The sequence below is a fragment of the Ovis aries genome, chromosome X, assembly GCF_016772045.2.
Source record: "Ovis aries strain OAR_USU_Benz2616 breed Rambouillet chromosome X, ARS-UI_Ramb_v3.0, whole genome shotgun sequence".
Taxonomy (NCBI): Eukaryota; Metazoa; Chordata; class Mammalia; order Artiodactyla; family Bovidae; genus Ovis; species Ovis aries.
The window spans coordinates 114,159,191-114,303,369 of NC_056080.1; the positions used below are offsets into that span (position 1 = coordinate 114,159,191).

Consider the following 144,179-nt stretch of genomic DNA (forward strand, 5'->3'; position numbering starts at 1 on the left):
AGCCTCTCGGCCGCCCTGCCCCCCCCTACAGGCGGCTTTGTCCTCCCGCTGTGCAGAATCTCCCTTCTCCTCCCCCTCGCTTCAGATTCCCGCCTGCCTTTCTGCGCCCCCCGCCCCTCAGCCTTCGGAGGGCCCCTACTTCCCCCGCGCAGGTGGCGCCAGCGAGGCGGCGACTAACGGGTTAACCAGGGGTTCTTCCAGGCGAAGGGGGCGCGCCAGAGGGGGCGCTGGGGCCTAGTCGGTGCTGAGACCACCCCAGCGACAAAAATGCCCGCCCGAGGCGGCCCACCGGCTCTGTTCCCGGAGACGGCCCCCTCGCCCGGGAGGAAGGGGCGATCGGGACGGTGGGCCGCCTCCCTCGCCTGGACTCAGAGCCCCTGCTCTGGGTGAACCAGAGGCGCTCTCCCCACTCAAGGAACTGGAATCCGGGTGGCTGGATGCTACTGTGGGGCGGCTGGCAGTTTCGGGCTGGCGACGGGGAGAGGAGTGACCCTGGCCCGCGCCCCGACTCCCGCGCTACCGCGGGGAACCTCTGGCCCGGTCTGCACGGGGGAGGGATGCGGGCCGCGAGTCCGGGATCGCGAGTCTGCGGGCGACATGGGGGTCTGGGGCCGGGGCCCGGGCTCGGGGGCGCGTGGGGCAGACCGCGGCTTCCGAGCCCAGCGAGCCTTGTGGTCTTGGTAGGTGCCGAGCTGGTCGGCCGCGGGCACGACGGCAAAAGTGGGAGGAAGCCAAGCCAAGGGAGGAGGATGCTGGGCGACAGCGAGACGTTGTTTTCTTTTTAACAACGGTCCTTGGACCCGCTTTCTGACTCCAGGGCCCCGTTGAGGATATCCGGCGGCCGCTCGGACCTGGCCCTGCCACAGGCGCCTTCCCAGCATCAGGGCCATTCTATCCTTGAGAGGCGAGCGGGTCACTTCTTGTCTCTACTGGCCGCCGCTGCTGCCCAGCTGGCAGGGATGCCCAGGGGACCTCTTACCCGGCCTGGGCTCTTCCGCCTCCCGCCCGCACCTCTTTGGGAACTAGTAGGGGACCTTGGGAATCAGCCCGGCGCCCCCAGCCTTCTTTCTCTTTCCTGACGCCCTGCTCCATCTGCCCACTCCCCACTCTGGCTTTGGTGGTCTCTCACTAAACCTTTCCCCCCAGTTTAGGACCTGCTGGAAGGGGTCCTAAGATGAAAGTCAGCCGCAGCGCGTGGCCACTGTAGAGACCTAGGAGCTGAACAACCCGCTCCACTTCAGTTCGGTATGAGAACTTTCCGCGGCATCTTGGAAAGCTGCGGAAGTTTATAAACAAAAATAGGCAAGAAAAAAATTGGGGGAAAAAAGCGATCTGGAGGTTAGGCAGCTTGAATTCCATCGGCTTTGAGCAGTAGTTCTCGGGGCCAGAGTCCAGCTTCCCTGACTCGGACATCTGAATTTTGATGTAATGTCTAGACTTGCAGATTTAAAACTTGACTGCCAGAGAGGTCATTTGGTTTAACCAGTTGAAAACAGTGAAATCATGAGTCACTCTCTGACCCTGATACTTATTAGGAATTTAGGTATTTAAAGTATTATATGAAAAAAGGTTAAATTTTTTTTTTCCAATATCCCTTTCAAATCCCTTCTCCAAGATCAGATTACTACAGTTAATGCTATCTGGGCTTCCCAGGTGGCGCTAGTGATAAAGAACCTGCCTGCCAATGTAGGAGATGTAAAAGACCCGGTTCAATCCCTGGATGGGGAAGATTCCTCTGGAGAAGCAAATTATAGCCCACTCCAGTATTCTTGTCTGGAGAATTTCCATGGACAGAGGAGCCTGGCAGGCTATGGTCCATAGGGTCGCAAAGAGTCAGACACTACTGAAGCAACTTAGCAGGCATGCAGGTGACATCTGAAAGATGTCAGTTATAAGAAAGTACAAGGCTAGAATTTCCAGCCAGTTTTAACTGGGCGCTTTTATTTTAAGACTGTTTTGGCTTTTTATTTTTGACATAGGAAATAATTTAATACCTTAAAAACCCCTTTGGTTTTGGCTGATATTTTTTGTTATTAAATGGTTGAATTTTGTTGTTAACTGCTGCATAAGAGGCAGAACCAACACTTGTTCTATCAAACTGTCATATGGTGAATCTTTACTGTGTGTGGTAGTGTCATTGGACACAATTTTGACTGCATATACGTAAATGTAGAGTAAATGTAGTGAGATTTTCTTTCTTCCAAAATGAAGCTCAGAGGCAAAAAATTAGAATGCAAATTTAACGATCTTAAAATCTCTCATGTAAGTGACTAGTTTTTCAAAACAGAACCACCGTATTGTTGGAAAGTCAAATCCCTCAATGCATTTGCTGTGTATTTGTGGACTATTATTTACAATGTTAATGAAATAAATGATACAAATGAATAGAAATTTAGATTTAAAATTAAATGAGATTTTTATTCCTAGATTAGTGCTGTCTTGAAGTTTACTTTCTGTGTATTTATGACTAACTCCATTATTAAACATTTAGCCCATTTTTGTACTTTGTTTTTCAAACTTTTGAAACGTAAATTTTTATCAACATTCCAGAAGCAAGGTCTATCTTATCTGTAAGGGGAGTGTGAGAATTACATGAAAGAAGCTTTATAAATTGTTTAGTAGAATATCTGGAATTTATTAAGCACTCTATAAACACTCATTCCTCTTTTTACTTCTGTTCCCATGAAAAGTTACAAATTGATTTTGATACAAACCATGCTGGGAACTCTTAACAGTCTTGGATGCTCCTTGGAGAGGCAGCTGTTTTGAATTCCTGCAGTTTGTTCTGAGCAAGATATGGACCTCTTAACCATTTTTTTTAAAAAGTGCTCAACCAAGGGTTGTGTAAGTGAGGAAAATTAAACTCTTTGTAAAATTGGAGACATTGGAGAAGTTCCCTACATTAAGAGGTTTTTCTTGGTTTGGGAAGTTATTGAGAAAAAAACTGAGTCAACCCAGATTCTTATGACAGAATGCAGATTCTTAGAAGACAGAACGCCTCAGTTTCTCAAATCTTTTTAAAGGCAAGGGGAGCTATTTACCTCACAGGGTAGTTATGAGACCTAATGGGGTGTGTCTGTCAAGAGTTTGTCATGCTCAATAAATATTAGTTTCTTTCGTTTATTTATTTTTGGTTGTGCTGCGTCTTTGTTGCTTCCTGCAGGCTTTCTCTAGTTGTGATGAGTGGGGGCTACTCGTCCTGAGGTGCATGGGCTTCTCACTGGGATGGCTTCTCTTGTTGTGGAGCATGGGCTCTAGGTAAATGGGCTCCGTGGTTGCGGCTTGCAGGCTCTGGAGCACAGGCTCACTAATTGTAGTCCATGGACTTTAGTTGCTCTGCAGGCTTGTGGAGTCTTCTCGGCCAGGGATTGAACCTGTGTCCCCTACGTTGACAGGCGGATTCTTATCCCCTGTACAACCAGGGAAGTCCTTCTTTTTGTGATGTGCTTTTGTTTTCATATATTCTAATACTTTTATTTTGAGAATAACAAGCTTGAAATGATTTCCCTCAATATATTGAATATCTACTTGTTTATGATATATATCCAATGTTACCTAACTGAAATGATTATTTTAATGTTAATATGTCTTACTGTGCACTTTCTTTTTTTTTTTTTGCATGGAGCAAGGCATTTTCTTGGCCTTTAGCATAGCTAATTGTGCAGTAAGGTACCAGCTGTCCTGAACCAAATATCTTCTCTGAATTAAAGATACCACTGTATCTAATTGTTTCTTCTTTCCTGATTTCTTGCTGTGCTGTTCTTAATTTCCCACCAATCCTGTCTCCCTCCATGGTATCACTTTTGCTCAGTATCTTTTTTCCAACTTGGAGTCTTGTACTCTTAGATATCTGTTCTCTTGTCCTTGGACTGTTTACATAGAAATCTGCCCCCTCCTTTCATTTGTGAAACATTTATTGATTGATATTCTGTTGTATTCAAGTCACTGGAACTGTGTGGACAAAAGAAAAATGATCAGTTCACATTCCCTGGGCAGGAGTGCTGAATTCCATGGGAAAGACAAGTGATTGTACTATATGCTAATAAGTGATATAATACAGACAGCCCATGGAGTAGTGGAAACCCAGAAATACAAGCAACACTTGTTTAATGAAGCCTTCAAAGCATACACCAAACTGAATGAAAATGATAATCTGTTGTGTAATACAAGGAACAGAAGATTTCAGCCTGGAGACATGTTCTTTTATTCAAGTGGTCTTGGTCAAGTGAATCACTCTATCTAGATATCCCATTCCTCGTGTGTAAAGCAAAAGTTTGGAACAAGACCATGGTTTCCAAAGTGTATTTTATACAATATTACTAGTGTGCAGATAAACAGCTCCATAATCAAATACATTTGTGATTACTGGGTGAAACCAAATTAAGCAGATTTGTTTATTGTTGAATTTCTCAGTTTTTGATTGGATATTGTAAATTATACATCTTCAAGAGAGGAATCTAATTCTTTACATTTTTTATACCATAGAATCTTTTTGTATCAGAAATTAACTGCTACATAACATTTCAAGAAATATTTATCCTTTAGGTCTATGATTCATTGCGAGTTTATTGCTATATGAAACATAAAATGAGTGATTTTTTTTTGGTGTGTAAGATTATCCAATTTTTACAGCATCATTTATTGAAAATATTATCCTTGTCACCTCAGTGGAAAATCAGTTGACCATACATGTATGGGTCAACTTCTGGACCATCTGTTCCGTTCTGTTGATCACTGTGTCTATCCTTCCAGCAGTACTATTATGTCTTGATTACTGTACCTTTATGATAAATCTTGAAATCAGATAGTGTAAATGTTTAACTTTGCCATCCTTTTTCAAAATTGTTTTGTCTATTCTAGGTCCTTTGCATATCAATTATGAATTTTAGAATTAGTTTATCAATTTTTACTGGAAAGCCTCCTAGGATTTTGGTTGGTATTGTGTTGAATCTATTCCTCAACTCGAGGAGAACTGACATCATATCAATATTGAGTCTTCCAGCTCATGAGGATAGTATTTTTTTCTATTTAACCAGTCTTTAATTTTGCTTAGTGATCTTTCATAGTCTTGTAGTTTTCAATGTCTAGGTCTTGCACATTTTTCATTACATCTATCCCTAAATATTTCATATTTTGATGCAGTTTTAAATTATTTTGAAAATCTAATGTCTGACTAATATATGAAAATACAATTGACTCTTGTATATTGACTTTATATGCTGTAATGAGCCTTACAGCCTTATATGCTATAAATGAGCCTTTCTAGGCTCATTTGTTAGTTGTTGTAGCTTTCTTGTATTAATACATTCTTTAAGATTTTCAGTTTCAACAATTTATCATGTTTGAATAATGAGAACTTAACATTTTCCTTTCTACCCTAGATGCATTTTTTCTTGTCTTACTGCTCTGACTAGAATTTTTAGTATAATATTAAATACAAGTGGTAAAAGTAGATTGCTTTGATTTGTTCCTGATGTTAAGGGAAAATCATTCAGTTTCTTATTAAATAAGATGTTAGCTATAGATTTTCTTCAGATTTTCTTCTATTCTAAGAGATTTTATGCTTTTGCTAAAAAATTTTATGCTTTTCTCCAATGCTTTCTGTGTCTAATGAGATGATTATATATTTTCTTTATTCTTTTATTAATATGGTGAATTACAGTGATTAATTTTCTTTTTATAATTGAAGTATAATTTGCAATGTTGTATTAGTTTTAAGTGTACAGTAAAGTGATTTAGTTATACATTTTCTTTAAATTTTTTGTTTTTAATTGATTTTTTATTGAAGTATGATTGACTTATAATGTCGTGTTAATTTTAGGTATACTGCAGATTCATTCAGTTATATATATACAAGTGTGCATATATATTCTTTTTCAGATTCTTTCCCCATATAGGTTGCTACAAAATATTGAGTATAGTTCCCTGTGTTGTACAGTAGGTCCTTGTTATTAATTTGTTTAATATATAATAGTGTGTATTTGTTAATCCCAAACTCCAAATTTATCCCTTCCCTCTACTTTCCCCTTTGGTAACCAAAAGTTTGCTTTCTGTGTCTGTAAGTCTATTTCTGTCTTATAAATAAGTTCATTTATATAATTTTTTAAGATTCCATGAAGTGATATCATATATTTGTTTTTCTCTGACTTACTTCACTTAATATGATAATGTCTGGGTCCATCAATGTTGCTGCAAATGGCATTATTTCATTCTTTTTTATTACTAATATTCCATTTTGTATGTACCACATCTTCTTTATCCATTTATTGATGTACATTTATGTTGCTTCCATGTCTTGACTATTGTAAATAGTGCTACTATGAACACTGAAGTACTTGTATCTTTTCAAATTACAGTTTTCTCTGGATATATGCCCAGGAATGGGATTCTGGGATCTATGGTAGTTCTATTTTTAGTTTCTTAAGGAAGTTCCATACTGTTCTCAACAGTGACTGCACCAATTTACATTTCCACCAACAGTATAGGAGAGTTTCTTGTTCTCCACACCCTCCAGCATTTATTGTTTGTAGACTTTTTGATGATGGTCATCCTGAATGGTGTGAAGTGATACCTCATTATAGTTTTGATTTGTATTTCTCTAGTAAGAGTGATATTGAGCATCTTTTCATTTGGCCATCTGTATGTCTTCTCTGAAGAAATGTCTATTTAGATCTCCTGCCCATTTTTTGATTGGGTTGTTTGTTTTTTTGCTATTAAGCTGTATCAGCTGTTTGTGTATTTTGGAAATTAATTACTTGTTGGTCACATCATTTGCAAATATTTCTGCCCATTCTGTGGGGTGGCTTTTCATTTTGTTTATGGGTTCTTTTGCTGTGCAAAAGCTTTCAAGTTTAATAAGGTCTCATTTGTTCATTTTTGTTTTTATTTCCATTACTCTAGGAGACAATCCCCCCCAAAAAATGTTGCTGTGATTTATGCCAAAGAGTGTTCTGCCTATGTTTTCCTCTAGGGGTTTTATATTATCCAGTTTTACATGTAGGTCTTTAATGTGTTTTGAGTTTATTTATGTATATATATAATTTCATTCTTTTACATATAGCTGTGCAGTTTTCCCAGCACCACTTATTGAAGAGCCTGTCTTTTCTCCATTGTATATTCTTGTCTCCTTTGTTGCACACTGTGCTGTGTATTTAGTCACTCAGTCATGTCCGACTCTTTTGTGACCCCATGGACTGTAGCCCACCAGGCTCCTCTTTGCATGAGGATTCTCCTGGCAAGAACACTGGACTAGGTTGCCATGCCCTCCTCCAGGGGATCTTCTCAACCCAGGGATCAAACCCAGGTCTTCCACATTGCAGATGGATTCTTTACCATCTGTGCCACCAGGGAAGTCCAAGAATACTGGAGTAGGTAGCCTATCCCTTCTCCAGGGAACCTTCCTGACCCAGGAAGTCCAACTGGGGTCTCCTGCATTTACGAGCTGAGCTACCCAGGAAGCCCTTGTTGTACATTAATTGATCTTAAGTGCATGGGTTTATTTCTGGGTTTTCTATCCTCTTCGATTGATTTATATGTCTGTTTTTGTGCCAGTGCTATACTGTTTTGATTACAGTGATTGATTTTTGATAGTCAAACATAATCTGCATTCCTCAGATAAATCCCACGTAGTCATGATGAAGCATCCTTTTTACATATTGTTAGACTTTACTTCGGAGAAGGCAATGGCACCCTACTCCAATACTCTTGCCTGGGAAATTCCATGGACGGAGGAGTCTGGTAGGCTGCAGTCCATGGGGTTGCGAAGAGTTGGACACAATTGAGCAACTTCCCTTTCGCTTTTCACTTTCATGCATTGGAGAAGGAAATGGCAACCCACTCCAGTATTCTTGCCTAGAGAATCCCAGGGATGGGGGAGCCTGGTGGGCTGCCATCTATGGGGTCACACAGAGTCGGACACGACTGACGTGGCTTAGCAGCAGCAGCAGCAGACTTTACTTGCTAAAATTTTGCTAAAAATTTTTGCATATAAGTTCTTGAGGAATCTTGTTCTTTGTTTTCTTTCTTATAATGTCTTTGAATTTACTGCTAAGTCACTTCAGTCGTGTCTGACTCTGTGCGACCCCATAGACGGCAGCCCACCAGGTTCCCCCGTCCCTGGGATTCTCCAGGCAAGAACACTGGAGTGGGTTGCCATTTCCTTCTCCAATGCATGAAAGTGAAAAGTGAAAGTGAAGTTGCTCAGTCATGTCCGACTTAGCGACCCCATGGACTGCAGCCTACCAGACTCTTCCGTCCATGGGATTTTCCAGGCAAGAGTGCTGGAGTGGGGTGCCATTGCCTTCTCCGGTCTTTGATTTTGATTCTGGAGTAATGCAGGTCTCACAGAATAGGCTGGAAAGTAATTTGGTAGCTTCTATTTTCTGGAAGAGTTTGTGTAGAATTGCAATAATTCCTTACTAAATGTTTAGGAACATTCACCAGTGACATCATCTGGGCCTAAAGTTTCTTTTGTGGAAAAGTTTTTAAACTACAAATTAATTTTTGTAATAGTTGTAGGGCTAGTTGGGTTGTTGATTTCTTCTTTTGGAGGCTTTTTAAAAAATATTTTAAGTTAATTTTTATTGGAGTATAGTTGCCTTACAATGTTGTGTTAGTTTGTGCTGTACAGCCAAGTGAATCAGCCATATGTATACTTATATCTCTTTTTTCTTTTTTGGATTTCCTTCCCATTTAGGTCACTACAGAGCATTAAGTGGAGCTCCCTGTGCTATACAGTAGGTTCTCATTATTTATCTATTGTATCGTACTAGTGCATATTTGTCAATCTCAGTCCCTCAATTCATCCCACCCTCCCCACCAGTATCCATATGTCTGTTGCTGATTTCTTTTTTTCAAGACTTATTTATTTTTAGCTGCACTGGGTCTTCGTTGCTACACTCAAGCTTTGTCTAGCTGTAATGTGCGGGGGCTACTCTTCATTGCAGCGCATGGACTTTTCACTGCAGTGGCTTCTTGTTGCCGAGTACAGGCTCTAGAGCCTGGGCTCAGTAGTTATGGCACACAGGCTTAGTTGCTCTGAGGTATGTGGAATCTTCCAAGATCAGGGACCAAACTGGTGTCCCTTGCATTGCAAGGCAGATTTTAACCACTGGACCACCAGGGAAGCCCCTGATTTCTTCTTGAATGAGCTTTGACAGTTTGTGTATTTTTAAAAAATTTTCCGTTTATCCTTTTCATTATCAAATTTATTATCATAAAGCTGTTGATAGTATTTCCTTATCATTTTACATTCATACTACTTAGCTATTTCTAAATAATAAGTTATCCAAAACTAAACAGCTTAAAACAATACATATTTATTGTCTCACAGATTCTGCAGTTCAGGAATTTGGGTACAGCTTAGCTGGGCTTCCCTCGTGGCTCAGACGGTAAAGAATCTGCAGTGTAGGAGACCCAGGTTCAATCCCTGGGTTGGGAAGATCCCCTGGAGAAGAGAATGGCAGCCCACTCCAGTATTCTTGCCTGGCAGGCTACAGTCCATGGGTTCACAAAGTCGGACACAACTAAGCAACTTAACACTTTCACTTTCACTAGCTGGATCCTCAGTTCAAGGTCTCCCATAAGGCTGTAATCAAAGGCCCTGTCAGCCAGGGCCAGGGTCTCATCTGAAGACCTGACTAGGGAAGAATCCAATTCTATGCTCACATGAGTGTTAACATGATTCAGTTCCTTGTGGGTTGTTGAACTGAGGTCCTCAATTTTTTGCTGGATGTTGGCAAGAGGGGCCCTCAGCATGGCAGCTTGTTTCATTCAAGTCAGCCATAGAGGGTAGCAAGATGGAGTCATAGCTTAGTTATGGAAATGACATCCTCCTACCTTTGCTATGTTTTACTGGTTAGAAGCAAGTCACTAGGTCACTTCAGACTCAAGGGGCGAGGACTACACAGGGGCATGAATACTGGGAAGCAAGCATCAACAGGGATCATTTTAGACACTATTTGTAGGATCTATGTTTTATAGTTTATTGACATTCTCAAAGAACCAGCTTTTCTTTGTTTTTCTGTTTTCATGGTGTTTGAATTCTGTCATCTTTATTTTGGGTTTATTTTCTTACTTTAAGTTTAATCTGCTTTTTATCTTTTAATTTCTTTCTTCTTTTTTGGCCACACCATGAAGCATGCAAGATCTTAGTTCCTTGACCAGGGATCAAGCCCATTCCCAGCTGCAGTGGAAGCACAGAGTCCTAACCACTAGACCACCAGGGAAATCCTTTTTAATTTTTTAATGTGAAAGCTAAAGTCATTGTTTCCAGGTCCTTAATGTTTTCTAGTATAGGCATTTAGTGCTATAAACTTTCTTCTAACAATTGCTTTAGCTACATCCTATAAATTTTTATGATTTCATTTTCTTTTTAGCTGTAGAATATTTATTTTTATTGAGGTGTAATTGGCATATAACATACTAGTTTCAGATGTACAGCATAATGATTTAGTATTTGTATATATTGTAAAATGCTCACCACAATAAGTCTACTTATTTGTGTGTTCATAATTTTCAGTTGCCAACAACTGGCCATGACCAGAAAACTCAGCACCCTAACATTCTAGTTGACTCAAGCAATGAAAACGGGTTCACGCCATCAATCTTGATATTTCTGTGTGAAGCAACCCTAACAAGATGATACAACAGTGACTGCTACTCCAGGTGTACACAACAAAATCATCAGTCCATTGGTGATATAAAGAACACTCTGGTCAGACACATTCTTTTGGGTTGGCTAAGGATCAGTTATGGTTCTCTTGGAGACAGGCAAGGAGTACGTTACCAAGCCTGCTGTGTGAATTCTTCTACCCACAACATGCAAACATGAGATTTCCCTATTGTTAACTCCTGCAGTTTGAGGCACAGGTATCAGTGATGGGGCAGTGAAAGAGGGTCAGGGATTGGGCACCATTTGAATCTATAATCACATATAACCTGGGGCCATTTGTTTTAATGGAAATTACTCTCTTCTTCACTTAAAAATAAAAATGTGAAGAATAGATACCTCCGTTTTTTGTGGGTTTGCTCTTTCCTGACAATGTCAACTATCTCAGACTCTTAGAATAAAATCCAAAGTTGTTACCAGGGTGTTATAGCCCTACATGGTTTGCCCCAGCTCTTATGTTTCTGACCTCATCTCCAACTGCTGTCCCTCTTTATCCATCTGCTCCAGCCACTCTGGTGATCTGGATATTCCTCAAACACACCTGGCTCACTCCTGCTTAGGGGCCTTTGCTATTGCTGTTCTCTTTGCCTAGAATGATCTCAAAGATCCTTAGGGCTCCCTCTCTCACCTCTTTCATGCTTCTCTTCAAATATCATTTCATTAGAGAGGCCTTCCTGACCATTTAATCTAAAACAGCAGCTCCTGCCATTCTCTGTGTCCTTTCCTTGCTTCATTTTTCTTTACACTTAATAATATGTTATTAACCTGAATATTTCCTTCCTTTTTGCCTGCTCCTCCCTCAACCAGACTGTCTGTTCCATGGTGGCAGGGGCTGTTTTTAGTTCATCACTAGGTTTCCCATGCCCAGCAGAGTACCTGGCACACAGTAGGTGCTTGTAGGTACTTATCAGTGAATTAATGAATGAATCTGATATACAGACATATGTCTATCTATCTAGATGTATTTATATATGTATCCATAGATATAGAGAAGGAAGGCATTTAGAACACAAGATTCTTTATCCTCAGCTCCAGACTATAGGGGAAAAAAGCTTAACTAAAGCCAACTTTTCTTTCAGGATTTGAGTATGCAAATGTATTTAGTATCATAAAATCTCTTTTATAAAGATGATTTTTTTTTACTGTTTTCAGATTAGAAGTAACACTTTCAGAAAAGAAAATGTAAGCAATGCAGAAAGGACTCAGATGGAAAGTGAAAGTCCTCTGGACTGAAGGTGAGGAGAGAGAGCAGGCCTGGAGACTGAATTGCACTGTGCATTGGGGCGGAACACTGCGGAAACCACAGCTGCACTAGAGTAGTTGTGTCAACAGGGCTCATCAGAATGTCCCCACAGAAGAACTGGCCACATCAGAATGTCTTGCTTTGCTGCTTATTATCTTCTGTCCACTATTCTAGGAAAATAACCTTTCAGCGTTTGTATTGTTTTAAGTTATGAAGCTCATTGTATACTAAAGAGCTTTTAGTCTGTCAAATTTGTTACAATTTTTTCCCTAAATTATTGTTCATCTTCTAACTCTTTGGTGTTTTCTGCCATTCAGAAATGATTTTTATTGTGTTGTCAGTTCTAATAATCCTTTTGTTGTCTCTGCCTCTGATAGGATGCTTAGAAACTCTTCTTCAGCCCCACGGTTATAAAAGTGTTCACTTGAATTTTCTTCTACTACTGTCATAGTTTGGTTTTCTTTTTCATGTTTAAACTTTCAGGGGACCTGGAATTTACTTGGTGAAAAGGCATGTCTGGAATGCTTGTGGTGTGCCAGGTTTTATTCCAAGTGCCTTACATGGATCATCACATTTGAATGCTCAGAAACTCAGGAGGTGGGTGCTAATAGGAGCGTTGTTTTCACAGGGGAGGAAATTTAGGAACAGGCAGGGTGGGTACTTGTCCAAGACCACACAGCTGGTGAAACCTGGCCCATCAGTGAGAAAGCCTAAACAGAGTTAAGGAATAGAGTCGGCATGTGAAAAGTTTCTGAAGTACAGAAGTCAATAGAAGGTAGAGTTTTTTTTTTTTTTTACTACTTTTATTATTATTACACGGTTGTCATAAACATAATTTCTGACAGCTGCAAATTACTTGAAAAATCATGTATATTTAAGGCAAGCACAACTCTAAAATATTATTCCTTCAAAAACATGTTTAGAATTCCATGGTAACAAAACCTTTATTTAGAGAAACAGTTGTCATAAAAAGAAGTTCAGAAAGAACATTTATCAACATGTGAAGAATTTTATAGGATATAGGATTATAGATTTTTATAAAAATCTTATCTTTCCACTCCAGTTTTCTTAAAAGAGGATATTTTTAAAATGTTCTGATCAGAAATAAAGCCACAATAACTGTTCTTATTTTTTAAAAAAAGCTATAACAAAATAATGAAGCTGCTATGAAAAGCAGTTTGGTAGTTCCTTGAAAAGTTTAATATAGAATTACCATATCGCCCAACAATTCCACTCCTAGGTGTAGGCCCAAGAATTCAAAGCAAGGAGTCAACCAATATAATTCAAACCAAGGAGTCAAACAGATTCTTGTAACCAATTTTCAAAGCAGCATTGTTTACAGTGACCAAAAGGTGAAAACAACCCAAATGTCCATCAACATATGAATGGATAAGCAATATGTGGTACATATATCAGTTCAGTTCAGTTCAGTTGCTCAGTCGTGTCTGACTCTTTGTGACCCCATGGAGAGCAGTACACCAGGCTTCCCTATCCATCATCAACTCACGGGGCTTACGCAAACTCATGTCCATCGAGTCGGTAATGCCATCCAACCATCTCGTCCTCTGTCACTCCCTTCTCCTCCTGCCTTCAATCTTTCCCAAAATCAGGGTCTTTTCCAATGAGTCAGTTCTTCACATCAGGTGGCCAAAGTGTCAGAGTTTCAGCTTCAGCATCAGTCCTTCCAATGAGTATTCAGGACTGATTTCCTTTAGGATGGACTGGTTGGATCTCCTTGCAGTCCAAGAGACCCTCAAGGGTCTTTTCCAACACCACAGATGAAAAGCATCAATACTTCGGCACTCAATTTTCTATATAGTCCACCTCTCACATCCGTACATGACTACTGGAAAAACCATAGCTTTGACTAGATGGACTTTTGTTGGCAAAGTAATGTCTCTGCTTTTTAATATGCTGTCTAGGTTGATCATAGCTTTTCTTCCAAGGAGTAAGCGTCTTTTAATTTCATGGCTGCAACCACCATCTGCAGTGATTTTGGAGCCCCCCAAAATAAAGTCTTCACGGTTTCCATTGTTTCCCCATCTATTTGCCATGAAGTGATGGGACCAGATGCCATGATTGTAGTTTTCTGAATGTTGAGCTTTAAGCCAATTTTTTCACTCTCCTCTTTCACTTTCATCAAGAGGCTCTTTAGTTCTTCTTCACTTTCTGCCATAAGGGTGGTGTCATCTGCATATCTGAGGTTATTGATATTTCTCCCGGCAATCTTGATTCCAGCTTGGGCTTCATCCAGCCTGGCATTTTGCATGATGTACTCTGTATATAAGTTAAATAAGCAGGGTGACAATATACAGCCTTGACGTACTCCTTTTCCTATTTGGAACCAGTCTGTTGTTCCATGTCCAGTTCTAACTGTTCCTTCTTGACCTGCATACAGATTTCTCAAGAGGCAGGTCAGGTGGTCTGGTATTCCCATCTCTTTAAGAATTTTCCACAGTTTGTTGTGATCCACACAATCAAAGGCTTTGGCTTAGTGAATAAAGCAAAGTAGATGTTTTTCTGGAATTCTATTGCTTTTTCTATGATCCAACAGATGTTGGCAATTTGATTGCTGATTCCTCTGCCTTTTCTAAATCCAGCTTGAACATCTGGAATTTCTCAGATCATGTACTGTTGAAGCCTAGCTGGAAGGATTTTTGAGCATTACTTTGCTCATGTGTGAGATGAGTGCAGTTGTGCAGTAGATTGGACATTCTTTGGCATTTGCTCTTCTTTGGGATTGGAATGGAAGCTGACTTTTTCCAGTCTTGTGGCCACCGCTGAGTTTTCCAAGTTTACTGGCATATTGAGTGCAGCATTTTCACAGCATCATCTTTTAGGATTTGAAATAGCTCAGCTGGAATTTCATCACCTCCACTAGCTTTCTTCATAGTGATGCTTCCTAAGGCCCGCTTGACTTTGGACTCCAGGATGTCTGGTTCTAGGTGAGTGATCATTGTGGTTATCTGAGACATGAAGATCTTTTTGGTATAGTTCCTCTATGTATTCTTGCCACTGCTTAATATCTTTTGCTTCTGTTAGGTCCATACCATTTCTGTACTTTATTGAGCCCATCTCTGCATGAACTGTTCCCTTGGTATCTCTAATTTTTTAGAATAGATCTCTAGTCTTTCCCATTCTATTGTTTTCGTCTATTTCTTTGCATTGATCACTGAGGAAGGCTTTCTTATCTCTCCTTGCTATTCTTTGGAACTCTGCATTCAAATTGGTATATCTTTCCTTTTCTCCTTTGCCTTTAGCTTCTCTTCTTTTCTCAGCTATTTGTAAGGCCTCCTCAAACAACTATTTCGCCTTTTTGCATTTCTTTTTCTTGGGGATGTTCTTGATCACTGATTCTTGTACAATGTCATGAACCTCTGCCCATTGTTCTTCAGGCACTCTATCAGATCTAATCCTTTGAATCTATTTGTCACATCTACTGTATAATCATAAGGGATTTGATTTAAGTCATACCTGAATGGTCTAGTGGTTTTCCCCATTTTCTTCAATTTAAGTCTGAATTTGGCGATAAGGAGTTCATGATCTGAGCCACAGTCAGCCCCCAGTCTTATTTTTGCTGACTGTAGAACTTCTTCATCTTTGGCTGATTTCAGTATTGACCATGTGGTGATGCCCATGTGTAGAGTCTTCTTGTTTCGTTGGAAGAGGGTGTTTGCTATGACCAGTGCGTTCTGTTGGCAAAACTCTACTAGCCTTTGCCCTGCTTCATTTTGTACTCCAAGGCCAAATTTGCTTGTTACTTCAGGTATCTCTTGACTTCCTACTTTTGCATTCCAGTCCCCTATAATGAAAAGGGCATCTAAAGGGTGTTAGTTCTAAAAGGTCTTGTAAGGCTTCATAGAACCATTCAGCTTCAGCTTCTTCAGCATTACTGGTTGGGGCATAGACTTGGATTACTGTGATATCGAATGGATTGCCTTGGAAATGAATAGAGATCATTCTGTTGCTTTTGAGATTGTATCCAAGTACTGCATTTTGGACTTTTCTTTACTATGCTGGCTACTCCATTTCTTCTAAGGTGGTCTGCCCACAATACTCGATATAATGGTCATCTGAGTTAAATTCACCCATTCCAGTCCATTTTAGTTCGCTTATTCCTAAAATGTCATTGTTCACTTTTGCCATCTCCTGTTTGACCACTTCCAATTTGCCTTGATTCGTGGACCTAACATTCGAGGTTCCTATGCAGTATTGCTCTTTTCAGCATCAGACTTTACTTCCATCACCAGTCACATCCACAACTGGATGTTGTTTTCACTTTTGGTCTGCTGCACCCAGATCCCTTGCCTATGCGGCAGGTCATTGCTGACCCATACCTTCACAGGAGATACCTAAACCCAGTTCAGGCTCAGTCTCTGTGGGGTCTCTGGGTCCTGGTGTGCACAATGTTTGTTTGAGCCCTCTGAGCATATCTGGCAGGTAAGGGGTTTGATTCTAAATGCAATTTTGCCCCTCCTACTATCTTGCTAGGGTTTCTCCTTTGCTCTTGGAAGTGGAGTATCTTTTTTTGGTGGGACCCGGCATTCTCCTGTTGATGGTTGTTCAGTAGTGAGTTGTAGTTTTGGTGTTCTCACAGGAGAAGATGAGCGCACGTCCACCATCTTAATTAATCTTACTCTATAATGTTGGTACATATATACAATGGAATAATTATTGTACAAAGGAAGGAAATTCTGAAATAGAGTACAACATGGATTAACACTGAAACCCTATACTAGGTGAAAAAAACTAGATACAAAAGGACAAATATTGTATGATTTCACTTATATGAGATACCTAGAATTGTCACACTCAGAGAGACAGAAAGAACAGTGGATATTAAGGGCTGCGGGGAGAGTAGAAGGGGAAGTGATTGTTTAATGGGCTTATGTTTGAAATAATGGGAAGTTCTGGAAATGGATAGTGACTCATTCCAGGTGGCAGTGGTAAAGAACCTGCCTGCAATGCAGGAGAGACAGCAGGAGCCACAGGTTTGACCCCTGGGTGGAGAAGATCCCCTGTAGAAGGCAATGGCCACTCACTCCAGAATTCTTGCCTGGGAAATTCCATGGACAGAGGAGCCTGGTGGGCTACAGTCCAGGTGGTTGCAAAGAGTCAGATATGACTTAGCCATTGCGCATGCATGCAGTGTTGTTTGCACAACATTGTGAATGTACTTAATGCCACTGAACTATTAAAATGATTAATTATATATATTTTACCATAAACAACAATGACAGTAGCAACAATGACAAAAGGAGTCAAAATTAGACTATTTCATAGAGTTGTAGTTGCTAAGTTGATAAAGTTTGCTCAATTTCGTATGCATTGAGTCGGTGATGTTATTTAACCATCTCATCCTCTGCCACCCCTTTCTCCTTTTGCCTTCAGTCTTTCCCAGCATCAGGGTCTTTTCCAGTGAATCGGCTCTTTGCATCAGGTGGCCAAAGTATTGGAGATTCAGCTTCAGCGTCAGTCCTTCCAATGAATATTCAGGGTTGACTTCCTTTAAAATTGACTGGTTTGATCTGCTTGCAGTCCAAGGGACTCTCAAGAGTCTTCTCCAGCACCACAATTTGAAAACATCAATTCTTTGGCACTCAGCCTTCTTTATGGTTGAACTCTCACGTCTCTCCACGACTATTGGAAAAAAACATGGCTTTGACTATATGGATGTTTGTCTCAGAGTGCTGGGCTTAAATGAGATAATTCTTGTGCTGTGCTTAGCATAATGCTAGGCTTATGAATAAATTTCTAATACTTGGAACCATTTGAAGATGGAATGGGCTTCCTTAGGGATGGGATAGTGAGTGAGTCCATGCTACTGGATGTGTTTAACAGGAGGTGAATCAGACTTAAATTTCCTATGCAAATGAATCACCTGGGGATAGTGTTTAAATACAGATTCTAATTTAAATAGGTCCTTCGTGGGGCATGAAATTCTGCATTTCTAATAAGCCCCAGGTGATGATGAAGATGCCTAGTGATGAAATTTGAATAGCAGGGAGCTAGATGATTCTTTCGAGTGAGGGGATGCTGGAGAAGGTCTGTGATCCTCCATCAGGTGGAGCATTGAATTAGACCTCTGCTGTCCATTATGGTGGCCACATCACCATATGTAGCTGTTTGAAATGTATCTTGTCTGAGATGAGTTGTGGGTGTAAAATACACAAGAACTCAGTATAAAGAAAAGAAACTGTAAGACAGCTCTTTAATACTTTTTATATTGATTGCATTCTGAAATGATATTATTTTGGTTATGTTGGGTTAAGTAAATATTGTTAAATTTTTTACAAGGGCTGTGAATAGAAGGTGATTGGGCAATAACTAGAGGGTGTCAAAGGATTAGAAGAGGATTTTCTTGGCTTTGGCAGCCTGGAAAGAATATGAAGCTAATAAGAAAGGGAGACTTTGGCTCTCCAGGATCAGCAAAGTGGGTGAGTGAGGGAGTGAGGTCTATAAGAAGGAAAGGAGGTTAATACAAGGTTTGTGTGGCTTGTATTGTTGTTTAGTCGCTAAATGGTATCTGACTCTTTGCGACCCCATGGACTGCAGCACGCCGGGTTTTCCTATCCTTTACTCCTGTGGCTTGTATACAGTTATATAAAAGATGGTAAGACTGGAAGGAAACATGTAGAAATGTTAACGTCAGTATCTAGGTAGTGGGGATGACGTTTGCATTATATTTTTGTGAAAGTGAAAAGAAGTGTTACTCGCTTCATTCTGTCTGACTCTTTGCGATGCCATGGACTATAGTCCACCAGGCTCCTCTGTCTGTGGAATTTTCCAGACAAGAATACTGGAGTGGTAGCCTTTTCCTTATCCAGGGGATCTTCCCGACCCAGGGACCAAACCTCAGTCTGTTGCTTTGCAGGCAGATTCTTTACCGTCTGAGCCACCAGTACTTCTTTGTATATGTTTTTGTATTTTCCTTTTTCTTCCATAAAGATGCATAACTTTTAAAATTGGGGAAATGTAGAGGGACCAGAAATTAGAGGTAGCTTGGAACACTGACTTTGGCACATGAGGAACACCCCAGAGGAACGTGTGACAGGAGCACACAAATCACAAGAATGACAGTATAATAAGCAAATGTGTAGGCATAGAAAGAAGACTAGGAAAGAGGTGTTCCACACTGTTAAGAGGAGTGTCTGTGGATATTAGGATTTCAGGTAATTTATTCCATCTTTTCACTCCCAATCCAGGGATTGAACCCAGGCCTCCTGCATTGCAGGAGACTGTGGATTCTTTACCAGCTGAGCCATAAGGAGAGCCCTAAATATCATCTTTTGACTTTTGTGTATAATTCACTTTTTGTGTATAAAGTTTAAAAATGATTATGTACTTTTTTATAATCAGAAAAAGAAGCTACTGTACTTTTGAAAAATAGGCATGTTCTTGCCTCACAGAAATAATAGTCCCACTATATCCTGTGTTGATAAAACCACATCTTAGGCTCTCGTCTTCTACCAGCTTGGAAGAAACAAGTGGCCTATAGAACTGCCTGTGAACTGCCTATGGAGAGGGCCAAATCACAGGAAACTTGGCCTGCTACAGGGGCTGGGAGTGGCCTCTGGCCAACAGCCAGCAAGAAAGTGAAGCCCTGGTGGTACAGCTGCATAGAAGTGAATTCTGCAACAACCTGAGTGAGTTTGGACATGAATTCTTCCCCAGTCAAGTCTTGAGATAAAAACACACTGGCTATTTACAGGATAGGAGGCAGGCGGTCACTACAGGTGGGTCACTGCAAGATTACTGCATAACACGCAATAATCTGGAGAGAAAAGGGAGGAGGGAATGTCCTTTAGGGCTGTTTAAGAATCACTGAAACAATGGAATATTACTCAGCCATAAAAAGAATGAAATAATGCCATTTGTAGCAGCATGGATGGACCTAGAGACTGTCATACTGAATGAAGTAAGCTAGAGAAAGATAAACAGCTGATTCTTAAAACAGCCCGAAAAGACACTCCCACCTCCCTTTTCTCTCCAGACTTTTATGAAGTGTCTTTCAAGTATTTTTCCTATTAAAAAAAATGAGTTGCCTATCTTTTGATTGCTGAGTTTAGGAGTTCTTTATTTATACTGGCTATGAGATTTGATGGGATACATGGATTAAAAATCTCTTCTCCCAGCCTGGAGCTTACCTTTTCACTCTCTTAATTGTGACTTTTAATGAAAATAAAAATGTTATCAATATTATTTATTTTTCCCTCAGTTTTATTGCAATATAATTGACATAATATTGTATTAGTGATGTGAACTTCACCTCAATTAATTTAAAAAAAGGGCTTCTGACTCCAAATAAAATTCTTTTTTCATTTTTTTAAGACGAGGTGTTTCTCTTGGGAGAGTAGAAAGATGAAAGCACTTTTTGGTTCAACATAAGTGAGAGTTTTCAAACAGAACTATCAAAGAGCTTAATGGGTTGACTTGTGATCTATGCTTACACTGGAAATATTCTAGCAGGGACTGGACAACTGTCTGTAATGAGTATTATAGAAGGGAACTCTAAGTCTCCTTCTGACTTGAGGATTCAAGGATTCTATTCACTTGAATAGCTGATCTCGGAGAGATCAGAATTTGAACATTCCTGGCACCTATAACTACTACATAACCCAAGACAGAGTATAATCAAATTTGGGTTGTGTGGTAGAGACTATAAACAGAAAGTGATTAAAAAGTGGCCAACTTTGACAAATTAGATTTTTTTTTAATTTGCAGTTTAAAAAAATTTTGGAAACTAAGCAAACAGCAAATGTGTTAAATAAAAGTGTGCTATATGTTTATAGTTTGTTTCTACAAATGCTATTTTAAAATTAATCTATTGTAGATCTTTTAAAATAAGTCATTTGAAAACAGTGCTTCTTTTAACGAAGTTTACCTAGGTGTTTGGTGAGATTATCTGGCAGTGGCTGAGGTGACAAACGTGCAGTGCAGTCTTGTAGAAAAGCTAAGAGAGTGATTTGGTCACAAAGAGAGCCATAATTCTACAAGGTTGGGCAGTCTGGATGTGAGGGACAGGCCCAGGTCACAGCTACAGCTAGACATATGGTTCATGTCACTGGAGAGAATATAGTCCTTCCAATTTAGAAAGACTCTAAGCTGTAACCCCCTTAGTCTGGCTGGAACAGAGTACTTTGCTGAGATGTAAATTTAAGGGTATTTACATTTTGGAATGCATGTACAGGTTTCTCACATTATTTTTAGTAAGGAAGTTTCTGAAGGTAACAAGGCTATTCAGTTCAGTTCAGTCGTTCAGTCGTGTCCGACTCTTTGTGACCCCATGAATCACAGCACGCCAGGCCTCCCTGTCCATCACCATCTCCTGGAGTTCACTCAGACACATGTCCATCAAGTCCGTGATGCCATCCAGCCATCTCATCCTCTGTCGTCCCCTTCTCCTCCTGCCCTCAGTCCCTCCCAGCATCAGAGTCTTTTCCAGTGAGTCAACTCTTCACATGAGGTGGCCAAAGTACTGGAGTTTCAGCTTTAGCATCAGTCCTTCCAAAGAAATCCCAGGGCTGATCTCCTTCAGAATGGACTGTTTGGATCTCCTTGCAGTCCAAGGGACTCTCAAGAGTCTTCTCCAACACCACAGTTCCAAAGCATCAATTCTTTGGTGCTCAGCCTTCTTCACAGTCCAACTCTCACATCCATACATGACCACTGGAAAAACCATAGCCTTGACTAGACGGACCTTAGTCGGCAAAGTAATGTCTCTGCTTTTAAATATGCTATCTAGGTTGGTCATAACTTTTCTTCCAAAGAGTAAGCATTTTTTAATTTCATGGCTGCAGTCACCATCTGCAGTGATTTTGGAGCCCCCAAAAATAAAGTCTGACACTGTTTCCACTGTTTCCCCATCTATTTGCCATGAAGTAATGGGACCAGACGTCATGATCTTCATTTTCTGAATGTTGAGCTTTAAGCAACTTTTTCACTCTCCACTTTCACTTTCATCAAGAGGCTTTTTAGTTCCTCTTCACTTTCTGTCATGAGGGTGGTGTCCTATAACTAAAGTTGAAAGCAGCGTGGCATAGTGGTTAAGAGTTTGGGCTCTTAAGTCAGAAATGAATTTGAATACCAGCTTTGCCACTCACCATGTTACTCTCTTAACGTAAGACCTCACATTTCCTATATATCAAAAGGGGGAAATAATAGCCCCTGTCTCATAGGGTAGTTTTGTGCACATGAAAGCTTTTGGCACCACCCTTGGTAAGTATTCTATAGTGTCAGCTGATACTATGTGTGCTGCCTGAATAAATTTTTTAAGTGGGGGCAAAAAACCAAAATGTGAACTAAAATGAGAATGATCCTTTTGGAACAAAGGTATTCTGAACATTCATTCATTTAACAAATGCTCATTTAGAGCCACGTGCTTTGCATTGACTTTTACTCAACATCTAAACCATACTATTTTGTATTCCCGTGTGATTATGGATCCTTCACACAAGAGGCTTAAAAATGTAGCCCATTGGTTAATGTAATCACCTAGGGTGATTTGAAGTTGTCCCTTCTGGTTCCTGGGGGTAGCTAGAGCCCAAAGCTGGTCACCAGGCCCTCATATCATTTGCTGGCTGATTGTGAGGTCCGGATCAACTCTCGGACTCCCCTGTTATATTTCCACTCTTTATTTTATCTAAAACTTTTTATGGTTCCTTTTTTTGCTTCCAATTTGCTCTTAACCATGCTTTTGGTTCCAAATAGGAAAAGGAGTACGTCAAGGCTGTATATTGTCACCCTGCTTATTTAATCTATATGCAGAGTACATCATAAGAAATGGTGGGCTGGAGGAAGCACAAGCTGGAATCAAGATTGCCAGGAGAAATATCAATAACCTCAGATATGCAGATGACACCACCCTTATGGCAGAAAGTGAAGAACTAAAGAGTCTCTTGATGAAAGTGAAAGAGGAGAGTGAAAAAGTTGGCTTAAAGCTCAACATTCAGAAAACGAAGATCATGATGTCTGGTCCCATCACTTCATGGCAAATAGAAACAGTGGAAACAGTGTCAGACTTTATTTTTCTGGGCTCCAAAATCACTGCAGATGGTGACTGCAGCCATGAAATTAAAAGACACTTGTTCCTTGGAAGGAAAGTTATGACCAACCTAGACAGCATATTCAAAAGCAGAGACATTACTTTGTCAATAAAGGTCCATCTAGTCAAGGCTATGGTTTTTCCAGTAGTCATGTATGGATGTGAGAGTTGGATTGTGAAGAAAGCTGAGTGCCAAAGAATTGATACTTTTGAACTGTGGTGTTGGAGAAGACTCTTGAGAGTCCCTTGGACTGCAAGGAGATCCAACCAGTCCATCCTAAAGGAGATCAGTCCTGGGTGTTCATTGGAAGGACTGATGTTGAAGCTGAAACTCCAGTACTTTGGCCACCTGATGTGAAGAGCTGACTCATTTGAAAAGGCCCTGATGCTGGGAAAGATTGAGGGCAGGAGGAGAAGGGGATGACAGAGGATGAGATGGTTGGATGGCATCTCTGACTCAATGGACATGGGTTTGGGTAGACTCTGGCAGTTGGTGATGGACAGGGAGGCCTGGCATGCTGCGGTTCATGGGGTCGCAAAGAGTCGGACACGACTGAGTGACTGAACTGAACTGAACTGAACCATGCTTTGAGGGCCTGGCGACCTCAGACCTGATGCTGAGGTTATTTGCTTACTTGATGTTTATTTCTGTCTCCTCCGCCCCCATCTCCTCCCTCCGCACCCCCCCCCCCAGCTCAGCGGCTGCTGCTAAGTCACTTCAGTCGTGTCCGACTCTGTGTGACCCCATAGACTGCAGCCCACCAGGCTCCCCCGTCCCTGGGATTCTCCAGGCAAGAACACTGGAGTGGGTTGCCATTTCCTTCTCCAATGCATGAAAGTGAAAAGTGAAAGGGAAGTCGCTCAGTGATGTCCGACTCTTCGGGACCCCATGGACTACAGCCCAGCTCAGGCACCCCTCTAAATACCACTCATGCCTTTTCCCAATTTTAAGATCTTTGCCCCGCCTCCTCACGCTCCCTTCATTCCCGTACTCTGCGCGCAGGCGCCCCACCCCTCTTCTTTCCCTAGACCTTGCACGCACGAGGTGGGTGGTGATACTGTAACAAGGCATCACTGCGCCCACGTTAGCTGCAGAAGCTGCTACATTCTCATGCCTTAGCCTCTTCTCCCTGCACTTCCCTAAAGTCAGGTTTCCCTCTTTGGGCCTTTGCGCTGGTAGCCTGCCCAACTCCCCCGTTAAGACCCTTGTCATTTCCGCCTCTTCTTTCGCGCCTCCGTTTTTAGGCTTACAGGGGCGGAGTTGGGATGGCTGTACCACCGTTGCCGAGGCGACAGCTTGGTTACTTCCGTTGGTATCAATGCTTCCGGGTTGGCGTTGCAGTGGCGCTTCCGACTGTGGGAGCCTCGGCTTCCCAGTCGTCGGATGAGCCCGAGCAGGTGAGGGGGAGCTCCTGCACTTCCAGGCTGGGGAGCGGGGCTGGGCCGCGCCAGGCCGCGCGGGGCCGGGCTGGCCTGGTTCCCGACCTGGGAGGGGCTTAACGGTCCTTTGATCTCTCTCTCCCCTCAGCTGAGTCCCTTCCCTGTTTTTCACTCTTCTGGCATCGGTGGTTTTACTTCTTCGATTGAACCCTGCTTCCTCGACCCCCCAGGGAGGCCGCCTCATTAAGGCGCCTCCCTTCTCTCCACGAACTCGCTCTGACAGCTGAGGAACTGGCAAGATCCTGCTACCCAGAGGGTGAATGGGTATCTTTCCTGGAATAATCCTAATTTTTCTAAGGGTGAAGTTTGCAACGGCGGCCGTGATTGTAAGCGGAGTAAGCAAACACCTCCATTGTATTAGTGTGAGGGATGCTGTTGAAAGGTGCTCCCTTTCAATTTCTAGCCCCTGTCACTCCTTGAGATCAAGGCATTGAAGGCATCTATTAAAATGCAGTTCAGCTAACTGATTGGGATGACAGCCATTATGAATATGAATTAGCTTCTCAGACAAGGTAACAGCAGGGACATTTGTAGTTTTCTGTCAGTGTTGCCTTGTTTTTTTGTTTTTTGTTTTTCTTTTTTCAGGCCAAGGGTGCTTCAAGTCATCAACTCTTCCCTCACCTTCATTCCCTACATCATCAAGTTCCTTTCTGTCTCCATTTTAGAAGTTTATCTCTAACCTTGCTGCCAACAATCATCTTGTCTGCTTTACTTCACACCATCCTAAGCTAGTTTCCCTGCCTCTCCTGTTTGTAATGCATTGCTTGCTGCAACCCTAGTAGGCTAACTAAAATGTGGTAGATTTCATCAGGTCACTAGTCTATTCAAAAATTTACAGTATCCCTTCCACTCTGCCATACTCACTTTGATTTCATGCCTTTCAACTGAATCTGTTCCTTATCATACTGTTTGTCTGATATTGTTTCAATATAAACAATATGTAAACAACATATTGTTTCAATATAAAATAATTCTCTGTTCCAGTTAGGTTGCGTTCTTCCTTCTGAGAACAAACCATACTGATGCTTGCCTCCACATCCTGTGTTTTTCCCCAAAATTGTGTCTATACAGCCTGTTCTCCCCTTACTCTCTCCTTTACCTACACCTGTTAATATTCTACCTGCCCTCTATCATGGCCCACTTTAAGTTCTCTCATCTCCATAAGCTTTTTCAAATTATTCAAGCTCACGTGGATTGGTTCCTTTTCCATGCTTGTCCTGCTCTTATAGTTTGTGCTATATAGTTTAGCACTTTTTTTTTTTTCTCTGATGAACTACTTTGATTTCTTCCACCGGATTATAAGCTCTTGAAAGGCAAGTACTGTATTTCATACAACTTTTATCCCCACACCCATCTCCTTAATTATCCATGAAACATAAATATTGCCATGGTGTTAGAACATGTTATGTGTTTTTTTTTTAAACTGGCATTTGCACCTGTAGCACATTTGGGCATTTAGTATGCCTTCAATAAGCATTTGCTTGAGTCTCTATTTTATCTTCTGAATCTGAGAATATCTAATGCCTACTCTTTCTTAAAGGGGAAACCAAGAAAAGCGCCTGGATTTTTCTGACCAGAGCTTTGCAGTAGTGTGACAGGATTATGTAACTTGTGTTCTAGGACATTCTTCTCACTCTTTAGGCTATCAAATTTTCCTTAGTCAGATTTCAGAATACATGTCTGCATTTTGAAGGCATTTTTCATTGGCTTCTTTACACAATAAAAATACTTAAGGTACTGTATTTCTATATTAACTCAGATGTGGCTTCTTTTACCCATATCTGGGGATAGACCCCACAAATCAAAATCCTTCGGCGAGTATTTTGCACAAATAATTTTCTGCAACAAAACCTAGGGAGAGAGTCTCTGAGGATCAGCAAAGTGTCATGTACAGAGTGTGTAGTATTGGTTGGGTCCAGCAAGTTATCTTTCTGATTTCCCCTGTAACCTTTTACATACAAATGTTTATAAAGGACATCACGCTGGAACCAACCAGGAATTTAATGGATGTGTACCCAATTCTGTGTAAGCTATACTAGGGGTTATAAAAAGTACTGTGAGACCAGGTGCCAGCCTTCAGGGATCTTACCTAGTTAAGAGAAAATAACATGGGGCAACCAGAATATAAACCTCATCCTAGTCATTATTTGTATGCCTGTGATTTAAGATATAGAAGGGATAAATGAATGCTCAAAAGAGCATTACACAGCTGTGAAATAGGTATGACATACCATGCATGCATATATACAGCCTTATGTAAAAGACTTGGGGATTATAGCTGACATTTTAATGATTCAGTAGTGTGATATGACTCCCATAAAAGTGACTGCAATTTTCAGCTATAGTAATTGAAGTGTAATATGGAGAACAACAAACATTATTGGTAGATATTTAGCCTAAAAAATAAGATGTAGGAGGAAAATGGTAGCTGTCTTTAACTGTTTGAAGGACTCCCCTAAGGGAAAAGAATAAATTGTTCATACTGCCTCCAAAATATGAATAAAAACTAGAGGAAGACAGACTTTTGGCTCAGTATGAGGAGGGAATGTCTAAAATCAGACTTAAAGATGATACAGGATTTCTTCATAACAAGATTCTTTCCCTGCATTGGAGGGAAAGAAAGTTTACTATCAGATGGGAGCGGGAAGATGGCAGTGGTCCCAGACTTATAGTCTTCATGGACTAGTAAAATTGAAATGAAAGTGTGGGGAGGCAGCACAAATTAGGGTAGCCAGTCTTATTTGGCCAAATAAGAACACTAAACAAAATCAACTACCAGCTATTACATTTCATAAAAGAAAGGTGATTTTTGAAAAATGCTCTAGGAGTAGGAAGAACATGATCTAATAGTCCTTTACATGAGATACATTTTTAGCTGAAAAAAGGCACTTGGTGCCCTTATTTTCTTTATTTCAATTCAGAAATGTGAAAATTTCATTAAAGAACTACTTGGCTAACTGACCAGAGATTGTGACTGGTCTTTCTGCTCCCTGCTGTGACTTTGCCGCGTGCCTTTAACTCCATTGCTAGTATTCTCTGAACCCTGAGTACATCTTTATTAAAAGGCTGGGTAGCAGGTAGTCAAGTCAGGCTTCTTCTATAATGAAGAGTTGAAAGAAGTTATAAAGAGAGAGCTTTCGAGAGAAGCATAGCTGCCTTTTGAAATATTTGACTGTTTGGGGAAATCTCTAAATTAGTGAATGGAAAGGGCATTCCCCCTCCCCTAAACTTAGAAAAGGGATATGCCGGTTCCTTGCTTTTCCATGTCTACCCTTTCATTGTGTGTGTCATGTGTTGCTATTATTTGTAGTCTTAAAATATGGGCATAACTGAAAATGTTGATTAGGTAGTATTTAGTACTCAAGACTCTTCTTTCAAGCTGCAGCTGATATTTAAAGTGCTTATTCCTACTTTGCTTTTTAGAATTCTTTTAAGCAGTTTTCCTCCAAAAGAGCTATGTATTGCCGACTCTGTATGTCAGATGGACTGGCTGATCATACTATGCATGAAAGGAAGTTTCCATAATTATTTTTGTGGCCTCTTAAACATTTGTCTGCATGTTAGCTATCCTTTCTGGAAAGTTGTTTTTCTGTCCTTAGCTACAGAGGATTCCTTATGCGGAAACAAAGCAAAACCTTGTCTCCTCTTAAAAGAGACTGTCAATTCAGTGCTAATCCCAGATTGGGCAGTAGGGGAAGTGGGCAGTAAGTATTATCTGTTAAAAGATATATATTTGAGTACTTAACTATTCAAAAAATGTAATAATGTTAACAAATAGTTTTTGAATTAGGTGCCAGGTACTTTTTCTAAGAGTTTTATATGTTTTATTTAATTTTCACAACAATCCTATAATACAGTACTTATTATTATCATCCCCATTTTACAATTCAGCAAACTCAGGGACACGTGGTTAAATAACTTGCCCGAGGTCACAGAATTAATAAGTGGTGGTGCCAGGATTTAAACCTAGGCAAGTCTAACTTTTTGAATCCTCATTCCTGGCCAAAGACCAATTGAAGTTGCTTTTGAAATTCAATAGTAGGCAGACCTTGAAGATCTGAAAAAAGGAATATTTAAGAGAAATCTGAGAAGCCATCCTAAGAAAATAGCTTCCAGCTGGACCAGAATTTAGTAGGCAAGGCCTAGAGCAGTAGGTCTTAAAGCTTGAAAGTATCAGCATTGTTTGCAAATTTTCACGTTCTCAGGCCAGACCCAGACCACCAATCAAAAACTTGCAGGAGTAAGACCCAACAATCTGTGTTTTAATCTGCCTTCTGGGTGATTCTGGTGCCCATTAAAATTTGAGAACCACTCATGGAGAAAGCAGAGCTGTGGGGAAAATAAAATTCCAGAGAGAAATAGCTGGGAGTGGCAGGAAAAGAAAATAGGCTGAAAAGATTGAAGGTGACAGGTCTATTGGGGGCAGGAGGGGGAGGGAGGTAAGGAGGACTGGGAGTAGAATACTTTGTTAAAGAACTCAAATATCAAAGAGAAACAGCATTTGTATTTATGTGCTTTAAAAGGACAGGGACAAGGAGATTCACTAGATGGATATATGTTAAATGTCAGAGAGAAGAGAGACATCATCCATGTTGCTGTCATTCCTCAAAGAAACAAAGGAAGGTGAAAAGGTGCTTAACTTGGCCTGGGCCTAGTGTGAGGAGGTTTTGTGTAGCTGGAAAGTAGCTAGATGAAATAAAGTTTAGTGGAGAGATGAGAGGGCTAAGAATATGAGAGGGTAGTGATGCCAGTCTGTGCTTTGCACCTGAATCAAGCTAACAATACCATGAACTGCTTTTATGAGATGCCTCAGCCTATGTAATTTAAACTCCAGATTCCTTCAGTTGTAATTGTCTAGTTGAATGTCTAAGTTGGGTGTGCTAGGTGGACTGAAACCTCTTCTTTGGGTGGGATGGGGATAAAACACTAAAGAAACTAGATAACGTGAAGTGCACAGGTTGACATTTGAGTAAATCGCACACTTACCCCTACAGAAAGGCAGTAAAGAACACATTCACGGTCATCTATCACATAAAACAGGAGCCTTCATTTTGTGTCATTCCACATGGTAGGGTTTTTCTCTATGTCCGTTTTGTTTGCTCTAAGTTGTGATCATACACTGACAGGTGCTCCTCACTCTTGTGCCTTGTTCTGATTTGTGTTTATTTTTAGCACCAGAAAAGTGCCACTGTAAGCCATGAGATGTCTGGTCTGAATTGGAAACCCTTTGTATATGGCGGCCTTGCCTCTATTGTTGCTGAGTTTGGTAAGAATGTGGAAACTGACATATCTGCTCCTTTAGGGTATAGATATGGTAATGTTATTTTTGGTAAAAAGTGGAGAAAAAGAAGCTTGCCCTATTTGTTTTAAAAACTGTTGTCTCGTACATCAACATGGATCATCCAGAAACCAACACAATACTGTAATTATCCTTCAATTAAAAATAAGAAAAAAAACTTGCCTCAATGCTATCAAGTAATATTTTCTGGGAAAGTACTACTACTGTAAGTGATGTTAAGAAAAGTCAAACTTAGGACTCTATTTTGGTGGTTTAATGATTTAATTTGCTAGGCTTAAGAAGTGTGCATGAACATATAGAGGAGTTTGGTAAGATAGCGGTTTCTGCTATATTCTTATACTAATGGCCTTTCCTTTGTGCTAAGTTGTTCATAAATTTCTTAGTAAGTGTTCAAACTCCTTGTTTTCAAACCTCTTTCCCATTTTGGAAGAAAATAGACCAACAAGATCAAACCAGATTCTTCTCTTTTTGATTTTAACTTTGAAGTACTTTTAGATTGTTTTTCATTTTCCAGATTCTCTTTCCTAAATTGTTAAGTGACCCCACTAGCTTTTCTTGACTTTCTTGTCATGAACTCTGGTGTTATGATATCAGGGCCATCAGTGACCAGAGTTGCATAATCACTGTGTTAGTTTTAGACCTTGAAATAGTCCTTGAAACATTTTGCCAATATAATGACTACTTTGTCTGTGTTGATATAATAAGAGAAAGAAGTTTGGTTAAAGAAATTTTCCTGCTAAACACTGTGCTGGTTACTCCTGAATTACCTAAGGAACCAGATGAGTAGGCTATTTAGTCCTGTTTAGGACTTTACCATTATCTTTCATAATGCTAGAAAACTGTTTCTTATAAACAGATAAAAGAAAAACCCACAAAACTTTGTAACAGTATTTAAAAGTATGTGGAGCAGCGATGCCATGCTTTCCTGTCTTCTTTACAAAAATTTGTGGAGATTTTATGAGGGGGAAGTGGGGAGATGAGGTGGGAGGTGGAGCAGAAGGAAGAGACAGATAATTGCCAGATTGTATGTTAAGATGAAATTAAAACAGCATGTAAGTTATTTTGCATTTATAGTGTGTTAGGACTGTGCTAAAGCACTTTATTATATCATAGTTTCAGTTACACTGTGGATCAAATCCTGCTGCCTAGATATAGTACATTTCACTTTATCATATACAGCCCTTGTCCTCTGATAGTAATATTTTAGTGACGATCTAGCTGTTATAAAAAGGACTTTGCCTTATGTTTTAAAAATTACCATTGGCCTGAATCATCCAAAATTTAACTATGACTCTCTGGAAAAACTTATAAATGAGTGTGTTACTTCATAGGAACTTTCCCTGTGGACCTGACCAAAACGCGACTTCAAGTTCAAGGCCAAAGTATAGATGTCCGCTTCAAAGAGATAAAATACCGAGGAATGTTTCATGCCTTGTTCCGAATCTATAAAGAAGAAGGTGTTTTGGCTCTATATTCAGGGTGAGAATGGATTCTTGCCTTACATCATGAATAGAAATAATTTTTTGAGAAGCCATGTAGTTCAGCGTTCGATAGTTTGTGCCCTTTATATTCACCATTTCAACTTGTAATTCAATATTTTATAAACTTTTTGTTTTATATTGGAGTATAGCTGATTAACAGTGTTGTGATAGTTTTAGGTGAACAGTAAAGGGGCTCAGCCATACATATACATGTATCCATTTGCCCCCAAACTCCTGTCCCATCCATGCTGTCACAAAATGTAATTCAGTATTGATGTGCCAATTTATATTTCACTTGCTTGTAAATCTTGAACTTTGGATTTTGTGTTTATTTGGCTATAAGTGATACATTTTAAAAATAGATATCTCAGTGTAGCCCTGGCTTTCTCCTTTTTTTCCCTGAGAGTCGTCCATAGCCACCATGAATATAATTGACAGTATATATTTCTGTGATATTCTTCCTGAGTTGCCAAATCCTGACTTAAATACTATTCTGGCAGTTTAAACGGAAAATGAAGACTAAGAGAGAGGGAGACCCGTCATTTTTTGGGGGGGAAATCATCTTTTGATTATTCATAAATTGGTGGCTTATTGTCCACTGTGTTGTTTAATCTGCTGCCAATTTACTAGTTCACTTCTGCATCTAGGGTCCCAGTTCATTGCTCTGGGAATGGATATCAATTTTATTATTAACTTATGTTGGACTTAATTTCAAAGATAATTTACTTGGGGAAAAAATCAAGAATTATATCCTGAAGCAAATGAGTCATGGATCATGTGTTTCACCTTGTTCTTTCATCGGCACAGATAATCACAAGATATTTTCTTCAGATAGCAAGCAATAAAGTCAGAAATATGCATGTTTTGTCATTTTAAAATCTTAACTGTTTGAACTGCTGCTGTCTTTCTATTTATAACTGCTAAAGTTTAATTCTGCAATATGGAAGAATCTCAAAGGAGGTATGAGTGAGAATGTTTCCAGTTAATAAGCAGAACTTAAATAGAGTGAAATCTTGGCTCTGGTGTCTCCTGGATAAGATTAAAGTTGTATCTGCAACTGCTAGGAATTAAGATGGATTTAAAAAAAAAAAAAAGCTTTGAAGCAGGTAATAGTGTATACTTCTTCTGTATTACTGGATTTAATTTGCTAATATTTTGTTAAAGATTTTCGTATCTAAGTTCATGATAGATATTGGGTTGTAGTTTTCCTTTTCTGTACTGTTTTTTTCTGGTTTTGTTATCAGGGTAATACTAGCTACATAAAATAAGTTGAGACGTGTTCCCTCTTCTGTTTTCTGGAAGAGATTGTATAAGATTGATGTTAATTTATTAAATGTTTGATTGAATTCCCTAGTGAAATTATCTGGGCCTAGAGATTTCCTTTTTGGAAACTTTTAAATTATAAATAAAAATGTTTTAGATGTTATGAGATTATTTGGATTATCTGTTTCATATTGATTGAATTTTGGTAGTTTGTGGTTATCAAAGAATTAATGCATTTCTTCTAAGTTGTTGGATTTATAGCATAAGGTTGTTTATTGTTGTTTTTGAGTCACTAAATCATGTCCAACTCTTTTGAAACCACATGGACTATAGCCCGCTAGGCTCCTCTGTCCATGGGATTATCCAAGCAAGAATATTAGCCACTCCCTTCTCCCAAGGGACCTTCCCAACCCAGGGATCAAGCCCAGGTCTCCTGCATTGCAGGTGGATTCTTTACCACTGGGCCACCATTCTTCTAATGACTGTAGGGTTGTAGTGCTATTCCCCATGTCATTCCTGATATTGATGACTTACTGTTTTTCTCCTGTTACTACCATGGCTCTTACTAGAGGTTTATTACTTTTGTTGACTTTTTTCAAAATAACTTTTTGTTTCATTGATTTTTCTCTATTTTCCTGTTTTCAATTTTATTAACTTATGCCATTTATTGTTTACTTCCTTCTGCTTGCTTTGGGTTCACTTTGCTCTTCTTTTTTCTTGTTTCATGAGGGTAGGAACTTAGATTATTGATTTTGAGACTCTCCCTCTTTTCTAATGTAAGCATTTTGTGCTATAAATTTCTCTCTCAGCACTGCTTTGGCTGCATCCCACATATTTTAAAAGGTTGAAATTTCATTTTCATTCAATTTTATGTGTTTAAAAAATACACCAATGTCACCCAAGGATTGTTTAGAAGTACCATATAATTTCCAAGTGTTTGTGGGTTTTCCTTACCCTACTGATTTCCAGTTTAATTCCAGTTTAATTATGGTGAGAGAACATACTGTATATAATATCAATTATTTTAAATTTTTTGAGGTTTGTTTTATGACCCAAATATGCTCTCTCGGTGCATGTTCCATGGATACTTGAAAACAATGCCTATTTTGCTGTTTTTATGGAATGAGGCTGGTGATGGAAGTGAATAGGCAGTCTAGATATGTATAATCTGCAAGTATATGATAAGGATAACTTTTTTTTCTTTCCTTCTCTTTGGCAGAATCGCTCCTGCTTTACTAAGACAGGCATCATATGGCACCATTAAAATTGGCATTTACCAGAGCTTGAAGAGATTATTTGTAGAACGTTTAGAAGGTCAGTGTAGACTCCTCATCCTCTTTTGAGATAACACTCAGAGGGATTGTTGAAATTATGCTTAGTGAGAAGTGTTAATCATGGGGTGTCTGAGAATAGATAACAGTCATTGCAAGGTCAAAGTAAGCTTGTACTGATTTGAGATTAATCCCACTATAGGTTTGAGGGATCTGCTCTTCAAGTTTGTCCCTTTTCCTGTCAAACAAAAAAAGGCTTCTGGTCATCAGAAGGAGGACATGGAACAAACTTGTTGAGAAAATTAATGCTGTCCTCATCTATAAGAGAACTTCAACTATAAGGAATCCTCTAGCTGTGGATTTTGATAAGCTTTGGTTAGATAGAATGGTTTTATATATACATAAAATATGCTCATCTTAACCCACATTCAACATTACCATATGTCTATTTGCTGCTATAGCTTTTTCAGCTAAATACTGTACTAAAATGATTATTTTACTACAGGCCTGAGGCTGTTGCATAGTTGGGGACAGCTGGAGAGCCTTTCGGTTAGTAATGTCCTTTGAATTGCTTTATTTTCTAACTCAGCTTTTTCTGAAGCCTCTTCTTTGAGGATCCTGAAGTCTTCTAGTCCTGAAATAATTTCCTCTCACATTTTCTTCACTTGGGTTTACCTACTTTCTCTTCGTATGCTTTTCATGGTGAGGAGGCAGGGTGAAGATTGAATTTTAGAATAATATGCTCTGGTTTCTTTGTTCTTTTTTCTAGCTGAGAGAATTTAGTTCCAAATGACTAGTTTTTCACATTTAACTACAGAAATCTTCTGTAAATAAATAGACGCTAGTAGCTATCAAGGCCAATTAAAACTAGTATTTAGGAAATTTTTTTCTATTAGACATAAGATTTTATTTTTTAATATTTGGTTCTGAGTCTATAGAGTTGATTATTCTCTAGAAAGAGACTTAAATTTTTTTCTTTAGATGTTTGAAGTGATTAAAGTGCTATTTGCACTTCCTGAATTTATATGGAATATTGGCAGTTATATAGAATAATAGGATATATTCCAGTGTATTTTAGAAATATTTTAAAATAATCTATGTTTTACAAATTTTTTGTTTCAGTACTCATTTGGAACCTAGAAATATTTGAGTTTCTTTATTTTCATAAGCTTTGTAGTTCATTCCTACGGTCATTTTTCTGACCATGGTTCCCTTCCTCTGATAGCTCAGTACTCTTTTTTCAGAAACTCTCCTATAAGCAGACTTTTCTTTTTCTTGTTCCTTTTTACAGATGAAACTCTTTTAATTAATATGATATGTGGAGTAGTGTCAGGAGTGATATCTTCTGCTATAGCCAATCCCACTGATGTGCTGAAGGTAAGAAAAGTCTGGTTGCATTGGGTGTGTTCAGTGTGAAGCAAAAAGACATGAGCTTTGTATCAGATTTGGTCACAAATCCCTACTGTGTCACTTGCCAGCTATAAAACCTTGGGCAGATCACTTAACTGCTTTAAGCCTCAGTTTTCTCATTTGTAAAATGAAGATAATTCAGTATATAATACATAAAGTTGTTAAGAATTAAAGATAATATATGTAAACTATCATGTGTAAACATGGTAGGTAGTAGATGCTCAGTAAATAGTAGTCAGTTTATTATGATATGCTTTAATCCATTGGTCTTCAGACTATAAAGTATGCAAACCTTTAAATGTTCTTTCCAAGAGCTATGCAATTTTAAGGGAATCAATTTCCAGATCTTCTTTCCAAGAGCTATGCAATTTTAAGGGAATCAATTTCCAGATCCCTTACTTTCTTTATACCCTTCTCAAAAACTGATCTAAAAATGAACTTATGTTTATAACAACCCTTTCCCTACTTTAAAAGAGAAAGGCATATTATATTCCCCCACCCATCCCAAATCTTAGTATGGTATATCGACCTGTAGTGTAACCTGGAATATCAAACAAAGGGATACACTGAAATATAGTTTTAGAGAAACCTCCTTTAAGAGAAACCTCTTAAGAGACTTAAGAGAAACCTCTTAAGTCTATAATGTTGATGTCTTTTCCTGTCTTATCCATATTTCTATTAAGGATGAGATTTGGCTTTAAAATTATATATTTTGGCTTATGTTGAGATATTCTGAATTCAGGACCAGAACATTATAGGTTAGTGGTACTGAATTTTTTACAATATAACTGGATTTCTTTCAGTATTTATCAGAACACAAAATGAAACATTTATTTAATTATATCAGTAATATCAGTCTCTATTTTATTTAATCTAATAATTGAATTTGATCTAATAGTATCAATCTATATCTTATATTTGAGATAGAGTGGTAAACATTTCCAACTTATTAACTCATTTAAACTTATGATAATTAAAATTACTAAATATATGATTAAAATGTATAAGAAGATCCCAAGTTTTAAAAAATTATTTTAGGGGAAATGTGGGGGAAAAAAAGTAGGAGAACATATACTTTATTTATTTGAAACCACAGGTGGCTAGGTTAAGTGGAAAGGGCATCTGTTGTGATTCAGAGAGTTTTGAGAACTGAGAGAGTGACTTGAAAAACACATGAAAGAAATCAGTGGTGGTTGATGATATTTCTGGATTGAATTGAGAAAATTTTACCTACTGAATTTTTATATCACTTTAGAGTATACAGACCAAGTATTTTTAAAGATAACTGCTGCTAAGCCACTAAGTCACTTCAGTGGTGTCTGACTCTGTGCGACCCCATAGACACCAGCCCAACAGGCTCCCCCGTCCCTGGGATTCTCCAGGCAAGAACACTGGAGTGGGTTGCCATTTCCTTCTTCAATGCATGAAAGTGAAAAGTGAAAGTGAAGTCGCTCAGTCGTATCCGACTCTTAGCGACCCCATGGACTGCAGCCTACAAGGCTCCTCCATCCATGGGATTTTCCAGGCAAGAGTACTGGAGTGGGGTGCCATTGCCTTCTCCGAAAGATAACTGACTGTATCCTAAAACTCTAAAATATTTGCCATGTAATTACACTTGTTAGAATGTGCTTTTCAGATTCACTTCAGTTTTCTGTCCCTCTGACCTGTCTGGTACAGTTGCAACCACTGACGAATGCTATAGTCTGCCTTTTCCTTTCTTATACTTAGGTAGGGCTGAGTGGTGAGTGGTCCCAGGGAGTGGGGGACCAGTGTAGTCACAATCTTATTAGGAGTTATAATCACTGTTGATCTGTTTAATCCTTTCACTTATCCTTAAAGGGTTCTCTGAACTATGTGCTGCTTTCTTGCCTGTGTGCATGTAGTTCTCTTTTTGCCTGCAATGATTTCCCCCCCTTTCCTCACGAATTTGTCCTTCAAGACAGCTCAGAAACAGGGTCAGGACTAGGACAACACAAGTGAGATACTCCGCTTGGGTGCAAAATGTAAAGATGTGCCAAAAAAAACCCTCAATAATCAAGAGGAAATAACATTTTATGCAATCTTTTTTAAAAATTTAAATGAGTGCAAAAAATTCATGATGAAACAAAATAGCCATATTTTGTACAATCCATCTCACTTGCTTATGTTAATCCTGCCCTGTTGGATCCTGTCTTTAGTTACGGTTTTGATGATTGGTTCATCGTAGGTTTTTGTGCATTCATTTTTATTTTAAAAAATATTGCATTGAAATATCATTTATCTGAATTTCTGAGGTTTTGGTTTTTTGTTTTTTTTTTTACACCCCCCTGCTACATTCTGTGGCTGAGGAAAGTGCCACACTTACCTCAATGTCATCCCAACCCTGCTCAGGAATTACCTCCATAAAGAAGTCCTCTATTTACCATAGGATATTTATGGTTTCAGTGTGTCTTTGTGATAGTTTCTATTTCATTTTAATATGGTTTAGGTTTTATTTCTACACTCTTAGTAGTAGCAATTGACTTTCCACATAAAAACATATTGCTGTACCATGACTTACCAAGAACATTTATTAAAACCTAGAGTTGTGCTTCATGAAAGTCAGGCCTGAATTTGGTCCAGTAGAATTTAGTGGCTGACTACTATGATCTGTGTGTGCTCTCAGTGGTGAATTGTACCAAATCTTTCACATGGCCTGTCAATGTTATCTCCCCTTTCTTGTGCTTCTCAGAGGCTACTTTGCAGAGTACAGTGTCATGCTTTTTACAAGTAAAACTCAATGTGAGGTCTTGTGAGCATTAGATTATATTTTAAAACTCCCCTGCCCTGCTTTTTACACCTCAATAAATAATGCATGTTCAGTATAGCAAAAAGTGGAAGGCAGGAAAAACACAAAAGAGATATGCCCATTTGCGGCTTCATCACTTAAACTTAAGCTACCCTCAACATTTGGTTGTGCATATGGTTATTTTTAAGTTTACACATTTTTGATAAAAATAATATGCCATACATACTGCTTTGCAACCTGCTTTTTCTATCTAGCAGTTAATTGTTGACATTTTCAAATATCCACAAATATTATTCTACAATCAAATTTTATGGCTGCATACTACTCCATTAAATGGATGTTTCATACTTTATGCAACTAATCCTTTGTTATTTTTGAACATGTAGGTTGTTTCTAGTTTTTCACTAAACTAATCATAGTTTAAATGGATTCTTTTCAATCCTCTCTGAGTACATGTTCTTTTTTTTCCCCCAATTTTCTTCCAAATCCAGAAATGATGGACTTAGTATGAAGAATGTGAGGCTGATGAAAATCATCTTTATAAAATATACTTTGACACAAATAATGCTTTCTATACATAGCTTAAGTCATTAATTTCATCATAATAGCAGGCTGATTTTTTTTTATAATTCCCAAATACTGTTTTCTTTATTTTAAATGAGTGAAACGTTTCATTTTGGTTCTCTGGCAAAACAAAATGTGCACCTCTTCTGATTTTAGATTCGAATGCAGGCTCAAGGAAGCTTGTTCCAAGGCAGCATGATTGGCAGCTTCATTGATATATACCAACAAGAGGGTACCCGGGGTTTGTGGAGGGTGAGTACTCTTGGTATTATTCTTTACACCTGGAATTTGTGAAGAAGACCTTTAATGTAAAGGCATAAAATTGTGAATTGTCACCTTATACTATGTAAGATTCTTGATAACTGCCCAAAGATAAGAGGGTAAGAAGCTCCTTATCACCTTTGAAAGGACTAAAACTTATCAGTTGTCTTTCAGTTCAGTTTAGTCGCTCAGTTGTGTCCGACTCTTTGTGACACCATGGACTGCAGCACACCAGGCCTCCCTGTCCATCACCAACTCCCAGAGTTTACTCAAACTCATGTCCATTGAGTCAATGATGCCATCCAGCCATCTCATCCTCCATTGTCCCTTTCTCCTCCTGCCTTCAATCTTCCCAGCATCAGGGTATTTTTTAATGAGTCAGTTCTTCACATCAGATGGCCAAAGCATTGGAATTTCAGCTTCAGCACTAGTGCTTGCAATGAATATTCAGGACTGATCTCCTTTAGGATAGACTGGTTTGATCTCCTTGCAGTCCAAGGGACTCTCAAAAGTCTTCTCCAACACCGCAGTTCAAAAGCATCAATTCTTCTGCACTCAGCTTTCTTTATGGTCCAACCCTCACATCCGTACATGACTATTGGAAAAACCATAGCTTTGATGATATGGACCTTTGTTGGCAAAGTAATGTCTCTGCTTTTAAAAAAAAATTTTATTTATTTTTAAATTGAAGGATAATTGCTTTACAGAATTTTGTTGTTTTCTGTTAAACCTCAACATGAATCAGACATAGGTATACATATATCCTCTCCTTCTTGAACCTCAAAAGGAACCACAATATGATGGGCATATTGTGCCCATCTTTGCGTGAAATGCTCCCTTGCTGCTACAGCTGCTAAGTCGCTTCAGTTGTGTCCGACTCTGTGCGGCCCCAGACGGCAGCCCACCAGGCTCTCCAGCTCCTGGGATTCTCCAGGCAAGAATACTGGAGTGGGTTGCCATTTCCTTCTCCGATGCATGAAAGTGAAAAGTGAAAGTGAAGTCGTTCAGTCGTATACGACTCTTCCCTTGGTACCTCTAATTTTCTTGAACAGATCTCTAGTATTCCCATTCTATTGTTTTTCTCGATTTCTTTGGATTGATCACTTTAACATTATAAAAGTTAAAAGATATACTATTAAATATTGAGAAAATATATGAAGAAGAAAAATATCCAATAATTCCACTAGCAAGTAATGTCTGTGCTTTATTAATATGCTGTCTAGGTTGGTCATAGCTTTTCTTCCAAGGACCAAGTGTCTTTTAATTTCATGGCTACAGTTACCATCTGCATTGATTTTGGAGCCCAAGAAAATAAAATTTGTCACTGTTTCCATTGTTTCCCCATCTACTTGCCATGAAGTGATGGGACCAGATGCCATGATCTTCGTTTTCTGAATGTTGAGTTTTAAGCCAGCTTTTTCACTCTCCTCTTTCACTCTCATCAAAAGCCTCTTTAGTTCCTCTTCACTTTCTGCCATAAGGGTGGTATCATCCGTATATCTGAGGTTATTGATACTTCTCCTGGCAATCTTGATTGTAGCTTGTGCTTCATCCAGCCCAGCATTTTGCATGATGTTCTCTGCATAGAAGTTAAATAATCAGGGTGACAATATACAGCCTTGACGTACTCCTTTCCCAATTTGGAACCAGTCTTGTGCTCCATGTTCAGTTCTAACTGTTACTTCCTGACCTGCATGCAGATTTCTCCGGAGGCAGGTGAGGTGCACTGGTATTCCCATCTCTCTCAGAATTTTCCACAGCTGGTTGTGATCCACACAGTCAAAGGCTTTAGCGTAGTCAATGAAGCAGAAGCAGATTTTTTTCTGGAATTTTCACGTTTTTCCTATGATCCAGTACATGTTGGCAATTTCATTTCTGGTTCCTCTGGCTGTTTTAAATCGAGCTTGAACATCTGGAAGTTCTTGGTTCATGTACTGTTGAAGCCTAGCTTGGAGAATTTTGAGCATTACTTTGCTAGCATGTGAGATGAATGCAGTTGTGCGGTAGTTTGAACATTCTTTGGCATTGCCTTTCTTTGGGATTGGAATGAAGACTGACTTTTTCCAGTCCTGTGGCCACTGCTGAGTTTTCCAAATTTGCTGGCATATAAAGTGCAGCACTTTCACAGCATCATCTTTTAGGATTTGAAATAGCTTAACTGGAATTCTGTTACCTCCACTGGCTTTGTTTGTAGTGATGCTTCGTAAGACCCACTTGACTTTGGACTCCAGGATGTCTGACTCTAGGTGAGTGATCACACCATCGTGGTTATCTGGGTCATGAAGATCTTTTTTGTATAGTTCTTCAGTGTATTCTTGCCACCTCCTCTTAATATCTCCTGCTTCTGTTAGGTCCCTACCATTTCTGTCCATTATTGAGCCCATCTTTGCATGAAATGTTCCCTTGGTATCTCTAAATTTCTTGAAGAGATCTCTGGTCATTCCCATTTTGTTGTTTTTCTCCATTTCTTTGGATTGATCACTTTAACATTATAAAAATTAAAAGATATACTACAAAATATTGAGAAAATATATAAAGAAGAAGAATATCCAGTAATTGCACTAACTAGAAATATCACTGTTAACATTTTGTTATATTAACTTCCAGTATTCTATATAAACTTCGGGTGTTTTTTTTGTTGTTGTTCCTATAACTTTTTATCCTATGTTAATCACTTAAGTTTGTAATATTAAATAAGACTACTAGTTCAGTTCAGTTTAGTTGCTCAGTCGTGTCCGACTCTTAGCAACCCCAGGAATCGCAGTATGCCAGGCCTCCCTGTCCATCACCATCTCCTGGAGTTTACTCAAACTCATGTCCATCCAGTCGGTGATTTTATCCAGCCATCTCATCCTCTGTCATCCCCTTATCCTCCTGCCCCCAATCCCTCCCAGCATCAGAGTCTTTTCCAATGAGTCAACTCTTCACATAAGGTGGCCAAAGTATTGGAGTTTCAGCTTTAGCATCATTCCTTCCAAAGAACACCCAGCACTGATCTCCTTCAGAATGGACTGGTTGGATCTCCTTGCAGTCCAAGGGACGCTCAAGAGTCTTCTCCAACACCACAGTTCAAAAGCATCAATTCTTTGGCACTCAGCTTTCTTCACAGTCCAACCCTCACATCCATACATGACCACTGGAAAAACCATAGCCTTGACTAGACAGACCTTTGTTGGCAAAGTAATCTCTCTGCTTTTGAATATGCTATCTAGGTTGGTCATAACTTTCCTTCCAGGGGTAAGCATATTTTAATTTCATGGCTGCAATTGCCATCTGCAGTGATTTTGGAGCCCCCCCAAAATAAAGTCCGACACTGTTTCCACTGTTTCCCGTCTATTTCCCATGAAATGATGGGACCAGATGCCATGATCTTCGTTTTCTGAATGTTGAGCTTTAAGCCAACTTTTCCACTCTCCTCTTTCACTTTCATCAAGAGGCTTTTTAGTTCCTCTTCACTTTCTGCCATAAGGGTGGTGTTATCTGCATATCTGAGGTTATTGATATTTCTTCCGGCAATCTTGATTCCATCTTGTGCTTCTTCCAGCCCAGCGTTTCTCATGATGTACTCTGCACACAAGTTAAATAAGCAGGGTGACAATATACAGCCTTGATGTACTCCTTTCCCGATTTGGAATCAGTCTGTTGTTCCATGTCCAGTTCTAACTGTTGCTTCCTGACCTGCATATAGGTTTCTCAAGAGGCAGGTCAGGTGGTCTGTAGTCCCATCTCTTTCAGAATTTTCCACAGTTTATTGTAATCCATATAGTCAAGGGCTTTGGCATAGTCAGTAAAGCAGAAATAGATGTTTTTTTGGAACTCTCACTTTTTTGATGATCCAGTGGATGTTGGTAATTTATCTGTGGTTCCTCTGCCTTTTTGAAAACCAGCTTGAATATCTGGAAGTTCATGGTTCCTATACTGCTGGAGCTTGGCTTGGAAAAATTTGAGCATTACTTTACTAGCATGTGAGATGAGAAATTTGAGCATTACTTTACTAGCATGTGAGATGAGTGCAACTGTGTGGTAGTTTGAGCATTCTTTGGCATTGCCTTTCTTTGGAATTGGAATGAAAACTGACCTTTTATAGTCCTGTGGCCACTGCTGAGTTTTCCAAATTTGCTGGCATATTGAGTGCAGCACTTTCACAGCATCATCTTTCAGGATTTGAAATAGCTCCACTGGAATTCCATCACCTCCACTAGCTTTGTTCATAGTGATGCTTTCCAAGGCCCACTTGACTTCACATTCCAGGATGTGTGGCTCTAGGTGAGTGATCACACCATCGTAATTATCTTGGTCATAAAGATCTTTTTGTACAGTTCTTCCATGTATTCTTGCCACCTCTTCTTAATATCTTCTGCTTCTGTTAGGTCCAGACCATTTCTGTCTTTTATCGAGCCCATCTTTGCATGAAATGTTCCCTTGGTGTCTCTAATTTTCTTGAAGAGATCTCTAGTCTTTCCCATTCTGTTGTTTTCCTGTTTTCTTGCCTTGATCGCTGAGGAGGGCTTTCTTATCTCTTCTTGCTATTCTTTGGAACTCTACATTCAGATGCTTATATCTTTCCTTTTCTCCTTTGCTTTTCGCTTCTCACTTTTCACAGCTATTTGTAAGTCCTCCCCAGACAGCAGTTTTGCTTTTTTGCATTTCTTTTCCATGGGGATAATCTTGATCCCTGTCTCCTGTACACTGTCATGAACCTCTGTCCATATTTCATGAGGCTATCTACCAGATCTAGTCCCTTTAAATCTATTTCTCACTTCCACTGTATAATCATAAGGGATTTGATTTAGGTCATACCTGAATGGTCTAGTGGTCTTCCCCACTTTCTTCAATTTAAGTCTGAATTTGGCAATAAGGAGTTCATGATCTGAGCCACAGTCACCTCTCGGTCTTGTTTTTGCTGATTGTATAGAGCTTTTCCATCGTTGGCTACAAAGAATGGAATCAATCTGATTTTGGTGTTGACCATCTGGTGATGTCCATGTGTAGAGTCTTCTCTTGTGTTGTTGGAAAAGGGTGTTTGCTATGACCAATGTGTTCTCTTGGCAGAACTCTATTAGCCTTTGCCCTGCTTCATTCCATATTCCAAGGCTGAATTTGCCTGTTACTCCAGGTGTTTCTTGACTTCCTACTTTTGCATTCCACTCCCCTATAGTGAAAAGGACATCTCTTTTGGGTGTTAGTTCTAAAAGGTCTTGTAGGTCTGTATAGAACCGTTCCACTTCAGCTTCTTCAGCATTACTGGTTGGGGCATAGGCTTGGATTACTGTGATATTGAATGGTTTGCCTTGGAAACGAACAAAGATCATTCGGTCGTTTTTGAGATTGCATCCAAGTACTGCATTTCAGACTCTCTTGTTGACCATGATGGCTACTCCATTTCTTCTAAGGGATTCCTGCCCACAGTAGTAGATATAATGGTCATCTGAGTTAAATTCACCCATTCCAGTCCATTTTAGTTCGCTGATTCCTAGAATGTCGACGTTCACTCTTGCCATCTCTTGTTTGACCACTTCCAATTTGCCTTGATTCATGGACCTAACATTCCAGGTTCTTATGCAATATTGGTATTTACAGCATCGGACCTTGCTTCTATCACCAGTCACATCCACAACTGGGTATTGTTTTTGCTTTGGCTCCATCCCTTCATTCTTTCTGGAGTTATCTGTCCACTGATCTCCAGTAGCATATTGGGCACCCACTGACCTGGGGAGTTCCTTTTTCAGTGTCCTGTCTTTTTGCCTTTTCATACTGTTCATGGGGTTCTCAAGACAAGAATACTGAAGTGGTTTGCCATTCACTTCTCCAGTGGACCACATTCTGTCAGACCTCCCCACCATGACCTGCCCATCTTAGGTGGCCCCACATGGCATGGCTTAGTTTTATTGAGTTAGACAAGGCTGTGGTCCATGTGATCAGATTGGCTAGTTTTCTGTGATTATGGTTTCAGTGTGTCTGCCCTCTGATGCCGTCTCACAACACCTACCATCTTACTTGGGTTTCTCTTACCTTGGATGTGGGGTATCTCTTCACAGCTGCTCCAGCAAAGCACAGCTGCTGTTCCTTACCTTGGATGTAAGGACCTTGCTCCTTACCTCTCCCACGTCCTCGTCCAAGACTACTAGTAGTACAGTATATAATGGGAAATTTTTTAATAGGTTCTTAAAAGGGAGAGACTCACTTTTATTCTTTCTTTATAATTTTCCCTAACTGTGCTGTGCTGTGCTTAGTCGCTCAGTCGTGTCTGACTCTTTGCAACCCCATGGACTGTAGCCTTCCAGGCTCCTCTTTCCACAGGTATTCTCCAGGCAAGAATACTGGAGTCGGTTGCCATGCCTTCCTCCAGGGGATCTCCCCAACCCAAGGATCAAACCCACATCTGCATTGCAGGCAGATTCTTTACCTTCTGAGCCACCAGGGAATGTCAAACATACAGAAAAGTTGAAAGAACACAACAATGAATAGAACCTACTCACCTGGATTAAATCACTCAAAGTTTAGTCATATTTGCTTTATCTACTTACATATATATATATACACATATGCATACCTACCCACCCACCCACCCACACACACACACTTTTTGCTGAATTATTTGAAAGGAAGTTGCAGACATCATAGTACTCCCCTAAGTACTTCATTATGCATATCCTAATAATAAGGACATTTCCCTCATAATGACAGTAAAAGCTCCAATATTTTGGCCACCTGATGTGAAGAACTGACTCATTAGAAAGGCCCTGATGCTGGGAAAGATTGAAGGCAGGAAGAGAAGGGGACATCAGAGGATAAGATGGTTGGATAGCATCACTGACTCAATGGACATGAGTTTGAGCAGCTCTGGGAGATGGTGAAGGTCACGGAAGCCTGACGTGCTGCGGTCCATGGTGTTTCAAAGAGTTGGACATGACTGAGTGACTGAACAACAACAACAAATTGTCACAACTCAGAAAATTTATAAGTCCCTAATACCTAACACCCAGTCCATATTCAGTTTTCTTATAAAATGTTTCCTTGCATTTCCCCTATATTTCCTGTATGCTGGAGGTTAGATCTGTTGGCTTGATTAGATGCATGTGAAATGTTTTTGGTAAGAGAGCTTCATAGGTGACCCTGTATGTCATATTGCACCACAGCAAGAGGCACATAATGCTAGGTTGCCCCCAAATTAGTGATGCCAAGTTTGTTCACTTGTTAAGATACTGTCCACCACTTCTTACCATAATAAAAGATAAGTCTTTCCCCCTTTGCAATTAACAGGTAATGTCTATGGTAATATATCTAACAACAACATGTATATATTCTGTTACTTAATAACCTTTAATCAGTGGCATCCATCAATGATACTTGAGGTTTGCTTTTTGATAAAAAGGCTCTCTGAGGTACCCTATCTTGATTAGTCTAATTTAAAACCAGAAAATGGAACTAACTAGAACTCTTTCACAAACTAATGCTAGGAGAAAGACAAAGACAGAGCAATAAATAGAATTGGAGATTTTGTCAGGGGAATATAACAACTTAATTTTTATTTAAAATAATCTTTTAATTGTAATAAAATATATACAACACAATTTTACATAGTTGTACAACCAGTCTCCAGAATTCTTTTTATCCTTCAAAATGGGGACTCTGTACCCATTATAGAACAGCGTGCCATTTCCTCCTCCCCCAGCCCCTGGCCACCAACCTTTTATTATCTCCTTATGAATTTGATGGTTCTGGGTACCTTGTGTAAATGGAATCATACAGTATTTGTCTTTTTATTACTGGTTTATTTCATTTAGCATAATGTCCTCAAGGTTCAACCATGTTGTCACATGGGTCAGAATTTCTTTTTTAAAGCTGAACAATGTTATATACATACACCGCATTTTGTTAATCCATTCATCCATTGCTGAACATTTAGTTTGTTTCTGTATTTTGGCTGTGAACATGGATGTGCAGATGCCTTTTCAAGACTGGTTTCAATTCTTTGTGTATATACCCAGAAGTGGGACTGCTGGATTGTATGATAATTCTGTTTAATTTTTTGAGGAATTGAAAATGGCTACTTTTACAATCCAGGCTATTTACATCATCCAGACATGTAAGGTAAAGAAGTGAAATACATTGTGTTATGTATTCTTTTGACTTCCCAGGTGGCGCTAATGGTAAAAAACCTACTTGCCAGTGTAAGAGACATGGGTTCGATCCCTGGGTCGGGAAGATCCCCTGGAGGAGGAAATGGCAACCCTCTCCAGTATTCTTGCCTGGAGAATCCAATGGACAGAGGAGCCTAGCAGGCTACAGTCCAGGGGTCGCAAAGTGTCAGACATGACTGAGCAACTTAGCACATTCTTTTGACACAGACACGTATTATTTACATATTAAAATACAGGAATATTTTTTTCATTTCAACAGGGAAGTATGTTTGCGTTTTTCTTCAAACACAGGGCCCTTTTCGTCTGTATTTTATTTTCTTGCTTTGATTGTAATAACATGGGTACTGGAAACATTTCATTTTCACTGGAAGAATTTCCCTTTCTTCCTAACTCCATTGTGAGAAATAACAGCAGGAGTACAGTAAGAAAGTAACTGGCACTTAGGTCAGGGTTGGAGAGAGAGTAGAGTGGTGACCTGGAGAGCACTTGCCCTGTTCATTGCTGCCATGCACCGTGGGAGTCCATGGCGCTTTTAAGAGAGGCTGAAAATCTGCATTCCTGTGTGAAGTATCCATTCCTGTGGTAGTTTTTTTTTTTTTTTTTTAATGTTGACAGCTAATTCAACCTTCTAGGAAATACTGTGTAGGCCACACAAAACATGTCTGTGACCAAAATTCACCCTGTGGAGCCATACTGTTCACCAAACTAGTCTTCTTGGGCTACCTTCTAACAGAGTTGAGCAGGTGGAAGGGTCAGAGAGGAAGGTACTGCTGGGCACACCAGCCAGACCAGCTGAATCAAGCATCCGATGATAGCACAGCTCCATCACATCCACATTATGAATTGCGTTTGGGAATTTAGAGAGGATTGAACTCTAATTTTAACAGGTTATCCCAGAAAGCAGTTATTCCTCCTGGTATATTATTTTCAGTTTTTTATCAAATTATTTTAAATTATATTTTTTTGGCCACGTCACACAGCATGTGGGGATCTTGGCTCCCCAACCAGGGATCAAACTCATGCCCCCTAGATTGGAAGCATGGAGTCATAACCACTGGACCACCAGGGAAGTCCCTCAGTTTTTTAAATGATATTTAAACACAGTTATAAAAGTAAAATATTCCTTGTAAAAATGTTTACATAAATTTGTTATTTGTGTATATACCTCTCCTCCTAAAGTTAGAATGCTCAATCACTTCAGTCATGTCTGATGCTTTGCGACCCCATGGATTATAGCCCACCAGGCTCCTCTGTCCATGAGGTTTCTCAGCCAAGAATACTGGAATGGGTTGCCATTTGCTACTCCAGGGGATCTTCCTGACCCAGGAATCAAACCTGCATCTCCCATGTCTCCTACATTGGCAGGTGGATTCTTTACTCACTGAGCCACCTGGGAAACCCAGTTAGAATAATGCTATCTCTTCCCTTCTTTAGCATTATAAGCATTTTCTTGTGTTATTCTTATTCTTCAAAAACATGACTTTTTAATGCTCTAGCAACCCTGTGTTGTAATGTAAGCTGTGATAGGAATAGTGTGCTTGTGACTGAAAAGCTGGTAGTGTTACTGTAGGAGGACTTGTAAGGAAGTGCACTTTGCCTTGGCCTTCTCCCTGGCTGTGGCATACCTTTTGTGTGATCCTAGTGTATCCTTTCTGCACATCCTAAATTCTGTGAGTTAAACTTGAAAGCTCTCCTCTGCCTACTGACTTTTGCTTCATGCTTTTATTTTTTTAATTGTTTATTTATTTATTCTTGGCTCTGCTGGGTCTTTGTTGCTGTGCATGGACTTTCTCTAGTTGTGGCAAGTGGAAGCTACTCTTCGTTGCAGTGTGTGGGCTTTTCATTGTGGTGGGTTCTCCTGTTGTGGAGCATGGACTCTAGGGCAGGCTCAATAGTTGTTGCTCCAAGGCTTAGTTACTGCTGGCCATGTGGAATCCTCCCGGGCCAGGGATTGAACCCGTTTCCCCTGCATTGGCAGGTGGTTTCCCAACCACTGGACCACCAGGGAAGCCCAACATCTTTATTGAGATAATTCACATAGCATAAAATTTGCCATCTTAAAGTATATATTTTAATGTTTTTTGGATATCCACAGACTTGTACAGCCATCACCACTGTCTAAGTTTAGAACATCTCATCACCAGAGAAAAAACCCTATACCCATTCATAGTCACTTCTCACAACCTCCAAACCTCCCAGACCTAGGCAACCACTAATCTGCTTTCTGTCTCTATAGATTTCCCAATTCTGGCATTTCATGTAAATGTAATTATACAACATATGGCGTTTATGACTGGGTTCTTCAGTTTAGCATACTATTCTAAAAGTTTCATCTGTGTTTTAGCATTTATCAGTACTTCATTTCTGTTTATGGCTGAATAATAATTGTGTGTACATACCACATTTTGTTTATCCTTTCATCAATTAATAAGTATTTATTTGTACTTTTGGGCTATTATGAATAATGATGTTATGAACATTTATGTACAAGTTTTTGCATAAATACATGTTTAATTCTCCTGGATATATCTGGATGCGAAATTGGTCATATAGTAATTCTGTGTTTAACTTTTTTAGGAATTGCCAAAGTGTTTATCACAGTGGCTGCTCTATATGGTATTCCCACCAGCAGTATATAATTGTATATCTTCTTTGGGGAAATGTCTATTTAGATCTTTTGCACATTTTAAAAATTGGGTTGTTTGTCTTTTTATTGTTGAGTTGTAACAGTTCTTTATATATTTTGGCTACTAGGCCATATCAGTTCAGTTCAGTCGCTCAGTTGTGTCCGACTCTTTGCGACCCCATGAATCGCAGCATGCCAGGCCTCCCTGTCCATCACCATCTCCCGGAGTTCACTCAGACTCACGTCCATCGAGTCCGTGATGCCATCCAGCCATCTCATCCTGGGTCGTCCCCTTCTCCTCCTGCCCCCAATCCCTCCCAGCATCAGAGTCTTTTCCAATGAGTCAACTCTTCGCATGAGGGGGCCAAAGTACTGGAGTTTCAGCTTTAGCATTATTCCTTCCAAAAAAATCCCAGGGTTGATCTCCTTCAGAATGGACTGGTTGGATCTCCTTGCAGTCCAAGGGACCCTCAAGAGTCTTCTCCAACAACACAGTTCAAACGCATCAATTCTTCGGCACTCAGCCTTCTTCACAGTCCAACTCTCACATCCATATATGACCACAGGAAAAACCATAGCCTTGACTAGACGGACCTATGTGGGCAAAGTAATGTCTCTGCTTTGGAATATACTATCTAGGTTGGTCATAACTTTTCTTCCAAGGAGTAAGCGTCTTTTAATTTCATGGCTGCAGTCACCTTCTGCAGTGATTTTGGAGCCCAAAAAAATAAAGTCTGACACTGTTTCTACTGTTTCCCCATCTATTTCCCATGAAATGATGGGACCAGATACCATGATCTTCGTTTTCTGAATGTTGAGCTTCAAGCCAACTTTTTCACCCTCCTCTTTCACTTTCATCAAGAGGCTTTTAGATCCTCTTCACTTTCTGCCATAAGGGCAGTGTCATCTGCATATCTGAGGTTATTGATATTTCTCCCGGCAATCTTGATTCCAGCTTGTGTTTCTTCCAGTCCAGCATTTCTCATGATGTACTCTGCATATAAATTAAATAAGCAGGGTGACAATATACAGCCTTGACGTACTCCTTTTCCTATTTGGAACCAGTCTGTTGTTCCATGTCCAGTTCTAACTGCTGCTTCCTGACCTGCATACAGATTTCTCAAGAGGCAGGTTAGGTGGTCTGGTAGTCCCATCTCTTTCAGAATTTTCCAGTTTATTGTGATCCACACAGTCAAAGGCTTTGGCATAGTCAATAAAGCAGAAATAGATGTTTTTCTGGAACTCTCTTGCTTTTTCCATGATCCATCGGATGTTGGCAATTTGATCTCTGGTTCCTCTGCCTTTTCTAAAATCAGCTTGAACATCAGGGAGTTCACGGTTCATGCTTTGTACTAGTCCAGATATACGACTTGCAAATATTTTCTACCATTGTGTGGGTTGTCATTTTACTAATCACAAGAATGTTTAATTATGATGAAGTCCATTTATCTATTTTTCTTTCATTGTTTGTGCTTTAGATGTCATATCAATGATTTTATTTTTAGTACAGTAAGTGAATTGGGAATTTATAAGTGTTTCAGTATATGCAGTTGATGTGAAATAGTGATCTTATGCTGCAGACTTGGATTTTTTTCTGCCATTTAAAAATTCCTGACCTATTTTGTTCACCCTTTGACTCAACTCACTACCAATGTATTTCCCCAGTGTCTCATGTCACTTATGTTTTGTAGGGTGTTGTCCCAACTGCTCAGCGGGCTGCCATCGTCGTGGGAGTAGAGCTACCAGTCTATGATATTACGAAGAAGCACTTGATATTGTCAGGGCTGATGGGAGACACAATCTTAACTCACTTTGTGTAAGTCTGATAGGTTGTGTTCATTCCATATTGTCAGTACTTCAAGCACAAAAAGCATCTTTCACTGAAGTCCTCATTTAGAGTTGATAATGAGTACATATGGCCTAAATACCTTTTTCTCTCTCATCACCAGAACTTCAAGCCTTCTGATAAATGTACAGAGATTCCAGATGCAATAGGCACTTTCGTACTTGGGAGCAGTGTCTAATTCCAGATGTCTGCAGTATTTGCATTTGTTCATATATAGACTCTATACCTAATAAACTCATCCATTATTTGCTTTGATTAATTTTGGGTCAGAAAGCAAATTTTCTCAGTGATAAGCAGAATAAAAGGGTGAAATTTTATAGGGCTTGTGAAGCAAGACCACAGTTTTGGACTGAAATGTTGCTCATTTTATCTTGCATTTTCTTCATCTTGAAACTTTTATGATATTTTAATACTCAAATTCCTTTTGCATATGATGTTGTGACTTGAAAATTTTACATAACTAACAGATGATGCATAATACTTCCTGCTTAGGAAACTTGCTAGACTTACAAGCTCTTTAAAAAAAAAAAAGGCTATCTGAATTTTGGATTGAAAAGTGAAGGGGACAGCTTTTGACTAATGTCTCTTTAGTAAATATTTCCTTTCTCTTTAGATTGTAATAAAAGAGCAAGTGCCAGGTTTTATGTGATGTCTGACTCATTGTACATTTATGTTTGACCTAATTTCTGTTTACGTGGGCAGAGGTGGAAATGGATCAGTCTGTCTTCTTACAGTTTTTATCTTTAGTTCCAGCTTTACATGTGGCTTGGCTGGAGCTCTGGCTTCCAATCCAGTTGATGTGGTACGAACTCGCATGATGAACCAGAGGGCAATTGTGGGACACGTGGACCTCTATAAGGGCACTTTGGATGGCATTTTAAAGGTACGCACATAGTAAACTTGGATTGTATTTTTGACTTTCTTTGATGTCTCAGACTTGCAGTCCTTATTCTTAGTTGCTGCTCTGAAGATGGAAGAATCATTATATCTATTTTTAGTAGCCTCTCAGAGTAATTCCCAGGTAGGAAAACTGTCTCCTTGGTAATCTGCTGATGCTTAGTGGTCCTTGATATTATTATTCCAGTTTGAATGCTTAAGACTGCAGGATACCTTATCAATAGCACCATGTAGAATTACTGATGAAAAGGACCTGACATATTCCACATTTGCCCACTTCAGACAAGGCAGAGATGCTGTAATAGAAAATCTGACACTCGATTCTAGTTCAGTATTGTACTATTGTTCCCAGTTTGGCTTTGAAAGTTTTTGCTGTGTTATATTTGTAGGAGTGTGAGAACCATACAGGTATTATGCATTATATAACCACTAGTAATAATACTTCTAAAAAGGCAAATTTGGAGCTAAAATATGATACTATCATATGGTTTCTCTGTTGTTATCAGTTTAGTTAACTATTATCTATCAGATACCATTTTATTTTATTAATATTTTATTTTTTAATTAATTAGTTATTGGTTGTGCTGGGACTCCATCCTCCTGGATCAGGGATCAGACCCATGTCCCCTGTATTGGCAGGTAGATTCTTATTCACTACCACCAGGGAAATCCCCTCAGACCATTTTAGTAGAAACAGAGAAATTACAGTGTACTGCATGTATACAAACAGATAATCAACACATCTTGTTAAGTGATAAACTCAGGGCTCTATGGGAGGAAATTTTAGTTCAGTTTGGAAATTTGGGATAGGTTTCCTATAGATGGAAGAATACTGAATATAATAACTCACATCTGTTGAATGCTTTACTATATATCAGAGATTGTTCTAACGAGTCTTACATGTATTCATTCATTTAATCTTCACAATTACAGCACAATGAAGCACTCAGAGGTTAACTAACCTGCCCAAGGTTTCACAGCTAGTAGGTGGGAGGCTGGGATTTCAACTCAGACCATTGGTTTCAAACCAACATTTTTAACTACACTGTGGTGCCTTCCCTATGTTGGTGGCTGAGGGTTAGTTAAGTTATAAAGGATATTAAATGCTATGTTGAGATGCTTGGGCTTATTTTTTTAGTTGATGAGGAGCTGTTGAAAGATTTAATCAGGTCAGATTTATGTTTTAAATAGATCATACTGGCTTTGTGGAGAGTGGATATAAGACAGTGGTTCTCAATCTTAAGTGCACATTGGAATCACCTGGGGAATGTTCTCAGCTTCTGTGCTCACCTTAGACCACTGAAATCAGAATAGATGTCTCCACCCTCTGGGGTCTAATGCCTGATAATCTTAAATGGAGCTGATGTAATAGTAATGGAAATAAAGTGCACAACAAATGTAATACACTTGAATTACCTCAAAACCGTCTTGCTCTCCCAGTCCATGGGAAAATTGTCTTCTACAAAACTGATCTCTGGTGCCAAAGAGGATGGTGACCACTGCTCAGAATGTCTGGAGTAGGAGCCAGGTTGTCAGGATTTTCAAAACTCCTCAGGTGATTGCAATGTTCACCCAAGGTTGAAAACCATAAAACCAAGGGAATAAGCCTGAAAACTTTAACGTGTATCTGTACCACCTGGAGGGCTTGTTAAAATGCAGATGGCTAGGCCCCATCACCAGACTGTGATTCAGTAAGTTTGGAGTAGGACCTGAGAATTTGCATTTCTAACCAGTTCCCAGGCAATACTGATGCTGCTAGTTTGGGACCACACTTAGAGAACTGCTGACCTAGGGATAGGGAAACTTGGTGGAAGGCTCTTAGAGTGGCCTGAGCAAGAGGTTATGAGAGGCTGAATAGTAGGGATGGCATGAATAGTAGGGATAAAGCTGAGAATAATTTAATTGATAAAGTCAACAGGATTTGGTTGATCTGGTGTGGAGAGGTGGGAGAGAGAGAAGGTATCAGAGATAACTTCCCAGTTTTTGGTTTTGGTGACCATGTGGTGACTTTTATTGACAGAGACATTACAGGAAAAGGAACAGGTTTTGTGGGAGACATCACAGTTCTGAGATACTTAGTTTGAAGTGCGGGAGGAATACCCAGTGAGTATATTTGGATATCCTAGTCTTAACTTGGAGGTTCAGGGGTGGAGGTCAGAACTTGAGGAAACAGTAGTATACAGGGGTTACATAACTGTGGAGGGGAGGCCATGGAGAGCAGGAAGAAGCGTTCATAAGTTTGTTGCTTTCATCACACACTGGAGTATTGTAAAGCTCCTGCCATTACTAGAGATTCACAGAAGCAATGATTCTCATACTCTGAAGAGTAGAATTTTGCGAAAGCCCTCCTTTCTATTTCTAACATGCTCACTCTTCCACTTGACAATCACTGGTATAGAGAGAGAAGAGTAGGGCCAAAGAAAGAACTCCCAATTTTTAAGGGCTTGACAGATGAGAAACTCAGGAAAGACACCAAAGATAACAGTTCAAAGATATGAAGGAACTTACAAGAGATACTATTGTCATAGAAGCCAAAGGAGAAATGAGTTTCAAGAATGGATGAGAAGTTATTTAATACTAAATAACTGGGATAGAGAGATCCAGTATAAGGGCTGCAAAGTCTGTTGGATTTAATGTTTTGTAGAGGAGGTTTGCTGGATTGGTATTTGCAAAAGCCAGATTGCTGTCCACTGGAGAGTGTGTTTAATCCTTCATTCATTTTTGCAAAGTTGTTCAAGTGTCTTTTGTGCTAGGTACTGTTCTAGGTTGGTGAACAAAAAAGTCCCAGCCTTTGTGACATTTTAATTCTAATAGGAAGAGACAGATAAACACATAAGAAGTGAGGATAAGTAGACAAGTGTAAAATACTCTTTCAAGAAGGTTGGCCAAGAGGAGATAGAGGTTACAGTAATATAGTAATAGTTAGCATTTATTGAATGCTTATTATGTACTACACACTAGAGTATATCCTTTAACTATCAGCAACCATGTAGAGTAGATAATATCTTTGCCATTTTATAAATGAGAGAACTGAGGTTCAGAGTAGCTAAGTATTTACTGAAGATTATATACCTAGTCGGAGAAGGCGATGACACCCCACTCCAGTACTCTTGCCTGGAAAATCCCATGGACAGAGGAGCCTGGTGGGCTGCAGTCCATGGGGTCACGAAGAGTAGGACACGACTGAGCGACTTCACTTTCACTTTTCACTTTCATGCATTGGAGAGGGAAATGGCAACCCACTCCAGTGTTCTTGCCTGGAGAATCCCAGGGATGGGGGAGCCTGTTGGGCTGCCGTCTGTGGGGTCGCACAGAGTTGGACATAACTGAAGCGACTTAGCAGCAGCAGCATATACCTAGTAAGTAGCAGATCTGGGATTTAAATCAGAGTTCATCTGGTTCCAAAGTTTATATTCGTAACTACTATGCCATATGGTATCGTCAAACATATTTTTGTGTTGACAGTAACCTTTATGTACTTATATTTACCAGCCATTCATTTATTTGCTAGTAAAACAACTTTGCTCTATATTGTCATCATCCTTTATTATTTTATCTGTAAGAGTACACTTGGGTGAATGGAATGATGCATTCCTCTTTGATTTAGAAATGAGCAGCTGTACCTCTCATCCTCTTAACCTCTATCTGCAAACACTTGAATTGCTTCTCATTGACACAAAGCTCATATTATTAGATCCCTCTTTACTTCTTACAGTCTTATCTTTGCTACCTTTATTCTATATTCCAGACAGACTGAACGGGTTCTAGTACTAGACTTTGTTTCATTGCCAAGTTTTCACCCATGCCATGTACTTTGTTAGATGGCTAGCTCCTACTCATTCTTCAGATTGCATTGTTTTTTAATATTTTTTAGCATGTGTGAGAATTCTCTTCTTTTTATTTTTTTAAAAACATTTTTGAGCAGTTTTTTTTGGCTGTGCCACATGGCATGTGGGATCTTTTCTCTCTTTGCTTTGTTTTTTTTAAAAATTTATTTATTTTTAATTGAAGGATAATACTGTAAAGAAATTATTTTTAAATTTTTAATTGGAGGATAATTGCTTTACAATGTTGTGTTGGTTTCCACCATAAGATTGCATCATTTTCATAAGTGCCTTCCCTGACCATTAAACTATATATGTGTTTAGTTATATGTTCTTGTTCTCTCATAGCATTTATTATATTTTGAAAAACATCTTTTTGAGGATCAACTCACTAATTCATAAAATTCATCATTTGTGTGGTTTTTGGTATGTTCCGAGCTATGTGCAACCATCAACCCCGCCGTCAATTTTAGAACATTTTCATGACCTCAAAGAGAAATCCTGTGCCTTTTAGCTATTATCCCACTATCCTCCCAGCCCTAAGCAACCACTAATGTACTTTTATTTCTGTAGATTTGCCTATTGTTGGGTATCTTATATAAATGGAATCATACAATATGTGAGGTTTTTGACCAGCTCCTTTCACTTAACATGTTTCAAGGTTCATCCATGCTGTAGTATGTATCAGTCCAGGCAGAGCTCTGGAAGAGATGTGCTTCCAGACCACCACAATAAAGCCACACTGCAATAAAGTGAGCCACATGAACTTTTTGGTTTCCCAGCACATGTACAAATTATTTTTACATCACATAATAGTCTATGAAATGTGCAATAGTATTGTCTAATAAAACAATGTACATACCTCAAAATGTTAACCATCATCTGAGCCTTCAGCGAGTCATAATCTCTTTACAATAGTAACATCAAAGGTCACGGATCACAGATCACCATAACAAAAGTAATATAATGAAAAAGTTTGAAATATGATGAGAATAGCCAAAAGTGACAGAGAGATACAAAATAGGCAACTGCTGTTGGAAAAATGGTGCTCATAGATTTACTCAACTCAGGGTTGCCACATACTTTCAGTTTGTGAAAAATCCATTATCTGCAAAGTGTAGTAAAGTGCAATAAAATGAGATATGTCTGTAGTTTGTTCCTTTATTCTGTTGTATGGCTGTATCACATTTATTGACATTTGTTACATTTTATTGTACAATTGACCCTTGAGCAACTCAAGTTTGACCTGCACAGGTCCACTTATATGCAGATTTTTTTCAGTAGTAACTACTACAGTACTACATGACCTGTGGTTGGTTGAATTTGTGGTTGCGGAGGGCTGACAAAAAGTTATACCAGGAGTTTTGACTGCACAGAGGGTTGGTGTCCCTGACAACTGTGTTGTTCTAGAGTCAATTGTAGTTGCTTTTAATGTCTGTCTGCCCAGTAGACGTAAGTTCCATGAAGGCAGGGACATATCTTATTTATCTCTCTATCCACAGCAAATTACTTATTGAATGAATGTATAACTTCATAAAGTAGCCTTTTGTCTCTGTGTATCTACAGAAGTTCTTGTTTGTTTTTACTCAACTGCCTCAAGCCAAAGAGTGGTGCATCCCAGTTCTAATGTTTGGAAGTTGGTCCCTGTTTTGGAACTCAGCAAGGAATCATTAGGCTCGTGAGATTATTAGCGACTGTGTGTGTATAAAAGTTTGTGTGTTCATTTACTCAACAAATATTTATTCAGATATTTAGTGGAGACTTTACTATGCCAGAGAGTGTTTGGTAGTGGAGTAGAATGGTGAAGAAGACCAACATGGTCCCTGCTCTCTGGCTTTCCTGGAGATTACATTCTAGTTGAGGGAGACAGAATAAACACACAGATAATAAACAGTGTAATTTCATAAAGAAGTAAATGCTGTGAAAAAACTAACACATGAAATAGTAATGAAATAGTGACTCTGTGATGGTGGTGGGGAACTACTTCAGCTAGGATGGTGAGGGAAAGGGTGTGAAGGGGTGATATTTATTTGAGCAGGGGTCTGAATGATGAGAAGAGGGTGGTCACGAGAAAATCTGAGAGAAGAGCATTTCAGAAAGAGGGAATGGGTACAAGGGCTCTGAGTTTGGAATGAGCTGGACACTTTCAAGAGTTAAAAACAAGGCTGGTGTGACTGTGTGTGATGAATGAAGGGAAAAGTGGTAGAAAATGAAACTGGAGAGAGGCAGGGCTAAATCATGTAGGATCATGCAGGTCACTGAAGAAAACTTACAATTAGGATCAAATCCACTGGGATGTCATTGGACAGCTTTAAGCAGGGAAGTGACACTACTGATTTATAATTTTAAAAGATGGCTTGGCTTCCTAGGTGGAGATCATAGACCAGTTAGGAGGCTTGTTGTGGTATTCCAAGTGACAGGTGATGAGACTGGCTTGAATCTCTAAGGTCCCTTGTCTTAGCAGTCTACTACTGCGGACAGGAATCCCTCAGAAGAAATGGAGTAGCCATCGTGGTCAACAAAAGAGTCTGAAATGCAGTACTTGGATGCAATCTCAAAAATGACAGAATGATCTCTGTTCATCTCCAAGGCAAACCATTCAGTATCACAGTTATCCAAGTCTATGCCCCAACCAGTAACGCTGAAGAAGCTGAAGTTGAATGGTTCTATGAAGACCTACAAGACCTTTTAGAACTAACACCCCAAAGATGTCCTTTTCATAATAGGGGGCTGGAATGCAAAAGTAGGAAGTCAAGAAACACCTGGAGTAACAGGCAAATCTGGCCTTGGAATGCGGAATGAAGCAGGGCAAAGGCTAATAGAGTTTTGCCAAGAAAATGCACTGGTCATAGCAAACACCCTCTTCCAACAACACAAGAGAAGACTCTACACATGGACATCACCAGATGGTCAACACCAAAATCAGATTGATTATATTCCTTGCAGCCAATGATGGAAAAGCTCTATACAGTCAACAAAAACAAGACTGGGAGCTGACTGTGGCTCAGATCATGAACTCCTTATTGCCAAATTCAGACTTAAATTGAAGAAAGTAGGGAAAACCGCTAGACCATTCAGGTATGACCTAAATCAAATCCCTTATGATTATATAGTGGAAGTGAGAAATAGATTTAAGGGCCTAGATCTGATAGACAGAGTGCCTGATGAACTATGGACTGAGGTTCATGACATTATACAGGAGACAGGGATCAAGACCATCTCCGTGGAAAAGAAATGCAAAAAAGCAAAATGGCTGTCTGGGGAGGCCTTACAAATAGCTGTGGAAAGAAGAGAGGTGAAAACAAAGGAGAGGAGGAAAGATATAAGCATCTGAATGCAGAGTTCCAGAGGATAGCAAGAAGAGGTAAGAAAGCCTTCTTAAGTGATCAGTGCAAAGAAATAGAGGAAAAGAACAGAATGGGAAAGACTAGAGATCTCTTTAAGAAAATTAGAGATACCAAAGGAACATTTCATGCAAAGATGGGCTCAATAAAGGACAGAAATGGTCTGGACCTAACAGAAGCAGAAGACATTAAGAAGAGGTGGCAAGAATACATGGAAGAACTGTACAAAAAAGATATTCATGACCCAGATAATCACGATGGTGTGATCACTCATCTAGAGCCAGACATCCTGGAATGTGAAGTCAAGTGGGCCTTGGAAAGCATCGCTACGAACAAAGCTAGTGGAGGTGATGGAATTCCAGTGGAGCTATTTCAAATCCTGAAAGATGATGCTGTGAAAGCGCTACACTCAATATGCCAGCAAATTTGGAAAACTCAGCAGTGGCCACAGGACTGGAAAAGGTCAGTTTTCATTCTAATTCCAAAGGAAGGCAATGCCAAAGAATGCTCAAAGTACTGCACAATTGCACTCATCTCACATGCTAGTAAAGTAATGCTCAAAATTCTGCAAGCCAGGCTTCAGCAATACGTGAACTGTGAATTTCCTGATGTTCAAGCTGGTTTTAGGAAAGGCAGAGGAACCAGAGATCAAATTGCCAACATCCGCTGGATCATGGAAAAAGCAAGAGAGTTCCAGAAAAACATCTGTTTCTGCTTTATTGACTATGCCAAAGCCTTTGACTGTGTGGATCACAATAAACTGTGGAAAATTCTGAGAGAGATGGGAATACCAGACCACCTGACCTGCCTCTTGAGAAATCTGTATGTAGGTCAGGAAGCAGCAGTTAGAACTGGATATGGAACAACAGACTGGTTCCAAATAGGAAAAGGAGTACATCAAGGCTGTATATAGTCACCCTGCTTATTTAACTTCTATGCAGAGTACATCATGAGAAACGCTGGACTGGAAGAAACACAAGCTGGAATCAAGATTGCCGGGAGAAATATCAATAACCTCAGATATGCAGATGACACCACCCTTATGGCAGAAAGTGAAGAGGAGCTAAAAGCCTCTTGATGAAAGTGAAAGAGGAGAGTGAAAAAGTTGGCTTAAAGCTCAACATTCAGAAAACGAAGATCATGGCATGCGGTCCCATCACTTCATGGCAAATAGATGGGGAAACAGTAGAAACAGTGTCAGACTTTATTATTGGGGAGCTCCAAAATCACTGCAGATGGTGACTGCAGCCATGAAATTAAAAGACACTTACTCCTTGGAAGAAAAGTTCTGACCAACCTAGATAGTATATGCAAAAGCAGAGACATTACTTTGCCGGCTAAGGTCCGTCTAGTCAAGGCTATGGTTTTTCCTCTGGTCATGTATGGATGTGAGAGTTGGACTGTGAAGAAGGCTGAGCACCAAAGAATTGATGCGTTTGAACTGTGGTGTTGGAGAAGACTCTTGAGAGTCCCTCGGACTGCAAGGAGATCCAACCAGTCCATTCTGAAGGAGATCACCCCTGGGATTTCTTAGGAGGGAATGATGTTAAAGCTGAAGCTCCAGTACTTTGGCCCCCTCGTGCGAAGAGTTGACTCATTGGAAAAGACTCTGATGCTGGGAGGGATTGGGGGCAGGAAGAGAAGGGGACAACAGAGGATGAGATGGCTGGATGGCATCACTGATTTGATGGACGTGAGTTTGAGTGGACTCTGGGAGTTGGTGATGGACAGGGAGGCCTGGCATGCTGCGATTCATGGGGTCGCGAAGAGTTGGACACGACTGAGCGAGTGAACTGAACTGAACTGATTCTAGATTATCTGCATCCAGGATTTATTTTGGTTGATTTTCACAATTTTCCAACATCAATTTCGTTCTGAGACCTTTAGCATTTGCTGATGATCAATTGGGACAAGCATATTACGACTATGTTTTCATAAATAGTGCCCTTATGTTACTATTTGCTTCAAAAATGATTAGTAAGGATAATCATATCAAGTCTTCTTAATCTATAGTATAGGATAAGGGATATTTAGAAGTCTGGATTTTCATATTGTTGTTTTATCCAAATATATTCATTTTTTAGTATAGTGGTGGGTTTTACTTTATCAGTAAGAGGGCAAAATTACATTTTTCAATGTAGAAATGATATCTTAAACACAGGAGTTACTTAATATTTATCCATTAAACAGGAACTGTTTCTGTTGACTGAATTTGACACATATCATCAACTTATGACCTTTGGTATGCATTATTTATCATTTAATTCTAATAACCACTCAATTGGTATATGTAGGACCTCCATCGTATAAAACAGAAAACTTAAATTCAAAACATTTCATGTTGTCCCTCACCTAATCCTCCAGCCATTCCTATAAAGTCAGCCATTACATATGCAGAATGTGTAATGATGAAACAAACTCAGAAAGGATAGTGACTTGCCCAATTACCTATTCCCCTACCCTGCTTTAGTTTTTGTATTAGTACTTATCCCACTCCACTACTCTTGCCTGGAAAATCCCATGGACGGAGGAGCCTGGTGGGCTGCATTCCATGGGGTTGCTAAGAGTCGGACGACTGAGCGACTTCACTTTCACTTTTCACTTTCATGCATTGGAAAAGGAAATGGCAGTCCACTCCAGTGTTCTTGCCTGGAGAATCCCAGGGACAGGGGAGCCTGGTGGGCTGCCGTCTATGGGGTCGCACAGAGTCGGACACGACTGAAGTGACTTAGCAGTAACAGCAATATAATATTATTAATTTGTATATTTGTTCATCAGTTCCACTAGAGTATACATTCTATGGGACTTCCCTGGTAGCTCAGTGGTAAAGAATCTGCCTGCAGTGAAGGAGACACAGGATACGCTGGTTCAATCCCTAGGTCGGGAAGATTCCCTGGAGGAGGGCATGGCAACCCACTCCAATATTCTTGCCTGGAGAATCCCATGGACAGAGGAGCCTGGTGGGCTATAGTCCATAGGGTCATAAGGAGTTGAACATGACTGAAGCTACTGAGCACACACACGCACGTGTGCATTCTACGAGGGCAGAGAATGTATAAGTTATCTGCTGCTGCTGCTGCTAAGTTGCTTCAGTCGTGTGTGACTCTGTGCGACCCCATAGACGGCAGCCCGCCAGGCTCCCCTATCCCTGGGATTTTCCAGGCAAGAATACTGGAGTGGGTTGCTATTTCCTTCTCCATTGCATAAAAGTGAAAGTGAAGCCGCTCAGTCGTGTCCAACTCCTAGCGAACCCATGGACTGCAGCCTACCAGGTTCCTCTGTCCATGGGATTTTCCAGGCAAGAGCACTGGAGTGGGTTGCCATTGCCTTCTCCGTATAAGTTATCTATGGCTGTGTAATAAATGACTCCAAAGCTCAGTGCCTTAATACATCATACATTTATTATCCCACAATTTCTGTGGATTTGGAATTAAGAAGCAGCTTAGCTGAATGATTTCAGCTGTAGGCTCTCTCATGAGGTAATTGTCCAGATGTCAGCTAGGGCTATAATCATCTGAAGGCTTGACTGGTGCTGGGACATCTACTTCAAAGATCACTCATGTTATTGTCAGCAGGAAGGCTCTGTTCCTCTCTGGCTGTTGGCCAGAGGCCTTAGTTTCCCCTCACGTGGGCTTCTCTTCATGATATGGCAGCTGGCCTCCTCCAGAGCAAATGATCCAAGAGAGAACAAGGCAAATCCTTCTTAAATGCAAAGTATCTTTTATAGCATAGCATAGCATAGCATAGCATAGCATTGTTAACTACTGCCGTATACTGTTGGTGACACAGACCAATCCTGATATATTGTGGGAGGGACTACACAAGGGTATGAATAACTAGAGATGATTATCATCGGGGGCCATCTTGGAGGCTGGCTACCACAGCTACTTTCTCTCTTGTTTACGATTATTACTGTTATCCCAACACTGAGAAGAGTATCTTGCATATTGTAGGTGCTTAGTAAATATTTGTTGAATGAGTTTTGGATGAATTTAGAATACCATACTAATTAAAAATGTATGTCTATAGCAAAAAGGACCATTCATGGATCCTAAGTTGTTGGGGAGGGGCGTGGAAGATGAGTACTATAATAACAGTAATTGTCAGATGTAAAGTGCAAGGAGGATTCACTCTTATTTTTTTGTATCTTTCCCTCAGATGTGGAAACACGAGGGCTTTTTTGCACTCTATAAAGGATTTTGGCCAAACTGGCTTCGACTTGGACCCTGGAACATCATTGTATCCTTTTAGAACATGAGAATGAAAGCACATGGTTCAAGCTCCCAGGTAATTCGAGGCTATGGGAAGGAAAATTTTGATTATTGAAGCCTTTTAGGCAAATGAGAATCTATTCTAGTGATGACCATTGCAGATGGAACTAAGTACAGAAATGGCTTTCAGTTGGAGTCTAATACAAACTAAAGGGATTAGAAAAGAAATGTCAAAGTTTTTTTTTTTCCTCTTTTAAACAAACAACAACAAGCACAGCCAAATCTGGAAGGGGCTAGGAAGGTTTTGAAAGCCCTGCCACGAGGTATCCTCAGGAAGGTCTATGCAGTCCACATTTCCTACCCCCAAGTATAGGACCAGAGTAGCTGGGGAAATAATAAGACAGAAAACACTCATACAACAAAGGAATCCAGAGCCAAGGGGGACTCTTTCCTCCTGGGTAACTTTCCTTCCTTTAGCTGTGTTTGAGTGCCTCCTGTGTGCAGAGCCATGAGTTGGATGGTGTGTGTGGTGGTGTTTGTATTATGAGCACTGCAGGGTTGAAAAGTCATTCCCTGCCCTTGTGGAGTCTATAGGTTGAGGGAGATGGTGTCTCCGTTCCTCTTCCTGATCATCTAATATCTGTAACAGTTACTCTAACACTGAATTTTATGTTGTTGATGTTCTTGGATGTGCGCGCGCGTGCATGTGTGTGTGTGTGTGTGTGGCCTATTTGCCCCTAAAGAATAGAAGTATGTTAGACTTTTAATATGCTTATATTGCTAAATGCCAACAATCAAAATGGGTGCATGATGGGCACTCAACACATGCTTGATTTGCCAGATGTAGTTTTTAAAAAGACTTTTAAGCAAGTACAACTTAGAATAGTAGAGCCTAAGTATCCCAATAAGAGAATACAGTGTACAATTTATAACCAGGTTTGACTTTCAGTATCATTCCAGTGATCTTCCATGACTCACTCTTCAGTTTTTTATTACATACGAGCAGCTCAAGAGGCTTCAAATCTAAGGATGTGAGCCAAACCCTGCCAACCTTTCTACTCTCTTTCCCCTTTTTTCTGTGTTCTAATGCATTTTGATCAAGTTGTAAGTGTTTACTGAACCATTGGTCTCCCAAGGCCCTTCTGGTGGAAGAATGATAGGATGGTTCAAAATTGCTCATGTGTTTGTGTTGCCATGTGAACTGTTCCCTGAGAGGAAGTATTAACATTGAGACTCTGGCCCCAGATTGGTATCTTCTGTGAAGATGGATACTGATGGATGATACTCAAAATGGCCTTCTCTTCAAATGTGGGTTAAAAGTAGTTTGTTAGCCCCAGACTTGGGCTAGAGCAAAAGGCATAGGCCAGGGCAGTTACTGCTATGTATGTTACAGACCTCAGTTCTCATTAAAGTATTTATTGACAGAATCACTTTGGCTTTGTCTTCATTTACTGTTCTCTCATCTGCCCACTCTTTAAGTTATATTCTCCGGAAATTGATAAAGATAAGGTGACTATGAAATTGAGTCTGGACTCTTAAAGCACATTTATGGGAACAGACTAAGTGCGTTGTGCTTTCCCACTGCCATTCATTCTCGTAATGCCACTCGCTTGTAAACATCAGACAAGTGGTTCTAACCTAAAGAGTGAATAAGCAAACAAGGGGCTCATTTGGACAGTTTCCACAGATAAAATGCTGAAAGAGGCTTAAAATAGAACCCTGTGTCCAAGGTTCTAATTGCCTTACAGGCAAAAATTTCTGGCTACTTTCTTATACTAGAATAGTATCTACCACATTGTAGGCACTCAAATACTTGTGAAAGGAATAGTTTAGTTCTTCATCTTTATCCATCCATTTGTTTGTTCAGCAAACATTTATTGTATGTTTAGTATGTCCTAGATGCTGGGGGTTTAAAAATATATTAAGACATAATCACTGTTTTAGAGGTCACATCCAAGGAGAAACAGACATGTAAATAGATTCTAAGTACAATAGGTACTAAGTACTGTCTGACGAATGAACTAAGTGCTGTAGAAGCACAGAGGAGGGAACAGTCCATTGCCTAGGGGCCGGGCTAAAGGCTTCACAGTAGAGGTACCATTTGTGCTAAAAAGCGGATGTTACTATGTAGATTAAGGCAGGGAAGGACATTCCAGGCAGGGGAATTGTGGGGGGGGGTGGCGGGGGGATGTTCAGCATGGCTAAAATACAGGGTTTTGGTTTTCAAATACCATGTGAGGCAGAATCACCTGAAGATCTTGCAAAAAATGTAGATTCTTGTGTCCTATCACCTGAGATTCTAACCTTATTTGGGGAAGAGGTATTTGCTTTTGTCACAGGCATTCGATGGTGGGGGATCCTTAGATTACACTTTGAGAAGCACTTGTAAAGAAATATGGGCTAGAATGAAAGGAAATTATAGTGTGGCCAAAAGGGTCAAATTATGAAGGCTCTCTATATATCCCTAAGAAAGAGTTTGGCTTTTATCTTGGAGGAGGCAGGCAAAGGAAGCTGAAAATAGGGGATAATATAACCAGCTTGTGATTTTTAGGATGATAACCCTGGTGTGGAGGGTAGCCTGGAAGGAAGCAACCCAAACCAGGTTAGAATCCACTGAGATCTACTCCCCTTTATGTACAAGGTCCAGAAAAGCTAAGAAAATGTGTCCTAAGTCACATAGCCTGATTGTGGCAGGTTTGAGGCTAGCACATAGTTGTCAGATTCCTTCTCTGTCTCATTCTACCACCCCACAGTGCCTTCTTATTTGTTAAAGTACTGCCTTTTCAAAATAAACTTTAACAGACTATTTTTTTAGAGAAGTTTTGGGTTAATGGCAAAGTCCTGTGGAAGGGGTGGAGATTTCCTGCATACCTCTTACCCCCACAAGTGTGCAGCTTCCCCCTCGTCAAAATTCCTCAGCAGGGTGATTCATTTGTTAGAGTCAGTGAATCTATATTGGTGCATCATTATTACCTCACATCCATCATTTATATTAGGGTTCACTCTAAGTGTCATACATCCTGTGGGTTTTGACAAATGTATAATGACATGTATCCACCATTATAGTATCATACGGTAGAGAGTCACTGTCCTAAAAATCCTTTGTGCTCTATTCATTCTTCCTTCTCCCCCAAACCCCTAGAATCCACTGATCTTTTTACTGTATCTGTGGTTTTGCTTTTTCCAGAGTGTCATATAGTTGGAATCATACTGTATGTAGCCTTCTTAGATTGGTTTCTTTAACTTAGTAATATATACTTAAGGTTCCTCCATGTTTTTTCATGGGCTTATGGCTCATTTTCTTTTTTTCTTTCTGCACATACCACAATGTATCTATCCATTCACCTGTGGAAGGACTCCTGCTTGCTTCTTCCAAGTTTTGGCAATTATGAACAAAGCTGTTATAAATATTCATGTGCAGGCTTTTATGTGGACACAAGTTTTCAGCTCATTTGGTTAAATATCAAGTGAAATTGCTGGATGGTATGGGAAGAGTCTGTTTAGTTTTGTAAGAAACTGCCAAACCATCTTCCAAAGTGGCCATACCATTTTGCATTCCCACCAGCAATAAATGAGAATTCCTATTTCTCCACATCCTTGCCAGCTTTTGGTGTTAGTGTTTTGGATTTTGGTCATTCTTATAGGTGTGTAATGATACCTCATTGTTTATTTTTTATTTTTAATTTGAGTATAATTGCTTTACAACATTGTGTTAGTTTCTGCCATACAACAGAGTAAATCAGCCATCAGTTCAGTTCAGTCACTCAGTCGTGTCCGGCTCTTTGCGACCCCTAGGACTATAGCCCACCAGGCTCCTCCGTCCATGGGATTCTCCAGGCACGAATACTGGAATGGGTTGCCATTTCTTTCTCCAGGGGATCTTCCCAACCCAGGGATCAACCCAGGTCTTCGGCATTGCAAGCAGACGCTTTAACCTATGAGCCACCAGGGAAGCCCTAAGTATATATCAGCCATAAGTATACATATATCCCTTCCCTTTTGAACCTCCCTCCCCCGATCCCGCCTCTCTAGGTCATCACAGAGCACCGAGTGAGTATTACACAGCAACTTCCCACTAGCTATCATTGTTTATTTTTAAGACTACTACACCAGTCAGATACTCTACTCCTTTCCAAATAGATGAACGAAAAGGAAGCCACTTTTTTTCACAGTGGTATAATTTCTTGTACTAGAAAGATAATTTCTTGTAGGGTGTGTATATATTGGAAATTGACTTTCAGCTCAGTTTAAATGTTATTCCTTCAGAGAAACCGTCCATTGATTTCCTCTCCATGAATCTAAATCACTTTCAATATTGTAATTCCTTATACCATGAATTTATAACTATACATTATATTTATGTGATTATTTAATTAATAATATCTATATCTCCCATTGGTCTGTATACTCCACAAAAATAGGGATTCTGTCAGTTTCATTTACTGCTTTGTTCTCAGGGCTGAGTACAGTTATATATACTCAGCAAATATTGGTTAAATAAATTGATCTGTAGCCAAAGACCTGATAAAATGTCTAAAGCATAGCAAAGGTTCACAAATGCTGTGCGATCTAAATGAAATGAAACTAAATTTGGAATTACTAGATAATGGTGGGTGATAGGTTATTTAAGAGATAATAGAAGTGCTTGGGGAATGCATGTCACCTTTTAAACTGATTATCTGTTCATTTGTTCATTCAACAAATATCTACGCCTCATGGAGCTTATAGTTTACAAAGGGAGACATCATGAAAAGATAAATGAGTAATATATAGTATATTAGATGGCAGTAAAAGGTTTCTAGAAAAATAAATTGGGGGAGAGATATGGGGAATATAGGAGTGTGGTTGCACACTAAGAAAACCAAATTGGATTGAAGTCTATAGATTGAGAGAAGAAGCCAACCTAGGGTTAAAGCAAATGGAAGACCCCTTAGGTGCGAGTGTGCCTGGAATCTAATGTGATAATTCAAGCAAGAACTAATGGTGGCTTTGATGAGAGTAGTAGCAGTGGAGGCTGTGAAAAGTGGTTGAAATTCCGATATGTTGGAGAAGAGTGAATAATGACTTGCTAAGGGATAGGATTTGGGCTTTAAAAGAGAAAGAGAGCAGAGGTTGGAGTTTTAACTCCAAGGCCTGGGCCACGAGAAGGGCAGTATTGTCATAGAGGTGGAGAAGACTAGAAGGTACAAGGCTTTTTTGGCAGGGGTGGGGGGCAATAATTTTGTACATGTTAAGTTTGAAGAGCCAGTTAGACTTTTGGAGAGATGTGGTTTAGGCAGTGAGACATTGAAGTGTGTTCAGGGGGGATATGGGCTGGAGATGTATATTTGGAAATCATCAGTATGTATATGGTGCTGAAAGCTGTGATAATGAATGAGATCACTAAGGGAGTAAGCGTCAATAGATAAGAGGTTCAAGAACTGAACCTGGGGCAGTCCTTCATAAAACAGTTGTCTAAAATAGAACAATATTCTGGTGATAGAAAAAGAGTGAAGGAGGCAAGGAGGTAAATTATTTTCAACATGAAATTTGAAGAAACAGAGTTTGAAGCTAATGAGATCTTTAGCCAAATTGCCAAAGCTTCAATGATTGCTGCCTTTAAGTAGCCATATCATGAGCAGATAGTTCAAATTCAAGAATTTGACTTGCTATTTTTATTTTTGGTGTAGTATTCCTATCTTAGTCAAGATCTTTTTTGTACAGTTCTTCTGTGTATTCTTGCCACCTCTTCTTAATATCTTCTGCTTCTGTTAGGTCCGTACCATTTCTGTCCTTTATCGAGCCCATCTTTGCATGAAATGCTCCCTTGGTATCTCTAATTTTCTTAAAGAGATCTCTAGTCTTTCCCATTCTGTTGTTTTCCTCTATTTCTTTGCATTGATCGCTGAAGAAGGCTTTCTTATCTCTTCTTGCTATTCTTTGGCACTCTGCATTCAGATGCTTATATCTTTCCTTTTCTCCTTTGCTTTTCGCTTCTCTTTTCACAACTATTTCTAAGGCCTCCCCAGACAGCCATTTTGCTTTTTTGCATTTCTTTTCCATGGGGATGGTCTTGATCCCTGTCTCCTGTACAATGTCACGAACCTCTGTCCATAGTTCATCAGGCACTCTATCTATCAGATCTAGTCCCTTAATTCTATTTTTCACTGTATAATTATAAGGGATTTGATTTAGGTCATACCTGAATGGTCTAGTGGTTTTGCCCACTTTCTTCAATTTCAATCTGAATTTGGCAATAAGAAATTCATGATCTGAGCCACAGTCACCTCCTGATCTTGTTTTTGCTGATTGTATAGAGCTTCTCTATCTTTGGCTGCAAATATAATCATTCTGATTTCGGTGTTGACCATCTGGTGATGTCCATGTGTAGAGTCTTCTCTTGTGTTGTTGGAAGAGGGTGTTTGCTATGACCAGTGTGTTCTCTTGGCAAAACTCTATTAGCCTTTGCCCTGCTTCATTCCATATTCTAAGGCCAAATTTGCCTGTTACTCTATCCACTAATATTTTCGTTGCTGCTGCTGCTGCTAAGTCGCTTCAGTCGTGTCCGACTCTGTGCAACCCCATAGACAGCAGCCCACCAGGCTCCTCCATCCCTGGGATTCTCCAAGCAAGAACACTGGAGTGGGTTGCCATGTCCTTCTCCAATGCATGAAAGTGAAAAGTGAAAGTGAAGTCGCTCAGTCGTCCGACTCTTAGCAACCCCATGGAATGCAGCCCACCAGGCTCCTCCGCCCATGGGATTTTCCAGGCAAGAGTACTGGAGTGGGGTGCCATTGCCTTCTCCGATATTTTCGTTAGCCTAGCACAATCAAAATATTGCATATAAGTCAGAGTGATAAAGTTGCTTTTTAAAAATACCATCATATCTTCTCAGTGAAAATGGCTACTCGCAGTAATCTTAATTCCTGAGGTTTCAGTAAAGGATATTTCTTCTCTCTATTCAGTGTCTCAGCATCAGAATTCAGTTGCATTTGGGGTTGTGCCTAACTCATTATAAGCACTCTTCATACATCCTTGGCTTTCCCATTTATTTAGTAAATAAGAAAAACAATTTAGCACATCATTGCATAAGATTTCTAGGGGACCTGATAATTTTAAGGTGGTAGTTGGAATTTTGGATTATGAGCCCATTTTCCATATTTGAAATAACCTCATAGCCTTCAGCTCTAATTTCTTGGTTCAATTTTCTTAACTATTTAAACCACCTCTGAGATGACATCAGTTTGCTTTTACATAGGATGTGCTTTAGTATTTGTGGAATGGCTCAGTGGGAAAATCTGCAAATTTTATGAATCATAAAAGCACATTTGTAAGACAGCATGGCATTTTATTGGGCCAATGACTGTTGTCTCAGCGTGTTCATCATCTTTTAAAAAATTAATTTTACTGATTTTTTTTTGGCTGCACCATGTAGCATGCAGCATCTTAGTTCCCCAACCAGGGATTGAATCCACACCCTCTGCAGTGGAAGTGCAGAGTCTTAACCACTGGACAACCAGGGAAGTTCTCATCCTTTTAGTGTTGTAATGTTAACACAATCAAGAGAGAACTGAAACCAATATGGATTTATTATAGTAAATGGGAAATATAATTCAATCATGAAACTGTTGGGTAACATACACCAAATGAAAGCAAACCTAAAAAAATATAGACCCAACCCCCCACCCCCCAGGTTCTTGGTGTGATTTTAGTCCCTCTGGTGCTTTGGAGCAAATGAATCCTGCTCGCCCCATTGTGTGGAAGGCATTCAAAAGAAACAGGCGCTGCTTTGTGCATTAAAACAGACTCTGAGACCCTTAGCAGCTGCATCAGTCATCTCTAGGACTCCTCATGAGAGGGCTCTTTGAGCTCAATGGCGGCTTATGGTCCCAACAGCTTGGAAATCCAGTGAACATATAGCTGCCTGGTTGCCTGTGAAGCCCTCCCGCACTTCAGCCTGCCACAGTAGATCTGTTAGGTGGAACACATCTTTCCCTGTCAACCAGGCTGCAAGACTATGGCTTTGAGGCTTCAGCTGCATCAAGAGCTGATTCCTGGCTCCATGTGATCATATTTTCATATTCTCATGCCTACTTAGCATTTTATGGTATTGCATAAAGCAACTCCCTCAGAAGATTTTAAGAGTGAAAACACACTGAAATTGGTATCTATATCACATGGCGCTGTATCAAGCATGCCTTTGTCCTATGAGGGGGGTTGTTAAACTGCTGTGTCTCATTAGTCCAGATTTCTGGATTTGCAGATTAACCCCGTGGCAGAGTATACCAACAGGTTTTCTTTTGTAAACACAAACAAAATAACTGGTGAGCCCTCTTGGTATGGATTATGCTTTCAGGAAGCCATGCACATTCATTTCTTTGAGATATTCATATCAGTGTGATCTGTTCATTTATGGCTCACTTTTGGCTTCTTGTAGCAAATATCCTTGGATAAGGCAATGGCAACCCACTCCAGTATTCTTGCCTGGAGAATCCCAGGGACGGGGGAGCCTGGTGGGCTGCCATCTATGGGATCGCACAGAGTCGGACACAACTGAAGCGACTTAGTAGCAGCAGCAGCAGCAAATATCCTAGGGAAACATTTTGTCGTTGTAGTTGTTTACTCGCTAAGTCATGTCAGACTCTTTGTGATGCCGTGTACTGTAGCCCACCAGGCTCCTCTGTTTATGTGATTTCCCAGCCAAGAATGCTAGAGTGGGTTGCCGTTTCCTTTTCCAGGGGATCTTGACCCAGGGATTGAACACACGTCTCCTGCATTGGCAGGCGGATTCTTTACCACTGAGGCACCTGGTAAGCCCCCAGGGAAACATTACCCTCCAAGAAATGCCAGCAAAAGTGTGAATCAAAATTCTTATAAGTGTTTAATGCTCCTTGACCTAGTAATACTACTTCAGAGAATTTTATCCTGAGGGATTAAACAGACATGTCAAAGATTTATGGCTGTATGCATGCTCAGTCATTCAGTCATGTCCAACTCTTTGTAACCACAGGGACTGTAGCCCAACAGGTTCCTCCATCCATGGGATTATCCTGGGAAGAATACTGGAATGGGTAGCCATTATCTCCTCCAGGGGATCTTCCCAATCTAGTGACTGAACCCACATCTCCTATGTCTCCTGCATTGGCAGGTGGATTCTTTACCACTGGGCCGCCTGGGAAGCCTGACAAAGATTTACACACAAGGGTGTTTGAAGTGGTATTATAACAGTGAGAAATCGGAAATAACAAATGTACAACTATAGAAAAATGGTTAAAATATTATATACTCATGTTGAAAAACATGCAACCTTTACAACTCATGTTTTTGAAGAAAGCTTAATGACATAGGAAAATAGCACAATATAATATTAAGTGAAGAAAACAGATAAAGGAAAGTAACAGTGAGTATCTCTGGATGGTATAATTATAGGTACCTTTATAATTTTCTATATTTTTAAAAACTTCTAAAATGAATAAAAATTATAATCAGAAAAGAGTAATGACCATCATGTATGCATGAATATATCTCTAAAAGAAATCCAGGAAATCTGGGGTAGTTTTAGCACCTAGCTCTCAATAAACATTCATGGGGTGTGTAGACAGATGAATGAATAAATGGCAGTTGACACTTAAAGGTACCATCATTGAGTTTATATGATTACAAGAAATAACAAATGAAGATTTATTAATTAAAAGGAGAAGGATTTCAGACCAGTCAGCAGTTTGAAGGATGACATAGAAGGTACTGAAGGAATCACAAAATGAGTGGCTGATGGCAGCTAAGGTGTGGGGCCGGTTGCTGTTCTTGTTGCCCAGCTGTCAGCATCATCTTTCTTCTCGTTCTGTGCATCCTCGAAGTATCTCTCGAGCCTGTTGTTTTCACTGGTCTCTGTTCACTTTGGCCGGTGACTGAGCAAGTGCAGGTGAAATCAAAGTCACAAGTTCATTTCCCATGTGAACCTGCAAACACTTCATCATACAGGGCGACAGTATCCCAAGGCCAAGTCTAGCTAGCCAGCTCTCAGAGATGGCTGTTTGGTCATGTGGACAAGCAGGGGAGTGGTGATGGATCATGGAAACCTGCCTCTAACATTTGTGAGATGACTCAAAATGCCCGTGTCCAGAGGGCTGTGTGTTCTGTTCTTGAGGGTTGTTGTCTGAAACAGAGGGGTGCTATGCATAACATTAGCTACCCAAGGAATTAGTATAAAACTTAGCCATGTCACAGTATTTTTTTAAACAGATTCATAGTAAGCTGTTCATGGAAATGATTGATGAGCCCAATTGGTCTACATTCTGTCCTTCAAGGTATTAATATCTTTTGGCTATTTTGATCAAATTGCTGAACAGGATCTGGCTTCTCTGCAAGTGCATCGGGAGACAACATTGGATGCGTGAATGAAATCTAAATATTTCCACGCCAGTGCATTCCCTTATCTGTACAGGAACCTGCATCAAAGAAAGCCATTAGACTAGTACAGAGCTTTCTGTATCTCTGCTCTTGGTGGCTTATCAAACACAGGGTTCTTGATTGCGGTTACTCTTAAACCCAAGTATATGGTAATAGTACCCTGTTTATATCTCCTCTGTCTTGATCCTGCTAAGGTATTAGATTTATGTTTGTCTTTTCCAGCCTGAGTCACCTCTCATCACTCATTTTTCAAAACCTTTATTCAGGTATTGAGGAATTCATGGTTTGGGGCCTGATAGTCCTTGTCCTAGAGGTCACAATGCCTGCAAATGTGACTGATTCCCTTGAATCGATCAGCGGGATATTTTATTCCTCAGGATTTTTAAGGAAGAGGAAGAGGATATTTTCTGAGCACTAACAATGTGCTATGGTTTACTAGGCATTTTCACATACAGTGTCTGAGTTAATCCTCACTAATAACCAAAGAAGGTAGGTATAATTACCCCCAATGTTACAAATGAGAAAGCTGTGGCTTTGAGAACTTAAACGACTGAATCATAATTTGAATACTGGTCATCTGGATTTCAAAACCTGCAGTTTTCCCATTGGACACACTGACTCCCAGGAATAGCAGGAATTTTTTAGGCTGAACCTCATAGCACAACAATCAGCTGGCCTCTGCTCAGCTCCTGCCTTTCTCCTGTAACTAAATTCCATTCCACTTTGCTTGTGTTACCTTGGCAAGATCAGGCCTTTGCAGCAAGGCCAGAAAATTAAGCTTTGAACCACTAATAAGGAGACCATTGATTTGAGCCTGTTTTCAATTTTGTCCTCAAACCCAGTTACTCTTTGTGTTTTACCTCATTCCCAGTAACTCATAACCCAGTCCAAGCTGGCATAACTGGTACTTGCTGGGTGCTCAGCCTTTCAAGGCATATTGGACTCCATCATCCACTCGAGAGCCAGAAAGTTCTTCAGTTGTAGGAACATAAAGGTTACTATGGCAAAGGCAAGCACGGCCCTCCTCTAGGTCAGAGTAGCAAGCAGAACAACTTGCAAAATGATCTACCAGAGGAGGCTTGATGTGTATTAGAAGAGATCAGAGAAAAATGTGCCATTTGGTCTGAAGGTAAGAGAAGAAAGGGAGAAGGGAACTTTCAAGAACATGGACATGAAAAGGGATGACCGTTAACTTCAAAACAACTGAGGAGAGCAAGCTGGGGGTTAATCTAAGACTGAAGGGGAATGAAAACCCAAGTGCGAAGCATCCTTCTGAGAGACCAATTCCATCCAGGTTCTGAGCATCATAGTTCAAGATTGGAATGAAAATCGTCAGAGGCCTCTTAGAGTTAGGCATTACACGTTAGGCTCAGATGTATCCCCAAGCCATCATTTTTAGAGAGATTGAGGGGTTAACCTTCCAAGGTTGTTTGGCACCAAGTCCCAGACAAATCAATCTGTACTGTTTTGGTTTCTTCCTTTCCCATTTTTGTTGTCCACTTGGCAGCTTTCTAGGGAAATAATCTAGTTTAGGGCCTTAGGCGGCAAATTTCTGAGGAATGTGTTGTAGAGACTAGGAGGTTGGATAAAGGGTTATAGGAAACTCAAGATGGCTGAACATGGCTCCTAGATTTCTTCCCTACTATGCTCTTATAGTTTCTGCTGCCAGGGTTGCCCAGAGGGAGCCTGAGCATAATTCCCAGTTGCCAACTGTCATTTTCTGTACCCACAAGAGCAGGATGAGGCTAGTCTCCTGGGCCATTTTGGAGACATCCTCTTATGCAACTGAATTTCTTAGGGAAATGCAAATTTGGGAGTAAATGGCAGAAGGTCAAGCTTTGAGGAACAAAGTGGGCCCAGTGTGGAGAGCTTGGCAGTGCCGTGTTTTGGTACCTGCCCCTTTCTTCCCTTTAAGTGTCTTGGAATCTGTGGTTCAGCATTGTCATCAGCAAGAAGCTACAAGTGACATAAGAGGCCAACTGAGGGGAAGGGGCACCATAGAGTTAAGAAGGTGGTGGGCTGGGTGGGGAGGAGGTTAACAGCAGAAATAATCACAAGACTGGCTATTTGTCAAAGAAACACTCCTTTGAACATCATGAAGCATGGGAAAAGACCAGCTTTAGTATCTATTTCAGGTTCCTACATTTATACAACCTCACTACATAAAATGTCTGATTATATCAGGGAGAGCAGGACTCCTCATTTTATCAAAGCAATCACTATAGTAAACAGTTACAAAGAACAGAACCTCATTTTTCTAATACTGTGCTGTCTAATCTGATAGCCACTGTCCATGTGTAGCTCTTCAGCATTTGGAACATGGCTAGTTTGAATTGAGATGTTCTGTAAAGGTAAGATACACAGCAGAATTCAAAGATTTAGCATGAAAAAAAGTATAATGTTTTATATTGATTACATGTTGAAATAATAGTTTTAGGTATATTGAAGTAAATGAAACATTAATTTTGTCTGTTTCTATTTTTACCTTTTTAACACGACTACAAGAACATTTAAAATAACATAGGTGGCTTGCAATATATTTCTATTAGACAATGCTGTTTTAGTGCATTCAAAAATAAGATTTGAGTTTAAGCATCTTTCCAGTAGTACACTTGTTGCTTTAAGTAAGTATAGCTGTGTAGGAGAAACAGACTCATTGCAAAAGAAGGGCAGGGAGGAATGGAGATTTGCAAATGGGGAAGCTGATTATAAAGGGTGAGAGGGTGCAAGGGTACAGGGGGTGGTCAGTTGCCAGAAGCAAGTGTTCTTTTTCTCCTATAGCTCCATCTGATCTAGCTGGGGCTCTGCGAAGCGAGGGAGAGGCACTTTGAAACTGGTCTGCCTTTACCATCTTAGCCTTCAAGCTCTGAGTGGGACATGGTGGTGATGTAACGCACACTTTCCCTGCGCCCCTCTGGACCGCCATCCCTGGGCGAGAGACGAAGAAGGCATGTGGTGAGTCCCTTCTTCATAGCCAGGGCCATCTGGGAGAACTGTTGCCGCACCTCCTTCTGCCAATAGGCATAGATGAGTGGGTTGAGCAGGGAGTTGCCCACACCAAGCAGCCACAGGTACTGTTCCAGCACCAGGTAGAGGTGGCACTCCTGGCAGGCCACCTGCACAATGCTCGTGATAAGGAACGGGGACCAAGACAGAGTGAAGCTGCCAATGAGAATGGCCACCGTGCGCACAGCTTTGAAGTCATTGGGGGTCCGTGGGGGCCGGTGAGCCCTGACTATGGCTCCCGCATGCTCTGTGTTGCGGATCTGCTGGCTGTGCGTGGAGGCAATCTTGAGTATGTCACAGTAGAAAAAGACAAAGAGCAGTAGGGCTGGAAAGAAGCCGACGCAGGAGAGGGTCAGCACGAAGCGTGGGTGAAACACAGCGAAGAAGCTGCAGGACCCCTTGTAGGTGGTCTGCTGGAATCCGTGGATCCCGAGGGGAAGGAAGCCAATGAGGTTAGACAGCAACCACAGCCCAGCAAGGCAGGCCCAGACCATGAACCCATTCATGATTTGGAAATAGCGGAGGGGCTGCTTGATGGCAAGGTACCTGTCAAAGGCAATCAGCATGACCGTGAGGACAGAGGCGGCTGCAGAAGAAGTGACAAATGCCATCCGAAGGCTGCACAGTGTCTTCTCTGTGGGCCGAGCCGGGCTGGAGAGCTGGTCTGTGACTAGGCCAGAGATGGCCAGGCCAAGCAAGGCATCAGCCACAGCCAGATTCAAGGTGAAACAGAGACTGACGCTATCATTCTTGAGGATCAACAACAGTACCGCCATGGCCACGAGGGCGTTAGCAGCAATAATGAGGGAGGCCAGGACAGCAAGGATCACTCCAAATGAGACAGATGATTCCATGTCTTGAAGTGGCAGGATTTCCACTTACCGGGGGATACTGGCCCTCCAGCTCAAATTCTCACGGGCTGGGTGATACAGAGCTGTGTGTTCAGAGCTGGCAGTCCAGGCTGGTGGCTGGCCGTCTTTGGGATCCTGCTGGTCATGGAGAATCACTCCTTTGGTTTTTCAGTCCTCAGCCTCTTGCCTCTCCAGTGATCTGAAGGCAGCAACCCCAGTGCAGATGTATCCCTCGGCCCTGAGCTAGTCCCTCCTCCAACAACCAAGTTACTAGACAACTCCCAAGTACCTGCCTCCTGTTGTCTCGCCAGGCTCTCTCGCTTCACTAATGTTTCAAGGGCTTTGTTTGGAGAGACCAGGGCATTCATCAGGTCTCCTATCTCGCAGAAGATATAATTGACTCTAATCACACATTTTTTCCTCCATAACGTGATCTTAAATGTCCACTTGTTTTCTTCCTAAGCCTCAAATACTAGCTTGACAACTAATCTCAGCTGAATTAAGCATTTTCTGGATAACGAATTCTCAGTTACTATGACTGCTTTTAATCACACAAGATGACCATAATCCATTGAAGTGGAAAGTGGGGCAGGCAAGCTATTTTAGGGTCCAGCATACTTTCAGGAGAGTTATACACATGTTGGCAGTTTCTTATCTTTCATTTCCTAACACCTCAGATTATAATTCTTTCAAATAGGGTGTGCTGGTCCCCTATTTCTCATCCCTCAAAGCTTGATTAGTTGAGGATTCAGAAAGGCCAGAGAAGCAAAAGAGAATTGTTACTAGCTGTCATTCAGTTTAGAAGAGAGCCCGCTCCCTATTGAAAGCTGCTGTCTGTTGGGTATACTCATTGAGAAAATTTCTGCCTTATGTTGGACCCTGTCTCTGGTCAAGAGTTGTGGCTGCCAGCCTTTTACTTTCTTCTTTTTGGCTGTGCCAAGCAGCATGTGGGATCTGACTAGGCATGTGGGACCTGACTAGGCATGTGAGACCTGACTAGGCACGTGGGATCTGACTAGGCATGTGGGATCTGACTAGGCATGTGGGACCTGACTAGGCATGTGGGACCTGACTAGGGATTGAACCTGTGCCCTCTTCAGTGGAAGTGTAGAGTCCTAACCACCAGACTGCCAGGAAGGTGCCTGCCTTGTACTTTCTTGATCCTGTGACCTTGCCTTTCTTTTTTAAGAATTTTATTTTATTGAAGTATAGCTGATTTACAATGTCATGTTAATTTCTACTGTACAGCAAATTGATTCAGATATATATATATATGTATATATGTATATATATATATATATATATATATATATATACACACACACACATTCTTTTTCATGTTCTTTTCCATTATGGTTTATCATAGGATATTGAATATAGTTCCCTGTGCTACACAGTAGGACCTTGTTGTTTATCCATCTACTAATCCCAAACTCCCAATCCCTCCCGCCCCGCCCCCCGCCGCCATTAGCAACCACAAGTATGTTTTCTGTGTCTGTGAGTCTGTTTCTGTTTCGTAGATAGGTTCATTTGTGTCATATTTTAGATTCCACATATAAGGGATATCATATGATGTTTGTGTGTCTCTCTGACTTCCTTCACTTGGTATGATAATCTTTAGGCCCATCTATGTTGCTGCAAATGGCACAGTTTCATTCCTTTTTATGGCTGAATAATATTCCATTGTCTATATATGCCACATCTTCTTTATCCATTCATCTGCTGATGGGCATTTAGGTTGTTTCCATGTCTTGGCTATTGTAAAAGTGCTGCACCCCATGTATCTTTTTGAATTATAGTTTTCTCCAGATATATGCCCAGAAGTGGGATTGCAGGATCATATTAGCCTTGTTTTTCTTGATCCTATTGACTTGAGTTATCTCTGGGACAGGAGAAGGCGAGGTGAGCTGTACTCTGGAAAGTGTCTGCTCTAATATTTGGTTGTGGAATTTTCCATTTTCCAGAGATAGAGTTAGACCAAAGGACAGCAGTGTTGCTGAGGCAGGTGAGATGGGGCCAGGGAGAGTGGCTGTGTAGCTCATTCTTATTTTAGATTGTATATCCATTTGCTCAGGTACATTAGAACTAACCTTTTGCATGCTACTCTCATCTTGGATACCAAGAAGAGAGGGGTGGGGAGAAGAGTGATTAGAAGCTTATTTACTCAATTCGGGTCAGAGCACAAATGGGAAAGGTTAGTGTTTTAAGTGAAAGCGTGGAGAGCAGGGTGCAGAGTTGGAAGCAAATATACTCCAGGATGTTTTGACAGTCTGAGAGGGCCTTTGGCAGATGTCTCTCTTACAAGGATCAGAAAGCCTGTGGGGTGGTATTCTGGTTGCTAACCTGAACAGTTCTTATTCTTTGGTACATCCATTAGGAGGCTGGCTTCAGTCGCTTAGCACTTGGTCTAACTTTATACCTGGACCTATGGCATGCTTTTGTCTCCCCAGCCCCTTGACTCTACGTGTGGAGTCAAGATGGCCGTTTCAACGCCATGCTAAAATTCGAGAGTGCATCAGAGTCCCCCAGAGGGCTGATTAACACCCAGATTCTTGAGGCTCACTGCCAGAGTTTCAGATTCATTAGTTCTGAGGCGTTCCCAAGAATCTGCATTTCTAACAAGCTCCCAGGTGGTGCTTATGCTTATGCTCCTCTAGTGAAATGCTCCGGGGAAATGGTTCTTAACCTTAACTGTGCAGTGGAAACACTTGTTGATTCCCAAAGTACTGACATTTGGGTCACACACCAAGGGATTCTTATGTCCTTAGTCTGAGATGTGACTTCTGCATCTGGAATTTTAAAAGATCCACAAGTGATTCTAATATGCAGCCAGGGGTGGGAACCACTGTCCAATGGCAAAAGCACAGGCTCTGAATTCAGGACACTTGGGGGCTACCCCTACATAAATTCCTGTGCTTTTGTGTGGACAAATGACTTCACTTCTCTGACTTAGCTTTGGCTTCCTCATGTGTGACATGGGGAAGATAATACCTACATCTCAGTGTTGTGGGGATGATGAAAACGAGATTATGATGGATATGAAAAGGCTTTTTAAAAGACTTTTATTTATGGCTGCAATGGGTCTTTGTTGCTCCATGAGGGCTTTCTCTAGTTGGGATGAGCAAGGGGCTACTCTTCATTGCGGTGTGCAGGCTTCTCATTGCAGTGGCTTCTCTTGTTGTGGAACATAGGCTCTAGGGCATGTGGGCTTCAGTAGTTGTGACACATGGCCTTAATTGCCCTGCTGCATGTGGGATCTTCCTGGAGCAAGGATTGAACCTATGACTCCTGCATTAGCAGGAGAATTCGTAACCGCTGGACCACCAGGGAAGTCCATGGAAAGGCTTTCGTTGAGTTTACATTCTTATTGAGGAGAAGGAAAATGACATGAATATCCATCCAATGTTGATAAATACAATGAAGGAAAAGGGCTTCCCTGGTGGCTCAGATGGTAAAGAATCTGCCTGAAATGTGGGACACCCAGGTTTGATCACAATGTGGGAGACCTGAGTTCGATCCCTGGATTGGGAATATCTCCTGGAGGAGGGCATGGCAGCCCACTCCAGTAGTCTTTCCTGGAGAATCCCCATGGGCAGAGGAGCCTAGTGGGCTCCAGTCCATGGGGTTGCAAAGAGTCAGACAAGACTGAGCAACTAAGCACAGCACATGGAGGAAAAATAAAGCAGCTGCTGCTGCTAAGTCACTTCAGTCGTGTCTGACTCTGTGTGACCCCATAGAGGGCAGCCCACCAGGCTCCCCCGTCGCTGGGATTCTCCAGGCAAGAACACTGGAGTGGGTTGCCATTTCCCTCTCCAATGCATGAAACTGAAAAGTGAAAGTGAAGTCGCTCAGTCGTGTCCAACTCCTAGCGACCCCATGGACTGCAGCCCACCAGGCTCCTCTGCCAATGGGATTTTCCAGGCAAGAGAACTGGAGCATGGTGCCATTGCCTTCTCCAAAAGCAGCTAATTGTGTCCAACTCTTTTTGACTCCATGGACTGTAGCCTGCCAGCCTCCTCTGTCCATGGCATTCTCCAGGCAAGAATACTGGAGTGGGTTCCCATTTCCTACTCAAGGGAATATTCCCTACTCAAGGATCTAACCCGGGTCTCCTGCATTACAGTCAGATTCTTCACTGTTTGAGCCACTAGGGAAGCCTTGTCTTCTAGTCTCTTGTGCACCAAAGGGTGAAACAGATCAGGAACATTGGTATGACCTGAAAACTGTGTAAAAATGCAGATCTTTTGCCTTTGGTAGTTCTTCTGCTGGTTCCTCTGCTTGAGATGCTCTTGCCCATTCCCTATCTTCCATCTACAAGGTGACTACCTTCAAGGTCCAGTTCAACTATTACCTGCCTTTCTGTAGTACACAACAATCTGCTTTCCAACCCCAGCTTCCTCTGACCCCAAGCAGTCAGAATGAATTGATGCCTTATCTAGTTCCAATAGCATTTCACTCATGTCTTCACTGCAACACTCATCCTTTTGTATATTTATTCACATATGTAACTGTCTGGCAACACTGTGAGCTGGAATCATGTAGTTTTGTTCACTGTAGTATCCCCAGCATCTAGACCAGCACCTGAACACTAACAAACACAGGATATGACTTTATGTTGGTGTTAGATGTGTTCTTTTTTTTTTAGCGTAAAAAGATGCCAGCGTGGAATATCACCTCCTTTGCTATCACCCTGAGGCAAACCACCATCCTCTCTTGCCTGAATTATTGTGAAGCTTCACAACTTGTCTTCCTGCTTCTGTCCTAGGCATTTCCACACACCCTCCCCACCCCTGACTTCCCCACCCTTGGCCACCTCCAGTCTGCGGCCAAGGTGATCCTGCTAAAATGTAAGTCAGACTAATATCCTTTGGTGGCTTCTCACCTCACATTGAGTAAAATCCAAATGTTGAGTAAAACCCAATATTTTCATGCCTGATCTGCTCCCCTGACCCTCATTTATCCTGTGCATAGAGGCTAAAGATACAGACTTTGGAGCCACACTATCCTGGTTCTCCCATTTATCAGTTATGTGACCTAGGGCAAGTGACTTAACTTCTCTGTGCCTCAGTTTCCTCATCAGTAAAATGGGGACAATAGTATCTCCTTCATAGGGTTACTGTGAGAAGTAAATGAATTAATATGTGTAAAGTACCTAGAAAAGTGTCTAGTATGTGGTGGGTACTAAATCAGATTTTGTTAAATAAACACAACTCTGTCATCCCCTTGCCTGCTTCTCTCCAGCCAGTCTGGCATGCTTGTTGTTTCTAAAACACACTCCTGTCTCGGGACCTTTGCATGTACTGTTCCTGCTGCCTACAACACTCTTCTCCCAGATATCTCTAAGTGTTGCTCCTCATCTTCTTGTAGATCTCTGCCTTCATGTCACTTTACTGGGGAAGGGGCTTCTTTGGCTGACACCGTTTATAAAATAGCAACACTCTCCCGCTCTCTGTCACCAATGCTGCTTTATTTTTCCTTCATAGTATTTATCAAGATTGGATGTATTTTCATGTAATTTTCCTTCTCCTCAATAAGAGTGTAAACTCCATAAGGACAGGAATTCCACTTCCCTTGATTGCTGTTATATCTACAGCACTTATACCAGTGTCTAGCATATAATAGTTGCTCAATAAATATCTGTTGAATGGGTGAATAAAAGACAAAAGCAAGAAAATTAAGGTCATGCTCTTTCTGCCAAGGTAACATGGCAATAAAAATGTGATAAAGAAAAGAGACCTGGATAAAGTTAAGAAAATGATAATGGTGTAGAAAGGGACAAAGGGAAAATAAAAGCCTCTTTCCCTTTACCCTCATCTGTTTCCATAAAGGTAACCATAGCTGTATTTTCAGTTTCATTAACCAATAATTGTATTGTGTACTTGCTATGTGTTTGAGGTTTGAGGTACTGAGAGCTTAAAGATGCAGTCTTTACCTTCTAGGACCTCACAGTCTTTCCAGGGGGAGAACATAAAAGAGCTGTGAAGAACTGCAGAGTTCAGAAGCGGGGGCCATCACTGCAGGCTGGTAAGGTCAGGAAGTTTCCTGAACGAGAAATGCCTTGATTGGAGTTTGGAGCTCGGGCAGGTTTCAGTCAGAGAGAGGTTGAAGGGCCCAGAGATATATGGATCTCTCAGAAGAGGTATCTAGGTTGGATAATGAAAGGGGCCCTTGAGATAACAGACAGAAGTGGAGCCTGGCTGAAACTGAGGCTTCATGGGGCGGGGGGAGCAGTTGGAGAAAAGACTGAAGAATAGGCGCTGGGGCAGTTATAAGAGTACTGAAAGAGCTAGGAGGCATGTGATGATGACTCAGAACATCACTGACAGTAGACAGGATGTGTTTGACAGACACTGAAGTGGCGTAATTATTAGGAATTGGTGATTGGATAGATATCTTTGGGTAAATAGGAATAGGGAATACAAGCATGACATCCCTGTTTTTGAACATGGGCAACCAGGAAAATGGTGATAACATTCCCTGAAACAGAGAAGTCAGGAGGGAAAGTGTTTGCGGATGTAGTGTGGTAGTCAGAAGTGGAGAGATGAATTTGACTAGCCATATTGTTGAGCCTTTCCTTGAACGTGGGGACTGCCGTCAATTTCCTTAGCATTACCCACTGAACCTAGAAATGAGCTCTGCATACAATGGGTGCTAAACGAATGTTATTGGTGAAGAAAGGAGTAGAAGCTGGGAGAGCTGAAAACCTTCCGAGTTTGCCTGGGACATCTCCATGGATGTACTTCCAATTGGTAGGAATTGGTAGGTAAGATGATGTCTAGAGATTTCTATAAGTCTGAGTGGAAAGGGGATGAGAATCCAGAGGACCCTCTGAATTTAATGTCTGAGAGGAGGACCAGAGTTTGCCATCCCAGGTGTCTATTATTTGGTTGGTCTTACTCTTCTCTTTTGCTTCAGCTTCCTTTTGAACTCTGATGACCAAGGCCTAGGTATTGCTCCAATTCTCTCATTTCATAGTTGCTGGAAGAATTCAGCCAGATAATGCTGCAAGCTAGTTTACCACTTTGCAGTGACTGCTTCAACCCTACAACTAGGCAACCTAAGGTTTCTAGGAGCAGATAAAACCCCTATGCAATCTGTCACTGTTTAGTTTTCATTGCCAATGTAATTCTACCAAGTTAATGAATAGCTGGGTTGGAGTCGAGGAAGGGAAGAGACACAGAATGAATGAAGAGAAACTGTCATTTATGAGCAGATTCTATTCTGCTTCTTAGCAAGACATTGGGTACATGGTGAACCATTGAGGGTACAGTTGTCATCATCACTGTCATCATCAAAGTACTTTTACGAAGTGCCTAGATTCAGGGGTTCTGAGCTAGGCCTACACAGAGAACTACACAGCTCTGGAATTTCACTTTTAGACCATGCATGGTCTAAGACCAGATACTGATGTGAACATGCGCAAGATGGATTTAAATCCTCAATATGGTTTATTTATACATTATATGTCACCACCTCTTCTATAGGTTCCTGATTATTTCTGGAGTGAAATCTATAAAGCAGATATATCCTGTATGCTCAATGATATTATCAGCTCTTTGAAGGCAAAGAACCCAACCTTACAATTCTGTCTACAGACTTGCTGTACAGAACATATATAGATGCTCAGTATGGATTCATAAATCAACCAGACCTGATGGGTAGACACAGTACCTTTCAAATCATTAATATTTAACTCCTTTGAACCTCAGTTTCTTCTATAAAATGGAGAGAATGATTGTATCACAGACATCACAGGACTGTTATGAGGATAGAAAGCCAATGCATAAAAATTGATTAGCACACAATGTAGTATTGTCTGCTCAACTGTTAGCTATTAATTTAACAATACGAATTTCTACCTCCCGTAGGAGACTGTGGAAAAGGGGTAGCAGCTTTTCACACATATCTGGGTATGCAATTCAGCCTACGGCGGTATACCTGTCAGTTGCCTATGCATTGGGATTTAGGAGAAAAAAAAAAAAGATTCACCCTCTCAGATATCTTCTTTACTTTTCTGCCGTCACTCTTGAACAAGGATGCTTTGTTGGGGGTGCGCGTGTGAGTTACTGACTGGGAGTGAAGGATGGAGGCTGAATTTGAGAGCGAAGGCTACGACTTAAGTCGCCGTATCAGGCACTTTTTCAGTCTTAATTCAGCAAACATTTGTAGTTAGGTGCCAGGTGTCGTCCAGAAGCTAGGAGTCCTGGAACAGACCAGGCTCGCACCCTTGCCCAATTTTTCGAGGGAACGTACGAATGGACCAGAGAAACACTCTGATTAAAGAGCGAGTTCCGCCGAATAAGGAAAGCCGCTTCCAGCTCTAGTGCTCAGGCGCCACGCCCCCGGCGCGCCAGCGCTCTTCCGGCGCGGCGCACGCCCCGCGGTAACCAATGGGCGCGAGGCGCCGGAACCGCGCATGCCTCTTGCGGCTCCTCCGGGAAGTTGCTTCCTAGGTTCTGAGCCCGCACCCGCGGAGATGAAGTAAGGCCTCAACTGTCCTCTGAGACAGGTCGGGGGAATTGGTGCCCGGGGCAGCCCACCGGGGCTGAGGTGGTAGAGCATCTGCGGGGCTGACGGGCGGGAGAGGCGAGGAGTCTAAAAAATTAGTCTCTCGGTTTTGTTCTGTTTTACCTCAGGCCGGGGCGCGCTTACATGTCCGCTTTTCCTTCCGGTTTAGCCCTTTAACTAAAGTGAAGCTGATTAATGAGCTGAATGAGCGTGAGGTCCAACTGGGGGTGGCGGAGAAGGTGTCTTGGCACAACGAGTACAAGGACAGCGCTTGGATCTTCCTGGGTGAGGCCCACGTTTTCCTCTCGTAGGGCTCCTCGTCTCCTGCCCTGCTTCCTAACATTTCAGCGTTCCCGCCTTTCATTCCTCCCGACATTCACCACCCACATTTATTCCCTTCCGCTGTCTCTGTAAATACGTTTTCCTTGTCTTCTCCCCATTTCTAGTTTGCTCACTCTGCCAAGTCAGTGCCCATAATAGGTACTGCCGGCCATTCACTGTGCTGAGAATCGTGCCACTTGGTTTCTCAGAGACCGTTACTATCATCCCCCCGTCCCTCCCCATTTACACAACTAAAGAAACAGATGCAGAGAAGTTAATGACTTCAGGTCACATAGCTTAGGAAGTGGAACAGCCAGAACTATGGCACTCTAGAACTCATGGTCTTAGCCCCTATCTCATACTACTGCCAACTCCCTCCCCTCATTCTCCTTCCCTCAGAGTTTATTTTCCTCATCTAGTTATCTCCTGCCTTCTATCCGTGGCTGTATCACCATCCCTATATTCACTTTGTGTCATATGCGGTAATTTGACAATTTATTCAAAGAGGTTATTGCACCAGACATTGTGTTAAACATTTTATTTCCATTTATTTAACTATTATAACAATTCTGTGAAGTTAGAACTGTAATATCCCCATTCTGTTGATGAGGAAGGAAACATTTGCAAGGAAATTTATTTCCTATGAAATGCTTAACAATTGACTTTATAATCCTTAGTCTTTGTGAGGTGGGGTTAATATTTGCATATTTAGACTGATTTTGGACCTTAGCTGTGAATTTGCAGATAGAGAGCACATGAGTTCAAGATATGTTTTTGGAAGCCAAGTTTTGTGCTGGAAACTATCTGCTTTGTCCAGAAGATTTTGGGTGTGAGGGGGGGTTAGTTTGGTTAGGGGTGATCCCAGCTTTTCCACTCAAAGTTAATCACTCCTTTTTCTGTATTACTGCTGCATTTTCTGTGTGTGTCTGTCATTACATTAGACTAGGTTCTTTGAGGGAAGGCCCTGTTGCTTATTCTGATTTGCATACCAGTGCCTGGCCTAGTGCATGCGTGGTACATAGTGGACACTTGGTAAGTGTTTGCTGAACTGAAATGTGTTTTTCTCTTTGAGGGGGACTTCCTTATGAACTGACTGAAGGGGACATCATTTGTGTGTTCTCACAGTAAGTCACCTTTTTTTTTCTTCTTTTTAGTAAGTCACTTTTTTATTTCTTACCTTCTGGGTCATCAGAGTAGTTTGCTTTCATAATGCATTTTATGGCATCACAAAAGCCCATTTATTTTAACTCTAGACTGACTGGCCTCCCTGCATGGGGAGGCCTGAAGCTTCTGTTCTGGTCTAGATCAGTCCCAGGACGTGGTTCTGGAACTCTCCAATGTGCCAAATCCAAGAAGTTGGTTGATATAGGAGCCTGTCTTGGAGATTCTGGTCTATTTTTATTGTCTTTTCACTGAAGCCTACACTGGAACAGACTGGAACTCCTAGGAAGGTGCTCTGTTGGCCCATCTCCTTGGGCTCTTATAAACTAAGGGTAACTTATGATCATGGGGCCATTCTGGGCCCACACCTGTGTGGCACTGTAGGATTAGGGCAAAGCACAGAGGAACTGGGAAAAATCAAAAGGTTTAGGCAATAGTTTTTTTCGTTGTTGTTGTTTGTTTCTAGTTGAGTGTAAGGTTAGTGAGCAGAGCCAGTCTCTTTAACTGGAGACTGAGAATTACAGGCTGATGAGGGATAAGCATGAATAGGAGAATCTTATATTCTTTATTCTGCTATGGGGATGAGGGATAAGCATGAATAGGAGAATCTTATATTCTTCATTCTGCTATGGGATGATAGCAGCAGCACTAGGTAGGGGAGAGTCTTGGCAGCTCACACTAGTTGTGGCAGCTGGTGGGAGAAGGGTTGGGTACAATCCCAAAGCTACACAGAGTAGTTAGTCCATAGGTGGCAGAAGGCCTTGGCAGCTCAGAGCAGCAGACAGCCATGACCCCTGGACTGTGGAGTCCTCAGGCAGAGAACCATGATAAAAGAGCTTGGGCAAACAGACAGTGGCTAGCACACCCTGGCAGAGGCATTGCCATGGCAGGGAATGGTTGGACCATCCAGTGGGCAGAGGTCCCTGGCTGATTGGTTGGGCCATATATAGGACAGAAGGCCGTGGGAAAGAAACTGGGCAAGAAAAAGGCCATGGCAGAGGGCCCTGGCAGGGCCTGAGGCTGCTCTTTCCAACTCTTGGGTATTGGGAAGTTCACAGTAGGTACAGCCTATAACTTCCACCCCTTTGTGGTAGCTCTGCCTAGTCCAGTCTTCCACCTGGGAGCTGTTTTTGTCTTATTTGTATTGAGTGATGATCGCTAGTGTGTGTGTTTATTTCAGTTCTCTGTTTTGGCTCCACACATTGCTCTCCATGAAGATTGCCTGTGTCACTGATAACAGTGGCTTTCAAAAAAATACTTTGTTTTCTAATTATCAGAGTAATGTATAGTTGTTGTAGAACATTTGGGAAAAAAAAAGTACGAAGAATAAAATAAGAATGTACTTTAAGGAAAAAAATGTTAACATCTTTGTGTATTTATTGTCTTCTTTTCAATGTTGGACATTATTTCCAATATTTTGCTGTTATGAATTATACTGCAGTGTGCATTGTGATATATACGTCTTTGTATGCCTCCCTGATGATTTCTTTCATGAAATTAATTTATAAACATTGTCAAATTACTCTCTGAAAAGGTTGTATCAGTTTTCACTCTGACTGAAATGCTCATTTTCCTGAATCCTAATCAGTAATGGTTATTTTAAGAAAATATTACCATATGACTTCTCATTATTATTTTACTTTGCCTTTATTTCATCATCAGGGAGGTTGAACATCTCTTCATAGATTTATAGGTCCTTATTCTTTTTCTTTGTAAATTGTCTATTAAGATCATTTGCCTATTTTTTCCCTGTTAGTGTGTTCCTCATTTTCTTACTGATTTTACCAGAGCCCTTCATGTATTAAGGATATTAACTTATTGTTTTTAACACTTTATCATGTATTGTTTTGCTGTGGACTTATTTTTTTAATTTGATGTGTTATACTACATTGCCATTATTATTATTTCTTGATGCTCAAACTGTCCCAGTTGTGGTCTGTAGTTATCCTGTCAAGCCAGCTTCTATATTCTTTTTTCTTTTACTTTTTATTTTGAAATACTTGAAATAATTTCTGGGTTAAAACAGGAAAGTTATGAAATAGAATGAAGAATACCTATATCCCCTTTACTCAGAGTCCCCAGATGTTAGTATTTTATCACATTTGCTTTATTATTTCTCTCCACCTGTATGCATATTATTTTTTTTTTCTGAACCATTTGGGGATCAGTTGCAGACATGATGCACATTTACCCCTAAATTCTTCAGTGTGTATTTCCCAAAATACTGGGACATTTAACTTCAGGATAGTGATCAAATTCAGGAAATCAACACTGTTACACTGTTATCTAATCTATAAACTTTATTTGACTTCCAGTTGTCCTGATAATGTCCTTTATAGCAAAAAGGAAAAAAATGGCTTTCTAGCCTTAATCTGTGATGTAAATTGCAGACGTTTTCTCCTAGTTTGTCGTTTGACTTTGTTTATTGTGATTTTTTTTCTTTGCAAAATTATTATTTTTAAATTTTTATGCATTCATTTATTCATATGTTTAAATGATCTTATGGTAACATTGACTTTTTAGGGGATGTACAGTCCTATGAGATATTTTGTTAAATACTTGAATAAATTTGTGTCATCACCCTCACAATTAGGATGAAGGACAATTCCATCATCCCCCAAACTCCCTCATGCTGTCCCTGTATAGTCTGTCCTCTAATTGCTGGAGAAGGCAGTGGCACCCCACTCCAGTACTCCTGCCTGGAAAATCCCATGGATGAAGGAGCCTGGTAGGCTGCAGTCCATGGGGTCACTGAGAGTCAGACATGACTGAGCGACTTCACTTTCACTTTTCACTTTCATGCATTGGAAAAGGAAATGGCAACCCACTCCAGTGTTCTTGCCTGGAGAATCCCAGGGGTGGCGGAGCCTGGTGGGCTGCCGTCTATGGGGTCACACAGAGTCAGACACGACTGAAGCAACTTAGCAGCAGCAGCAGCAGTGGTCAAATTTATCAGTCTTTTATTGCTTCTGGATTTGAGTCATAATTAGAAAGTATTTCTCCCCACCCATCCACGTTCTCTTCTAATACTTGTATGGTTTCAATTTTATGCATTGAAATCTCTGATCCATTTAGAGTTATTCTGATGTGTAGTGTGAGATATGGACCCAATTTCATATTTTTTCAAATGGCTATCTAGTTGTCCCAACAGCATTTATTTAAAACTCCACATTTTCCCCCAGCAAATTGGAGTGTCACCCTTATACAGAAGTATTAACTGGGGAGGTGATTTTGATATCTTTATAATGTTGAGTCATCTTATGCAAGAAAAAGAGGTGTATTTATATTTATTGAAAACTGTGTTTGTGTCTTTCAGTAGTTTTTTAAGAGTTTTCTTTGCGTAGACCTTGTGCATTGCTTGTTGTTAAATTTATTTCTAAGTATTTTATTTTGTTATTGTTGCTATTACAAATGGGGCTCCTCTTTCCTTATATCTTATGATTATTGTTTGTAAGAGGGTGGTTTATTTTTGTTGTCTTTATATCCTGTTATCCTACATATTTGTTATATTGTTTGTTTTTATCATTGCTTATCATTGCTTCTCTTGGGTTTTCTATATATATCATCATATATAATCTTCATACAGAGATAGCTTTACTTTTTCATTTTTTAATTAATTTTTAAAATGAGTATAGTTGATTTACAGTGTTGTATTAGTTTCTGCTGTGTAGCAAAATGAATCAGTTATACATACACATATATTTACTCTTTTTTTATGTCTGTTTTCTCCTGTCTAATTGCATGGGCCAATACCTACAATATTAAATAGTGTTAAATAGCTGAATACCATAGTTGAATCATTTCTAGTGTTTTCTTTTAAGATGCTAGATTTTGGGCTGAGGTATATGTATGTGATCATGTTATAACATTTCCATCAGTTACTATTGTATTTTTATGACTGTAGTTTTAAATTTATGAAGCTTTAACTTTTCTGGAATTAATTTTTATATAATGAGTAAGGTAGAATTTTTTCTGTTTTCTTTTTCATTAAATTATGTCTTTATTAACTTTCACCTACCTTCCTTAGATTTACTCTCCCCCGCTCCCCCGTGGCTTGTGGGATCTTAGTTCCCTGACCAGGGTTTGAACCTGGATCCTGACCACTGTGACTGCCAGGGAATTCCCCTTTCCTTTTTAACAATAAAATCCTTTAATGTCACAGATTTTCCTGAGTGTGGTTTTAGCCACATCCTGTAAGTTTTGGTGGGCTTCCCTAGTAGCTTGGACGGTAAAGCATCTGCCTGCAATGCAGGAGACCTTGGTTCGATCCCTGGTTCAGGAAGATCCCCTGGAGAAGGAAATGGCAACCCACTCCAGTATTCTTGCCTGGAGAATTCCATGGACAGAGGAGCCTGGTGGACTGTAGTGCATGGGGTCACAAAGAGTCAGACAAGACTGAGCAACTAACACACACAGACACTAAGTTTTGGTATATATTCCCATTTTTGTTGTTTTCTAAATAGTCTACCATGATTTCTTTATTTTGTTTCGCTTTCTCTTTCATCCAGTAGTTAGCCTGGAGAATAGGTTTCAAGTTCTAGTTAGGGCATTTTTTGTTTTGAAATTATTGTTCCCAGCTGTTTCACATTATGATTGGAGAACATGGTCTGTGCTGTTTTTGGAGATGATTGAGGTTTACTTTGAGATCTAGTCTATAGTCAGTTTTAATATGTGTTTCATGGATTCTTGAGAAGAAACTCTTTTTGTACAATCGAATATATCTGTATATCTACTAGTCTGATGTTAATGTTTTTAACAATGTAATTGTTATATTATTAAATATACATTTATTTGTAGTTATGTAATTTTATATTAATTCTTCTGACTTATTTTTCTCAATTTTATGTGTTATGAACTCAAAGTGGTGTGTTAAAATTTCTAAAAACTTTCACTCTTAGTTGCTCTTTGTATTTTTAATTAAAATTTTGGATGTGTTAATTTATGTATAAAATTTCATGACTTATGTATTAGGACCTTTTTCTGTGTAAAAGAGCCCTCTTAGTCACATTTAAATGTTTTTTTTGGTTGGCCTTGAATTCATCTTTGATCTTAATACTACCGCCCATTTTTTAAATTAGGTGTTCTTGATATATCTTTTTCTAACTTTTAATTTTTAACCTTTCTTTGTCATCTTGTTTTCAGTGTGTCTCCTGTACAGGTTATATTATTTGAATTTTGTTTTATCATCCAATCTGAAAGTTTTTACATTTTAAATCAATAGTGTCTTACTCTTTTATAAATTAAATAGATATGGGGAGATTGTTAACATTAATCTGGTACGGGACAAGAAGACTGGGAAATCCAAAGGATTCTGTTTCCTCTGCTATGAAGACCAGAGGAGCACAATTCTGGCTGTTGACAATTTTAATGGGATCAAGGTGAGTATGCTTACTGAGCAGAACTTTTCCATTGTGTAGGGTTTCAGTTTCATTTCCCAGCTGATGACTACAGGCTCAAGGGCAGTATTGGTCAGCTGGGTTGCAGAGCCGTGGGGACATACTGACTGGGAAATGACCCCAGGAAGTAATTCTGTTGGCTCATGACCCTGTCAACATGCGTCTCTTTTCCCCATCTCTTAGCAAGCTATGTCCTCAGGAGCATAGGTACCATGACCCCCCACTCCCCTTCATCTCGCACCCAACCAGGCATCTGTTTTTCACCTTTTCTTCCTCACACTCCACTCTCATTTCTGCTGTGAAAGGTGAACTCGCTCAGTCGTGTCTGACTCTTTGCGACCCCGTGGACTGTAGCCTACCAGGCTCCTCCGTCCATGGGATTCTCCAGGCAAGAATACTGGAGTGGGTTGCCATTTCCTTCTCCAGGGGATCTTCCCGACCCAGGGATCGAATCCAGGTCTCCCGCATTAGAGGCAGATGCTTTAACCTTTGAGTGACCAGGGAAGCTGTATTGGAGAGCAAAGAGACTAGCAAACACTGCTGTTTCATGCTGTCCTGTATCAGGGAATTTGGGGTTCTATCATGATTTCGTGGCTGAGGACCTAGCCATGTATGTCTGTCATATGTTTCTATTGACTTAGCAGTACTAGGCCCTGAAAATTCTCTAGTTAAAATCTGATGACAAAGTCTATGAAAGTAACTCATTGTGAAGGTTTCCGTCCTCTCTTCTCTCTCCTCCACCCTTGTAAGTGATACAGGGTGAGTGATGACATGAGAGTGAGACATGAAAAGGGGATGGGGCAAGTCAGGGCTATCTGTGCCCCACATGCTCCCTGTGCTCATTTAGGAAAAGCACTGCCATTGAATGAGCATTGTCACAGGTTGGAGGGGTGACTCTTGACTTGGAGAATTTGTCACTGATTGCACCAGCAGTGAAAGGAAGTCACCATAAAAGGTGACTTTATTGCACCTTTTATGGTGGAATGGGATAGGTGAAAGCACTCAGGCTTAGGGGTAAGAGTAAAAACTTGCTCTTGAATGGAACAGTAAAAGCCAGACATTTCACATTTCTGATAGCATTGCCTATAGAATAAGTCTGTGTCTGCTCGAATGTTTTTAAGTGAGGGTTTAATTTTTTGTTGTTCACCTGGAGAGTTGTGATTTGCAGTGATAGTATCAGCATGAGGCAGTGGTTCCAGTATGGTTGGGGTGAAGCAAGGAGTGAGGGCTTAAGAGAAAAGAAAGTAGTCCTTTCTAGATTCCTTACCCTCTCCCAGCTATTGTTCTGCTTTGGCCTCATCCAGTTGTGTTGAGAAAGCAGCTGTAGTGTTGAGCTGAATTTTAGGAATTCCCTTTAGCTTCCAGGCTTTTTCACAGTGTGTTTCACTGTAAATTAATGTTACAGATGGAAGGTAATTCATGTTTGTGCATCTAAACTTTTGCAGTTTTCCATGCTGCTTATGCTTTGGGGCAGTACTTCCTGGCTCTTTTCACTTCATGGCACACTCGTAGCATGGAGCTATTTATATAGAACTCTGGGATAAACTGATGAGGCTCCCAGGCTCTCCAGCTGCCTCAGGCTCTACCTGCCTGCCCCAGGGCTGAGCGAATGTGTAGGGGTGTGTGCTGTGACACATCAGTGGAGCAGGTCTGCTTTGGAGATTTTCTGAGAAACAGAATTAGCATTGCCTGTCTGTCTTAGATCAAAGGAAGAACTATCCGAGTGGACCATGTATCTAACTATCGACTTCCTGAGGACTCAGAAGAAATGGATGAGGTGACCAGAGAGCTGCAGGAGAGGGGCTGTGGGACTCATACTCCTCCACCAAGTTCATCTGAGGGCTCTGAAGATGACAAACCCACCAAAAAACACAAAAAAGGTAAATGGTTAAGGCCTATGAGAAGATTCTGGGTAAGCTTAATGTTTGCTCTTCTTAGCCTTCACCGAGAGTTGGTAGTCAGTTCTCAAGTGTGAAGGGGGCAGGTGTGGGGAACCTTACTTTAACTGGGAAAGAAGAAGTATCAGCAGAAGACTAATTGCTGTGGGCTAAATTCTGGCCACCAAAATGCATATGTTGAAGTCCTAACCCTCTGATACCTAACAATGTGACTGTATGGAGGTAGGGTCTTGAGAGAGAGAATTAAGATCTGGAGTTGCCTTATACAGCAACCTGACATATTAAGGGTGACAGACATCCAGCTTGGATTCTTGGGGGCACTTTTCTAGAAGGAGAGACTGTGTGTCACGCTGCTGCCAAGCATGCTTTCCTTTTGTATATCCTCCATCTTTTCCATCTTCTTTTTCTTACTGATTGTGCCCCCCTTTTCCTCCAGACAAAAAGGAAAAAAAGAAAAAAAAGAAAGACAAAGAGAAGACTGGCCAGGAAGTACAGGCAGAGCAGCCAGCCTCCTCTTCATTGCCCAGAAGCAAGACGATAAAGGAAAAGGATGACCCTGGCTCTAAAAAGCACAGTGGCAAGCACTCAGAGAAGGCAGAGAAGGGTCAGAAGTCGGAGTCCAGGGAGGTGCGGAAGTCCCACCCCAGTTCCCCTGAGGTCAGGACAACCTGCCGTGGTGGAACGGAGGACCGAGAGAGGGAGCCAAGAAAGGAGAAGTCCAAGCACGAGCACAAGTCATCAAGCAGGAGGGAAGAGAGAGAAGACAGGCACAGGGAGAGAGACAGGGGTCGAAGCTCAGACATACACTCCAGACGGCATGACGGGCGCTCTGAGGGGCAGCATGACGGGCGCTCTGAGGGGCAGCATGACGGGCGCTCTGAGGGGCAGCATGACAGGCGCTCTGAGCGGCATAGTCACAGGAGTAGAAGTAGGAGCCGAGATAGATCCCACCGGCACAAAAGGTCCCAGCACTCCCGAGACCGGGAATCCTCTAATCCCAGGGAGCGCAAGCATCACTGATGCCGCAGCCTGTTCAGCTATTCAGCATGGTAGAATTAAAAATGAACTGTATTTTTCAAATACAATGAAATTCAGTTATTCTTTTACTGTATTTACATGTAAAGTCTCTGAGAATGAATTCTTTTGATCCCTTGAGTATAATAATCATCAAGGAGCTGTAGTTTTTAACAGCTAAATGTCCTGGATTTTTGAGCAGAATCCATTGTCCCTGGGGATATACTTGGTACTTTTGGTACTTACCAGAGCATGTACCTAAATCTGGGTTCATAAATATGGCCACTGAATTCATGACCCCAATTTATGATGAAATGGCCAGGAAGGGGAAATACCAGACAGTTCTAGAATTCCAGTCTTTGTGCTACATGCTAAGAACCTTTCCAGTTGGCAGCTATAACCATTGAGCAGAGAAGTGTGGCTTAACCAGGTTCAGACAGGTTGCTATGAATATGATAAGGATTCTTAACATCAGCCTGCTCCTTCCTTATTTTTGCCTGAGTGCCCCCTGTTTTTTGAAACTGTAGACATCTTTTTTTCAATTCTGCTGTTTTTGTTTTGGTTGATATGTCTACATATTTTTCTTTATAACGTTTATTTTATTGAGAAGAAATTCACATGAAATTAACCATTTAAAAATATTTATTTTTAAATTTAAGGATAATTGCTTTACAGAATTCTGTTTTCTGTCAAACATCAGCATGAATCAGCCATAGGTGTACATATGTCCCCTCCCTCTTGAGCCTCCCATCTCCCTCCCCATCCCACCCCTCTAGGTTGATACAGAGCCCCTGTTTGAGTTCCCTGAGACATAATGGTAAATTTCCATTGGCTATCTATTTTACGTATATTATTGAAAGTTTCCATGTTACTCTCTGTACATCTCACCCTCTCCTCCCCTCTCGCTGTGTCCATAAGTCTGTTTTCTATGTTTTTCCATGTCTGCCTTGCAAATTCATCAGTACCATCTTTTTAGATTCCGTATATATGCGTTAGTATACGATATTTATCTTGAAATTAACCATTTTAAAGGGAACATTCAGTGCAGTTTGGTACATTGACAGTGTTATAAAACCACCAACCCTATCTAGTTCCAAAATATTTTCATCACCCCAAAATGAAACCCTGTATACCTATTAAGCAGCTCCTCCCCATCCCCTCGTCCTCCTTGTCCCTGGCAACTACCAATCTGCTTTCAGTTTCTGTAGATTTACCTATTCTGGACATTTCACATAAGTGGAATTGTACATGTGGCCTTTTGTGTTTGGTGCCTTTCACTTAGTATAATATTTTTGAGGTGCATCCATATTGTATCAGTGAAAATGTTAACTCAGTTTCGTCCAACTCTTTGTGATCCCATGGACTGTAGCCTTCCAGACTCCTCTGTCCATGGAATTCTCTAGGCAAGAAGATTGGAGTGGGTAGCCATTCCCTTTTCCAGACACCTCATTCGTTTTTATGGATAATGTCCCATTGTATGGATATTCCATGTTTTGTTTTCCACTCCTGAATGGCTAGACATGTAGGTTGTTTCCACCTTTTGGCTAGCCAGGTATACCAACCTGCTTCTGTGCTTAGTCTGCTTTTCGAGTAGCTGCTGTTTGTGAGGTGGGAACACTTTGTCAGCTCCATTGTATATCTGTCTGGTCTGATGGGTAGTTCTTTCTCATTTTGAGATTCTTTTTATTTATTTATTTTATTCTACTTATTTAATTAATCCTTTATGAATTTGAAAGAACCGTCCACAAAACCTTGATACCTCTGCTTAATTATTAAAATGGAATTTCTGACACTGTAAAACAGAGGACTAGAGCTTTAATAGTGAATGTGCTAAGTTAAATCAACTGGTGTGTTTGTATGGGTCCTAGATGAGATGTGCACCTAGATTGGTGGTTGGGATGTCCATGAAGGAGAGTGGGGAGGGAGCTGGCGGAGATTGGGAAAGCTGTCAGACTATGATGTATGTCTAACTTTTGGAGAAGAAAGGGAGGGAAAGAAGGAAGTTACATAGGAAAAGTCTTAAGACTGCAGTGGAGCTCTAAGACTATTTCAGCAAGACCAGTGGTGAGCCCTTGATCAAGAGTCACCTGTCAGAGGAGTCCCAGTAGATGAGCCTTGGTAAACAGGCATCCTTGCTGCTGGACCTCCATCAGCCATCGTGACCACTCTGCTTGTGTCCATCATGCCAGTTGTGTAGTAACTAACGAAGGCCCCTGCATCTGGCTGAGTCGTTGTGTCTGCCTGGTGGTTCAGTGCTTCTTCCATAACAGATGTTTTCTGGTGGTGGTTAACATATGATGCAGAAATCTTCACACTTTGCATGCTCCCATGTGTCAGTCCACAGCCTTTGCATCAGATCACCTTATCTCTGATCTTCCAGCCCTTTTCCTTTCAGGCTTCCAATTGGATGATCAAGCCATTGGCCACTTCCAGGAGTCTTACGTATTCAATAAACGGTCTCACTTTGGGCCAATTTTTCCACACCAAGTCAAGTGCCCTGCTTGTTGTTCCATCCACTGGAAAAATGTTCCTTCTCCCCTGTGAACGTATCTGCTGTTACGTAGATACCGCCCATCTTCATTTCGTACTTAGATATTGAGTGCTGGCCCATCTGTAAACCAGGCTCAAGCCGTTTCCTCCTTCAGCTGGTCATACAGGCATCCCCTTATGGCCATAGGTGCAGAGTTACTAGAGAGCCTACCACTGTCTGCATCAGCCTACCACTGTCTGCATCATTCAGGTGTTTAACAGCAGCCCTGACCTACTGCATCTCCATGGAATATGTATTTGATTTATGTATCAATTAGGGTTTTTTCAGAGAAACGGTATACATATATGTATGTGTGTGTATATATATACACACACACACACGCCATATATATTTTGCATCCAGTATTCAAATGTCTGGCTAATCTTGCCCCAGTGTGCTGCTGCTGTTGCTGCTAAGTCACTTCAGTCATATCCGACTCTGTGTGACCCCATAGACAGCAGCCCACCGGGCTCCCCCGTCCCTGGGATTCTCCAGGCAAGAACACTGGAGTGGGTTGCCATGTCCTTCTCCAATGCATGAAAGTGAAAAGTGAAAGGGTATACATATGTGTATGTGTGTGTATATGTATATATATACACACACGCCATATATATCTTGCATCCAGTATTCAAATGTCTGGCTATTCTTGCCCCAGTGTGCTGCTGCTAAATCACTTCAGTCGTGTCTGACTCTTCACGTCCCCATGGGCCGCAGCCCACCAGGCTCCTCTGTCCATGGGATTTTCCAGGCAAGAGTACTGGAGTGGGGTGCCATCACCTTCTCTGTTGCCCCAGTGTACATACACCCAAATGAGTGGCTTTAGGTCCCTTCATTAGTTAGTGCTGGGAGAAGCATTACATGGCATTTTCCTTCCTTCTAGGGGCCCAGCTACCTCTTCTAGATCTGAGGATGGGCTGATGTCTGGAAATTGAGCAAGTAATTTGGACTTTTTGTTGGGGAGAACCTCCCTCGGCCCCCTATTTCTCCACTTTTGCCTTTTTCAGCTTGTATATCTTGAGTGATAACCCTTGGTGGCTCTCTGTATTGCTTCTAGGGACACCATGGTCCATTTGCGCCATTTCCATGAGTCCATGTGGGTGAAGCCCACCAGGCTGCCCTTCTGACCTTGAGGTTCACTTTAGTATTTGTGTCTTCCTGGCTTCTGGTGGATAAGGACTGCTCAGTTCAGTTCAATTCAGTTACTCAGTCATGTCCGACTCTTTGCAACCCCGTGGACTGAAGCACACCAGGCTTCCCTGTCTATCACCAACTGGAGCTTGATCAGACTCAAGTCCATCGAGTCAGTGATGCCATCCAACCATCTCATCCTCTGTTGCCCCCTTCTCCTGCCGTCAATCTTTCCCAGCATCAAGGGGCTTTTCTAATGAGTCAGCTCTTTGCATCAGGTGGCCACAGTATTGGAGGCTCAGCTTCAGCATCAGTCCTTCCAATACTATTCAGAATTGATTTCCTTTAGGATTGACTGGTTTGATCTCCTTGCAGTCCAGGGGACTCTCAAGAGTCTTCTCCACCACCACAGTTCAAAAGCATCAATTCTTCGGCACTTCCTAGGTTTTTATTACTGTGGGGCCCCAGCTCTGTGATGGTCTCTTACTGCCATCCCTGGCCTGCAGAGGAGGCCACCTCTGAACCTAATGACATTGGTGCCCCTCTCACCACTGTGTGCCTCGGTGAGTGGGATATCCTCTGGACCCTGCTATGGAATACTACCCTCTGGTGAGGTTTCTTACCTCATGTAATCTCCTCTCCAGGATACCTACTCCCCTTGGCCTCTTCCTTCCTTGGTCCTTTGCCAGGGCAGCTCAGGTGTTTCTGCTTTGCTTAGTGGTGGCCAGCACTTTCTCCAGTCCTCTGTGAGCCACCTCAGTGGAAGCTGCTCAGCCCCTGTAGTTCTTGCCTGGGGGTTAAATTCTGTATGTATGTGTGTGCGTGTGCTCAGTCGCTACAGTCGTGTCTGAGTCTGCAGCCCTATAGACTGTGGCCCGCCAGGCTCCTCTGACAGTGGGCTTCTCCAGGCAAGAATACTGGAGTGGGTTGCTGTGCCCTCCTCCAGGGGATCTTCCCCACCCAGGGATTGAACGTGCATCTCCTGTGTCTCCTGCATTGCAGTCGGATTCTTTTACCACTGAGCCATTTGGGAAGCCCTCCCAATCCTATATGCTGAGCTCTAAGTCTGAATTCTTGCTTTTCTGATTCTTGATACAGCACCCTTGAAAACCAAACCCAGTGTTCCCATGGCTCCTGTCAGTACCTGCCAGTTAATTCTTGCAGCTTTTTGGTAGGCCTAGCACTTCCCTAGCCAGGTAATGCTGGAATTTAATCCTGGATAGCAGTTTGGTAACCAGGAAAGAGGCTGGACACAGCTCCTGGGTCTGGGGGCACTGCATGTCTGGTGAGGGGAGCAGCCTCTAGCATCTTCCAGCACAGGGTGTGCAAGCCCTTGTTTGGAAAGAATGGCCCCCTTTGCATACTGAGAGCTGGGTGGGGGTGTCTCCAGAGCCACCACCTTCAGGCGAGTCTAACCAGATCTTCCTACCCCACGTTTCAGGGTCCCAAGGATTTTCCAACCATATGAAGTCATGTGGCCCTGACTGCAGCAAAGCCGACCTGCCATATGTTAAATATTGAGTATTTAATCTCCCTGGAGTTCTGCAACTCTTATGGCTTCTTTGTTGCTCTGCTGCATCCACTCCTCCACTGCAGGAACTGAGGGCCTCTTTGGAAGCTCCTGGAGGCCCTCTAGCTCTCACACATACTCTTTACTTACTAACGGTCATCCATTTCTCATTACCTTGCTGCAGGGCATCGGTACACTTAACAGTATCCAGCCATTTCCACTGTCTTTGTAGGCCTTCCTTATTCCTCCATTTTCAAAAGTCTGAATCACCACATCTGGCAGCCTGTTTTCTCAGGTTTCCCATATCATCTCCAGAGAAATCTGTAGCAGTTGGGTCCTCAAGGCCTGGGACTGTCCGTGCCCCACATCCCCTCAGGACAGTGTCCATTCTGCCCACCAGGCAGTGACTGAAGCAGTCCCAGGCCCCATCTTACACAGCCTGTTCTCTTGGACCACTGCTGGCACCATCTGTGATAATTCGGGTTCTCTGAGAAGCAGGGGCCAAGATGGGGTTAAACACATAAGAGATTTATTAGGGTAAAGGCCTATGAGGGAGAATGCGGAGGGAGTCAGGGGAGAGCTGTGGGACTCGATGCAGGTCTCTAACCCTGGTGGAGAGAGGGAAGGAAGGAAGGGTGGAGAGGAAAATTCTTAACCAGGTGGTGCAATTCTAAGGACATTTTGCGAAGCAAATGCATCTTTCAGGACAGGCAGTCCACCATGGGCCCTGAGCATCTGCACATTCTCGGCGAGGCTCTTGAAAGCACAATTTACCTGCTTCTTAATGCTGAACCATTTCTGTAGGGCAAAGTGACCATAGTATGACTACTGTTTAACCACTCGCTTCCCAGGGGAAGGAGCACTGGTTGGTTTGTTCATTGCTCAGAATGTCCTGGGCACTTGACCCTGGGTTCCTCGGCAGTGATGCAACCCGCCACACAGGTAGCATGTCTCTGAGCCCACTGAATTGCCCCTTGGGGGACTGGCAGAACTCCACTGATACCCATTCTGTTTGCTGATAAAGTATTATTATCTTGTTCTGCCCCATGAAGTCTGTCTACTTTGCATCTGTAATGTGGGATCAGGTCGACCTGCCATCCTTTGTGAGGATGGGCTTCTTCCCTGACAGCATCCCTACTCAGTTACCTGTCGGGGAAGTCCTGTGTCTTGCAGGAATAACCAATCTTAGCATCTCTGCTACACTCTGCCATTGGCTGAGAGTAGCCCATGAGAAATTTGGCCTTGGTGAAAATGCAGCGATGATGGAAAGTGCAGCAGCATTGCGATTCAGAGCTCAATAGCTGTGGCAGTCAGTCACTTATGCTCCCTAGAGTCAGAGATCTGAGAGGTGCAAATACACCCTGCTCTATGCCCAGCTGAGAACAACCAGCTAGCTATTGGTTTTAGTTGATCTTTGGCAACAACGAATGTTTACTGGTTCCTTTCATGGGTTCACTTGCAGTGACCTCAAAGCTGAACAGCCAGTAAATAAAGTGCTCATTAAGAACAATTTCTACTTCTTGGCATATCAGTATTTCTTTCATGTGGCCTAATTAACACCCTAGTCTGTCTCTTTCCTTCCTCTAACCTACTGGAATGTGTACCTCATAAGTATCTATCTTGGCAGTATATGGCCTCAGTGAACCCTAAATTGGAAGTGATCCTTATCTAGTACAGATGTTCTGTAAACATGTTTTGAAGCTTTTTGAAAGGAATAGCCTGGTCATTGTCTAAATGGTAGTCTAGTGAGGTATAAAGTGCTGTGCACTATGCTGTTGAGACCAAACAATAAAGTCAAACATTTGCTGATATCTTTCATCTGAAAAGGTAAGCTTAGAAGACATGTTTGGGTGTGACTATTTGCACTGAAAGGATTTAACCTAGTATCTTTCCTTTACTAAATAGGTGGCCTCTGATTTCTGCAAGTGTTACTGGGAACTCCATCATAAAATGAATGATAAGAACAGGTCATTTTTTCCAGTTGGAAATAATAATTTTATCTGTGATAAGCATTTGTTATTCTTTAAGTATGGGCTTCCCTGGTGGCTCAGTGGTAAAGAGTCCGCCTGCAATGTATGAGGTGCAAGTTTGATCCCTGTATCAGGAATATCCCCTGGATGAGGGCATGGAAACCCACTCCTATATTCTTGCCTAGATAATTCCATGGACAGAGGAGCCTAGCAGGCTACAGTCCATTGGGTTGTAAAGAGTTGGACACAAATGAAGCAACTTAGCATGCATGCAAACTAAGTATGACCAATAGCGTGTCATCAAAGACACATCGGTCCCTAGATGAATTGTTAAAAATACTGAAATTATGTGCTGGGTCCTAAAAAGGGGCAAAACCATATGACAGGTTACTCTAAAATATATACTTGTCACCTAGCTATATAGCTATTGTATATTTAATCTAATACCAATATACTTTCTATAATGAACATCAGTCAAAAATTTGGTTACCTTTTGCCAGCTTAGAATTTAGAAGAGTACATTGGGGTTGATTGAAGATGACCTCCTATCTTTACAGAAGTTGTTCGAAACAATCTGAACTAATGCTTTGTTTTTCTACGCCTCATAAGAAACTGAGGCATTTGGTATTATCCATCTTAGGCTAGGTTTAGAATTGGCATAAGAATTGATGTTGGAGATGGTTGTGATGATGTTTCCTCAAGAGAAAGGCATTTGTTAGCAAGCAGCTAACAGCAGCAAAAAGGAAAAAAGTCCTTCATGATTATTTAGATCTCTTAAGTTCTTTGAATTTTTATTAGTATATGATTGCCAAATCATAAAGTATACTGTGTAATTGTTATCAGTGTGACATCTTTTTTCTTTCCTCTAGCCTTCCCTGGTGATTGTAGGAAATCCTGGGGTCTCCTTGGGTCTGTGGCTGCCTTCTGGCCCTTCTGGTTCACGTCCTGCTTGCTTGGCAGGCCCGGTTGGGCCCCTTGGAACACGTCCACACCACGAGAGGAGAGTGGAGGGGCACTGACGCCTCCCCTCCCAGCACCCTTGTGTGGGGAAGCCCGAACAGGGCCTTATTTTGTGCTCACATTTTATTTGTGTGCTGGTTTTACTTATTTCATATCTGCATTTCTTTGTGTGTATATTTTCACTATCCTTGTCATTTTTCAGTGCCTGTATAGCATTCTTTTCTGATAATACACCACACCAGTGTCCCACTAGGATTGTTTTAATTTTTCTTCATAATTAATAGTAATGTTATGTACATTTTTATATAGTCTTTTACATTTTTTTCACTTTATATTATTCCCTTGGACCAAATTTACCTAAATGTAGTTACCAGGTCCAAAAGTACAGCTGGAACCATAACTCATTGTTAGACTGCTTTTCAGAAAGATCAAATTTGTAGGATTGTCACTACTGTAGAGTTCAAATGTAATTCCCTACATCTGGGCAACATTGGATTTTTATCATTTTATTCCTTTTTTCTTTTCTGAAAGGTATATTGTGATACATTTGGGTTATTCTAATTTGCATTTTATTTCACTGCATTGTTACTTTTAGTGCTTTCATTTAAAAAAAAATATTTAAATGGTCTATCTCTAAGGACTGTAGTTACCAGCTCATACATTCTCAATGTATTTTGGCCAGCAGACTTTGAACTATAGTAGGCACCTTTCCTCCCATTCTGGTGTTCACCTTTTGCCATTTAGTTCATTAGACAAAAGAGCATTTTAAAAAATGGACTGACTTTATTTGAGACTACGAATGCAGTGATATTAGGACATAGTAGCTGTCAGATAGCCTGCATACATTCTCTCCTTCCATTCTCGCCTCCGTCTTCCTGTTTTCTGCCTTTTTTGAGGGAGGATATTAGACTTCTTGCTAAAGTCATATGAAAATACACTTGTTATCCAAAGCCTATCTCTGAGAAGGATACTGGTCCCATTGGTAATAGAGATTGCTTTGGGAGAGGTGAACCAGGCCAACAGCTGGGAGAGGAGAGGGAAATTTCTCACTGTAGCTTTTATAACTTTTGATTTCCAAACTGGATTGCTATTACTTTAAAAAATTTTTATTTTTTGGTATTACTTTTTTTTTGGTTGTTGTTGATATATTTTATTTATTTTTTTAAATTTAAATATTTTAATTGGAGGCTAATTACTTTACAATATTGTATTGGTTCTGCCACACATCAACATGAAGACAAAGGCTTATGTAAGATCAGTGCTTGTCATTATTGTGGATCTTTAAAAGCTAACTTTAAAACTTATGCTGCCACGTGCGATGAACTTCAGTATGTAAGGGCAGAAAATGAGATGAAGGCAGTGCGATTTAGGTATATGTGATATTTGGGCAGAACTGCCTGCCATTCTATTTACTAAACTTCACTTAACATTTCTGGACTATAGGTACAGCATGAAGGAAATTGACTTTCATAGAAATACTTCTCTTGGGAATTAGTATAAGGCTGAGACCTTCCACTGACCTAAATTCCTGGATAAAGCTGGGGTATGAGAATGACAGGTGAGTGATCTTCATGTGTTTCTGTCTCATGGAAGCCGTTTCTAGCCAAGCACTACTTGAGGCCAGCTGGCAGATGCAGGTTCCAATTTTCTATTTGTGATTCCCTGACTTTGGTGTTCTCCATGGGGCTCATCCTTTCTCCATCAATTCTTTGACAAGTGCAGCGGCACAAATATGACTGGAAACCATGAGCTCCTCTCTGGCCACACTGGTGGTGCATGTCTCTTAAAGGGACCAAGAGGATGCCTGGAGGCTTCAAAGCCCCCTGAGGAGTTAGATCTCTACATGTCTTTGTTTGAGGATAGACTTTGGAAATGAACTTTCAGGGAATCCTTCAACCTAATTGGAATTGGCTGCTATCCCTGAGGTCTTGTACCGATTAGACTTGTGCTGTCTGATAAGGGAACCACTAGCTACATGTGGCTATTTAAACTGAAATAAAATGGAAAGACTGGGTTCCTCAGTCTTGCTAGTGACAATAGCCACGTGAGGCTGGTGCCTCCTGTACCAAACTGAGCAGATACAGACCGTTTCCATTATGGTAGAATGTCCTATGGGCCAGAGCTAAATTGTTCAGGCATGGCAGCAGTGTACGCAGGTGTGTGACCTGAGGGGATCGCCTTCCTGGTGCGGTCAAGGCCTCCCTAATCCTAATAGTCCTTTGAGGATTGTCTGAATTCCAGTTCCTCCAGCAAGACCACTCCAGCCCACAGCGACGACTCCCTTCTTTGAACACCTAAGGCGCCTGAAAGATGTGATGACACGTTGTTTTACTGGTATCACACTTTTGCTTTGAAGTTAGTTCTCATCTTCCCAGCAAGGCTGCAGGGCCCTCAAGAGCAGAGCTTCAACCCCACACTGCCTGCTAGATGCATCTATATGTGACACAAAGCTTGCCTTTTCATCCCAAAATGCTTGTCAGAAGCATTTATCAAAACCCTCCTTTTCTCCAACTGCCTTCTTCTTTGCTCTTATTTTCAATAGTTACAATAATCAGTGTGTAGGACACAATGTCAGCTTTAACAACCATTTATTTTTTGAGGAAGGTCAACATGCTTATTGGGTATTACAGTCTCATTTTCTGTCTTGGTGAGGGGGTGAGGGTGAGGAAGGTTCCAAACACTGGTGTTAGATCTTGAAAACACTTTGAAGAAAGTTGATATCTTCCTCATCATTTCAGACCCCTGTCTAGAGGAAGTATGGGGCTTCTCAGTCTGTGAACAACCAAAAGAGAAATGTGATCAGTTACCAGGCTTTCCAATTGCTGTCAGGCCCCAGGGAGTGATCATTTGGGATTCATAAATAAGTAGTTATATAATAGCTTTTGTTTTTAAAAGTGCTTTCACAAAGAGTATTTTGCTCCTTCTGACAGCCTTGGGAAGAAAGCAGGAGAAACCCAGTGAGGTCAGATGCCTTGTCTAAGGTCACATGGGTAGCCTGATGAGCTAATTCCACACAAGAAGGTAATTTTCAACTCTCAACAGTACTGGTGTCCATTTCAAAATGTCCAGGCAAAAGCAGCTGTGCACTACAAAAGGCTATCATTTCTCACTCAGTTTGGGTGCATTTTCAGTTGTCTGACCCCAAGTGATCTGTTTGTTGTATGAGCTATACAGGACTTGTGTGGCCAATAAAAGTCTCCATCTGGACTCACTGTTCTATACCACTTGTCTTGTGCGAAGGGCTCTTAAAGCATCTAATAGTTTATGTTAACAAAATGATTTTTGTATCTGTAAGGACAGAAATGAGCATTTATCTTTGTTGCTGATGCATTGTGAGAAGATGTCATAAAAAGAAACAGGGCAATAAAGCACATACCTTATTTCTAGTAAAAGACATGGTTCTAGACCTCTTGCAAATCCTCACTTTTTCTCTTTAGCAATATAACCTTAGGAACCTCAAGGATCTATGATTAAAACTAAGGTAGCAGATAGCAAATTTAACCCCAAATAAAGGGGGGGGGGATAGTTTAGCTCTTCAGAGCAATAATGCAGTACTGGAATGTGATGATAGTTTAAACAAAATAAGAACCAAGAAATTAATAAGGAAAAAGCCAAAATTTGCAAAGGTAAAGGCTTGAATGGAGAGACCTTTTCTGAAAAAGTAAGACAAAGACTTAGTTACAGAATTCAAGCATATACTGCAAGGCCACATTCTGAAATCTCGAGGGGAAGAATAAAGCTTTGTTTTTGCAGTTTGCGGGTCTTGTTAAAAATGTAGATGCCTGGTCACCATTTCCAGGTCTCCTTCAAGACACCCTGCTGCTGCTTTGATCTGCTTTGTGGGCAGCACTATGGACTTCACTTGGTTGGTACTGGTCACTCTGAAGAGAGAAATGTACCTGGGTGTTTATGGCCACGACACATGCCAAGGGCTAGGGAATGACACATCGTACCATGAAGGGATTTTGATTCCCCCAAAATCCTATTCGTGAAAAAATAAGCTGTAATGAGCCTGTCTTGGTCCAGAAGCCCCTTCTTTTTGGGTGAGTTTTCCTAAGCAGGTATCATTGTAATTTCAAATTCAATGTAAACTGTCCTCTGTGGGGAGCTTTACTACTTTGAGCACCTTAGCACAGGGTGAGCCATTTCTGCATTTCTTCCTCCAAAAGCCCTTATCAGAGCAAAAATAGGTTATCTGAACTGCTTCTCAGTGAATTCCTCTAATTTGTAGAATGTAGGGGTTGGGAGGGGTGTCCCCATCAAACTGAAATCACAGAAGAATGTGATTTTACTCTTTGACTGGACATGCTACTTGGAAACCTAAATGGGATCTTTTCTACTTATCACTAAACTCTGCAGGCAGTTCCTGGTCATTGCTTAGTTCTGAGATGTGGCCCCTGTTTGGCAGGAAAAAGAATATGGGATAGAGCCTCAAGACCTGTGATGTTTGAGCCCTGGCTCAGCCACCTGCTGGCTGTGCCACCTCAGGCAGGTCATTTGCCTCCATTTTCTCCTCTCTGAGAGACAACTTCAAGACTTGCAAGGAAGCATGGTATGATAAGCTTTAGTGACTGTTAACCTTGTCGATATAATGGAAATGATGCTTCACAGGGTGGATGTGAGAAAAGCACTTGGCAGAATGCCTGGTACATGGCCGGTCCCTAATAAATGTTACTCTCAGTACCTGTCACCCCTTTGCTGTGAGGTTTAAATCAGATAACTGCATAATAACCTGAAAATTGCAATCTACATACATACTAAGGGAGAAGGAAATGGCAACCCACTCCAGTATCTTGCCTGGAGAATCCCATGGACAAAGGAGCCTGGAGGGCTACAATCCATGGGGTCGCAAAGAGTCAGACACGACTGAGCAACTCACATATACACACACATACATACTAAGTCATATTATTTCATCCTCGTATTGCTGGTGGGTAGGTGTGCTGCAAGGCAAGAGCCATTCAATGTGATGGGCAAGAGGGGTGAATGATCAAAACTCCTATGTTGAAAATGACATAATTGAGAGCTTCATTCTAATATGATAAATTTGTTGTACCTGAAGTGACATCGTTTGAGGAATATTGGCTGGTCAGGTCACTTCTGCGTTGATAGAGGGTGAGAAACTGCCAAGACAAAGGTGCAATACTAGCTTAAGCCTCTGCCCTTTGATGGACAGGAAACACTAGAAACCCTGAAGGGAGCACAACCATTGTGGCATCGTACATAGAAATCTCAGGGCCCCTCAGTCTCAAAGAATTATCATCTGGGACTTGGTTATTCCTAGGCACGACTTCTCATAATTCTTGCTAATTAGGACACCCAGGATTGGCGCCAGACTCAGACAAGGGCTGCCGCTGGCGGATAATTTCAAGGGCTCACGTGTCCCAGGTCACAAAACAATGTCAGCCCTCCTGGAGCTTGGAACAAATAAAACATTTTTGATCCTTCTCGGAGCAAAGATAATGATAGTGGAGGTCTTAAGAGAAGAGGAGGCAAGGGGAGGTCCATTATACTACCCCAATCTTTGAAATAATTCTTAACCATTGTGAGGTCTGGAGCAAGAAGGTGGTAGTATGAGGTTGCAGCAGCCTGGACGGGGCAGGGTGGAGATGGTGGCTCAGGTGCTGGCTTTGCACTGTGGACCTTCCTCACCCCCTGGAATGCAGGAGCAGCAGGGTCCCGGAAGGGCCTGCAATAGGCTGGCGGAGGTGGCTGGGCTAGATGTGCCATGGTGAGGGCGGGCAAAAAGGATGCGGCAGATCAATGAAGGCAAGATGAGAGAAGCATGAGAGATGAGAGAAGCTCTCCACACCAACACCTATCGTTGGTATGGAGAGCAGAGTATTATGGTGAAAGTTTTGGATTTGAGGCAGTTTGTGGATTAGGATACTGAGGATAGACTACATAAAAGGATAAACTGGGACAGAACAATCTAAGGGACTGGTTCTCAACGTTGTCTGCACAACACAACCATCTGGAGAAATATTACAAATAGGCGTGCTTGGACCCCCACCCCAAATGAACAGGAATCCCTGAGGCTGGGGTAAGCATTGTTTTCTTTTCTAAGTTGCCTAGGTGACTCTAGTGTGAAGTCAGGTTGAGAATTCCTTATCTAAAGGAAGGAGGGGAAGGGGCAGATGCTACTAAATGGCTAGACACAAGTCCATTAACTCAGTGGTTCTCAACACTGCCTGTTCATCAAAATCACCCAGGGCCCAGGCTGCAACCCAGACGAACTGAATCCAAATCTCTGGGGATGGGACGCTGGGCGTCAGTTGTTAAAGTTGATTCCAGGGTGCAGCCAGGGTTGAGAACCTCTGCTCTGTGTAACGGTTCCCACACAGGGCTGTCCATCAGCTTCATGGGGGTAGGAGCTGAGGCACTCCTGACTTAGTTGAAATTTGACTCTGATGGTGCTAAGGCTGTTCATCTGACAAACATTTATTGAGCATCTACCTTATCTCAGACCTATGTTAGGTGCTGGGCATGCAGTTATGAGTGAAAGAGACAAGCCCTTGCTGTCGTGAAGCTTATACTCAAGTGAATCCTCTGCCGGAGGATGAGGGCAGGAATATTTGACAGCTTTGTTTACTTCTGAATCTCTAGCCCTTGGCACATAGTAGGCACTTGATAAATGTTGAATAAATGACTAAATGGTGACCTAAGTGCTGTGGAGAAAATAACGCAGGATGAGGGGGATGGTTTGGGTTTATGTGTGTGTACATGCATGTTGGGGGATGGTTAAAGTGAAGCAAAAGTAATACAAAACAGAGGAGGATCTAGGAGGATCTGTAGTTTCAGTCTCCTCAGAGACTTCCTAAGAGGGCTTTAGGTGGAGGGAATTTCCTGGGATCACACTAAGGTGGGCCAGATTTTTGGAAAGCTGCCTAGGAAGGGTACCCTGCAAAGCAGATGGAGCCAGCATTCATTTCCCTCAGCCAGCGCCCTTTCCTTTTTGAAGCATCTGTTCCCTCGCTGCCCCCACCAGGCCCTCCAGTTCCAGGGACTCACTCCTTGCATGCCATTGTTCTCAGGTGCTAAGGGGCTTACTCTATGCACTTACTCGGGGACAATAACTTCAACCAGGGGTTGGCCCCAGCTGGGAGTGCTTCCTGAGGCCCCTCAAGGCAGACCACACTCTTACTTTAAGGTACTCCCTCATTTCTGTCAGGGTTCCACTGGCTCACACTGAGGGGAGCCAGTGAAAAATATTTACCTTAAGACTGCTCAAACTCTCCAGACATGGACTTTCAAGACTTTCTGTGACCAAAACACAATATTGAAAAAGTTATTTCTGAGACATGTACACATTTTGGCACAAAAATAACCTCAATAATTTCATCAGAGAATCGCAGAAACTAGGCAAGCAGAAGAAACCAAAAGAGGTGAGATCCTCAAATTCTGGGCACAGGTCTTGGGGAAGGTGCCTCTAACATGCCAAGCTCATCCCATCTAGGGTCCCTTGCACTTACTGAACTCTGTGTGTGGGACCCTCTGCTTCCAGATCTTCTTGTGGTCACTTCCTTCCCGTTATTAAGATCTGATGTTTCTAGACTTCTTGGACCAAACTAATCTAGCCAGTCATTCTATATCATTGGGTTCTTCTTTATTTTTTATTTTCATATTCATTCATGAATTTCACAAATATGTACTGAGTATCTACTCTGTGCTTCTTTTGTAGACACGTGGGGATACAGTGAACAGAGAAAAATCCCTGCCCTCATGGAACTAACATTCTAGGGAATGGAGAGAGTCAATAAACAAATTTTTTAAAAAGCTTTCAGATGGTACAAATGCTAGGGATAAAATTAAAGCAGGGAGTGCTGGGGTGGCATTGGGGTTTCAGTTTTAAAGAAAAGTGTTCAGGGAATTTTTGACTTCAAATATAATATTTCAGCAAAGATCTGAAGAAGATAAATGTTCATGTGGCTAGAGTGGAGTGATTAAGAGGGATCATAAAGAGAGGTGGTCAGACAGGTCACCAGGAGGGGCGAGTGGAATCCAGACCATGTGTGGCCTTGTAAGCCATTGTAAAGACCCTGGCTTTTATCCTGGGTGAAATGGGAAGTACTTACTCCTATCTAGAATTATTGTGTTTATGTGCTGTACTCAGTCGCTCAGTCCTGTCCAACTCTTCACCCCAGAGGAAGCCCTATTGTGTTTATATCCCCTTCCCAATTAGAAGGAGGTGAAGACTTTGTCTCTCATTCGCAGCTGTATCTCCACAACTTAGAACAGCGTCCAGCCCGAAGAAAGTGCTCAGTGACTCTGTTGAATGTGAATGAATGCATGAACTGGACAGGTGTAATATTAAATATTACCACAGGATTCCTATGTCTAAGTATGACTCACTGCAGTGAAGCTGAAGAAAACAATGACATTGAATTCAGATTTAGGAGACTTGGGATCTATATTCTGACTGACAGTATGACCTTGGACAAGTCACTTCCCTACCCTGAACCTCAGTCTCTTCAGCTGTAAAATAAGGTTATACTAGCTACTTTCTTTGGAGAAGGAAATGGCAACCCACTCCAGTGTTCTTGCCTGGAGAATCCCAGGGACAGGGGAGCCTGATGGGCTGCCGTCTATGGGGTTGCACAGAGTCGGACATGACTGAAGTGACTTAGCAGCAGCAGCAGCAGCAGCACCAGCAGCTACTTTCTGGCTCTGACAGCCTATGATTCCATAATACAGGAAACACACCAGTGATGTATCGTCCTCTGACGATGACCTATTTATGGGATTCTGGCAACTTAACTCCATTCTATGATTCATCTTTTAATGAATGTTATTCCCACTCTCAAATGGAGAGGATATATTTCCTGAGTAACTTCTTGAGTGGGTGCAGGCTTGAAACAACCAAGGCCAACTCCAACTCTGTAGTTGGAGTTTTCAGGCCATCTTTACAGTAAACATGATATCCCTACCTCAGCGCTGTTCCATTGTTAGAGCCACATTGATCCTTTGAGCTTTAAAAGAATAGAGGACCAAACTCATAAATAATGAGTCAGTTTTAACAGAGACAGAATTAAAGTGGGGTCCACCCTAGGCAGGATTTAATGTAAGCAAATAAATGTAGGTTTAATTTTTAGTTTTAAAAGCTTTTAAATATATTTTACTAGGGCTAACCTAGTTATACAAAGCAAGCATACATTCTTAAAGAGATGATTAAATTCTAGTAGCATGGGCTGTAGTCTACATATAGATGTGATAAACCTTTATTTCCTGGATATTCCCACAGGATCATGGTAACTGTAAACTTATAATCACACTACATACTTCTCACCACAATTATTAATGGAATCTTACTAGTGTTTCAGAAAACAAACTAGTTCATCACACTAACTGGTTAACTGACTCAGTATTCCTCCAATTTAGATCAGCTTACTGGAAAACTCAGTATTCATCAATATGATGAACAAACTCTCTTTTTAAATACAATCTAATTTAAAGGAAGAAAAGAAATCAATCCAACCTTCTGTAACCTTGGCACTTGGATCTGTGGAATGCTCGTCATCAAAGCTAAAGAAAAGATACAAGACATTTCATTTTCTTTGTATTTTATATGAAGGAATGAATAATGATTAATGAATAATAATGACTGTTAAAGAACCATCTGTCCAAGTCTTTATATAGATGTAAACCTGGCATGGTATGTCTGTGAGTTCTCAAAATAAAAATGACAGCTACACTGACTTTGGTTTATATGTTCCCACTTGTCTTATGCAATGATACCAATAGTTGAGATTTGCCTGCAATACTAATTATGTATGTTAAGACAAGCGTGAGTGGAGATAAAGCCAGTGGTGGGCCAGGAGTGGATGTCCTAAAATGGCATCGGGTCAAAAAGAAACCTTAATTTCATGGTGCCAAGTGGAAAAGGATATAGTTGGAACAGGGTGGATTTTCTTCCTTATGCCCTATTTCTCCCATGATACAAAGTGCTACTGTTTCGAACTTATGGTTACCAGCGGGGAGGGTGGGGTGAAGGGATGGTTAGGGAGTTTGGGATGGACATGTACACACTGCTGTATTTAAAACAGATAACCAACAAGGATGTACTGTATAGCACAGGGAACTCTGCTCAATGTTATGTGGCAGCCTGGATGGGAAGGGAGTTTGGGGGAGAATGGATACATGTATATGTATGGCTGAATCCCTTTGTTGTCTACCTGAAACTACTACATTGTTCATTGGTGATACCCCAATATAAAATAAAAAGTTTTAAAACACAAAAACAGTGCTACTGTTCCCAGTTTGTGAATATTCTTATAAACACAAGGGCAATTTTAGACATGTTTTGGCTATTCTAGAAAAACTATTAAGACTTCAGTGTACTTTGTTCCTCCCTGTCCCTATAGGTACCACATGGTCCAGCCTTTCTCTTACAGTCTTCTCCAACCTGGATGGTCTTATCTAAATCTTATCCATCATTTAAAGCCCAACTCCAACTCTAATGCTTTGGAGAATTCTTCTGAGGGCTCTAATTTACATTGCCCCTCTATGTCCTTGGGATTCTTCTGACAGTGCCACCCGGCTGAGCATTTAGGTACATACATGAACTAAGTGGGAACTCCTTTAGGTGAGCCATTAGTGTGGGGACTGTTGACTCAGAGCCTGTCTCCCAGATTCAAGAACCTAACACATTAAAGACTCAAAGTAACTATACTATAGACTACTATACTAGAAAGTAGATCCCAGGAGAAGAAAGTAGAGACCAGATAAATAGTAATAGGAGAAAAGATGTGAAGGGAGGGCCCAGGAAGTAAACACAGAGGGGAGTTAGGGGAAGGAGTGAGGAGAGATTGAAGGGCTAAACTGGCTTCCTCACAGGTTTACTTGAGGGGCCCATTCTTCCCATCAACATAATCTTCATTTCAGATTTCTATTTCCTTGCTGCTAAGTCGCTTCAGTCGCGTCCGACTCTGTGCAACCCCATAGACGGCAGCCCACCAGGCTCCCCCGTCCCTGGGATTCTCCAGGCAAGAACACTGAAGTGGGTTGCCATGTCCTTCTCCAATGCATGAAAGTGAAAAGTGAAAGTGAAGTCGCTCAGTCGTGCCCTACTCTTAGCGACCCCATGGACTGCAGCCTACGAGGCTCCTCCATCCATGGGATATTCCAGGCAAGAGTACTGGAGTGGGGTGCCATTTCTATTTCCTTAGCCAACTAGTATTACTTTAACTGACTGTACCTAGCAAATGAAGGCAGATCTTCTTCATTATATAAAGATGCACTCATCATTCTATGGATGAAGTGATGTGTTGGTTCGGTGCTAGGTCTCATTTCTGTTTCCTGGAAAAATACAAGTAAGACACAAAAGAGTGTTTATAATAAATAAAATATACCACAACATTTCCTTAGTTATCTATATAGCCAGCATTTCTGACCAGGCACACTTTGTTTGGTCATGAGATTTCACATGGCTTTCCAGTAAATAAACAGATCCCAATACATAGAGTTTGTGTAAGGCTATTGACCTGATGAGCTCCTGAACTGGCCAGAGTCATATCCCTGTGTTTTGTTTTCTCTGGTTCATTGCTGCTTCTGAGTTAATTGGAAAGAAGTGAAAGTGAAAGTCGCTCAGTCATGTATGACTCTTTGCAACTCCATAGACTGTAGTCCATGGAATTCTCCAGGCCAAATACTGGAGTGGGTAGCCTTTCCCTTCTCCAGAGGATCTTCCCAACCCAGGGATTGAACCCAGGTTTCCTGCAAATTGATAATCCATGGGATTGTTTTACTAGGGAATTCTAAATCATGTGTAATCCCTTACATATGTACCTTACATATGAGTAAGGTACAATTTTGGGGGTAGGGCTAACCCAAGAAGTCAGTGAGGCCCAGATCACCACTAGAAGGGTACAGAACCAGGGCTAAGAGCTAGAGTTTATGGGCTATTTACAGGGGGAATATTCAACATATTCAACTAACAAGCTGGATAAGTAATTTTTAAGAAGATAGTTGGTTAAATAACTTTCCTCAAAGTCACATAGCTACTAAGTGACAAAGCCAGAATTCAAACCCAGATAGGCTGAATTTGCATGAATGTTTTTACTCCCCTTCAAGTCCATCTTCTGGTCCTGCCCACTGGAATGTAGTTGGTACACACAAAACTTCCAATGAATATTTACAGGTCAGTGTGCCAAAAACCCCCACAACCTATCATTTTAAATAATTAACTTATATTTCTCCTAACCAGTTTCTATTTTCTGTTTTTCTTGTCCTTCTAAATAGCCTAGGACTCTTTTCATGATTTGTTTTTCTTCAATTGAGGCTCCTGGCTTCATCTGTTAATCATTTCCCTTTTGTTGTAAATATCATCAGAGCTGGGAGAGACTACTTGGGATCCAGTTGATGCCCTTATCTTCCTACCCAATGTGTATTACTTGGACTAAGTTTGTGAAACTTTCTACCCTTTCTATAGAAACCTGGTCACTGATAGTTACATTTCTGTCTTATGCTCAGTTGTGTCTTTTTCTCCCAAGGCGAGTTTGTGACATTGTAAAAGCAAGAGAGTTCCAGAAAAACATCTATTTCTGCTTTATTGACTATGCCAAAGCCTTTGACTGTGTGGATCACAATAAACTGTGGAAAATTCCGAAAGAGATGGGAATACCAGACCACCTGACCTGCTTCTTGAGAAACCTATATGCAGGTCAGGAAACAACAGTTAGAACTGGACGTGAAACAACAGACTGGTTCCAAATAGGAAAAGGAGTACATCAAGGCTGTATATTGTCACCCTGCTTATTTAACTTCTATGCAGAGTACATCATGAGAAACGCTGGGCTGGAAGAAGCACAAGATGAAATCAAGATTGCTGGGAGAAATACCAATAACCTCAGATATGCAGATGATACCACCCTTATGGCAGAAAGTGAAGAGGAACTAAAGAGCCTCTTGATGAAAGTGAAAGAGGAGAGTGAAAAAGTTGGCTTAAAGCTCAACATTCAGAAAATGAAGATCATGGCATCTGGTCCCATCACTTCATGGGAAATAGATGGGGAAACGGTGGAAACAGTGTCAGACTTTATTTTTGGGGGCTCCAAAATCACTGCAGATGGTGACTGCAGCCATGAAATTAAAAGATGATTACTCCTTGGAAGAAAAGTTATGACCAACCTAGAGAGCATATTCAAAAGCAGAGACATTACTTTGCCCACAAAGGTCCGTCTAGTCAAGGCTATGGTTTTTCCAGTGGTGATGTATGGATGTGAGAGTTGGACTGTGAAGAAAGCTGAGCACCGAAGAATTGATGCTTTTGAACTGTGGTGTTGGAGAAGACTCTTGAGAGTCCCTTGGACTGCAAGAAGATCCAACCAGTCCATTCTGAAGGAGATCAGCCCTGGGATTTCTTTGGAAGGAATGATGCTAAAGCTGAAACTCCAGTACTTTGGCCACCTCATGTGAAGAGTTGACTCATTGGAAAAGACTCTGATGCTGGGAGGGTTTGGGGGCAGGAGGAGAAGGGGACGACAGAGGATGAGATGGCTGGATGGCATCACAGACTCGATGGACTTGAGTCTGAGTGATCTCCAGGAGCTGGTGATGGACAGGGAGGCCTGGCGTGCTGTGATTCATGGGATTGCAAAGTGTCGGACACGACTGAGCGACTGAACTGAACTGAAAACAACTTCATCTTCATCAGAAGCTAAGCTTTCTTCATTTTCTAAATTTTCTTGACTAATATCATGAGTTATTAACCGAATGATAAGATCTTTTTTGCTTTGGACACCTTTTAAAAGCTTTACATAGGTGATGTCGGGCTTTATTAAACTCTGAAATGAATTTCTACTAGAAGTCTGGAATTAAAGAGAGAATGCATGTTAAAAAACAATCAATTCAGTCATTTTTGCTATGGTTCTATTGTATTGAATAGTAAGTAAGGCAACTTTCACATGGTTTCTATTTCAATTTAGTAAAATTACTTATCTTTAAGTGCCTTTTACTTATATATTAGTCATATGTTTAAAAGAAAAAATAAGTGAAAATCACAAGCAATATTTCCTCTTTTCTATAATTCTTTTTTGCATTCAAGATTAACAGTCCAGTTCAAAGAAGAGACCCTAACTAAGGTTCCTCCTTTTGCTTCAAATTTTACATTTTACTCATCAAGAAATGCAAAATGCATACTTTAAGTACACTGTTTTCATCATTTGCTTTGAAAGCAAACAGATTTATAACAGATTTAGACACGATAACATGTTTTTCTGAACTTCTTACTAGGGAACTAATACACCAATCTAAATAAAGAAATTTTCATGAAAAAGACACAGTGTTGGCTGACCTGGATCTTTAAAACTGATGAATAATGGTAAAATTGTGAAGGACTTTGAATGTTCACTCCTCACCCCTCCAGCACCCTAATTCTTGGAACATATTTTCCAAAGGAAGCTTCAAAGAGTAAATTTTCATTCTCCTCACTTCCCTAGTCAAATGTTACTTTCCAGTTTGCAATGTTAAAGACAGATTAAGGAAGAAACCATTACAATTAAACAAATAACTTTTCCCATTTCTGTAGCCTTTTGATGGTGCCACAGAACTTTTAAGTTAATCTGAGTTATCAATCTTAGATCCCTCTGTAACACTGCAAACCAGATTTTCAGATAAATGCTGCCTTAAAGGAATATCCTTTGTGCAAAACAAAATCTGGGTTAACAACTGGTTTGAGGGGCCCATAGTGAAGCACTCTTTGATTTTCACCCTCTTCCGTTTCTTTGAAAGACATGGGGCGCTCTAGTGTTGCCTGTGCAGAGTCACTGGATTTCTGAGATGAAACTGGTAAGACAGTGCCTTCTGGGAGAGAGTAGTCTCCTTTCACAGCTTGATCAGAATGGCTGAAGGCTTGGGCTTCACTTCTAGAAGATGATGGTTTAAACTCTGATTCGAGCCCTTCCATTGGCTCTACGGTTTTAGTTGAATCTCCTGTGGAGTATCTGACATATGAAGGTACATCTAAGGAAGTCTTGTCCTTTATTTTCATATCTTCCTCTGAATAAGACAACAAGCTGGAGATTTGTGGAGGATCATCCCAGCAGCTAATTCCCTTTACTTCGAAGCGGACATTTCTGGTCTAGTTGTAAATTGGGAGCAATTAACAGTGCAGGCATTTTTAGCTCCTTGGAGCAGATTTTCCTTTGGATGGCTTTTGATCATCAACTCATAGAAATACGTGCACTGGTCTATCAGTGTGCTGATGATCTGACTTGCTACAATGTTTTCTTCAAATATGCTAGTTGAAGATGGTTGCTTGTGGCATTTTTCTTTGTCTAGTTTGTTTTTAATTATACTAAGCATGTCAGTGACAGTATTAACAGCATAAGTAAGCAATTCTGAATGGAAAAAGTAAAGCTGTTGAAGGGCATTGTGTATGTTTTCCTGGGAAATCATACTACTTGATTTAGATTCATCAGGAAATGTGGTCAGCGTTTGTAACTTGGGAAATATTGTTTTCATTGCTGGTTTCTGTTGCACAGCAAAAAAGTTTTCAATAGGTGTTCTCACAATTTCAGAAAAAGCATATGTAGAGACGTGTTTAAACTGTAGGTCTGCAAATGACTCTAAGGTGTTCAGAACCCCTTCCAAGATCTCTTGAGTGATCTGGTGGCCAGTGATCCCCAGTATTTTGTCTTTCAACTTTGTGTTGTAAGTTGGGACATCGTTGAGATTGTTTGTTCATAAGGAACCACATTTTCTTCTAGCAGCAGTTTCTTTCTTGCTTTGTAGTGTTTCTTTACTATCCGTTGTGAACATCTGAGTCAAGAAGCACAACTCTAATTTTTCAAATAGCTTTTTAATGATTTCCTGGCCAAATATATTAATTTGTGCTTGAGAATCCTCAACTCTAGAAGCAGCTCTTTTAAAATGATGGTGACTGCTTTCACATGGCTCAAGAAGTGACAAACTTAAAAGTGAAACAGATTGTTCTAATTCTTTTGCTTTTATTGAAATTTCATTCAAAACAGCCTCGGCTATCATCAGTAGCTTATATTTTTCGTTACCTGTGTTGCTTGATTCTGTTTCCCATTTGTCAAACATTTGTTTAAAAATATCTTCTTTGGGAAAGAGTTTGTCTAGTTGTAAAGAAACATTCTCCAAAGAGAAATGGGCTTCTGGATTTGCAGCAGAGGTTGTACTAAAATACCCCCATGGAAGTTTGAGATCATCTGAGTGTGAACCTTTTATTGGATTGGCCAAATTATTCTTCATAGCATGTAGTCCTTGCAAAACTGCACTCACTATTCCACTTGCTCTCTCAATTTGATCAGAAAGTAAAGTGTTTACATTTGCCACTGCTCTATTTTGCCTCACCTCTTTAAATTCATTCACAGTTGTTTGCAGAATATTACGTAGTATATCCCTGGCATACACTTTTAGCTCCGCAGTGGGGAGTTTTGCTCTCAGTGAGGGATTTTTGGCCTCCCCTATTGACAGTAGGTGTGGGAGCCCAATGGAAGTCTTGGACCAGCTACCTTTTAGGATCTTCTCTCTAGAACCTAACTTGGTTTTGCTTTGGGCTTTAGCTCCACTAGGTCCGAGCTGTGGTTTTGTTCCAAATTTAGACAAAGAGGTAACTTTTGATTTTGTTTTAAAATTTGTCTTAACACTTGCCCTAGGGCTGCCCTTGGGGCTAGCTTTAGAATTACATGGCCTCAGAATTTCATCAGATTGACGTTTAGGGGATGAATTCTCTTCTAGATTCAGCAAAGCAAAATCTGTAATCTTTTTGAGAACCTTTTGAACCAAGTTTTCACCCAGTCGCGATGGAGAAAATTGCAATAAGCTATTTTCCAATGAACTGGCACTTCCAATGCCTATGTAAGGATAAACTTGTGGTATCACAGGTTTAGGGGGAACACTGCTTTTTTCTGCTTGTTTCAGTTCTCTAAAGCATGATGGATTCATCAGTAATCCATCACTGCCAGAGGCTTCCATTTCTCCTCTGGTCTCACTGTTTTCATATAATGAGGTCATAATTACTGAGAACATTTTTGTGTAAACACTTTCAACTATGTCATTTGCAACACTGCTTATATGTGACTGTAAGGCTTTTTTTCGTGCTGATGTTTTAATTTTAGAATCAGATGTAAAGTGGGGGAGTTCATTAAATGGAGAACAATGTTCTGTGTTTTCCAATACCCTTTGATATGCCTTCTTTAAAATTTCCTTAACTACATTTAACAAAGAATTTGTTTTTTCCTGTCCAGATTCTCCATTTCTAAATATTTCTTCCAACGTCCTTCTCTGGTTTTCCACTTCTGGTGTTTTTTGGTTTTCAGCTGAGTATTTTGAAAAGAGAGACAGTTTGGTGTTGTCTTCCATTTTTCTTTGACCTGGCACTATTTCATTTTGTACAGCTAGTTGGGTAACAAGATCAGGGTCCTGCTTTGAGTAAAAGCCACTTGCCTTCAAAGATATTTTATTACATAAACTCTTTAAGATGTCATTGACAGTTTCACTTGCAATGTTTTCTTGAAATGAAGTATTATTTTGATATGTATACATCTTTTGGATTTCTAGGTCTATGTCATTTTTTATAAGCGTCAAAATGGTATTGGCGATTAGGTCAGCATATTCCTTAAGACTAGCTTGCGATATATGAATTGCAGGTCTACGGTTTTCTCTGTAATTAGCTAATGTGTAATTTGTGACTTCTTGATTGAGAATGGTTCCAGCTGTTGATAGTTTCGGGACAGTCACATCTAAGGGCATTTGGTTTGATTCAAGAAACACACTGTCATTTTGTTTACAATTTGTAAATTCTGAGCCAACATCTGGTTTTTCTCTAGTCTCAGGATCAAGAATAAGTAGCAAATCTATTCTTTCTGTGGAAAAAGATTTTAATCTATTCAAAATAGTTTTAGTAATAAAGTAACAGTAAGCATTTTCCTCACATGGATCAGGAGTAGATTTCTTGGCATCTTGTTTCTTAAGTACAGTTGTCTGATTATCATCAGAAGCAGCTGATTTCAGCTGAATATCTCTTCCTTTTCTTGCAAAAGGAAATCTCTCCCTTGTCCTTTCATTCACTGAATCTATAACAGGAGGTTGCTTACGCTTTGCCCTTTCATTCACTGAGTCTGTAACAAGAGGTTGTTGATGCTCTGCCCTTCCATTCACTGAGTCTTTAATAGGGGATTGTTGATGCTCTGCTTTGGAAAATGCATCAGAAAATGCTGTAGACAATCTTGGAGAAATGGAATCATCTGCACTGATGCGAACCATGATAGCAGAAGTGAGATTTTGAAGAACAACATCCACCATATCGTTGGAAATCATAGCAACGCACTCCTTAGGAACTAAAAGTGTAAGAATAGCCTTATTTGCATACCTAGGGTCCCTTTCAGGGTTTGTTTCTAAATGTCTCCCACTTAACATTACATTTAAGAGTGGATACAGCAAGTGGGAGATTATTCTCATCTATTGTTTCCTCACAGATATCAATTAAGATACCTTCAATGGTATCTAGTATTTGAAATTGAAGTTTTTTACAATAATCACTTTTATTGAATAGCTTTTCAATAACATCTTCTGGCGCAACTGGATCAGTCTCTCTGTCAAATACATTTTTTTTCATATTTGCATTTAGTAGACACAATATCCACTGTGCTAACAACCTGACTTGGAATACTTTCAAAAGCCACAACACTTTAAGAATGGACTTCTTATGTCTTGATCTAATTTATGTTTGATTCCTTGTAAAATTTGTTTAGCCACTTCTGTTGCATACATATTTAATTTAGAGGCACTCAGTTGACATATTGAGGCGGTCTTTCCTGATTTACTGTGATCCATTGAGCAACAAGAAAATTGGTCTTCAGAATATGAATCTTTGGTGGATAACCATGGTTGTTGTAAAGCAATCTCATCCTGCTGTGAAGGTAAAGCCACAGGAACTGTGAAACTGATGTGAGGACAAAAGAGAGCCTTTACTTTAGAAGTAGCAAATGCTTCTAAATTTGTTAATACTGACTGTATAATATCTTCAACGACATTTATTTTGGTCCGTTTACCAATATTGAAAGTGGACTGAAGTGTGCATGGATTTCTGTCCAGTATGGTAGAATAAACAGGGGACTTTCCTCCACGGGTAGGTTTAGGAAAAGAGATGTCTGCTGGAAAGGTGATAGTATTATACCTATTTTCACTTTCATTTCTATCTGTCATGGCAGCAGAATAAAGTTTTTGAAATATGGTTCTAACGACATCATCTGCAACAATGGTTACATCTGCTTCAGATACTGAAGGGCCCACTGTTTCATCCAGGGACTGAACAGATGTTTGAGCAAATGGTTCATCATCAGCATGAGGAATGTCACATAAGTGGGACTGGGGAAGAGTAAACACCTTTAACTGATCAATTAAATCATTCCGAAAAATTTCATTCAAAATATTTCTTACAACGGGCACAACTGGGGACATTTTTGGCTCTTTGAGTTCTACTTCAAAAGTTTTTAGTGTTTTTTCTAGTTCCTGTTGTTTAAGAGAATCTGATTTAGTTTCATCTTCTGCTGGTCTTTCCTCCCCAGCACTTTCTTTCTCTGCATCTGCAGGATCTTCTAGATATGAATCTGGGTCAGCTCCTACAGGAAGAAAATTTCCATAGATTGGCCTGTATCTGTAATTTTCAATGCCTGTCTCTTCTGGTTCAGGTTCATTAAACATATCTGGAGAAACTGCATCTAAAATGAAATTGACTAAACTCTTAAGTATTTGTTTCTCTTGTAATGGCTTACTTATACATGTTTTCAAATCTGGCAAGATCATGTTTAATTCAGTTTGAAGAGCTTTCAAAATAGTACTTGACACTTTCTTTGCATGCCTGTATAAAGTCGACTGCAATCGTTTTTCATGTGTGTTACCACAAATGTTGGTATTTTCACTTTCACAGTATGTCTTGTTCTTTTTATTTCCACAGATTATAGCACCAAGATTTTCTAAATTTCTATTGGCAAGCTCTTCCAACTTAGCAAAAACCATTTCAAAGACGTCCGAGGCCAAGGTTTTCAGTTTATTCGGATGCTTTTCTTTTGTGGTTCCTATTTTGGGGGCAGTAGTTTTCCCCTTGTTAGTTACCTCTTGGCTACCTGGCCAGGTCACATTGGATGCTATGCTGGAGATTATGTCATAGCATCTGCTCATTTCCTCAAGAAGCAAAGCAAATGACAGGCTGTCAGTGTCAATATGCTCTGAGATAGCTTTAAATTCTGAGTTTTTGAAAATGCCATCTGTCTCAACACCACATAGTTTTAAAACAATACCTTCTAGAATTGTATGAGAAATGAGCTTAATACTGAATTGCAGTATACTGGTTGTTCTCAAATTCTTATTGATCCCCTCTGTATTTTGCTCATCAGATAGGGGAGAATGTGGGTGGTCTCCAGTGAGCTTGCATAACATATCATACAAGGCATCTCCAATTCTATCTAACACTTGAAATCTAGTACCTCGGTGAACTTCCTCCTGCATGCGAGGGCGATGAGAAGGCAAAAGTTTTTGTTGATCAATGCCATCAGTCCCATGTGAGATTTTAGACCTTAGCTTATCTGAAGGGAGTAAAATATTACTTTTATCTGTGTTTCCACTTGACACCTCACAAATGCAAATAGCTAATGAACTTGTCATAATGTCATTATTTAGCTTTGTGACGACAGAGTCTAATTCATTTTCAGCGTCAGCAAAAAATCCTGTATCTCTAAAGTTCTTGGGAGGGCTATTCTTCCTAACATTTAGATTTTTCTTATTGTGTCATAGTTCTTTCTGGATAGCATCCAAAACAATTTTTACCACTTTAGTTGTGAAGTACTAAGGTGAAATCGAAACAAAGATTTCTTGTCAGGAGCAGGCTTTGAATGGGCAGCATGGCTTTCTGGTTTGAAGCAGGTTTATAATTTTGGACAAATAAATGAGTTCAGCTTATTAAAAATTATGTTAATGATTTTATCATTAAGGTTATCTACAGAGTCTGATGTTGAGCCACTTGTAATGACTTTGTTTTGTACGTCAGCATTATCTAGAGAAGTTTGATGTACTGATGAAGAATGTCTGATAATATGATGAGAAGTTATGTGAAGTATTTTTAATATAGCATGTACAATATCTTGAGATACCATATGGATTTCTAACACAGAGAACATCTGGTCCATCCATTCTTGATATGATGGATCTTATGGTTTTCTTGAGGTAAGAAGTGAAGGCTCTCTACCATCTTCATAATCTGAGTGATCAGACGGCCCAGAAGATAGATCTTTGAGCATCTCTGCTAAAATACTCCTCATTATATCTTCAGAGGTTTTTTGTATTTGATATGTTTCATCTTTACTGAAAAGCAAAATGTCTTTATTCAAACCTGGCCTGTCCTTTAAAGGGTCCTTATTAAAAGCTGGAAGGTCAGTATTTAATCCCTGATCATGAAATGCTACTTTGCATCAATAAGCAGGCTTTGTAGGTAAGTTCATATTTCTTTTGTGTTTAAAATCAGCATTTTCCCCGGTTAACCAGTAGTCAGGAACCTGTTCTTGTAATTTTGCTTTTTCGTCTTTGATAGATGAAATCAATACATTTTCTACAATTCTATTTCTTCATTTTTGTCTTCAGAATAAAGGACCAGGAACATTAATAGGTGGAAACAGGCTCCCACACCTAGGAGCACCAGCTACTCAGTCCTGGTGAGTCTGTTCCCTTCTTCAGTGCCAGAGGGACTGCTCATTCTGGAGTGTCTGCTCTTTCAGACATCTGTTTTCACTGGTTTCTCATGTAGCTGAGCCAAGAGAGCATCAAGTAGCTGTAGGATGATCACCGTTTCTTCAGTTGCAACTAGCCTTTCATTATGAAGTTCAAATTGTATATAACCTAGTATAGTGCTGATTGCTTCCTTTATATAACCAACCAGAGAGGACTGGGAACAAGTAGTTGACACTAAATTTTGTATTTCTTCTTTGCCAGTCAAACTGGCAGCATCAGTCTTAGCACTGGATTTCCGTTTGGTGGCTCTTTGAAGGAACATATACGTTGGATCTTCTCTGTGTTGCTGAGAAGCTGGGTCAGTGGTGATTTTAAGATGAGCCAATTCACTTTACTTAGAAGATGCAAGGACCACCAGCTTTGCTAAAATCACACAAACCATGTCCTCTGCAACATCATTCATGTTCTCCAAAGCATAAGGCAGTGAGACTTCTGCAGTTTTTTCTTTTGGAGAAATAAAATGTTCTCCACTGACTAAATGTGATTTAAAGTGAACTGATATATTTTCTGGTGAAAATTCCTCAGTACATGTTTTCTTTTTTAAAATATAAATTAATTTATTATTTTTTAATATAAATTTATTTATTTTAATTGGAGGTTAATTACTTTACAGTATTGAATTGGTTTTGCCATACATCAACATGAATCCACCACAGGTATACACATGTTCCCCATCCTGAACCCCCTCTCTCCTCCCCCCGATACCATCTCTCTGGGTTGTCCCAGTGCACCAGCCCCAAGCATCCAGTATCATGCATCGAACCTGGACTGGCAATTCATTTCATATATGATATTATATATGTTTCAATGCCATTCTCCCAAATGGCACCCTCTGCCTCTCCCACAGAGTCCAAAAAAGTACATGTTTTCTTAACTGCAGACTGTAACTTCTCAAGCACATTTTCTATAATTTCAGCAGCTGCTGAGGAAATATCAACATTGGAGAGCAAGTCTCGTTTGTCAGTGTCAGTATGGGCAGGCAAAGGTTTGGTCGTAACAGAGGAAAGGGTGGGGATGGTCTGGGTTAGTTCAGACGCCATTTCCTGAAAAATGTTTCTTAAAATCAACTCAGCTTCCTCTTTTAAATGATGTTTAAAGTTAACAAAAACATTATTTAACTCCTGCATCTCATTGATAGCTTTGGCTTTTTCATCCGAAGACAGTGGGCATTCTAGGCCATCTGTTTCAGTGGTAGCATCTTTACATTTCCTAGTGCCTGTTTCAATCTATACAACAAGGTGACTATCGGATTTACAGGTTTTAAGATTGGGGGATTCAGATATCTCATTATTTTTAGGTTTGGGGGCTTTAGGTTTGTTTTCCAAGTGTTCCTTCCTGTGATATGTTGTTTTTACATCTGTTCTTTTTTTACTTTTTTTAAAATTTATTTATTTATTTATTTTTTTTACTTTACAATACTGTATTGGTTTTGCCATACACTTTCTTTATGGGCAAAAGATGATTTTGATGGTGCCACTGGTTGCTCTATTGACCTGTCAGCTGCCTCTGTACAGGGATCTGCCTGAACCATCTTACTTGTTTCATATAGAAATGTCTCACAGCATGTGCTGCAGCAACTCTCACTATCAGAAGAGAGGGTGGAGTTATCAGACATTGGGCATGTAATATTTTGTAATCTTTCTTCATATTTTGTGATGGTGGGGTATAATACACTGGTCACCACAGCCACGATCCAGGTCATTACATTTTGAATTATACTGTTCAGTTCTTCAGAAGTTACCTGGAAAGGAGGTGAGTGGGGATAGAAGGGAAATCATGTATAAATTACTCGTTTTAGGGACAGCAACTAACTTTTAATTCCTTATATCAAACAATGCATAGTTAGAATCCAGCCATGGTGTATAAAGAGAACATAGGAACTTTATTTAGAACACCAGATTAATTTCAAGTTGGTTTATTCTCTATGGCTGTGATCTATTTTTTGAATAAGATTTCCTTTGATTCAAAATCTCTTGGATGCTATACTTGTGCTCCTAAATGTATACTTATATCATCCCCTAGATTGTCTAATTGTTGAACATTTATTGTGCAGTGTAGCACCCTTAAAACTGTCAATTTTATCTTTATTTCAAAAATCTGAACATATGCCTAGCATATACTTGAGCTCACTGTTGGTGAAATTTAAATGTTAATAAAATAGTACACCCATTGAAAAATAAAGCAGAAAAAAAACAAAAAAAAAATCCCTTGGAACTGTATGATAGTTTATTACTGAGGGTAAATGGCTTCCTGGTTAGAAAAAAATAGCCAAGCTCATAGAAAACAAATGCTCTAGCAAGAGGTAAGACTATTTTATGATCCAAGCGATACTTAAAAAAAACCAGATTGCCTCTAACAAACTATTTCATGAAACAAATTTGCAGTTCAAACATGTATGTGCCTTTGTGGACAGAGTCTCCTTTTACTTAGGCATCTGTTTAGCTAGGAGTTGAGGGTGAAAAATAAAGCTTCAATGTGGAGAGGTCAGCCTGTGGGCTCCCTGGCTGGCCTGTTGCTGCCTTTCTCGGTCAACTGACTGTGTTGATTTGCATATGCAAATCACTACAGCTACTTGTTTAAGTTTAATCAATGGGCAACAATTAGAACTGATGATTTAAGGGAAATGAACAGGCCTAGGTCCAATAAAAGATTATCAGTGCAAACTGTCTTAGATTGGGAGGCAGAGGTCAGCTCAAGAAACAAATACATTAATTTCAGAAGGAAAAAAGGCTGAGCCCGAACTTGGCTCAAACAGCCAGAAGATGGAGCACTTGAGGGAAGTTGGGGTCTCTTTCAGTAAGTGCTGAAGTAGAAACCCAGGGTCTGGACTTGAACAGCCATTTCCTCACGGTTAATTGTGTTTATTGTTACAGCTTAGACAGGGGACCAGGGGCAGATGACAAGTGCACCTGCCAGACTCTATAACTGTTTGTGTACGTTTACTTATTGCAGATATATTTGGGGGTCATAAAAATCCTTTTGCCTATAATAAAATAGCATTCTTTTTAAAGTTTTTATTATCCTCATGATAGCTAGACCAAGCATGTGTACCTTCCACAGGAACTGTTTCTCAACGCTATGGCTACAAGCCAGTGGCAGCAAAGGCTGGATGCCTGGCATTTTAGCTGTGCATTGTTTGATATCCTGGCATTTGGGCACCGGATTCCCTATCATGTGGTTGTTCATTCACAATTATCTCTGAAATTAGCCTCAGATTGTTCAAGGTTAGGCCAACATTCAGAGAAAAGTTAACACCTTGCTGAATGTAGCATATTCTCTCCTGACCAGTTAGAAAGGGTTTGAAGGACACCTCCAGGAAAAGTTGTGTTATTAGAATCCATTTCCTGAATCTCTGAATGTATGTTTTATTGTGATAAAATACACATAACATACAATTGACCATTTTAAATGAGCAGCATTAAGTACATTCACAGTGTTATGCAAACATTACTACTATCTAGTTCTTGTAATGCATTTTTTTCATCTACCATGCAGACCAGAAAATGGCTACTGAGTTTGAAGAACATATTAATAATTTGAAATGACAGCATACAGTTGAAAAACACTTGTTTTACATAAACATGACCTAAGTCAGACACTTCTAAGGATCACATTTAAACATTAATAAATAAGTTAGTCACCTTGTTGGTCTAAATTGATCGAAATCTGTTCCAATACACATGCGCTGAGCATTTCAATACATATTATTTTCTTATTACCAGAGATAACGTACAGTAAGTAGATCTACATTATTACTCTTAGGGTAGCTGAGAAGAAGCACGTCCAACAAAATTGAGACATTTGTCAAGTTTTTAATGAAGTGAAATGTGATAAGTAGAATCTGTTTTTTAGCTCATTTTCACTATACTATTAAACCAAGAAGTATCTTCCTGGTGCCAGTATGTCTCAGCCTTTGTGTTTGTTGGACAGTCTCTGAAACTCTCATGTACGTGTGAAAAAGTATGTGAATGTGCTACTCCCCTGAACCCCTTTCTAGCTCATGTTTCCTCTGTCTAGCCCCCACATTGGGGGTTATCAGACTCACCTTACGCTCTTCGCCTGGTCCAAGTTGCAGCTGTCTTGAGACCCCCTTCTTCTGATGGAGTAGCCAACCTAAGGTTCTTCTTACTCCCAGGAGAATTACGAGATAGATCTAGGCATCTTGGTTCACTTACCTAAGGGGCAGGGTGCTCAGCCATTCAGCCAGATCTGCAAGGGTCTGCAAAGGCATTTCCTGTAATGCCTTCCCATTTTGGAGTGAGTGTGTGGTATTGGATGTTTTCTTTGTGATGATTAAACCTCCCAAAGCTCCCCCAATCTACCCTCCTGAGGACCCTGGGCAAAATGGCAATAACAGTAACTTTGTACCCCCATGACAATAACTCTTTGAACAATAATTTCGGACCTTGGCAAAATTCAAGATTAACAGAGAGTGAAAGTCAAGGAAGAGAAAAAGGTAAAGAGGAAAACAGACTAAAATCAACAGATGATTTTGCTGGTAGTCTGATTCACAGATTTTTCTCTAATAACATATCAGAAAATATCCTTAATTGCTCTATAGTGAATTTCATCATACACACTTTCTCTTGACAGCGATTTGGACGGTAGTCTTGTCTGAAAAAGTAAAAAGAGATTGATTTTATTACTTTATGGTTAATCATTTATGTAAGTTTCCTCCAAATTCCTAATCACTGAATCAGATTACCTGTTTCGTGCTTGGGAGTTTTGTTTTCTCCCCAGCAATTTACAAAGAAGAATAAGCTTTATTTTTTAATCTAATCCCCCAATTCATCCTCTTATTTAGATATTGGCCCCTGGGCATAGGACATGGTCTATTACCCAGAAGAATTATTATGCAGAATAATTGTGGCATAAACAGTAGAATAATAGGTGCTGTATAAACTAACACTTGATATTGCCACTCTTGATCCACCTTAGCCATGCTTGTTCCTAGTGAGTTGAGAAGAGCATGGGGTTGGAAAGACAGGGGATGGGCAAGTTCTTTCCACTTGCCCTGCTTGATCAGAGCTTTCTGATAATTCACTTTCTATTCACCCCCTCAAAATTCCTAATCTCCTCTCCTCACCCCACAGTAGAAGATCTATGTATGATTACTGACAATGACATTAAAATAATGGGTTTCAGATGACATGCAAAGCCAAATTAGATGGAGCCCCTTTCTAGGTATCACAATATTCTCTTCTATGTTCTAATCAGGATTATTTATTCTAATCTACTACATGGAACTAAAATATTTTATTAAATTGTAGCAAGAGAACAACAAAATTATGTAGATTATAGGATAACAACAAAAAGTTAAAAAAAACCCCCAAAGCCTAAGTCTGATTTACTTTCATATTTTACTGCCTCCGTGGACCCCTTGCCATAACCTCTTGACCCTCTTAAAGGAAACATGGTGCTCTATTTTCATTTTTACTTGCCCTGTCCTTATGTTATCAAATTTACTTTTTTTCTACCAAGGCCTAACAATCCAAGTTTGAGACATACAGTCAGACTGTGAAATGACAACTTTAACACTAGTAAGAAAAGGTCTCAGCTAGGGTTACGCAGCAATAGCGCATCCTAGGATTAATACCTTTTTGCAATATGGAACCTAGAACACGAATGCTCACCATCAGTGACATAGTTCCTATCCTTTGGCTTCATTAATTTTTCTGAGACCCAGTTTCTCAGGCCATCTCCAGCACAATTTCCTTTTTGTAGATCCTCTGCAATCTAACGCACCCGGATTCTTTTTTTTTTTTTTTTCTGCTCTCCCTAACCTCATACCATAGGCAGCAAGTGGAGTCCTATGTATGTTTCTACCTGTCTCCAGACTTTCTGTCCCAAAGGCATACTTTAAGATAAAAGGAAACAGCACAGACCTAAGAAAAAAAACTAACCATATAGATAAAAACCTTAAATAAGACCACTAGACACTAGTTGTAATATTGGATACAAATCTGCAGTTTGCCCCGAATTATCAGTTTCTCATTGGAGTCAACTGAGCAGAAACATGCAAATAAACTCATTGTTATATGGGAAAGTTCCACCACAAGTCTAGGAGTGCCATGATATTACATCCACTTTTCTCTAGTCTTCAGTGGTTTTCCCTGATAGGTTGATACTACTAAAGTGTCAAAGGTTTAGGTTCGTTTGTACTGCCAACTCTTTACTTCTTAAATAAAGAGGGCAGTGATATTAATGACAATTAGTGTAGAAGCCCCAAAGATAAGGCCCGGTTTTTCACAGTTTAATTTTCCATGTTATAAAACTATAAACCTAACCTTTCTGTTCCTAACCTTTTCCTCCACACAACCTTACTTTAGTCCAGAAAATAACTGGCCAACCACCCCTTGAAGATTAATGTAACAAGACTACATTTTAGTCCGTCTGCCTAATCCTTCTGAATATCTAAGTTTTAATTTAATTGGTGATCCTCTATTGGTACCTCAGGCCCCTAGCTTGGGGTGATGCCTGATACCTCCTGATCATACATACGTGTGGTCCATTCTATCACCAAATCTGTTTAATTATTACTACTGTTTACCCCATCACTATCTTATCACATTAGCATCCTCTTGTCCTGATTTTTTCGTTCCTACTTCTATTTTATTAAGCTCACCTGACCTGCCTCTTGAGAAACCTTTATGCAGGTCAGGAAGCAACAGTTAGAACTGGACACGGAACAACAGACTGGTTCCAAATAGGAAAAGGAGTACGTCAAGGCTGTATATTGTCATCCTGCTTATTTAACTTATATGCAGAGTTCATCATGCAAAATGCAGGGCTGGATGAAGCACAAGCTGGAATCAAGATTGCCAGGAGAAATATCAATAACCTCAGAAATGCAGATGACACCACCACCACTATGGCAGAAAGTGAAGAGGAACTAAAAAGCCTCTTGATGAAAGTGAAAGAGGAGAGTGAAAAAGTTGGCTTAAAGCTCAACATTCAGAAAATGAAGATCATGGCATCCGGTCCCATCACTTCATGGGAAATAGATGGGAAACAGTGGAAACAGTGGCAGACTTTATTTTTCTGGGCTCCAAAATCACTGCAGGTGGTGATTGCAGCCATGAAATTAAAAGACACTTACTCCTTGGAAGGAAAGTTATGACCAACCTAGACAGCATATTAAAAAGCAGAGACATTACTTTGTCAACAAAGGTCCATCTAGTTAAGGCTATGGTTTTTCCTGTGGTCATGTATGGATGTGAGAGTTGTATTATAAAGAAAGCTGAGTGCCGAAGAATTGATGCTTTTGAACTGTGGTGTTGGAGAAGACTCTTGAGAGTCTCTTGGACTGCAAGGAGGTCCAACCAGTCCATCCTAAAGGAGATGAGTCCTGGGTGTTCATTGAAAGGAATGATGCTAAAGCTGGAACTCCGATTCTTTGGCCACCTCATGCGAAGAGCTGATTCATTTGGAAAGACTCTGATGCTGGGAAAGATTGAGGGCAGGAGGAGAAGGGGACGACAGAGGATGAGATGGTTGGATGGCATGACCAACTCGATGGACATGTGGGTTTGGGTGGAGTCCCGGAGTTGGTGGTGGACAAGGAGGCCTGGTGTTCTGCGATTCATGGGGTTGCAAAGAGTCGGACACGACTGAGCGACTGAACTGAACTGAAGTTTACTGTGTATGTCTTTTATGCTAGCATGAGAAAAAACAGAGAACTAAGGAGGTGGAGGAAGAGAAGAGAGAGGAGGTAGGTGATGGAATCGACATAATACACCCATATTTGAGTCTCAGGAAGCAAGGAGCTGCATCAGATCAAGAGGACTAAGCCAAAGGCCTTGAACCTGTGTTCTTTCCTGTAAGGTAAAGAGGTGTGGCATGGGTGCAATGGGCAGAGCCATACCAGATGGTATTCTAGCTGTGTTTTCTTGTGTTCTGGCTTGGAATTGTCCTAGGCTCAGCTAAAGGTATCTTAACTTGTGTATTTGTGAGGAATGAGAGAGCAGCTCTGGGTCATGTGCATAGCTCTTCATCTTAGCTGATTTTTATAATAAAGGGCTATCTAGAACATTTGCTGTTGAAAAGACTCAAGTGATTCTGTAGTTCTGTAGTCTAGGATGATAGTAGGGACAGGAAGAAGAGGCAGGCAGGCAGGCAGGCAGGCACTCTATAATGCACACATTCTCTCACCTTTATTTCTTGAAACTACCTTGATACTGGGCTAGTCAGTTTCCTTCCTTCAGCATCCTTGTACCCCATTAGCCCTCCATAAATCAAACTGACTGCAACTCCTACCTCAAAATCCTTTTCTAAGAAGTCTGGTATGAACATCAACACCATTTACCACCATACACTACTTCCCTTTACCTAACCAATTCATCCGAGTTTGGGATTTATAAAAATTATCCTGAACCTCATTTGGCTTGTTGAGGGTTTATAAAAGATGATAGTATTAGGTATGTATGTTCCATCAGGAGGTATTTTATATGCATGAATTATTATTCAAGTTTGAGGGGAACAGGACATCAGCAGAATGGGTGGCCACCGATGTTTGAGAGCTGAAAGGCCCCAGGCCAAAAGAAAATTTCTCCACTGGCCTTTATTTTAGATCATGAGAGATTGATTTACTTTAGATGAAAATGCAAATATCCTTAGGGGGTAACAGATTACGTCATTAATACTATATGGTAAACTAATTTAGCATCATTTGAAAACCAATAACCTCAAATGGTACAAGTAATGCATTTTTGAGTGGGGACAGGAGAAAAGAACAGATCCAGATCCTAGAAATAGTAGTGCTACGTGAAAGGGGAGTCAAAGTATTGCCTATGAGGAGAGCCCAGGGCTAAAGTGAGATCAGAGAAGGAACTGGAAGAGCATGAATGATTAACTTTGCCTACTTTACAGTTTAGCTTAGTCCTGAGAGGTTGCAAAAGGTGAGAGTTTTACTACAGACAAGTAAAACTACAAGAGTAGAGGATTCAAGCAGCACTCTTGTGTAACTATTTAAATATTAATTTAAAATAACATTCCTTTATTAGCTTTCTTAGATACTTACCTAATTGGTGAGTCGTGAATAAAGGAGACTCCAGGAGCTGCAGATGAATTTTCAGAGAGAAAAAGAAAATTACTATTTGTTGGTATCCTTCACAGGCTACTTGTAAAATTGTAATTAACATATCTTAATAGGTCTTCTTTAAAAAAATACTTTTATTTATTTATTTGGCTGTGCTGGGTCTTAGTTGCAGCCTCAGGATCTTCCATCTTCGTTGTGGCATATGGGACTTTTTGTTACAGCATGTGGGATCTCGTTCCCTGATCAGGGATTGAACCTTGACCTCCTGCATTAGGAGCTCGGAGTCTTACCCACTGGACCACCAGGGAAGTCCCTTAATAGGTCTTTCATCTCTGCTGTCAACACTCTTTTTAAATCCTCCAAGGACTACCAGACAGGCATCAAATACCTTAAGATTTGGGGTGACTGCCTACCTCATCAGCCTCATCTATGGTCACCATTATATTATATTCTCTGCTCCAGAAGTACTGAACAACACACAGTTCCTCTGCCTTCACTATTTCCCCTGTAACTCGTGTCCCTTTTTAAAACTTCTCATCCTTTAGGACTCATTCAGCTTGTGTCACCTCCTTCAGAGAGCCTTCCTTTATATCTGCCCAGACAGACAGGCGTTCTCTGTCAAGCTCCTGAAGTGCCCTATACATCCCTCTGTTATAGGACTTACTATGCTGTATTGTACTAGTTTACAGTGCCTGGCATACAGTAAGCACTCAAGAACATTTATTTGTTCAATTAATTCTTTAACATATGTGTTGGCTCAATGTTTGTTCATTAGTATTCCTGTCATTAATCTCTTCCCACTTAAATACTAACATGCTTTGTATGCCATCTAGCAAAGTTCCATAAGTGGATTTTACTATTTCTGGATAATGATACTAAAGCAAGTCTTCATGCAGAATATGTCCATAGGAATACTGGGATGGTGTATGTCAGTTATGCATGTGTGTGTGTGCTAAGTCGCTTCGGTCATGTCCAACTCTGTGCAACCCTATGGACTGTAGCCCACCAGGCTCCTCTGTTCAGGGGATTCTCCAGGCAAGAATACTGGAATGGGTTGCCATGCCCTTCTCCAGGGGATCTTCCCAGTTCAAGAATTGAACCTGTGTCCCCTGCATTGCAGGCTGATTCTTTACCTCTGAGCCATTGAGGAAGGCCATCAGTCATGCACATACATGACTAAACAGTCTTAGACAAACAGAATACTTTGAATAATAAAAAGTAATGTTACCAATTAAAAGTCAGTTCAAAGTCAAGGTGAATAGCTATTGTTCTCCCAATAAATATAACATGTATTTTGAATAATCAATGAATTCCAATGATCTGCATAAAAGTTAACTTCAATTCTGTGTACTTTCTTAAGTTTCTTTGTGAGTGTATGTTTGAGTGTATACAGTTTTGAAAGGAAGGAGCTGGAATGAATAGTGCACATACCTGAAAAAATAAGTGTGAAGATAATACTGTTGTGGTGTTTTTAAAATACGTCTACAAATTCTTTGATAATACTCTCTCCAAGTGGTGGGGGTTAATTCTTTTCCCCCTTGAGTGTGGGTTGTACTTAGAGACTTGCTTCCAACGAATAGAGTGGAAGTGAGAGTGTGCTGGGACTAGGCTATAAAATATAGTGTGGCTTCAGCCCCTCTCTCTTGGACCACCCACTCTGGGAGAAGCCAGATGCCATATGATGAGGATACTGAAAGATGTATGCAGATGCCCACATGGTGAGGAACTGAGACCTCCTGCCAACAGCCATGTGAGTAAGCCACCTTGGAAGTGACTTCTTCAGTCCCAATCAAGACTTTAGATGACTGAAGCAGCCCTGGATGACATCTTGACTGTAACCTCATGAGAGCCCCTGAATCAGAACCACCCAGCTAAGCTGTTTCTGTATTCCTAACGACAGAAACTGTGAGATAATGTTTCTTTAAGCTGCCAGGTTTTAGGGTGATTTGTTATTCAGCAAATAGTAGACCAAAAAATCAGTAAAGATATGTAACAGTTGAATAATATAATCAATAAATAGAATTTAAAATTCATTTACAGCCTTACAGCCTTTAAATAGAGAATATATATTTTTTGTATGTCTATGGAACACTTTCAAAATATCAATCATATATTTGGCCACAAAGGAAATGTCAACAACTTCAACGTGTTGAATATTTACAGGCTACATTCTCTGAATCTAACTTTAAAAATGTGACTGAAAATATGAATTTCTTGATAATTAAGAAACATACTTAAGGATAACTCTTAGATCAAAGATAGAATAAAGAGAAGAAAATATAACCTACCTTAAAAGGAACATTTATATCAAACCTATGGGAACAGCTTTTATTATTTCCCATAGGTTTTGACATAAGGCGTTCCTTTCATTTCTTCTCCCATGCATCCCAGACCAATATCTATAACTGCCCCCTAGACTGTTCCACTTAGATGTCCTACTTGGATGCCCTCAGGCACCTCAAACTCAATATATTCAAAGCTGAACTAAATATTTGTCTTCCAAACTTGTTCATCTTTCTGTATTGCCTATCCATTGAATGGCACCACAATCCATTAAGTTGCCTGTACTAGAAATATGGGCGTTGTCTTCAATTCATTCTTCTCCCATATTCAATCAGTAGCCAGATCTCATCCATTTGCCTTTCTTAGTCTGAGTCAAATCTGTGCCCAGCTCTTCATCTTTACTGCCACTGACTTTGTTCAGGACTCATTTCTAGCTTTGACTATTATAATAGCCTCTTAATTGTAATAAGGGGCAGTGTGGTATTGTGGTTAGGATTGGTTGAGTAAGATAGACCTGGCTTTTAAATCCTTGGCTTTGCCACATGTAATGTGAAATCTTGGGCATGATAATTTACAACTCTGAGACTTAGTTTATTCATATGTAAAATGGTAGGTAAAATAGTTTTGTTATTCAGAGGGTTAAATGAGAGAATACAGTTTAGCATAGTACCTGGTACATAGTGAGTGTTCAATATGCTATTATTTTTATTGTCTCATTGTCTCAATTCTCCTCACCTCTAATTCAGCTTTCCTTTTTTAGAAAAGGCAAATTCTTTTTTTCTCCTTTGGGTCATTTTTTGAAGTATAATTAATTTACAATGTTGTGTTAGTCTCAGGTGTACAACAAAATAATTCAGTTATACATATATTATATGTATATTATATATATACATCCCTTTTCAGATTCTTTTCCATTATAGGTTATTACAAGATATTGAATACAGTTCCCCATGCTATGCAGTAGGTCCTTGTTGTATATCTACTTCATATATAGTAGTGCATACCTGTTAATCCCAAACTACTAATTTATTCATCCCCCCAAACCACTTTCCCCTTTGGTAACCAGAAGTTCATTTTCTATCTCTGTGGGTAGAAAAGGCAAATTCTGACCATATTAGGTTCCTGTCAATATTCTTCAATAGTTGTACTTCAATAATAGGATAAAAGGTAGATCTCCTGGCACAGCTTGCCAGAATCTTAATGATCAACAGATATCCACCAGTCAAGCTTCATATTCTGTAATTTTCTGACTTGAACTTTTAGCTAAAACAATTCTGAAAAAAAAATCTGCATTTCCACAAGCCCACAGGCTGTAATGTATATATCTTGGTAAATGTATTCCTTTCTCCTGGAAGTTCTCTTTCCATTTGTCTGCTTAGAAAATTCTTCTCCTCCTTCATGTCTGAGCTCAATTGTGGCATCTTCTGTAAAAGCTTCCTTGTCTCCCCTATGCTTCCAGTGGACTTTGTATTTACCTCCTTTATTGCACTTATTATATTGTGTTGTGATTACTGGCATGACTGTTCTATACTACACTGTAAAATCCAGGGTAGGAACCATGGCTTCTCTACTTTGTTCAATAATTAGTATAGTGCATGGCGTGTAGCAAAAGCTTAGTAAATGTTAGTTGAATGTATTAATGGATTGCAGGATTTCCTTAATAGCTGTTGATAATGTTTACCTGGCTCATAGTTTAAGCTTGATTTCTTGGCCTTTTCCCCACTCAAATTAGCACGTGTCACCTATACATGCCACAAGAAAAATGAAAACAAAAAAAAATCCTTAAAGAAGTTTTCAAAGAATTTGAACATCACCTATGTCTCACAGAAATTTAAAAAAAAAGAAATTTAATAAAGTGATTTTAGACGTCTATCATAAATATACATGTTTTATTTGGTTTCCATTACTTACATAATTCAAAGGCTTACAGAATTTCTAACATGCTAAAATTAGTTAACTGAAGAGTGCACTGATCAGCATGGAAGGTAATCAGTTGAACAGCTAAAAAGAATATGTGTGGGTTTTAAAGAAAGTTAAGTACAGGGGGAATGCTGTGAGGGAGCTGGAAGGCAGAGAGCAGCTTTTCTGCATATGTGGGATGTGGCTCTCTCAGTTGGCCAAGAGCTCTACCTGCTTAGGTAATCATACAGGAAGAGAAATCCAACAGAGTAGACTTTGTTTTTTCCTAGGCCTGAGAAGTGAACACAAGCCACCAAAAGTACATTTCTTGACACTGATGGGATGGGTGAAATAAGCTGGAAAATAGTATTGGATTTTGTTGTGATAAAAGTGGTCATACTATTTCTCAAACTGAATTAGGTATTTGTGACAATTTGACTTACTCATATTGTCCTATGTATTTTAAAGCCTTAAAAAACAGATGGTCTAAATTTGTTTATTGCTTATTTTGGGGGTAACATACGTACTAATAGTATTAAGTTTGCCATCCATACTACACTCAGAAAATACTTTTTTTTCTGACTCTATAGGGAGGCATGGAGAAGAAAATGGCAACCCACTCCAGTATTCTTGCCCAGAGAATCCTGTATACAGAGGAGCCTGGTGGGCTGCTGTCCATAGGGTCACATAGAGTCGGACACGACTGAAGCAACTTAGCATACGTGCATAGTGAGGCAAGTGAAAAAAGTTATTAACTCCTGATGTACAACTATTATACTGTCTTAAGTAGTTAAGATTCTTTCTTCAGATACTGAGAATACAAATTATGGATGTTAATACAGTAGCACAGCACCCTGGACATAGCAGGTGTTTCATAAATATTTGTTTATATAGAAAAGCATATTGTGGCTAACGTTACATTTGAAGAGTTAGGTATAATTGAGTCTGTCACTTACTATGCATTTAACATAGGATATAGGAAACTGTGTTAACTTTTTAGAACAGGTGAGTCATTTAATACAGTGCTAACGGAGCCAAGGATGTGGGTTTGAGTCTGAAAATGAATGACCAATTGGTGACCCATAGAGATGACAGATGCTGTGACCAGAGGCTGTGCCCTAAATGTTTGTTGTCAATTTCCCACCATCGACTGAGTGATCACTGACCACGAAGGAGAGAGGGTGAGGCCGTATGGCTGTTTCTGTACAACCCATCAGCATGAGAAGAGAAATGATTCACGAAAGTCCAGTATGCTGCTTCCTGTGTGAATGGACTTGAAGCTCATCTTTTAAGAAGCCTACATACCTAAGAGCTAAGTGAGAACACTCACATTGTTTCTGGTAATTTCTATTAAGAATTGAGACAAGTATTCAAATTTTGGATCTATTTAACACATTTAAAATCTCAGGCTCACCATTTTTCTTTGTTAGCTTACTAGTTGTTATTGATGTGTCCCTACACTTAGAGTATGGCAACGCTAATACAACAGATAGCCATAAGCATTGGAAGTCTGAAGTGACAGGATTATTACTGTGGATTTGCATTTCAATTTTTAAAAATAAAATCTTACTATAGGATGGTTAATTTCAGGGAATAAGACTGTTCTGAATTGTCATTTAATGAATGAAATTATGTTATGTCAATCTTGATCCTCATTTTATACTTCATTGGTTCTGTGTGTATCTGGGACAAAAGAAAAGTTACTTGCCTGTTGTTTTGAAGTATCCTGTAGAGAGTATCTACAGATACTTGGTGTTTTTGCAGAAATACCTGGACTATGAAGTGTAGTAATTTCTAGGGAAAAGAAGAGGTAACTTTAAATATGAAAAAATCATATAGTTCTCCTTGCTGGGCTGCCATAAAGTCTAAAATTACCATAATCAAGAATGTATTTATTTATGGAAGTTAAGGCAGTATCTCCGAGTATAAGATGCCTTTTTGTGAAGTCCCCTGCTTACCAGCTTCCAGGGGCCCACTGCTGCCATTAGGGACAAGCCTGCACTCCCTGGCTCTAAGTTACTTTGCCAGCTAAACTTCCCACCACTCTCCTGCCCTAGAACAAACTGTTCTGCATTTCATTCAGTAAGCAAAGGGGAACCACAGAGGACTTTTGGGTAGAGGAATTATATGTCCAAAGCTGTATTTCAGGAAGGTTACATTCACAGCAAAATGTAGAACAGATCAACAAGAATAAGAGATTGGAGACTAATTATTACAGTGCTTAATGCCACAGGAAGCACGAATGGAAAGGAAGGGAAAGTTATGAGAGAATTTAAGGAGGCAGACTGGACTGGAGCAAACAGCAAAGAGTCAAAAATGACTCAGGTTTTGTGCCTGAATAAAGTTAGGAGGAACAGAGCGCTGGTTTGGGGATGAATCTGGTTTTGCACATGCTGGATCTTAGGTACTCATGGGCTGCCCAGGTGAAGATGTCCCAGTGCTCTTGGTAAGTGTGGAGGTTACGCATGGGAATCTTTTACGGAGACGAACAGAGACTTAGCTAATCTCTAGTCCAGCCCTGGGAGATGGGAAACAGGATGGATTTTTATGTCTGGGGAGAAAAGATGGTAAAAGAGACCTTCCTGGGGAGAATTCTCTTCACTGGAACTCTCTAATGGCTGCATTGTCAGGAACTTACAGAGGCAGTCACAGCAGAGACTCTAACTTCCTCACACCTTGTCGATTCCACAAGGCCTATTCTCCCAGCAATCACTTAAAAATGTGATGCTTATATTTACAACCATGAATAATTCTTCTATCTTCCTTTATCAAATTAATCATGGATTTTATAATCAGAGAAAAAAGCATAACTTGGAAGACTATATGACAAAATGAATTATTTAAAAGATATCAGAGCAATTATAAATATTGTGCATTTTCTTACCTCCATTATTTGAAGGATATGATGTCCTAATTGTTTCTCTATCTTTCTGTATGGTTTAACATTCAAGAAAAAAATTAATTAGTAATTATTCTTCTAAAAGACACTTTTCCTGATCAGAATAATACAGTATCTTATCTCCCCCTTCCCCTCATCTCTACCTCTCTACTAGGTGCTGGTCTCAATGCTAACACATATTATTAACCTCTTAGTGGATATCTTTCACAGGTACCTCACTTTAACTAGTTTAAAATGAAGCTTATATTGTACCCAAGTATGCTATCTTTTCCTGTCTTTTCAAACTTGCTACTTGTCTGTCTTCTACATTTTGGGTATAGGTATAATAATCCTATAACCAATAATAATAATCCAGTGCTCCATTCCAGAAAGCATAGAATTGTTCTGTTTGTTTCAGATAAGGCTAGTTTATTCCAGTCTAATGTTTATTGAGTGCACTGCCTAGAACTAAGATACATAATTCCTGACCTCAAGAAGTTTATCACCCAGTAGAAAAGACAAACAAATATGATGGAGGATAATGAGTTCTGAGATAGAAGTAGGCCTCAGCACTATGAGAGCATACAAAAACCTGCACACAAAAATTAAATCATCACCATCGTTGTCATCTCCTTTTCTCTGGGTCCACACATCTGTTGAGTCACCAAATCCTGACATACTCTGACTCTGAAATATCTTAAATCTGTGGCCTCTGGTTCACCCTCATTGTCACAGCCTTAGTTCAGGCCTTTATCATTTTTATCTGGACTATCCCAGTAGACTCAAAACGATCTTGGCTCTAACCTCCTCTATGTAGCTATCTCACACTGCAACTAGAGTATCTTTTTTTTTTTAATTTTTAAAATTTTAATATCTTTAATTCTTACATGCGTTCCCAAACATGAACCCCCCTCCCACCTCCCTCCCCATAACATCTCTCTGGGTCATCCCCATGCACCAGCCCCAAGCATGCTGCATCCTGCGTCAGACATAGACTGGCGATTCAATTCTTACATGATAGTATACATGTTAGAATGTCATTCTCCCAAATCATCCCACCCTCTCCCTCTCCCTCTGAGTCCAAAAGTCCGTTATACACATCTGTGTCTCTTTCCCTGTCTTGCATACAGGGTTGTCATTGCCATCTTCCTAAATTCCATATATATGTGTTACTTTTAAAACCCAAATCATTCTTATCTCACATCCTACTCAAAAACCAGCAATGGCTTTCTACTACTGAGAGAATAAACTCCTACTTCAGCAAGGGATGCAAAGTTCTGGCTTCAGCTGCCATATCAGTCTCTTCTGTCCCACTGCTCTGGTTTTGCTGCCTTGAACTTTCATGCTTTCACTTAACACTGTAAGCCGGTCTGCAATACTGCCTCACTACATCCTTACTCATCTGAAAACTTCCCACTCACGTTTCAAGACCTAATTCAATGAAGCCCTCCTTTTATAAAGCTTTTTCAGATTTCTCTAGGCAGGGCTATTTCTCCACACTTTCTGTGCTTCGTATTTTATACAAAGCAAAAGTCTCCTCTCATTTGACTGTAAGGACTTTTGTTTATGTGTCTGATCCCTGGACAGTGCATCCCCAAGAGCAGTGATGTCTTTTCTATCTTTGTATCCTATGTCACCTACTTTCCCCCTTTTTCCTTCCTTCTACCTTTCCCTACCTTCTACTAGGACCTGGCCCGCAGCACGTTGTCAATAAACATTAGCTATCGTCATCATCATCATTATCATTATCAAATATTTGTTAGTTTCTGCTCAACTACATGGTACATTTAGCATGAAGCTGACTCAGAACCTTTTCTACCAGGAAGATGGTTCAGATCTGTGTAGAACTCCATTATTTCTAACCAATCAGTACCATGCCCAGTGAATGGGGATATCCCCTAGAAAGAAAAAATAACCAGATAAATGAGAGGCCAATACAAAACACCTGAGACATACAGCTTTCTACCTTTTGTTCTGTTGTGTTACTCTGTACATCATGTGGAGAATGCAACAAGGTTGATCTTCTTTCAGGAGTCTTTACAGAACTATACAAATGCTGGGATGGTCCTATAGGCAAATGAAAGAGAAA

The 144,179-nt window shown here is 40.5% G+C and overlaps 3 protein-coding genes and 2 long non-coding RNA genes across 11 annotated transcripts; 3 read left to right on the forward strand and 2 right to left on the reverse strand.

Annotated features, from left to right (window-relative positions):
- The first annotated feature begins 637 nt into the window (after nucleotides 1–637).
- Nucleotides 638–20,114, forward strand: LOC105605604 (uncharacterized). Its single transcript, XR_003587514.3, has 6 exons — nucleotides 638–1,245; nucleotides 8,696–8,735; nucleotides 10,520–10,777; nucleotides 11,822–11,904; nucleotides 12,396–12,509; nucleotides 17,304–20,114. It is a non-coding gene; the product is annotated as an uncharacterized LOC105605604 (long non-coding RNA).
- Nucleotides 20,115–24,283: 4,169 nt separating this feature from the next.
- Nucleotides 24,284–65,031, forward strand: SLC25A14 (solute carrier family 25 member 14). Of its 7 annotated transcripts, none has more exons than XM_027962759.3 (11): nucleotides 24,284–24,354; nucleotides 24,485–24,731; nucleotides 29,569–29,662; nucleotides 31,027–31,174; nucleotides 33,659–33,753; nucleotides 35,002–35,087; nucleotides 38,608–38,703; nucleotides 51,174–51,298; nucleotides 52,076–52,211; nucleotides 63,552–63,632; nucleotides 64,590–65,031. In XM_027962759.3, the coding sequence occupies exons 2-11, from the start codon at nucleotides 24,657–24,659 to the stop codon at nucleotides 64,629–64,631; spliced, it is 978 nt and encodes a 325-aa protein (XP_027818560.1). In that variant the 5' UTR covers nucleotides 24,284–24,354; nucleotides 24,485–24,656; the 3' UTR covers nucleotides 64,632–65,031.
- A 7,822-nt stretch (nucleotides 65,032–72,853) lies between these two features.
- Nucleotides 72,854–78,138, reverse strand: GPR119 (G protein-coupled receptor 119). The gene has a single exon (XM_042241921.2). It carries the CDS (start codon nucleotides 77,851–77,853, stop codon nucleotides 76,846–76,848), a length of 1,008 nt encoding a protein of 335 aa, XP_042097855.1. The 5' UTR covers nucleotides 77,854–78,138; the 3' UTR covers nucleotides 72,854–76,845.
- An 8,126-nt stretch (nucleotides 78,139–86,264) lies between these two features.
- On the forward strand, nucleotides 86,265–96,245 carry RBMX2 (RNA binding motif protein X-linked 2). The gene is made up of 6 exons (XM_027963305.3): nucleotides 86,265–86,331; nucleotides 86,528–86,643; nucleotides 87,752–87,803; nucleotides 93,089–93,218; nucleotides 94,939–95,116; nucleotides 95,571–96,245. The coding sequence occupies exons 1-6, from the start codon at nucleotides 86,267–86,269 to the stop codon at nucleotides 96,152–96,154; spliced, it is 1,125 nt and encodes a 374-aa protein (XP_027819106.1). The 5' UTR covers nucleotides 86,265–86,266; the 3' UTR covers nucleotides 96,155–96,245.
- A 31,987-nt stretch (nucleotides 96,246–128,232) lies between these two features.
- Nucleotides 128,233–139,666, reverse strand: LOC132658752 (uncharacterized). Its single transcript, XR_009598749.1, has 2 exons — nucleotides 135,013–139,666; nucleotides 128,233–130,607 (listed from the first exon to the last, which is right to left on the reverse strand). It is a non-coding gene; the product is annotated as an uncharacterized LOC132658752 (long non-coding RNA).
- Between the last annotated feature and the right edge of the window lie 4,513 nt (nucleotides 139,667–144,179).

Bases quoted from the DNA above. Each gene is read 5' to 3' on its own strand.
- GPR119 (XM_042241921.2), bottom strand. From the start codon at position 77,853: ATGGAATCATCTGTCTCATTTGGAGTGATCCTTGCTGTCCTGGCCTCC.
- RBMX2 (XM_027963305.3), top strand. From the start codon at position 86,267: ATGCCTCTTGCGGCTCCTCCGGGAAGTTGCTTCCTAGGTTCTGAGCCC. The intron at 86,644-87,751 runs GTGAGGCCCACG...TTTCTCTTTGAG, and splicing joins CAGCGCTTGGATCTTCCTGG to GGGGACTTCCTTATGAACTG. The intron at 93,219-94,938 runs GTGAGTATGCTT...TGTCTGTCTTAG, and splicing joins ACAATTTTAATGGGATCAAG to ATCAAAGGAAGAACTATCCG.
- SLC25A14 (XM_027962759.3), top strand. From the start codon at position 24,657: ATGGGTATCTTTCCTGGAATAATCCTAATTTTTCTAAGGGTGAAGTTT. The intron at 29,663-31,026 runs GTAAGAATGTGG...GTTACTTCATAG, and splicing joins CTCTATTGTTGCTGAGTTTG to GAACTTTCCCTGTGGACCTG. The intron at 38,704-51,173 runs GTGAGTACTCTT...TATGTTTTGTAG, and splicing joins GTACCCGGGGTTTGTGGAGG to GGTGTTGTCCCAACTGCTCA.